Below are 144,179 nucleotides of genomic sequence, written 5' to 3' on the forward strand. Positions count from 1 at the left end.
TTGTATGAACTTAGTGTATTTTGTAATCCACAACGAACCCTTGTGATGTGCGTTAGTCTGGCGACTAAAGCACATCACACAATACTTGCGTATCTTATAACGGGGGTCCAGTTACACACCTGTCAAACCCATATCAGTACCCTACCTTATTACAGACCAATTCAGACCTTATTGGTCACCCCGTGCCCATTATAAATCTCAACGTTCATCCGACAAAGTCCCATCACAAGGGAGAAACACAAAACATGTTGCCCGTATTGAAACGGCTGTACACCGTATGGACCTGAAATCTCAATGTCTTTGTACAATGATACGGGTAAACCGTATGGGTTGACAGGTATGCAGTTGAGAGGGCGAAGAGGAAGGACAGTGAGAGGAAGGCAGATAAGGAATGCACCTCCGATTATCACGGTTAGCGACGTACGGTGCGAAAGAAGTTCAACATACGGTACATACCACACGAGCAAGACGAAGCGAGAGAGAGAGAGCATCATGCGGTCGTGGCGAGGGAGACCAGGGCGGAAAGAGCGGCGTCTCAATTACAGCGGAGTGAGGGAGGGTGAGCGAATGACATCGTATGATGGCCACGAGAGGACACCTGGAAAAGTCGTGTAAATGCCATCTTAGAGCACACGGAACCATAGCGGAATCAAGTCATTGTGGTGATTCACAAACCATACAAATGTAAATCACCGACGGACACGCCATCATGCAAACATCCTGCCAGTGCTGGGGCAATCCGTACAGCGTCTCGACTGCCCTACTTGCTGGATTGGTTGACCAACTTAGCATTCAACTCCGACGCGTTTCAACACTCTTTACTTTTCCCTCCTACAGTGCGAAAGGAGAAGATAGCAAACCAAGCATTGTGTGTTGTTGGTTCTTACTCTTTGGTTTTTTGTTATTTTATTTTCACCTACGTGACTTTACCCAATAGAACCAAAGAGTATGGATCCTAGCAGTCACGAAAGCTTTAAATCTAGAATTGTTGGTTCTTATTTACGCTGGTTGCATACCTGTCAACCCATACAGTTTAACCCGCATTCATGGACAGGGAAATTGAGTTTTTTGTCTATTAGTTTGTGTTTCTCCCTTGTGATGGGACTTTGTAGGGTAAACGTTGAGATTTATAAGGGCACGGGGTGACCAATAAGGTCTCAATTGGTCTGTAATAAGGTAGGCACTGATAAGGAGTTGACAGCTATGGGTTGGAATATATTAAAGTGTGCGGCATGCCGAAGAGACTGCGATAGACTCTACAGTGAAGGTGGGTGGCGTTTCTGCCCAGTTCACAAATAATTCCTTTATTTGTCACCAGGAGGCGTGCTAGTTGAGTGACATTGGTGAGAGCATTGTAAAGTTCAACACGAAACCCAGAGAGAGGGCTTCATTGTGGGAAGCAGTGGGGAAACTCTTGAGCGTGCAGGTGGTGCAGTTACACGGGGGTCCATGGTCCCAAATGGGGCCATGGACCCCCGTGTGTGAGGCTCTGTTAGTTGTACGAGGTCTTCATCATCAGACCGTATATGTCAGACAAGATTTTTTCATGCGAATTCACGCTAAGCGAGTTTGGTCATGACGTGAGCTGGTAATGCAGGCAATGGAGTGAAATGCCATACAGTTTTAATATGAAGTGTATAGGTTTCATGCCGCGGTATAGTGGTTGTAGGTGATGTTACATCATATGCGATACGCACGGTTGGTTACGTACGGTGCAAAATAAGTTCAACATACATTAAGAGGAAAAAGTGTAACTTTACATTCTGGGACAGGAGAAACCAGTAAGATTGTATAGAAAGTATACTGTAACGCTCTCGTATTTTATCAAGTATACTTGGTTAAAGAATACAGGATTGCACGAATTGTAACATGAATAAATAGTGGGTAGACTTGCATATTCTTTTAAAACTTTTTTTTATCCCAATTACTTTCTGATATTTCCATTGGCGTCCATTTCATGAAACAAAACGTACATTTCTAAAGTGGCTGTGGTTATGATGCGGCTTATCTATCAGAACGGTTTGTATTCAGTAACCATGTACAGATAGGTGCAGCACTTTCTGTACAATAACATCGCACAACCCCAGTGAAGTGTGTCTACCTTTGTTAATCTAAAAGATTTTGATAGCTGCTCCATAAGTTGCATTCCTCAGATAAAACTCGCTTCACCCTGTGCTCCACTTTTTGTCAACCTATGTCCCAAAGCATGCAGTAGTCTTGATTTCTCTTTCGGCTGCAGCTGACCATCTCGCTCTGTCTCTCTTAAGCTCCCCAATTCATACGCAACCGTAGCCTCTCTTTCTCTCTGCCTATATGATCTTTTCTCTCCCGACTCTGCCTCCTAAAGTTGTTGTAGCCTTTGCCTGTGTAGCCAGTATGGGCTCAACGTAATATATCACACCCCTAGTGAGGTTTGTTACATTAACAGAACAAGCCGGTTCGTTACTAGTACAGCACACCGGTGTGTCGGAGAGCAAGTCCACAAACATTTACAATCTGAGGACGACTAGCTTCATCCTGTTTCGATCGTTAAATAGAGGGATATATGTGAAGACGTACCAGTAACGAATTGCCATGTTCTGTTTACGTGACAAACCAAAAAAACTCCTCTATTATATGGATGATATATTGGTCGCGAAAGCCTTACTAGGCGTTAAACCCCTTAATTGTGAATGGAGATTAAATTATGACCACGGATTGGACCCATAGATTCCCGTGACCGCACGATCAATTGAGGGTAGACACTGCACAGATGTACGGCTCCCTTAAAACATAGCTATATGTAGCTATTTAATAATTACTGGTATCGTGATTCTAATATGAAGTAACTGATAGGGATTGAGTAATGTTAATTGGCTGCCAATTGTTTAATGATGGCGAATATTATTCACAGTTAAGATGTTGATCATTCAAGACGATTTTCAGAATTTAATTGAGCCATTCGGGCGTTGGTGCAGAATATTAACACTTGCATTCGATCTCATCGGTGCAGGAATCAAGCAGTGAGGCGCTGTGTAACGTGGGGTTGATTGGTGGACACCTGGTCATGTTTACAGGTATGATAAGTGATTTCTTTTGACTTTTATTTAGTTAGCCAGTTTTTGCGCCGAAAAGTTGAACAAAAACAACAAGATGGCGTCGTTAACATCGTGGTGATTTTGATTTAAAGCTTTCGTGACTGCAGGGATTCATATTCTTGGTTCTTTCGGTAAAGTCACCACGTAGAAGGGAACCAAAATAATAAAAATATGAAACAATTGCTGTGGTTTTCACACCTGATGATGATGATTGCTCGTGTTGCAGTCGAAACGTGTAAGAATTTTATTGTTTTATATTTTTACTATTTTATTGTTTCCCTTCTACGTGGTGACTTTACCGAAAGAACCAAGAATATCGTGGTACTTGTTGAATTTTAAATACAGGGTGCTTCAAGAAAAATGTTAACACTTCTGAGAATTTGCAATAAATGTGCCGCTGCCTCCTGGCTCTGGAGACCACTTGGGAGAATATTCCAGGCCACGTGTTGACAATGATGGCGAACACGTGGGAGACTCTTTGACTTTTTGAAGCTATTAACATTACATTTGTTATCATGTTACAGTGTAGAGGCCGACCGAAACTGAATTTCTGAATTCGGCCGAAACCGAAACTAAACCGAAAGTAAACTTTTTGGCTTCGGCCGAAACAGAAACTTTGCCGACAGAGGCCATTTGCCAACTTTCGGCGATGAAACTGAAACCGAATTTTGATCGGCCTCTAGACGCGTCACAGACTCGCACGCACGCCCCAAGCCCCCTCCTGCTGTGTGGAACCCATGTGGAGGAGGAGGAGGTGGGAGGGTTGAATTGGGTCATTGGAGGGGTGGGTGGGTTGGTGTGTGTGGCTGGTGGGCGGTTGAGTGAGTGAGTGTGCACACTGTTGGCATCAGCACGCTGCTGTAATCTGCTCAGTGTGCTGTGCGTGCGCCCGCGTGTGTGTGTGTGGTGCGTGCCTCGAGCTGCCTGTGAGAGCCCAGCCTCTGAGCCGCTCAAACAAAAGTGCTCCTGGTGGACTGCTGCTGCTGCTGTTGTGAGTGCTGGCTACGTGTGTGCTGCTTGTTGCTGCTGTTGCGAGTGCTGTTGCTGCTGTTGCGAGTGCTGCTGCTGTTGTGAGTGCTGCTGCTGTTGTGAGTGCTGATGCTGTTGTGAGTGCTGCTGCTGCTGTGAGTCCTGTTGCTGTTGTGAGTGCTGCTGCTGCTGTTGTGAGTGCTGTTGCTGTTGTGAGTGCTGGATACGCGTGTGTTGTTGCTGCTGCTCGCTAGTTTGGTGGTTTTGGGGGGGGGGGGGGAAGTAATTTTTTCCTTATTCTTCTCCGTCGTCTGTCTTATCCCCCCCCACTACCACTGTAGGGGTTGATGCCCCCCCCCACTCCTCACTATGTGGTGCGCGCACAGACACACGTGACACTCGCGTGTGTGTCTCACCACACCGTGGTGCACGCACAGACACACGTGACACTCGCGTGTCTCACCGTTAACACCGCGGTGCGCGCACAGAAACTAGTGCACGGACGCTGTGAGAGTCGGAGGGAGAAGGACGACCGAAACCCTCGCTTATCACTGCCTCGTAGCAGCACTCGCGGGCATCACACGGATGCTGCGAGCGGCTCATGGAGGCAGGACGGCAGGGAGGGGTCTGGCTCGCCCGGAGGTTGACGACAACTGCACTCACCGTCCCGGGGCACCTATCTCTATTGTCTAAACTTCAAAGGCCCAGGGTGACGTCATACCGCACAGCCAATCGGGCGCTTACCTGTGCTTCCCGTCATCGTCCCCCTCCACCGTCTCTACCGTGGCCTAATCCCCTCACTTCAAAGGCCCAAGGTGGCATTGTACTGCACAGCCAATCGCGCGCTCACCTGCGCCGTCTACATAGAGGGCCACGGGTTCTGCTGCGGCTGCGGCCCCTCACCCATTGTCCTCCCGTGCTCATTAATTCTAACCCACTGGTCTGCCTTTCTGGCCTAATTTTCCACCCTCCGCCTCTCCCAGTGTTGTGAGTAACTCATTACGGTTGGCCCAGTGAACCTTTTCCTTCTGTGCCCATACAATCTTAAGCCAATTTAGGGGCACCGCAATGTAACCTGTCCTGTGAGGGTTGGCCAATCTCCTCGCACCGGGAAACCGTGGGACTCTCCCTCTAGGGGCCCTTCGGATTAAAACCCGATGTGCCAGGCAACCCCCCATCAGGACCCAACATGGGTGTGCTGTGTGCCGATCAGCTGCGCGGGTTATTGCGGGAGCACGCCGACGTTGTTAAGCACCAAATTGACACCGGTGCAGCCCGACCCATCAAACTCCCCGCATACCGAGTGGGCGCGCCTGAACGGGCCCAGATCAAAGATGCAGTCGTGGATATGCTCCGTGATAACATAATCCAGCCCTCGGCGAGCCCCTGGTCTGCACCGGTTGTACTAGTGACGAAAAAGGATGGATCGACCCGGTTTTGCGTCAATTATCGAAAGTTAAATGCAGTTACCCTCGGCGAGGCCTTCCCCATCCCCCGCATCGATGACACCTTTGATAGCCTCACAGGGGCGCGGTATTTTTCCACCCTCGATATAGTGTCCGGGTACTGGTAGGTGGAGATGGCGGAGGAGTATCGGCAAAAGACCGCGTTTACCACCCTGATGGGACTGTTTGAGTTCCGAGTACTCCCGTTCAGACTCACTAACGTGCCTGCGACATTCCAGCGGTTGATGGAGTTGGTGATGCCGGGCTTACAGTGGGAACAGTGCCTAATTTACCTGGATGACGTGATAGTGGTCAGTAGATCTCTGTCTGAGCACTGGTCCAGGCTGCGAGAGGTGTTCCAGCGACTGCGAGCAGCCCATCTCAAGCTCAAGCCGAGTAAGTGTTACCTTGCGCAGCGCGTGGTGGGGTACCTTGGACACCGCGTCAGCAAGGCAGGGGTGTACACCGATCCGGAAAAGGTACGCGCTGTAGTGGATTGGCCACGGCCAAGGAACCTGACGGAGATCAGGTCATTTTTGGGGCTAGCCACTTATTATCGTCGATTTGTGAAGGGATTCAGCGAGATTGCACGCCCCCTCACCCAACTCACATCCCCTAAGAACCCCTATCAGTGGACGGGAGCCTGCCAGACGGCCTTCACCACCCTCAAAGACCACCTCACCCACACCCCCACCCTGGCTTTCCCCGATTTCACCACTGATTTTATTTTGGACACCGATGCCTGCAGCAGTGGTGAGAAGGGGCGGAGGAAGAGGGGGGAGAGGAGGGGCGTCAGCCCTCACAGCCCCAGTAGAAAAGGTCACAAGACGAAAAAGTGTACTGATAAAGCCACTTCAATAGACCCCATTCAGTTAGTCATGACACACCATTTGTATTCCCTGCAAAATAAATACAGAGCTGAAGCAAGTCAAATGTTATGAAAATTAAATACTCTCCAATGGTTTAATGTTTAGCCATTGCGAGTGGGCTATTACAATTGGTTCGCTGCACACGACACCCTGGTTCAATCACGAATGTCTGCCCTCCTGGCTCAGGATATTATTTTACACAAATGTTTTGAAAAGTAACACAACATCATACAAAGTAGATACCTTGTTACTTATAAACATATGCTAATATTAAGACAGTATTAGTTGAGGCATGAATATTTCAACTACTGTACTCTATAGTATCAAAAGCATTTTCAAAACAATGTTCCGCTGGAAATGATGGATCATTTAGGGACAACTCATTTCTCCACAGTTAATGCAGGCAAATATCGGTCGTGAATGTATTATTTATCTTGTAAATTATGCTAGTGCAAGACATTTATGAAATGATTGTTCATAATTTGTCACTGCAAGTCAAATGGTATTTTTTTAGGAACAGAAATAACACGGTCCAACCAGTTTTAACCGTCAGAGCATTTCTTTGGGCAAACAGGAGCAGCAGTGAAGAAGCAGGGCCAATAAAGGACCTTCCCATCAGTTGAGTTGCACTAAAAGCGTCAAAGGTGCTGCCTTGCAATGATTCTCCCGCAGAGACAACCGACTTCACGCTGACAGGGATATTAGGGTTACCATGGGGAGAAGGCGGCATGCTGGGCACAAAAGGGAGTAGGCGTCCCTCTTGCGCGGGAGCAGAACAATGTCCCAGCCTCCGGAATGTGGCGCATAATGGTTCCAAACTTCCCATCCTCCGGAATGTGGCGCATAATGGTTCCAAACTTCCCATGCTTGCTAAAGCTGCACGGGAGGTGACTCTGGCCTGCGTTTGTAATCAAGCCCTAAATCACTTGATGCTTCCTATGCCGTTTGCCTTTGCCTGTTTGAAAATGAAACACAACTGAGAAGACAGCACTGTATTCATACCTTTTTTTAATGATGTTAAATTAATACAAGCGTTTGCCTTTGCCTGTTTTAAAATGAAACACAACTGAGAAGACAGCACTGTATTCATACCTTTTTTAAAATTATGTTAAATTCATACAAGCGTTTAATTTTCAATGAACAAAAGTACTACAGAAAAAATGTAATGTTTACATTTGCGTTAAAATTGGCTTAAATAGCATCTTACAATTAAGGAGTATACATGCATATGAATAATCTAAATTAAGAGTCAAGCACTTCAGAACATCATAGCTGCTTATTTTTAATTCCAATTTTCCAGGTAGACCTCGCTTAGTGCTCAAGATCCATTCCTGGAGAAGTAGGCGCTACTTGAATCAGCGCTAAAAGGGGTCACTATACCATTGTATACATGGAGGTACTTCTTTACAGCGTTTTTTCTTTCGTTTGAGAAATATAGGCGCTTAATTGGACTATTTGTGATATCGTTAATAGAGATGGTTAACATTTTATGAATAAAATAATACTTTATGACAAAAAAATGAGTATTATGAACAGCACTCATGAGTGAATTCTACAGTAATCCTACAAGTAGGCAGCAGTGGGAAATGAGTTTGGCGGACCGACTGCACTCACAATCCGGAGAAGAGCTCCAGGACCTCTGTGATCTTAGTGATGCCCTCAGTCTACATTTTGTTTGGCGAGGTTTATTGTAGGTGGAGCCCAAGACTATCCTGGTCTCGTGAGTTCTCATCTGGCTAAATAAATAGATTTTTTCAAATGTCATCGTGAATACGATCATGATCATTTAATCGTGGGGGTGGGATCTGGTTGGCTCGGCGTACGTTGCCCATTGGCTGAGCGAATGATGGCGGCGGATACGTTTCCTTGGCCAGGGCTGCTGCGTATTCTCACTCGTAAGTGCCGTTTAGAAAGTTTGATTGCAATTTTTTGAGTAATAAATATATCCACGACAAAGAGTCCTATATAACGAATGAGCGTTCTATGGGGTCACACTAAGCGAGATCTGCCTTTACTCTCAACAGAAAGTGATGGATATTGCGTAAAAAATATAGCTACCCTTAAATAAAATATGTACTTTGGATATTTCTGTAGGTAATGCAGCTGCCAAAAATCTCAAAGCCACAAATTTGATGCATTGTAATAATGTGCAATTTTATTAGTATTTCTGTATATTTGAAACATATTGGTCATTCAAAACATTTCTGTGTAATTACAATCACAAGGCAAAAGGAAACCGCTTTTCCATGAGACTACGAGGTCTCACGACGTGCTCCCAATTCAATAGTGCTCTGATTCAGCCGAGAGCCCACCTTCGCTTTTGAGCATGGAATTGCGTGCCAGGATGCTCCTTCGCTTACTCTCGTTCAACGTGCTCGTGAATATGATATCTGTCCATGCAGTGGGCAGGTTCATCAGCAGGAACACAATGGCCTTCTCGATAAACGAGCACACCATATAGCACGTGTCAGGTTCGCCAGCTGTCAGTGCCTCCACAATTGCGTCAATCACCAGCCCAGGGTTCTTGCACTCGATTTTGCGGAAGGACTGCGACGCTTTCATGTAGGTGTCAATGTACTCCATGGTGAACTGTGTCTTCTGGCTCTCGGTGAGGCTCCTGTAAATGCTCTTGGTGTCCTGGTTCTGCATGATATTCGTGTGGGAAATGAAGGTTCCTGGCTCTATGAGTACAACCTGTTGATCAAAAATTGTAATATTAATATCACAGTGACATTGTTTATTCTGCTGGAATACTCTGATGCGCTTTTAGTCTTGAGATGCAGTCGCATTTGACATGCTTTATGAACTCAAATTGGAATTCAAGGTTGTTGACTATGAGAAGAACTTGTTGGGAACTTGTGCATTATCTTGTTTAGTGGTACAATGTGGTATGTGCTTTGAAGATAAGATCACATTTCGTTGTTAGTGGTGTCTGCATGTTCCTGGACACTTGGTTGTACGTACAGTATTTGTTCATGATGATAAATAGACAATGAGCTATGACAATCTGTTCATTGTTATCAACTGTGTTTTTTATGCACAACTGAGCAGTACATTGTGTCTACTGAAATAACTTAAACCTCAAGGCTATTTTGGACAAAAAATACAATACAAATGATACATTTTGATTGATATATTTATATTGATCAATTTTAATATTACTGTGTGTACTTTTAGTGCTTGGCCATCCTCTTGTTGGATCATTCCACGTAAATTCTGGCTCAAGCTTGTTTAAAATAAGGTAAGTTACATTTATAGTAATACCTCACACAATGGATTGTGTACAAAGACACACGAAGAATCCTGAAGTTCTTACATTATGAGACCTTTGCCAGTAACAAGATATAGTAATAGGATGTTACCATTTTATCTGGCACAAAAACTGACACCTTTATACAAGGCATCATGTTTGCAATAACCACAACACAAGTAGTCAAAATCCAAACAAAAAAGACAACTCTGATAATATGCACTGTCCTTGAATTTGATTGGTCCACACCCGAGACGCCTTTTGGCGTCATCTGGTCCAACACCAGTGGAGACTAGGCTCTAAGAAAAGCCGTCTCGGGTGTGGACCAATCAAATTCAAGGACAGTGCATATTATCGGAGTTGTCTTTTTTGTTTGCATTTTGACTACTTGTGTTGTGGTTATTGCAAACATGATCCCTTGTATAAAGGTGGTAGTTTTTGTGCCAGATAAAAGGGTAAAAACATATTACTAAATCCTGAAGTTGATGGAACTGAAGCTACATTTGTAAAGGGCATAGGATAAATGCTACGAATGGTCTTTAAATGCCATTTCCATACCTTCACGTCCCACTTTTTCATTTCTACGCGCAGGCAGTTGGAGAAAGCATCCACGCCACTCTTGCTAACACAGTAGGCACTGTTGAAAGGTGTGTGGAGATGGGCCGATATGCTGGACATGTTCACGATGCGTCCTACATCAAACACGAGACAAGAATGCAGATAACTAAACGACAGATAAGACAACAATTCCATTTGGACAAATATAAACATTTACTCATCTTTGTATTTTTTACTAATATTTGTTAACATTCGTGTACCTGATGACGATTGCTTGTGTTGCGATCGTTGCAGTTTTTTGTAAATTTTTGTGTTCTACGTGACTTTACCGAAAGACCCAAAGAATAGAAGTATTCCAGTTAAGGTTTTACTGCTCAGTGTTGTCCATTCACTTTGGTCAAATTAATCATTTTCATCCTAATTCCTGATACTTTTAGATCAACCATGGAATTTGGTGGAACAGGCAATGATTTACACCAGCGGTTCTCAAAATATGGGTTACAATCCACAACAGGTTGATCGCAGAACAAAATAGTGAAACATAAACATTGCTTTTTTTAATGAATAATATGACACTAAATGTTTCATTTAAATAACAAGATGGATATAAGCTCATGACGAGTCTTACATTAATTTGAAAAAATTAAAAAAATGCAGTCCCCCACTCGTGTGTAAAATTGTCTGGACCAGAAATCTATAACGTGGTCAAACTGAAGGTCACCTGACCCGTGCGTGCCAGTCATGCTGGTGGTGTGAATTCCAGTGCTTCTAAACCTTTTTCACTCCACGGCACACACCTTTTTTCCCAATTTTTTGTTTTATTTTACCACTTGAGGCCAACTCACCTATATTGCTCTTTTTCAGAAGAAACCTGACCACACATGGCACCAGAATCCGTGACGAGAATTTACCCAACTCCGTGAATGTCTGTCTCTGTGCGTATCTCTGTGTCTGTGTTGGCATGCTGTGCTACGAAACCAGAGGCCCCATTTCGATGCCCGCTCAATGCCACCACCAGCAACAATTATCTGATCCGGTCCTGGGCATCCCCTAGATAGACTCAACCTCAAATGAGTACCTGGTGCGGTGTGTACACATTGCCACTAGGGATACAAAGGCGGTTGGGCGTGGTGCTGGCCACTCCCTCATGTGCTGTTCCGGCCATCATAGGTGCTCGCTATCAATACTGCTCCAAAAGTGTGGTAAGGCCATTTGAAGTATCCTTGTATTTGTGTGTTTCCATGTGTGAGTGTTTATTTTCATCTCTGTTTCCTTGTCTGTGTGTGAATGTATTCGTATCTGTTAGTGTATTTGTCTTTTTGTGTGAGCTGCACTGTAAAACCATAACCCTGTGTAATAAAATAATTACTGCAATACCATCAACCTGCGTGCTGTGCCGTAACAACCCAATCCAAGGTTGGCGCTTCTGATACATACCTTTGTTAAGTTCCAACAAACACGGAGCGCGTGCTCACCTTTGCTGGCCTTTACGAGTGGCAGGAAGGCCATCGTTGTGCGGATGGTGCCCCACAGATTCACGTTGGCCGCTCGCTGGTACGAGTTCATGTTGCACATCTCCACCTCACCCAAATGTGTGATGCCCGCGTTGTTCACCACAGCCCACAGGTCTGAGTAATTGAAGAATAAATGGTATGAAGCAGCAAAAAGTACTTTTGCTGTCCACTGTTTGTTTTGTTCTGCCTCATCGTTAAAAATGGGAACTTGAACATTTTTCAAGATACTCAGTTTATATACTGTTGCTGCTGTATTATTTAATAGGCTTACCCATATAATAATAATAATAATGATGTACATTCCTCTGTAGATGCAATGAGGGATGAAGGCCTTCCTACGTGATGCCAGTCACGGGGGTTGTTTGAACAATATTGACCACGCTGGTCGGTGTGGCTTGGTGGTAGGTTGGCGAAGGTTGTCGAATATCCACACGCCGTTGATGTTAACTGGCCAGGGAGAGAACTCAGGGAGAGGTGGGAATAAGGAGAGCCAGGGTGAGAGGTGAGAGATCTGGGAAATGGAGGTGGGTGAGATACAGTGGAGGGACGAGAAGAATATGAGAGGGAGGGATAACATTGTGGAATGAATTTAGATATACTGTACAGGGAAGGCAAGAGAAAGGTGGAGAGAGACGGGGCTCTATATAAGATTAAAATGTTTGCTGGCTGGCTGGGAGGAACGGTTATTTAGACTCCAAACTAAATTCTGAGAGAAAGATAAGCTGCGAGAATACATTTTCAGGGATTTTTTGGAATTTTCGAAGCCTCACTTGATTTTGGACAAATTCTAGGTGGCTGCAGGACAAATGTCAGGTGCGGTTATAAGATGAGGAAACATCTGAGAAAAGTTGATAGGATTAGTCCTTCACTTTTTGCTGGAATTTAATGGGCTGCACTGTTGGAAATTGACGGAATTATGTAGCTTCTGCCCTTAGGAATGTTTACACAATTCTAATAAAATACATCAGAGTTGTACACTAGATATTCAGGAATAATTTATTACATTATTTTTCTGGATAAAAGTACATTGTGTCCTAGTGGTAGTGTGTTATTTTTTGCGTTCTGCATTTGATTAGCACGGTTGGCTACGTACGGTGTGAAATAATTTTAACATACATGTATAAACCTTTTTGCAGGACCCCGGGGCCCCGTATAATGTCTAAATCGTAATTAATTATTTTATTTTGGTTGCTCCGTCCCATCGCGCAGATAAACATCGCGACCCACCTGGCACGGATCATTCTGTTGTCGTGTCCAGGCCTCAGCGAGGACGAATGCGCAGAAGAGCTGAACAAGCGAATGCACTCCATGCTCGGGTATGGGCAGGATTATCCAATGCTGCTCAAACTGCCTACACGACTTAAGTCCTTTATTTATCATAACGGTATGCATAATAATACAGTGAAACTGCTCTCTTATCTTCATTATTATTTGTGACCTACCAATGTCTGCAGCCAGGATCAATCGATGACAATCGTATTACCTGCAGATATTTAACAGATGAGATTCGTTGCACCGTTAATTCCTACTGTTTGATAACCTTGTCCGCATCTGTGCAGATAGTTTTTTTGCGGTTAAGCCATAGTCCCCACATACCGCTCGTATCAATGCGGATAAGAGGAGCGGCGACCCACTACTCTGTAGAGTAACATTGGTATAAACGCTTATTACAATATGAACAGCGCATTGAAAACGCGTACTATTTTATGTACTGTTTACAAAGTGTGTTCACAAATGCACACAGAGAAACACGATGATTGACAGAGCGGTGTAAATATTTTTTTTCGAAAGTGTATTTAAATAGAGGTACCGCAGGGAAGTAGTTTATCAGTTTTAAAGGCATAGTTTAACAAGACAACACTTTCCACCATCCTTCAAACCCATTGGTGAAGAAGAGAAAAGTTTTTGTTTTCGTAATTATAATATAAAGCACGGGGCTTAGGGCGTGCTGCTCGACGCATTTTTTTCTACATATACCCCACCGTTTGAGAGCCAAATCCCTCGTAAGCGCGCGTGTGCAGAGACTTTATATATAAGATGTTTATGCGAGAGCCGGGGGCTTATGGGACCCCGAGGTCCTGCCATAAGGTTCATTTGATTACTAAGTTTATTAACATGCAATTTGTCTGTAATTTTAAAAACAATGCATCCATGGACTACCAAATTAAATACTAAATCGGGATAGTTGATCTACTTCCTGATGAAACATTTACGAAACCGTGCAAAATAACTTCAACATACACACATTATGCTGACAATCACTATTCACCATCCTAGCAGCATGCTTAAAAATAAAGAGTGAGAAATTAATTCCCGAGATAGGTGCAATATATTGCTACCCAACCGTTATTTCTCGTGGTAATATAAAAACATTTATTTGTGGACGTATGCATATGCATCATGGAACAGAACAAATTATAACTGGAGCCTGATAATTGCTTGTCAAATGTTATTCAATCTTACATTGAATGTCCTATAAACCTTTCATTTGCATGCGGTCCTAAAACTTTGAAAGCACACTTATTTTTTCGGCGTGGACTTTGGTTTTATTTGCACGTTCACGCGGCAAAAAAGGGTGAAAATATGCGCGCAACTTATCACGCGTTCTGTAGCATCCTGTCCACCCGCGGGGCCGCACCTCACCTGCCTGCCGACCCATGCGGGTGACGGCTGCACGAGCCTCCTGCACCTGCTCGTCGCTCGTGACATCAAAGGGCAGGACGCGCAGGCGGTCGCTGCTCTTGCTCGCGAGCTCCCGGGCCCCTTCTCCGTCTGGCTGCAGGCAGCCGGCCAGCACCCGGACTCCCATGCCGTCCAGACGCCTCGCCAGCTCGAAGCCGAAGCCGCTGTCGCAGCCCGTGATGAGCACCGCCCGGCCGCGCAGGAGGACGCGGGGAGCGCGGGTGAGGACCGAGGAGTTCACCACGAGCGCGACCGCGGCAGCGCTCAGCGCCAGCAGCAGGCCACTGATGCACCCACAAACGGCAGCTGCTGCCGCAAAGATGCTCAGGCACACTAAGGCACTGGTTATCCCCATAGCGCCTCACTTGTGACGAGACAGGTCGGAGCGAGCCGTTCTTCTTGAGGTGCTAAATTGTGAAACTTGCACGGGCTGGGCCACTTACGGTTTTATTGACTGACGGTAATTTCAATACGTGGATTCTACCAAGCATCAATTCAGTGAGAGGGGTGTTTTTCGCTCAAGGGTTTTCTATCCTCTTCAATTAAGCCACCCGTGGAGTCAGCAGAGGGCAGAAGACGACACTTGAGCCAGAGACCACGACACAGCAGCACTGTGTCCTGCCGACACGTACTAGAATGTAGATGAATGTTAAGTGTTAAATAAGCATACTAAATCAGCACTGCATTCACGCTCTCTTTCAAGGGAGAACGACACTAATTTGAAGTGTGCTCTCAATTGTGCTGAAATTCGAACTCATTTTTTATTTGTCACCAACAAATTGTAAAACTATTCTTGTTTCAAACATAGTACACCACGGGTTTTCTACTCTTCTTCAATAAATGTTTTAGCAGGAAGTAGATTAAAACAATTTCTTAAGTGCCGCATTAGGAAAAACTATCGCGAATTAGTACAGACAAATGGCATGTTAATCATGCATGTGATCATGTATGTATGTATGTTGAACTTCTTTCTCACCGTACATAGTCAACCGTGCTAATCGGAGGTGCGGGTGATGGGTCACAAACTAAGCACAAAAAGCAGTTCTAAATAAATGAGTTTTTAATCTAGATTTAAAAGTGTATATCTCTAGTGGCTTCCTAATATTGAAAGAGCGTTCCAGACGGCCGAAAAATCTCAACTGAAAGCGCGATGCAGTGACCATCTTTGTTTGATAGCCAGTCAAAAGCCGCTGCGAGGGTAATCAGTTTACAGGTCACCTTGATAACAGAGTTGGAAGTTAAATTGTATAGCTTTGGGGCAAATAAGGTAGAATTCGTCAACGTTGTGTACTGGATATAAAGTACATGATGCATCCACAATGCCCATAGCTATGGCTGTAGACCGCATGCCCTTATGTATCCTTTTCTCTTTGAGTTCTCACCTTTTTAATCAAATAAACTTGACTTGACCAACACCTGGGATCAGAGTTGCATTTCATTATTTATTCCCATGGCACGTGGACATTTTAAGCAACCACGTACTGCACAGCTTGCATCATATTACACTCTCCCAATGATAAGCTTCGAATAGCGCCATAGCCTTTTGTACCTTGTCTACGAGAGTACGTTTTTCACATTGAATAGGATGTGCCTAAAAACGAGAATCTCGCCACAGAGGAATGAAGGAAAAGCCATTAACAAAAAAAATGTCGATGGACTAAGCTGTGAATAGTTTTTATTTTGCATGACCATCGTTGCCCATGCTGAGTGACAAACGAGAAAAGATGTGTGCTCCTTCCAGCCACCACTGGCTGCCCAGGCAACCCTAGAGAGCCTGTAATTATTTCTTTGTGTGGGTTAATCATCCGCTAGCCGAAATAGAATGGATACGCAAATGCTCAGAGCCTCTGACATTACTTTTAAACAATACATTTTAAATAACATTTAAAAATAATGTATTTAAACTGCACATTTCCGACTATTCACATATATTCTAGATTTGAAGCTTTCGTGACTGCAAGGATTCATACTCTTTGGTTTTTTCGGTAAAGCTGTATCAAGTGTTGATACAGCTTTTTTGCTGTGACTGTTCCACCTGAAGACGGAAGCTTGTGTTGCCTCCGAAACGTCATGATTTAATTTAGTTGTTTTCATTTATTTTATTTTACCTACGTGACTTTACCGAAAAAAACAAAGATTATTCACATATATACATATAAACATACTAAAGTGAGAATGTTAGCAGAATGTGTTTTTGGAATATGAGGAACTCTGAGTCAGTGTGAGCATGTACGTTTATGGAAGCTCTTAAACTTCTAACAAGACGCAACATTCTTAATTTTAAACATCATTCTAGACTTAAGTTCGTCTTTAAATATATCATTATCTTTTAAAATTATGTTGTTGAAGAATTCTCAGCAGCAGCATGTTGGGATAAAGGTCTTAATTATCAAATGTACGGATTTAATTAAATTTAAATCTGACAAGAACACCAGCGAAAATCTCCTTATGTTGTTAAACCTGCATTCACAATTGGGTCTGGAGGCAGTCATCTAAAGGGCAATATTCTAACTTCTAAATGAGCCTGCAACCCATTCTCAGGGGGAGCCCCAATTAGAGCTAATCCTGGCAAGAGCTGCAAATCTCATTGCAGATCAATGTTTACGAAGATATTTTTCACATGTGTACTGTTTGCCAGCACGGCAGTGATGCTCTTACTCATGTTTGGATTAAACTACTAAGAGATGTGCTGAGGTGTCTTCTATCTCTTCGAAGCTACCTAGTTTCCTCTTTGTGTTCACATTTTCCCTTTCAATGCCGAGTTAATTATATTCTATAGGTCATTATCTCCACCCAGGCTTTCTCAAGAACATTTTAATTTCATTTTTAAATTAAATCCGATGTTACTTCTGTAGGTATAATAAACAAGTTGTAATTGACTAAAATCTGCATATTGAATCGAAATATTTTTACTCTATATTTAACATTTGAACTGGCATTCTAAAAACCTTCATTACTTGGGGTTAAAACTGACTCAAATTGGCTGTATTAGTTAACACAGTAACAGTCATGTCACCAGCAATTGGAGGCATTGTAAATTAAATATTTAACATAAATAGGCCGCATGACATTTCTTGAGTGGCCATTTAAAGCAAAGACAAGGTAAAGCCAGTCAACTCACAGAGGGGCCAATGCCTTCCTGCAGTTAGCTCCCTCTTTTTAAAATGGTATTGTAAAATAACGTTTCACGCATTTTGCAAGAATGCACATATATTTGTTTGATAAATATGTCTCAAATGTGCTCAGGGATATTTTTTTGTTTTTTAAATGTACAGCTGCAGGGTGGGCCATTAGAGAGACATCAGAAAACTGCAGCATTATGGGTAGCTCAAAAGCAGACATTTCATTGTGTCAAGGCAGAGAGTTGTGATTTCAAATTCTATGGTTCTTTCGGCGAAGTCACGTCGATAGAAAAAATAATAACAATAAATAATAAAAATAAAGTTAATAAAAAATATCCCGACGTTTCGATCGCAACACAAGCGGTCGTCATCAGGAACAGGGAGGTTAGCCTCTGAGGGCAAGCTGTTTATAAAGGTTTAGAGATGGGCGGGGCAGCTAATGTTGATGCCGGAGAGGGCTCCGACACTGATTTCAAGTCAAAGATAGTACAACAGTGCCATGTTCACAAATTAAATTTTGTAAAGAGGTATCATTCGTGCAATTGCGACACCTAGGTCTGCATTGAAGCCAGCAATGTGTAAATTCAAGTACTGTAATACTGTAGTCGTCTCTAATGAAATGTTAAGAATGAGTACATTTCAAAGAAAGCAAGTGGACGTACATTTAAACATGCTTTTTTTCGCTCCACTAAAAGGGTATTCTTATTAGGGGTGTGAGAAATCACCCCCTCCTCCTGCCGTTGTGTGATTCAGGAGCACAATTGATTTGAGAATTAATTACGTTTTTCAACTTTGCAGTGAATGCGTTTCACCTCTCATGTAAATACGGAGGGTGTGAGGATGCCTTTGGGACAAGGGAAGACTGATCAAATCAGCTGATTTTGGTGATACCACGTAGCTAGCTGTGTCATTCTTTCAGTCAGGCTTACAGGAAGAATAAGCGGAATAAAAAAGGGTGTGAGTACAACTATCGCGAGTGCTTGGTTGAGTTAATGCTGACAATATCACGAGGTCACGGTGAATTGCATAGCCATCCTCATGCAAATGAATTTTCCAACGAACACTTAAAATCTTGTTATCGTGCTACATAGGCTGTCACGTTTGATATTTCATTCCCTGCTTCTAAGGTCACAAAATATGTCTCTGAGGCATGACAGCACTTTTGCACACATGGTGGTGATATTCATTGGCATTTCGGTAACTGAAATTATACAATTTTCTTATATTGGCTGGTGTATGTTTATGACATCCTTATAATGTGATATGTGCCTCTAAATTCCGACCTATTATACTTTTTGTCACGATGCTCATCGAAAAATGAAAAACATTTCCCCCTCTTTGAAACTAACAAAAATATCGAAAAATGAAAAACATTGCCCCTCTTTGAAACTAACAAAAATATCCTTTCCTAGAAAAATGTTTACGTGCATTGGTATTTAACACGAAGGCTTTCGCGACCAATATTATTCATAATAAAGGTTTTTGGGTTAGATCGCGTTATTTATAAATGTGTCGCAACCCTCCACCACCCGACACGGCCAATCAGCAAAAAATGTGTCACGTTAAGAAAAGACAAATAGTTCACTACTTTAGCCCACCGGTGTGTTGAAGAGTGAATCCACAACATTTACAATTTTTGAGTACGACGTTTCGCTGGTAATTAAATCCAGCATCATCGGGCAATTTGCCAGAATGGTCTTAAATAGAGCAGCAGGGTGACGTCATCATTTAACCCAATCAGGTGCAGAGATCAGAGGTGGAGAGGTATTGTAATTATATAATAGCTAGCTTTACTACCCGGGACTTGGATTTACCACGCCCGGCCGCCTTTGTCTCCCCTGTGGTGATGCTCACACACCACACCAGTTACTCGTTTGAGGCTGATTCGACCTAGGGGAGGGCCCAGGATCAGTTCAAACAATCGTCACCGGTGGTGGCCGTGAGCGGAAATCGAACTCGGGTCGCCGGGTTCAGTAGCGCAGCGCGCTAACCACTACACTACCGCTCCCTCCACACACACACACGCGCGCGCGCGTCCATAGGTACTCATACATGCGCTTGCTGCAGACACACACAACTTTCTGGGTGCATACGGCAGTAAACGACTGAAATAATAAAGCAATGCAACACATTTGTTTGGCACTTTACTCGCGCCACGGAGGCTGGTGGGGGGGCGTGACATGAGCAGGCACACTGCGTTACGCTTCCACATGCGCGGGTCACATGATAGATGTGACGTCACAGCTCACTTGCCGTGCAAAAAAATATGCATTATTGAGCTCTCCTCCCCCCCCAAAAAAACTAAAGTGTATTTTTATAATGTTTGCATGGTGTACAGTCTGGAAAGTACCCACATGGCAAATTTCAAGTTTGTTGCATGTCGGGAAGTACGCTAAGCATTTTGAACAGACACACATAATCACAAATTTCCCTTTTATATATAGAGATTAGTAATCAGTTAATTGTTATGATTACCGTAGTAATCAGTTGTAGATTAGTAATTAGTTGTTATGTGTATTATTTAATAAATGAAACCCGATCACAATACCCAATAAGGTGCAGAAATCAGAGGTAGCGAAGGGGGTTATTGTAATTATATACGTTAGTAATCAGATTATTAGTATGTGTTTCCCCTATAAGGAATTGTAATTATATGTATTATTTAATAATAGGCTTCCAGGCCGCACCAAGCCTGTAGCTGTCAGAGCGATTAAAGTTATTTGTATTTCTCTCAATGTCAATGGATTCTCTAATTAATCTTGGCCAGTAATAATTAGTTTTACACAACACTTCAACGTTATCAAAATCAATTGAGTGGCCTTGTTGGCAAGCATGTTCTGCCACTGCCGACAGTTGTGTTTGAGATATTAAATATTTATTTGGTGTTCTTTTAGTCTTACGCTGATGTTATGTCCCATCTGTCCTATATAGCATCTGCCACATAAGCAATTAATCCGATATACACCTTCTGTTGATAATTTAGGTAATTCGTCTCTAGTAGAAGATACTAGTTTTTGAATTTTGTGTACTGTACCAAATCTTACTTTAATGTTTTGCTTTTGCAAAACACGGGCTAATTTGTCAGTTACTCCTGAGATATATGGTATTTTAATTGTTTTAATAATCTGATCATTTTTCGATTTAAAGCTTTCATCAGAGTTGCTTTGCGATCGTGATTTGGCATTCAGTGCTCTGTTAATTTGAGTATTATTGTAGCCATTCTGTCGTCGTGCTTCTTGAACATGTGTAATGAGAGCGCCATCGCCTGCATTATCAGGGGGGCATACATTCACTCTACAGCCCAGGCTTATCGATAGTAGGGTTTACATCTAGGGAAAAGGTGAGAGGCGGTTACATCAGGGAAGCCTCTGGAACGTTCGGGAACGTTCCAGGAAGGGCGTGGCCAGAGGCGGGGCTTAGTCCCAAGAGAGGGATATAAGCGGGACACAGAGCAATGCAAGGGGTCGGTTATCGAAGGCTGAAGAGGAGCCCTGCCACTGCTGCCCCGCCATCTCCATCGACCACGTGGCAGCTCGTCCTCCAGCCGCTCAGTCGCTCCCTGGTGCACCATCAGCCAGCGGTGTGTCAGAGAGAGCGGGTGAATGCCACGTGGCGCGGGGCAGCATAGCCACCCGAAGGGTAGAGTCCGTAAAGAAGAAAGAGACGGAGACTGTGGCTGTACCAAGCTTTATTTGAATAAACCTACAAAGTTACTTACCATGTCGGAGACCACTCATTACACATGTTTAATCTCTATCCCTAGACTTTCACCATCTGACACTGTTTAAGCCTGATGTATGAGCATCTTGATAAGAGAGGATGTCTGAGCTGGGTGATGATGTGAATCTGCATTCTTACGTTCTAAAGTATTAGTTGGATCTTGTTTAATTTTAGTGAAGGTACTTTTCTCTAGTAAATCCTTAATTTTATTATCATAATCGGCGTGTGACATCACTACAGTAGTGCGGCCTTTATCAGCTGCCAGAATTTGAATACCTTTATTTAATGGGAGCTCTCTTAAGGCTTTTGCTTCATTAGAGCTAATATTTATGGGGTGTATGCGATGACGGTGCATTGCACGCCACGGCTCTCCTGGGCCGGCACCATACAGTGACATCCCTGATGTCACTACACCCCCCCCCCCCCCCCCCTTCGAAGCATTCAGCCATCCCGGCTGTCAACTCCCCCCTCTAAACGAACAAATGATCAAAATGCAATAAAAACACAGTGTGCCTCAACAATCACAAAGAAAATTCCCTAACCCACCTGTACAAAAATGACACTATCCACAAATATACAAACCAACAGGGAGAAGGGTGTAAACCAACGAACCCATAAAAACATCACCGTATCATCGAGCAATATAAAAAAAACGCGTAAACCCTCGGGATCCTCCCTCCATCATACCTCCCACCTTCACCATGTAACAACGCTCGTGAGCTCAAATAGTGGCCAGGATCAGCCAATAACCGCAACTGACAGCGTGGGAGCGTGTGTGCAAGGGAATCACGAAAAACGAGTCTTTGAGCGAGTGCGTGATGCCGGGCCCCCAGGGGAGGTGGGCTTGCTCACCCTGGAGGTCCCGGGGGGAATGTGAAAATGTTCCACCGAACCCATCTCCTCACGGAGAGCAGTAGGCTGGGTCGGCGAATCCTCCGCGCTCGAAGCCTGCGAAGCCGGCATGCGCGGCCTCGCAGGGGACATCAGTCGGGCAGCACCTGGGAGCGGAACAGAATCGCTTTGCCCGGGACCAACTGCCGTGGGCACACAACCCGGGTCGCCAGACACACTCGACACTCGGCCCCAGCGATGTGGGGATGAAATGAATTCGAGCGGCGCAATAACCGGTTCCAGGATGATCCACACCCCAGGATCGTCGTATGCAAGGCTCAGCACCCACATTCCCGATGATGCCCCCTTCCGGACGTGCCGGTGACGCATGAGCCAACACCATACCCTCCTGGGTGACTGTGGTGTCCAACCCAGGATTAACAACCTGAATAAAAGGTTCCTGGTCGTTGGACACTAACGTATGAGCTACAATTGCGTACCCCGTAGCACCCAAATCCAGCGGCTTCCTCAAGCGGAGGGGAACAAACATCTGCACCGTAGCGTTGGCCGCACACAACCAAGTAGGGGAAGGCAAAAATGCCACACGACATCCGGATGGCAATTCCAAGCAGCCGCGGTCAATGCAGATTTCCAACGGCATCCTACCAAGGAAATCGGCTCCAAGTAAACATGGAACAGTCAGTGACGTGGAGACAAGAATGTGTCCTGATAATTAAACATGAGCGATGCGCACCTCGGCCGTTATCCGACCAATGATGCCCAATGAGCCGCCGTCAGCGGCGATACACGGCGCATTGACAGGTTCTAGAACCCGAAATTATAGTTGCTGACGCACCCGTGTCAACTAGCATCCTTATTTCCACACCCTCAATGGACCCAAGCACGGTAGATGAACCCGCGGCTGCAGCCACCACTCGATGGGCCAGCTCCGACCACTAATCTGGTCGGAGCTGACGAACCTCATGATTACGCGTAGGACTCCCCCGTACCGATACGCGATCGGGCAGCGAATCAAAATGCCTAGATGGGTGAGGTGAGGCCAAGGGTCGAGTGTGGAGTGCGTTGCGACTCGCCACAGGGTGTAGGGAAGCGTATGATGGCGGTGATGCTGGGAGGAGCCGTCGTGGTACTCGGCAGCCTCATGACACGTGCCCTGGCAGGCTGCAATTGTAGCAGGTAACACGGCCACCTCCGGAGCGAGACGACGACCTTGGCCACCGCTGCTCGACCATCCGCCATATGCCATCACCACGCCAATCGCCTCCACCCCGAGTCAACGCACATGCAAAAAGGGGCTCAGTTCCATCAGGCGGCCCCTGCCCCGTGCAGGACACGGCACACGTCACCTTCACCCTGTCCCATTGTAGAAGTAGCTGGGCTCGGATGCACTTAGTGACCCTGAGAGACGAGATATCATCTTCAGCTGGAAGAATGATGTGGAGGGTTTCCACCAAGGCCAGCAATCTCTCCAGGACCAACGCGTCGATGCCATCATGGTCCATCTCCGGGAAGGCAGCTTTTGCCAGTGCCAAAAGCGCGCTACGGAAGGCGAGGGCCGACTTGTCCTCCCCCTTCTGTTACGTGGCGAATTTGTGATGCGCGTTCGCCGGAGGCTTATAAATAGACGCCATCCAGTTGAAAGGCTGCGTGAGGGTGGACCTCTCCGGCGGCGGGATGGCGAGAAATGCTGCAAGGGCGTCATCGTCGAGGGCGCCAGGTAGCGCCCGTAGTGTCCTCCGTCTCTGTCCACCCCGCCAAGCCGGCGTTAGTGAGGAACCGCCGCTTGAAGGCCGCCCAGTCACCACTGGTAGCCGCGAACTCTCCAGCAAAGGGAGGCCTATGCTGGAAAGCTGGGATGTCCCTCGGCGCCGACGGATGCATCTTCAATTTTGGCGGACTGTGCGCTCCGTGCCAGCAACAAAATGGCGACCGAATGCGCAGGCTGTGCCACCGAGTTTCCTGCTAGCTGCGAAATAGCGGTGGAGTCGTTGTCCCCGAGCTGCATCACCGCTCCCTCCTTCACTGCCAAGACCCTGGGACAGAACTAGGCCTTGGCAAGGTAAGGTAAAAGGTAACAACAACGAGCCGACCTTTACCCTACCTTTTACCTTACCACAATACAATCACTCTACCCTTACCTTTTACCCTTCAATAAGGTAAGGTAAAAGGTCAAAAGCAATGAGCCTACCTTTACCCTACCTTTTACCCTTATCCCATACAAATTACCTGATTACAGGGTAATTACTGGGGTACTACACATGAAAAAGGTTTATAACAGGTCAATGCTAGGTAGAGCGCTTTATTCATATAAAATACTCTCGAATCGGGCGTTGAAGCTGTCGACGACACCGTCCTCCATAACCTTTTCATCCCAGTCGTCTTGGTCGATGACGATCTCATCAACAACCTGATCAAGTTCGTTATTGCCGTCGTCTTTGGACGAATGATGGGCAATAAGATCCTGTGCCGCTCTGGCCCAGTTAGATGGGACTTTTAGGCAGCCGGCCGCGATCCACGAGCGGAAGCCCATGGACTGGATGAAGAGCGGTGACGACAGAGACTGGCGAACGCACGTGAACTCCCGCCCGGCTCCGCTCTTCGCGCGTTCGCAGGCAGTTGACGTTCTCGGCGCTCCCAAGTAGTCACAGGCCATCTAGTAGTGGGCAGGGAGCAGCTCTTTGCGGAGAGACCATCACTGCATTGCATCAATGAAGGTGCTGGCGGTCGTGACGCCCATGCTCAGAAAACGATCAACTTCATCATCGTCGTCGATGGAGCTGCCGACGTTGCTGCTTAGGGTGCTGAACAGCGACCCCTCTATATGGGCAGTGACTGCCGTCAGCGGGAACTCGAGCATGTCCGAGTAGCGATGCTGCAGGACAGAGCGGATCGTGGCCTTCAGTGTAGCCAGCTCATCTTGGTCTGATGTTTTCAGCAGCTGTGAATTCAAGTCGGATGCCACAATGGCAGGTTCCTGAGCAGGAAGTCGCGGTACCGCAGCAGCTCGGCCTTCATCCCCGTCGTGGTCAAGGACTCATCGATCGCTCTAAGAGCGGCTTCACCGCGATCGCAATGATGGCACGAAATCCAATGTCGACTTGCGGTCCGCCGTCAAGGAGGTCATGACCTGGCATGGCATTCGCAGGAACGCTGTCACGCCCTCGATGTTTGCCCACTGCAGTTCAGAGAAAGCACCGATGCCGATCACATCCTGGAAGCGCGCCATGATAATGCTCAATGGCGTCGTCGCCCATGGCAAACGTCAAATTCCACCTGGTCAGCGAGTCCTGGTGCGTCGGCTCCTTGCTGGCGAGCTTGGCGATCTCAGCCTCGCAGCAGTACGACTGCCAGACGACCTTGCTGCGCCTGATATTGATGAGCGCCTCGCGCAGTTCGGCGTTGGTCGACTTGATCAGTTTGAGAACTTGGACGACGCCGATCTGGACCGAATTATCTGCGCAGCGAATATGGTGGCAAGCCTGCAACTGCTCATATCCGGCATCCGCGTTGACCAGGGCGAACGTCTTGACAGCACTGATCGCATCGGAGCCATTGTCGTTGGTCACAGCGAGCAGCTTGGTCGAGACATTGCACCCGAGGCTTTGGAGGTGCTCAGACAGAGCGGTGCCAATGCGCTTGTCGACACCCCTTCCGGACTGCACATCAAGGATCGTCAGCAGCATGGATTTCGACGCACCAGATTTGCTGTCGATCCAGTGCACCGTGACCATCCAAAATCCCTTCAGGTTGTGGTTCGACCAACCGTCGACGGTGAGCGAGATGGTGACGTCCAGGTTGGAGAAGAACGCCCCGACGATGGGCAGCATGATGGCGTGATGCTCGACAATCCTGCGAATGATGATGCGGGTCGATGGGCCCTCATATCCCTGCGCCAATGTGTGGACCAAGGTCTTGAACTTGTCGCTGTCGGCGGCTCGCAAAGAGATTGCACCTTGGATAACAAATTCAACCACCGCGTTCTCAAATTTTACCAGAAACTAGATTTACCAGGAGATTTCTGGCCGGCTCAGCGTTTGCTATATTAGGCGGCTCGCAAACGCCGATGTCCCAACCTCGCTGCCTGGGGCGAGCACGTTGTGCTTCTTGAGGTGGGCTTTCCACCCCGACGTGTTCGTGTGGGAGGAAAACCATTTGCATCAGTGCACGCACTGCCGCTTTCCTTGCTGCACACGGGGATCACCATCCACCCAATCGTAGCGTGTGCTCCCACGGGAACGCATGCGCTGCCTCTTTCGATTGCTGTTCGCAGCGACCCCGAAAATGCCGTTGCTGGCATCCTCGACCTCATCCTCTACCTCATGAACGTGGTCCGTCTCCATCTGGTCCGACATCAATGATCGCAATTTAAAATGGAGGCCACGGACTGCGCCACGGAGCTTTTCGCGGTAAACACGGTATTTACCGGGTATCCTTTACCCTACCCTTTATCTTACCCCTTGGCATGGTGGACACCTTTACCCTTTACCCTTTTACCCGGTAAAAAATGGTAAATTACTTTACCTTGCCAAGGCCTAGACAGAACTCCGCGAGGAGCAAAGTCGCAGCGTAGAGAAGCTCCGCGAGGCGATCGTGCGCCTCCCGGAGGGTCGCCTCCACCGACGGCGAAGCGTCGAGCGCCCGAATGGCGCCCTGCTCCGCTAGCAGTGTCTCCACATCATCCTCCAAAGCTGCAGGCGGCACGAGGTCCTCGTCCTCGCCGTCCGACATCCCGGTACGTGGCCTGCGACTCGTAGACATAGTCTACAGCTAGCTGTATAAACTAGCGTGTTGGCCACTTCCAACACCAGTTGTAGTGAGTCCAACTGAGTCGGAGATGTTGTTCTTTAGAGGCAACACATTTTTTTGTAACATCAACCCGCTAAAACAAAGGGATAACTGCCCCTTCACCAGATACAGCCTAGGGTGGTGACCACCCAGCTAACTACTCTATACATAGGAGTTACAGCTACGAAGGGTCTGACCCTCACTCGGGTCCCCGACCATGCGTTGATGCCTCGTAGGACGTAGAGCTTCCAGCCTCTAGACGTGGAGCTTCAGCTTGTAGAATGCAGCGACCCCGGTCCCTCTCAGGGACCCACCTTATATCCTCCCGGGTCGGGGCCGCTCCGCCCTCGGCCCCACCCGACTTCTTGAGCGTTCTCACTTCCTCTCGATCCCCCTCGAGAGCTCTCCCTGGACACGTGATCACCCCCTCCCCCCCCCCCCCCCCCCCCCACATGGGGCCTTCTCTGTGGACACTCCAGATAACGTGTTTATAGGGTCAACCAGAGTGCCATGGTCCGGGGCAACCCTGCCCCTGGGCCGACACTCTCCCGCTCCCCCTTGTGGGAGCCAGCGCTACACGCTGTGCGTGGTGCCCGCGCTATCCCAGCATACACCAAGCCCCGCTAGGGCTGGTACTACACCCGCCTACGGGGTGTACGCGATGACGGTGCATCGCACGCCACGGCCTTCCCGGGCCGGCACCATATAGTGACATCCCCAATGTCACTACGCATGCGTTGAATTGCTTAGCTCAGTTATGAGAATACAATATCAACGTACAGCTCTTTATCAATCCACTGCTGGGGTAAAGCCCCCCCATGCCGCATCAATCATGGGGATTGTTTGACCATACTTTGCCTCGCTGGTCAGTGCGGGTTGATGTAGGAGGCACCAGTACCTAGTTGAGAAATAACTCACCAATGATGTTAGCCATGGTCAGCTCGCCAGGTACATTGTTTAGTGGGCTACTGCTTGAGCTCATTTAAACTTTATAAAATATTCTGACCGTGTGGATGCAGTCACAAATTTGTATATTCTGTTGGGAATACATTTCCACAATGAAGTTGGTGCTTTTGTATTTTCTCTATATTCTTACAGATAAGTTTTGCGTCAATGTATGTATTTGTGAACGGTATTTGCAACATTCCCTTGAATCGTATCGTACATCAAGGCTACATTGCTGGCGCACCAACCCTTTATCGTTCACGCTTTGCTGCCAAACGCAGCTCGTTTGTGTAATGCCACTTTACTTTTACATCCTAGTTGACATTTTCATAGCAAATCAGAGAATTAAGGAACAACAGAAAACAACGTATTCTTAGTTTTTTCGGTAAAGTCACGTTGAAGAGAAACAACAAAATAACAAAATATATATAAAACAATAAAAATTCTCACGACGTTTCGACCATAACTCAAACGGTCATCATCAGGTGTGTCGGTTTGCATAAATTTATTTTGAAAACGGCATATTTATTTATTTATTTATATATTAAAAAATAACGTTTGCGTCACGCGCAACGATTGGCAGTTTGCCCAGGACTAGTCCATCTATTTTTTGAAAAAGAGGAGGGGGGAGACGAAATTTGTTTTTATGTATGCTGTCTGAAAGCCACTGTAAGCGTGAATAATCAATCAAGAACTGAAATGATTTATCAAATCTTTCCAATGATTGCTAAGATAGAATCCATCTTCTCGGTTGAAATTGTCTCTGTGCTTGTATATGTGGATAGCCTCATGAACGAATCTCTCATGGAAGCCAGATGGCTTACAAAGAACCTCCGTCTTGGAAAAGTCAATGGCATGTGAGCCTACTGAATTAGAACAATGATCTGCTACGGCCGAGGTGTTGGTCCTACCGTGTTTAAGGTCTGCTTTATGTTCACGAATGCGGTCCGAGATATGGCGTTTGGTTTCTCCAATGTAACTACTACCACAGAGGCAACTTAGTTTGTAGACACCAGGGTATTGTATGTCCGGAATCACATCTTTTACAGACGGAACCAGATCACGGATTTTATGTAATGTGTTGAAACGGACCTGGATCTTGTGTTTATTCAAGATTTTGGAGATCTTTTTTGTGATCCCAGCAATGTAGGGTAAAGTGATGGTTTTGAAAGGCTCCTCAAGAGGGTTCTTCTTCATGGTTTGAGTGATAGCTTTGCGGATTGTATAGTCGGAGTAACCATTAGCCCTAAGAGCTTGGTGTACGTGCTTGAGTTCACTGCTTATGTGTTCCTGGTCGGATATGCATTGGGCTCTATGATACAGAGTCTTGATGAGAGAATTCTTCTGTGATGGATGGTGGTGGGAATCCGGTTTCAGATAAGCATCCGTATGGGTAGCTTTCCTGTAGACAGAGTGGCTCATTGAACCATCAGGTCTCTTTTTAATTAGGACATCCAAAAAAGGTATCTTGCCATCTATTTCGACTTCCATGGTAAATCTGATGGCTGGGTGTATGGAATTGATGTGGTCGAAGAATTGGTCTAGAGCAGGCCGGCCATGTGGCCAGATGACAAAAGTGTCATCCACGTACCTCTTCCATAAGGTTGGGCGCAGAGTGGCAGTCTGGATGGCGTCAGTCTCAGAGAGAGAGAGTGGGTGATTTGCTCCTGAGGGTGGTGAAAGATGAGAGTATTGCCGTCCAAATAAGAGCACTAACGTACGATTTTCATGAAATCCGAATTAATGTCGTGATTTTTCAGTCCGCCTACAATAGTAACAACCACAATGGACTAGGTTCTGGTAAATATTTAATGTTTACAGCAAGCGATTACATACGTATTGAGACTCCCAGGCCTGAGGCAATTCTGAATCACATTTTAAAGGGATAATTTATTTCCTGCATTTTCCATCAATCCCCAGTGCGACCAATGGGTTATTGGAATTCTGCAATTTTGTCAGAGATTTGTAATCGCGAATAAGTGTCGGTCGTGTGTCTTAAGGCAAATTCCATCTGTTTCATAGTAATGCAAAAATATATATACTGAAATGATGTACAATAACAGGATGTACAATTAACTGAAATTATGCGATAAAAAAATGCTCCAATAATTTTCGGAAAAAAAGTCATTTTTAAATTGTAAAATACTCAAATATATACATGGCGCCTAATATATTGTGCACTGTTGCTCAAATTAACTACACATTATCAGAAACGCCTACAATTGTGCAGTTACCAACAGATTATTGTAGATATCGCCCAAGATTCAGCATAATTATGGGTCTTGCAGGAACAATGCATCCTTCGAACATTAGGAAAAACTGTTTTGTAAAATAATATATACTTTAATTTATTTTCCAATAATTATATGCCCTGTCAATTATATGCCCTGTCATGAGGCTCAACATCGATTTGAAAATCTCCCAGAATGGTGAAATAATTGCTTTTATTTATCTTCACACGATATTTTTTTTATTTATTCTGAAAGCCAGAATGCAGCAACATTTTCATATGATATTTTTTCGTGCAATCATTAGTGACCCAGCTAAGTCGATCAGCTCTCTACACTTGGGAACCCAGTTTTCATCACAGGTGGGTGCCCTGATTCAAACCTATGGTCTTTATATTGCCGCTAAATGCTGTAACCTCTGAGCCAACTGCTCAGCTCATGAGAATTATATTTACATAAATTATTCACACTCAAGTTGAGAAATCACTTTGGCAACTGTAATAGCCGCATCACAATGTTCCTAGGCCATGATGAGATATGTTTGGATGACATGAAATTGGCGGCCAACGATGAGAAATCCCTCTCCAATTCTTAAATTTGTACTTCCTCAGGTTAACATTTCTGACGGTGACACATAGTGTCACAATGTGTCACTCCTGTGACAATAGGTTGCTAATGGATTTACTGATGTGGCAAATTTGAGATCTCAAATGTAAAAAATTAAATGTGCCATGTGACCTTACACAGCTCGAGCCTTATTTAAATGTAGTGTTTAATTATCCACTACGTGATTAGTTGCCATTTATTTCAGGAGTAATAAGAGAACAGCAGTCATGAATTAATTTGTTGTGTTCGCGAGCACCCATGAAAGGCGACTACATCGCACACAATTGCGGTGTGGCCATCACCACTCTCAGCTACTTTTATCTCACCAATGTTGGTATTCAATTATGGCTGAGTAGACTTAGGGGAGACCCAGGACCAGTTCAGATAATCACGACTGATGTTGACCTTGGGCATGAATCGAACTCCGATCGCCGGGTTCAGAGCTAGTGCATTGCGCTAACTGCTACTTACATACGTTTACCTTCTTTCCCATCGTACATAACCAACCATGTTAATCGGCGGTGTGGGGGAAGGACAACAAACGAAACACTAATATTAGTTCTAAAGAAATTAGTTTTTAATCGAGCTAATTTAAAAGTGTACATCTCCAGTGGCTTCTTAATAACATAAGGAAGAGCGTTCCAGACGGCCGCAGAAACGCATCTGCAAGTGCGCGATGCAGTGACCGACTTTGCTCTATGGTCAACCAAAACAAAACCCTACGCTACCACCCCCCAACACGCAACGCCGCCAATATGAGAACACTCATCCGCACCCCCCCCCCACCACCGTACACGTCCCTCGCTCGCTCGCTCGCTCTGCTCCCCCACTCTGCACACGCCGCTGCCAGCTGCTGCTGGCTCTGTGCTGCCCTCCTGCTGGAGCAAGCTTCGCGTGCCAACCCGGTAAGTGCCAGTTGCACTTCCATTCGACACATGATGATGGTGATAGTAATGATCGGTGGCCAATTTTCTTAATTGACGGTGGGTGTGTTAACGTCAGTAAATGGTGCGATTTTCTTTCTTCATTTGCACATGCTCCTGTGACTATTTTGTTGGAGAGAGAACTAATGATACTCTTTTCGATTAAACATATTATTTGGTGACGCTGCTGCTGCGAAGGCAGTGGTGAATAAGCATAATCAACGATTAAGAAATCTCAAGAGCCTTGTGGCGCTATATAAGCTGTTATTATGCTGATATTATTAACGAATTTTTTTTTACATTGAAATGCACGTAGGCTTGCAACGTGTGATCGCATACGCCGTAGCATTAACAGCCGTGGAGAAAGTGACGCTAAATCGAGAATAAACATGATAGAGGGAAGGTTATTTAACTGTTATAGCCTTTAGGACGCTGCGGTGCAATAATTATGTAGCTCGTGAGGCTTGCGCGTGCAACAGTGTGTGTGTGGATTGGTGACTCAACCCTGAGCTTGTGCTAATGCCTGCTACGTGAAGGGCTGATTGTGCATTGAAAGGCAATTAGTGTGTATGGCCTCCAAAGCAGTTACCCAAGTGAAACGTTCTTCTGCATATTTCTAGTTTCCCCCTGATTGGCTTCTCCACCTTAAACCCTTCCTCGACCAAGAAGTCTAAAATAGACTAAATGTTTGTAATTGTTGCTGAGCTGGTGAGTGGTGGTGAAGTCAAGGATGTCTGTACGGTTTTAATGGTGCAGAAGTACACATAAGAGTAGATTAGGTAAACATTTGCTAACTCATGCACCACTATGTTTTATTGAAATAATTATTGACTATGTTTTGGCTATGTCTACCAATACAATTACAGCGTCTTCAGATAGCGGTCACATTTATACGCCATAAAAACAAAATTGTTTTCGCTTAAAAAAAAGTTTTTTAAACGTAAATTGTACGCATTTCACTCCATGACGTCTGGCCCGTCTCGGAACTAATTTCTCAATTGCGCCTGGCCAAATTATTTCTACCGATATTTCATTTTAGTGTGGCTTCTAAATGTAATCCTACACATTGCTTTTGCCATCGCAGTGGATCAACGAGTGTGCATGTAGATTGAGTGAACTGAAGTGTGTCAGAATAAGGCCAAGCAGAGATTGAGCCTTCAGAATAGCAAATCGGCTTATAGGCATTCTAGGCAAATGTCATTTGAGTCGAAAACAAGGCTCACGGCTGGACTCCGTGATCTGATGCAAGGAACATCGGTACTTTGCAATCTTACGTGAGTAATTTTTCAGGGTTGTCCGTTTGCCGATTGTTGAATTGTGACACCAAAGAAGAGGCCATTGAAAATGTGAAAGTTAAATGTGGGATAAGCGTTTTTCTTTTGCGCAACATTCACAACCACTGGAGGATATTTTTATAATTTAATTTCAACGAAATTAATTTCAACGAAATTCAATTCTGTGCTTTAAATGTTTACATACACATGAGTAATGCACAATCTCCAGCTGAAAATGTATTATTATCATCATCATCAACAACATCAACTTTACTTTCATCAAACAAAACGTAAAGGTCTGGGGTTCGCACATAATCGAGTAATGGACTGCGTGGTGCATTTAAATGTGTCGAGTTGCAGGGAGACTTTTCACGGGTTACATTATAGTCGGATGATTGGCACACAGCTTCATTCATTGAGCAGAACAAACGGTTTTCCTTAAAACCTTCTGCTGCTAGACCACCCAGATTTAATGGCTTACCAAAAATCCATAAAGAAGGTACACCCCTTCGTCCCATCGTCTCCACCATTCGCTCACCCACCTACAAACAGGCCCGATATCTGTCTGAGACCTTACAGCCATTCACTGGTAAGACCACCTCTTCTATACTTAACTCAGCTCACCTGGTATGACAGGTTTGTCATCTGGTCACATGGCCGACAGGCTCTGAATCAATTCCTCAACCACATCAATTCCATACACCCAGCCCATCACATTCACCATGGAGGTAGAAAAGGATGGCATGCTACCTTTCTTGGATGTCCTAATCAAAAAGAGACCAGATGGCTCAATCAGCCATTCTGTCTACAGGAAAGAAACCCATACTTATGCCTACCTAAAACCTGACTCCCACCACCCTCCATCCGAGCAGAATTCCCTCATCAAAACTCTACACCATAGAGCTCAATGTATCTCCGACCATGAACACCTAACCAGTGAACTCAAACACGTACACCAAGCTCTCAAGGCGAATGGATACTCTGACTACACAATCCGCAAAGCCATCACCCAAACCGTGAGGAAGGAGCCATCTGAGGATCTGATCAAAACCATCACCTTGCCATATATAGCAGGGGTAACCAAAAAGATTTCCAAAATCATGAACAAACACAAGATTCAGGTCCGATTCAACACAGTACATAAAATTCGTGATCTGATCCCATCTGTGAAGGACAAGATCCCTGACATGCAATATCCCGGCGTCTACAAACTAAGCTGTATCTGTGGCAGCAGTTACATTGGAGAAACTAAGCAACCTTGTTCGTGAGCACAAGGCAGATTTGAAACACGGTAGGACCAATACTTCTGCCGTGGCTGATCATTATTTCTAATGCGGCTGGCTCACATGAAATGTATTTCTCTAATATAAAGGTACTTTGCAAACCCACTGGTTATCAACAAAGATTTGTTCATGAAGCCATCCATATATACAGACATAGATACACTTTCAACTGAGAAGATGGGTACAAACTCAGCAATCACTAGAAGGACATTACCAACCATTTCAAGTCATAACTGGCTGTCATGTTTCCATTTTATACCTAGCAGCCTTTTAATTGGTGCATGCCCACCACCAGGACCATCACTGCCCACTACTACCATCACCACTAGCAGTAGCCCTTTATTGGTGGAAGTCCACCACCAGTACCATCATTACCCACTACTACTGTAGTGACATAGACTGTTACTGTACCGTAGCGCCGGTTGCCCCATTTGGATGAGCTAAGGGCTCGTGACCGGAAGCGGAGTCTCGATTGGAGGAGTAAAGGACACGTGGCTGAAAGCGGTGCCTCGATTGAATGACCTAAGGGCACGTGACCGGAAGTGGGCCTCAATTTGAGGAGTCAAGGTCACGTGACCGGAAGCGGGGGTGCCGTCCTTGATACAGCAAGGGCCGGGGCCAAGGGATAAAGGGGGGAGCGCCGGGGGGATTCGGGGCTCGTTCATGGGGATCAACTCAAGGGGTCGTCGCTCTTCGGTCTTGGCTCTTCGCTCCTCGTTCACCGTAGAGATTTAACTGGGGATCGTGGGTCAGGCAGCGTATGTGCTGGCTGGCCCGTTCATTCAGCTAACTCACACACACATAGCGAACAGTCTAGGAAAAGTATAGCCACACTTAACTGTAGAACTCGGTGATTAGTGACGTTGTTTATTAAACACGTTGCCTCAACCAATAGTGTGTGCGCCTCAGTATTTACATACACTACACTACCATCACCTCTAGCAGCAACTTCCACCGTCAGCAGTGTGATTGTGTAAAGCAATGTGCAATGATTACCTGGCAGCCCTTTAATTGGTGGAAACCCACCACCAGCGCCATCGTTGCCCACGACTACCATCGCTTACATTAACATTAGCTGCCCCGCCCATGCTGCTGACACTTAGGCTACGCCCATTTTAAACCTCTAAAAAAAGTTTGCCTTTAGAGGCTAACCCCCCTTTTCCTGATGACGACCGCTTGTGTTGCGATCAAAACATCGTGGTTTTTTATTTAAAATTTTGTTTAATTCCCTTCATATATTTTTACTATCTATGTGACTTTACCAAAAGAACCAAAGAATATAAATTGAACAATAATTTTTTTTGATATTTTGCAAATTGGACGATTTTTTTTTGCTTTAGATCACAACTCACATTCAAAGAAATTACCAATAAAACCAAATATAACGACCAAATCCGTAAAGTATTTAGGAACATTAAAATGAACGCAAATCCGTGAGACAATGTGAGTCCACTAGACAAAGCAAAATAGTTGCTCGAGGGATACTACTGGAGAATAGAACAGAATATTTTTGCCTAGGGGAATTACAAACGGGCAGATTGGGTTTCATAACGATGACAATAGATATGCTTGAGAGCAGGATAGTGTGTTTTTTATTTTTTTATTCGAAAATGAAAAACAACATACCAATGTGTATAAAGAAGACAATTTTTTAATCGGTGCATATTATCTGCTATAACATGGAGATCAGAAACATGGTGATTAATTCCGAAAATGCACCAATGGTAAAGAGCATGCATCGGCGTGTGGACAGACGCATGCTTGGAATTACACAGACACTGTGTGCGAGCTGAGCCATCGACGCGATGGATCTCATCGATGGCACATCTGGCAATGTGAATAAAGTGAGTGAGACGTAGCAATCACGCATCACATAAAACAGCGATACAGAAACAAGAGCGCGTGGATTCGAGAACGTACCCGATTTAGTGATGTATGTATGTATGTTGAACTTCGTTGCACATCGTACTGAGTCAACCGTGCCAATTGGAGGTGCGACGTTGTTATTGACTGTCAAGGAAAGTAAGTGGGTTCGAGCCAGACAATGACACTGGTGGCAATGGCAACCAATGGAGAGAATACTCCCAAGAGGACAACCGTCCGTGTTAATGTGAGTGATGTGATCAGCTCATGTGCAAAAGCTATGTGGACTCTAGCATGGCAAGACACTGAAGGCAGTGGATTAACCATGCATATTATGGCATTATGATTGCTTCTCGTGTTATATTTGCATGATATCCAACGAGAAGAAGAGTAAGGTAATGGCGCACGCGCCGTTTTAAATCAAAGATGTTATTTAATTTACCGCAGTGTTTCATTGCATCAGTATCTCATCAAAACTGCATAACGCTGTCCACTAATTAAGGGAATAGGTTTGCGAGCTGACACATTAAATCGAAATAGAGATGCAAGTACCTGAGGATGTACATAATCAGTAATTCTACTGTGACTGCTTTTATAATCCACGAAGACTCCTGTTAACTTATGGTATGGTGGCCAGGATAATCAGGGCGAAAAAATGACGTATTCTCCATGTATATCTCTACTGCATAATAATATCCATCAGCCCAAATATACCAACATGAACGATTATGATCAACTGCATTTATTAATTCCACTTGTTGCGGGATTTAAATTTGAACCACTTTGACAGCAGACAATTTCAAAAGCCATTTATGTGCTACAAAGATTCCTGTACTGTACATCTGATCACAGGGCTCAGACTTCTCCCAACCCATCCAGTGGCAAAATAATCCCCACATTGTACTCGTGAGTAATCACACTCATTACGCCAAATCTGTCCGCTCGGTGTTCCACTCACGTCACACTTCCTTTCCAACATTAATTGATTAATTGTGTAGCAATTGAATAATGTAACACATTAGTGGGCAAGTTGCAATCTTTATTGGGTACAAGTAGCACTTGGGTTGCTTTCAGAACCTTTCAAAGCTTTGAAAAAAATTGTGCACAAAACTGCAATCTACAATTAACAGTTGATCTTATTCATAAATATGTCTAATCTTTTATTCAGATGCATAGTTGTTTGACAGATTGATAGGCATGCTGGCATGTCTCATCTTGCAGCATACTACGTGGTTTTTTTTTAGCCTCACTCGCAAGCCTTACAGTCATGTGAACCCATGCGGAGTTCAAAGCCCAACATTATGTTCATGCAAACGTAGTTTCCTCTCGGCGAAATGGGAGCCCTCACAATCTGTCAGTGAGAGCTGGGATTTACTCTTGCACTGGTTAAATGATAATTTACAGTTCATTTTGACCAAAATATCTATACAGCATGAACGGTGTTTTATTTGTTTGGATAATCGGGATTTAGAAACGTACCGACTTAAGTGCAGAAAAGCTACCATTGATGAATGAGAAATGCTCCAAAGCTATTTAGAAATAACATTTACTGTATTTGTAAAATTGCTTCTGGCAAAAGGGCCACATTCAGCCATTATTATCATGGGAAAGCAATGAGGTTTTCTACCACATGCCACCACCCCAGTGCAGCACCCTCCTATAAAAGAGTCAAACTTTCCTGAATATAGTACATTATTTATTTGTTATTTTGTATCTGTCAATCCTAATTCCAGGAAAAATTTGTTGCATTAAAAACCTAACTGCTGTGGGACCATCATCACCATGACGAATGTCATGCGAGTATAACGAGGGAGGATTTGAAGGTGAGGGGCTGATGCGATCAGCCCGAGCTATTTCTCTAATCCTATAGCCATAGCCATAGCTTGGCGGGCAGGGTCCACAGACCAGAGAAATCAAATCAGATCATTTGGCCCCATCGTCTCTGACAGAAGATGGAATCTAACTAAAAATAAGAAAACAAGTTCATACGTAATGTAAAAATCAGAAACCATGCTCAAATTACTTCTGGATGAAGGCCTGCCTACACCGTTGACATATCTCATGGCCCTACAATGCAATTAATCCAAATAAAAACGTGCACACGTGCTCATTCCATCACTCAGTCTCCACGGTGAACGTCCTATTGGGTGCGCCTCTTCCTTTTCTGCCACTCTGTCGTTATTTTCGACCACCGTCCTTACATCTCTTCTTGCGACGCTGTTCTGCCCAAGCCCAATTCCTCTTTTGAGTCGCCAAAATGATGTCTGTTCTCAAATCCAATATGCTTCTCTTTATATCTCTCAGTGTAATTCCAAGCACCTGTGTCAGCTTTTGATCCATTGCCTTTGTCAATGTCCCATGTTTCTGATCCACGTGTCATAGCGGGTAATATGCAATGATGAGCATAAGAAGCATATTCATCCTTCTTTATTGCTCTGTGCATCTTTACAGTTTATTTGATTTTATACTTTTGTATAAAATAAAAACCCCAGAGCTATAATATTATTGATTTGGTCATGCTGGTGTTGTGTAATCGTTAGCACATTGAATCTGCAATCCATCTCCTGGTGTGGCAATTGAATCAATGGGACAAGTTGTTTAAATCCTCCCAAGTCTGTCTAACCAGCATTACAAGTAGGTAGTCCGCAGGTTATGTGCAGTGGGGTAAAGTGTGGGTGCACCTTCCTCTTCCAAGATTTCTGGTGAGCGTGGAAGAGTAGGCAAAATACTCCTGAGAGGGGTCTCTATCTAGAGCTCTCTCTGATGGAGTTCCTTCCGCCAGCAGTGGCGTGAACAAGCAATTGCAGGGCTGCGTTTTTACCTTTTAAATCACCCAGGGCTATAGCAGTGCATGTGAAGTAAGTGTACATATTCGATTGTGCTTGTTTTGTCTTTCAGCTGAGACAGAGTCACTGCTCTCGCCGCCCAAAGGCTCCGGAGTACGGACGTCATTCTCCATGGACGCCATGGAGAATGAGGTGGACATGCGCAGTGAGCTGGAGAAAATGCAGGAGCGTGCGGACCAGGTCACAGACGAGGTGCGTAAGGACTGGGCGCATGCCACACGTTGACACGTATGGCCACATTGTACGAGGGACTCAACGTTACGTGTGGAATGCTGTTGTCACAACCCTCTGTTCTTTTAACTTTTTAGATGTCATTTTTTCTCCCAATTACTTCATATCCAACGATTCTATTGGCGTTATGCCATGAGACAAGTGCCTTTCCATTTGCAGCTTTAACACTCTAGCGATTAGAGAATGATCCTGGAAGATGACATTACAGAACTACGACACAAACATTATTAAAGGGATAAAACATTTATAGCCAAAATATTAGATTTGAGGGAAAAAGCAAAATTGTTGTGACTTGTGTTGGTTTCTAAAGGTTACTAAACAACTAAATATTTAATTTGTTCTTTTACTGACCTTAAGCTGCGTTTATTATTGCAGTGGAATGTATAGAAACATATCTGTCTGAGCATGGCACATACCTTCTGTGTAAAAGCACAGGTCTAATTACTTTTTGAGGTTCTACAACACATTCGATAACTTTTGAGTTGTGACATAGCCAACACGGCAGCGTGTAGCATAGTATCGACAAGGCTTGATTATTTCAACTCACTACTATACGGGACGTCTGACAAAAACATTACCAAGCTGCAACATTTTCTGGCACGTGTCGTGACGGTTAATGCAAGATCTGACCGTGTCCATCCAGTGTTTGCTAAGCTGTATTGGTTTCCGGTTGTCGAAGTAATACATTTTAAGGTCACACTCATTGTACACAAAGTGCCCGCCACAAATGAACCGCAAAAGCTTGCTGATCTTGTCAAGGGGCATAAACCATCACGCAAACTCCAGTCATCCTTGCAGCGGCTTTTGGCTAATCATCGAACAAAGACGGTCACTGCATTGCATGCTTTCAGATGGACTTCTGCGGCCGTCTGGAAGGCTCTTCCTTCCGATATAGCCACTAGAGCTATGTACTTTTCACATCTAGATGAAAAAAGTCTTATTTTAGAACTGCTTTTTGTGTTTAGTTGTCCTTCTCCCGCACCTCCGTGTAGCTCGGTTGGCTACATATGGTGCGGAAGAAGTAAAAAATACATACATACGAAGTATGTATCAAAGGCTTTAGCCGATTAATGCTCAGCATCCCATCTACAATCAGAGAGATCTGGATTTAAAAAGCTTAAAAATATCTAATATCGGCTTCCACTTTGTGTTATATGGTACATAGATTATATTTATTTATAACCAGCAATAGTCCATTTAAACCAGAAGTCTATTTTTCAAGGGAAATTCAAGTTATATGTGATCTATATGAGTGCTTTGCAAATAAAAAAGAGAGCCCTGGACTCACATTAGTATTATAACATATGCAGACAAATAATACACAGTCGTCATAATCTTAAGACATTGGTCAGGGAGTTGCTTATCCGACATACAGGGGCTGCTTTTTACATTTAAAATGTTTTGCTCTATTTCTCTCCTTGTACTCTCAATGCGTTATGTTATACTATTGTAGTGAGTTCATCTGAGTCGCAGACGTTGACTTGGAGGCAACACATTTATTCAGTTCCAACACACGGGGTAACTTTCCCCTCAACAGAATAACAACCTATGGTGGTGACCACCAGGATAACTACACTAGTTACCACACTAGTTACCACACTAGTTAGTACACTAGTTACTACACTAATTACTACACTAGTTACAACGTTACTGTTACTACGGACCGGGACCACAGCTTCAGCCCGGGTCCACGTATTGGAGACTTGTTGAACGGAGAACGTAGATTAAGGGTTTCTTCCAGGATGAACAACAACCCTGGTCCCTCTCGGGATCCGGCTTATATTCTCTGTAGCATGGCCGGCTCTGCCCCTGGCCACGTCCTTCTTCCAGAATCCTCGGGAAGGATCTGGGTCCAAATCACGTGACCACCCATAGCCTTAACTGGTCACGTGTCCTCTCGGGTCAACCAGAGTGCCATGGCCTCACATAACCTCATCCTTCGGCCGGCACCCACACACCCTGTCCTGTAGGGTCGGCACTGCACGTAAAGCGTGGCGCCAAATAGCGCTATTATATTCAACGCTCACGGGGCTTCTCTAGGGCCGGTACTACACCCAGCATGTTGACATCCAGCGATGTCACTACACTACAAAGCTGATTTGAAACAGTAGTAATCATAACATCACAATAATAGTGCCCTTTTATTTTTCCAGGAAAGCCTCACTGACACTTAAGACTATTTTTCAGGAGGGTCCTGCATAGGGATGTTTGGCCAATTCTATTTAAGATGATTTTAAAAATAGAGTACTTTGACAAATCTCCCGAGGGTGTAACGCGCATTGCTCTGCACAGATATGTTAAATAATCCATTGCTCCATAATAGAGGTTTTTTTTTGGTTAGTTTACGAAAGCCTACGTGTTAAACTAATTTATTGCTGCAATACCATCTCCTGGCCACGTCCCACCCCAAGCCTACAACATCTGTTACTCCCAGGCAGTCTCCGATCCAAGTACCGAACAGGCTCAGACCTGCTTAACGTCTGAGATCTGATGAGATCGGGCGCATGCATGGTGATTTCATTGTAATGCAGTATTTGATCATTATTGAGTGTAATCATTGATGATGATGATTCTGAGATGACAATCTCCATTTACACGAGAAATCATTTTTCACCCATAAGATGAGCCTCCTTTTGTCACTTGTTTATGTCAGGGCTTGAACCAATGATCTTAAAGGCTCTCAGTAGTCTGGTGTGACACAACCTCACGGAGCAACACAGCTATCTCACACTACAAGTTCAAATGCAGGAACTTTATAAGATATCGAGAATATCTGCTTCTGAGGTAGAAATAAATGTGACTTATCATGGGAAGAAGGGAGACCTATGTAACTGATAAACACCGAGACTTTTAACGTCTAATGTTCCAGGAAGACTTAAAGATTTCCCTGGACAGCTCTCTCAACAAGAGGCCAATCCAGGTAAAATAAACATTAGGCCAGGTGGCAACCGTAATGATTGCACAGCTCCAACTTAACGTAGCTGTTGCTTTTCACGTGACAGATATTCCCATGGCAGATACAATCCACGGTGGTCGTAGTTTTTTCAAGGAGATTGCTTATGTTGGGTTATCCTGCCTAACCTCCCTATTACCACGCTGCTGGAGGAGCTGATTGTTCGTCCGGTGCATGTGAGTGTCAAACATAAATAGTTTGTGGTCATCAGGATTACAGGGGAGGAGATTTATGAGATTAGACAGCAGCCATAATCTTAGTTCTACCTACATTCTTGGGCATTTACCAGAAGGGATTTATGAGTGCTGTTTTCCTTTATTAATCAAAAGCAACATATATACACAACACATATTTAGAGAACGTGAATATTCAAAAAATACACGTGTGTATTTCGCAAGATGTGTCAAATATTCTCGCCAGCGAAAGTCAAACTAGTCCACGGAGAGAGCAGAACGCTCTGGGACTATGGACTATTTTCAATGCAATTGACTGCTCCGTATTTGTAGGGTAACTCAACGATATCACGCAGCATGGAAGACTTGCATGAGTAAACTATATCTATATATATTTTAAAAAGTCAAAAATTGTGGCGGGGTTTGTGGGTTTGTGCGTGGGTTTGTGTGTGGTCGCGCGCTTGGCTCTCCAACAGTGAGGTTTACGTAAAAAAAATTGCCAGGTACCACGCCGGAAGCACCGCGGTGAGCAAGCGCTATTCCTTTTTCACATCCGTCAACTTGAAATTAGTTTAATTAGCGATTTAGCGCGATTTCTGTGCGCTTCACATTTATTTATGACTCGTGCACGACCATACCAACTCACGCACCTTTGGTGGGGGGGGGGGGGGGGGGACAGCCCATACCAAGTCGCACGCCTTCGGTGGGAGTGAGGGGGACATTTTCTTTCGCGTAAGAAATGCTATAAAGATACATTAAACACTCAGGTAAATTCTTCACTGTGTAATGTCCCCCCCCCCACCCCAATGCTTGCAGTTACTACTACTACTATACAGTCGCTAGATGCTACCACTATAGGCCGTAGATATTACTGTAGAGCGGCCGGGGAGATCGTGGCTGGGGGGGGGGGGGGTCAGGGGTAGCAGCCCAGCCTGCCAAGGTGCCACCTCGGCCGGTTGGACAATCTAGGCGAGGCCGGAGGCTCTGCACGGGACTAGGCCTCACCACGCCACTGTCAGGTGAGCACTTTGTGCTATAGTCGATAAATACTGCTATAGAGTCAGCATGTACTACTGTCGTGATAGCAGGTACCACCACAGTCGGTATGCACTGCTGTAATCATAGCAGGTACCACCGCACGGGACTAGGCCTCACCACGCCACTCTGTCAGGTGAGTACTCTGTGCTATAGAGTCGATCAATACTGCTATAGAGTCAGCATGTACTACTGTAGTGATAGCAGGTACCACCACAGTCGGTATGCACTGCTGTAATCATAGCAGGTACCATCACAGTCAGTATGCACTGCGGTTAGATTTTTAAGAGTAGTTTTGAAATATTTTAAGACCGAGGCAATGCCGGGTACTTCCTGCTAGTAGTATATAATGTTATTTTACATTTTAATGTTGAAAGAATGCAAATATTATAGTCACCCTAATGTATTCACATGCTAGATTTACAAAAAAATACTCAACATATTTTAATGAGCTGTTGTGACCAATATATAATTATGGATTTTGGAACAATGGATGGAAAAATGTAAGCCTGACCTTCAAAATGATCCTTGTATGCTGCAGCTTAATGCCGACTGGAAAATGGCCTTACGTGTAGAAAACACATAAACATTGTACACAGTAGAGCTACATGTGTACATATGTATTTATTCACACACAAACATATGTGTGGGGAGCGGTGGTGTAGTGGTTAGCACGCTGAGCTACGAACCTGGCGATCCAAGTAAAATTTCCGCTCATGGCCAACCCCAGTGACGGATTATCTGAACCGGTCCTGGGCCTCCCCTATGTCGACTCAGTCTCAAGGGAGTTCCTTGTGCGGTTTGTAAACATCGCCACTAGGGAGACAAAGGTGGCTGGGCGTTGTGCTGGCCACCCACCCCCTCGTGTACCCTGCTGACCTTCACAGGTCCTCTCTCACAGCACTTGCCCCACAAGTCTGTTAAGACGTGCTTTCTTAGCCAGGCCCGAATGGTAACTTAATATTTGAGGCTAACATTGCAGCAATGTTTACAGATGTTATAAAAATGTGAGTTTTATATATATGGGTGCCTGCAGGGAGGAGTTATCGTTAGTTATGCCCCATGCATAAGAAGATGACAGTATCAATCATTGAGTGAAACCTGTCACAAGTTGAGTCACAAGGCCATAATGATGTGTACATCATACTCCAGCGGGCTCTGGGATATTCACAATGTTATTTATGTTATTCGTGTTATTTACGTAATTTTGTTCTTCATTACCCAACTGCGAGTGACATGATGTTTATGCTGGGCGAGTCCCGCGGCATTGACGCCGAGTGCTTGTAGTCTTGTATAAACCTGCGAACTACAGTGCAAGCACTGGTATGTTTCCCAGTGAAACAGTGGTGCGATGGTTAGTGCAATGTGCTATGAATTTGTTGGCCTGAGTTCAATTCCCAGCCACAGCTAACATCAGTGGAAAGTGATATCTGAACCGGTCCTGGACCTCATTCATCAACCCAGGACTATTCCATTCGTGGATATGGCAATATGTTCAGGAGCGAAATCTCAATGAACCAACTCGGCATGACTGATCAGCATGGTCAAACAACCCCCGTGATCGATATGACAAGGGGGCTGGCGAGGCTTTATCCAGCAGTGGATTGACAACGTCTGTAAGTTATTATATATGTTAAGATAGCCATGTGATACATATATTTAACTAGCGGTAAGTCCCGGCGTTGCCCGGGCGAAAAAGACAGACACACACATAGACTTACACACACTTTAAATGTACATGAGTTTAGCGGAAGAAGCAAGGAATAGAAATATAATTTGTTCGCACACAAACATTATGATTGTAATATTTGCCACGGGATTATTTTAAAAGTAGGTTTCTATCAACGTGATTTGACACAATAACAAATAAATAAACGCAGAGCAAGCTATTAATAAATGAATAGTTGTGAGCACACAAACGAACATATGTGAATATTAGAAAGGTGTTCTTTGGTTCTTTCGGTAAAGTCACGTAGAATGAGAATAAAATAATAAATTGATAAAATAAAATAACACAATAATATTCTCACGACGTTTCGGCCACAACACCTGATGAAGGCCGCTTGTGTTGTGGCCGAAACGTCGTGAGAATATTATTGTGTTATTTTATTTTATCAATTTATTATTTTATTCTCATTCTACGTGACTTTACCGAAAGAACCAAAGAAGATGAATCATTGCAGTCACGAAAGCTTTAAATCGAAATTAGAAAGGTGATTATAGAAATACCAGGTTTCTGTGTGGATGCGTTGAGCGAAAGATGCAAGGAATCGAAAAATTAGTTGTCTGCACACAAACATTATTAATGTACATTCATTGTGTCTTTCGGTAAAGTCACGTAGATAGAAAAATAATGAAAAGTGTAAAAAATATCACACAATACCATACAACAACAACCGCCATTCGCCACTAAGTGGCAGTGACGTCACCACGACGCTTGTGGCAGGCTATGTGCACCTTGAGGCCACGTGAAGTGTCGAACGCCTGCTGACAGGAGGTGACGGGGCAGACCCAGATGCGACAGGTCGACTGACTGAGATGACTGGCTGATGCACCACCTGTGCCCCCTACTGTGCCAACTTGCTGTGCTTTAGTCACCTGGCGCTCCGCTCGTTGTTGTGAGCGTCGCTCCTCCGCCCTCCGTTGTTATTGGAGGACGACTACCTCCAACTGGCCAGTAGCGTCCTTCACGAGCCTCCTCCACAGAGGGCGATCTTGATAGCACTGGAAGCAGTCATCAGCAAGTCCACTCAGCTCCACGTCCTCCTGTACCACATCACTCCATCTCTTCTGTAGCCCGTGCTACGCCCGTTTAGCCCCCACGATCCGGCCGAACAAAAACTGTTTAGGCATGCTGTGGCTGGGCATGCGGGGTACATGGCCCAGCCAACGCAGCCTTGCCTGCCGGAGGAACTCACCGATGGGACTTTGTCCACATCTTTAAAGGATTTGTGAGCTCCTCACACAATTCAGCCTGGTTAGACCCAGGATGGATCGTAGGCAGGCCAGCCTAAATGTTTATAACCGGCAAAGATGTTCCATTAGGGGGGTCCACGTTTCGCAAGCGTAGAGAAGGCAGGGAATGACTGTGGCCGAGAAGACCTGTAGCTTCGTGCTGAGCGACAGACCAGGTAGCTTCCACACAGCATTACACAACCGATGAAAATACAATGCCGCTCGACTGAGACCTCCGCTGTTAAACCGGAGCCGGTCATAAGCACACTGCCCAGGCATGGGAAACTCTCCACTCTCTCCATAACCGCCCCACCAGCAATTGGGAGTTGTGGGGGTGGAGTGTCCGATGGTACAAAATACCCAGGCAGGTGATGGGAGGCTGATGGCAAAGTCCCACCTCTTAGTGGCAAGCTCCAGGTTCAGCATCAGCGCCTCCAACTCCTCGTCTTGAGTGAGCAGCAATTACCAGATAATCAGCATACATAACATGGTTTAGCAATAGGGAGCCATCCCTTGACCGCACCCGGGCATCGATCAGCCTCCCATTGTATCTGTAACAGATGGAAATTCCTCCGGTACAGCTATTGAAGGCTTCACGAACTACGTGGGTTTCCAATCGGTAATTTATTCCGCAAAAAAAAATCTGTAACCTTGCATTAATACACTGCTAAAATAGTCTAAAACCACCACTTGGTTAACCACTGCCGAAGTGAAGGCCTCCCCATGCAGAGTTGATCATGGAGGTTGTTTCGGCCATACTTCACCTCTTTCCCTCCCCCTAATATAGGGTATTTGGTCTACTCTTCCATTGTGGCCAGGCCATATTTGAAGAGGTGGGAGTAGGCCACTCTCTGACCCACCACACACCGCACCTCCGATTAGCACGGTTGGTGGCTACGTACGGTGCAAAAGAAGTCCAACATAGAACTGCGGTGCACAAATGTATACTGCTGGGGGTAGATGGGGGCAGGCATGGAGGAGAGCGAGGTGATCGTTAGACCAGAGGTCTGCAACCAAACTAACAAGAAGTGAAATGTTTTCGTTTTGGGTAAAAAAAAATTAAGTATTTAAGAGCCGCAATGCTTGTGCTTATGTGACGGTGGTCCTTAATAAACGCTGTCACTAAACACAATTGGTCCTTGAGTAAACATCGTCACTGAACAGTCAAAGAGCTGCATGAGGTTCCGCGTGCCGCAGGTTGCCGGTATGGACTAACTGTGATGCACAATTTTTTATCCTGGGTGGACGGAGGCCGGAGGATTTAAAAACAAAAAACTTTCCCATTGGTTTTCAACTTCCACGTGGGGGAAATAGAACTGGCGACCTTTTGTGTTTCAAGTCCAGTGCACTCGCCGTTACATCACGGTGTCATTCCACGCGTGTGCTATGTAACCTTCTGTTGAATGTATTCCGCTCAATAACTGAGCCTACAATAAATTTGCATGCATGGATTTTGTTTTGTTTTACTAAATACATTGTGGCCACAGTGCTTTTGGGCTGTGCTTTGTTTAGTTAAAGGCATTTCCAAGTTTAGATGTCTAGAATCAAAGCGGGGTGTGTGTGTCCTCAAATACAAAGGTCGAAATGGGTGCTCGCTAACAGCACTTGCCTCAACATTCTGTTAAAGGCTATACGGGGGATCTTTGTCTTTGTCCTCAAATAGCAATATGGTCCATTTACATCATGTAGGTTGACTTTTTCGTAAATAGTGAGGATGTAATTGTTACGAATGATAAGTGGCTATTGTGAAGTGGGAAGCCGTGCGGCGTTAGGGGCCGTGACGTCACGCACCTATGGGGTGGGGGTCAGACATTTGTGACGATGTGTGACGAGGGTGGGGGGTGAGAAATATGACGTCAAATCAAAATGCGCAACTTTAAATAAATATAGACAACACGTTCTACTTAATTAAATATACTTTTTAATAAATGTTTTCTCCTACAACACCAGAGTGCAGCGCCACATTAAATACGCACTACAATGACAATAGTTTAAAGCGATTTGAAGCATTTTGATTTAAGGATTTCGTGACTGCAGGGATTCATATTCTTGGTTCTTTCGGTAAAGTCACGTAGAAGGGAAACCATAAAATAATAAAAAAATATAAACAATAAAATCGTATTGTTGAATAGTTTTAGTATTTTATAATAATAAAAATATAAAACAATAAAATTGTATAATAATAAAAAATATAAAACAATAAAATTGTATTGTTTTATATTTTTATTATTTGTATTATTTTATTATTATTTTATTGTTTTCCTTCTACGTAGAAGGGAAACCATAAAATAATAAAAATATAAAACAATTAAATTGTATTGTTTTATATTTTTATTATTTTATAATAGTAAAAATATAAAACAATAAAATTGTATTGTTTTATATTTTTATTATTTTATTGTTTCCCTTCTACGTTACTTTACCGAAAGAACCAAGGATTTGAAGCATTTTTTTTGGGGGGGGGGGGGGTGCAGAGCTTTGTGACGTCATATTTGAGGGGGGGGGGTCTGACTTCTTGTGACACCGTGTGACGAGAGGGAGGGGGTCAAAAACCGTCCAAAATCGCGTGACGTCATTTATGGACGGTCCCTTAGCGGTTTATGTTCTGTGCTACGAGCACTACGGCTCACATGAGTGGCGAGTGATATTGATCCTGAGTGCCTCCAACAAACCCACTCTGCGGATCGTGCAGAGTGGTCTCGACATAAAATGCTGCATGGAGAAGTACTGCTAGCAGTTAAACTTAAAAAACAAAATGTGTATTTAACAGGTAAGGCCCACTGGGCTACACAACTCTTTTTAAATAAGTGACCTGGCCACAAATGATGGCTCAACGAAGTGGCTTAAGTTGGCGTTTATTAAAGCCAAATACTCGAATACGCGTGTTGCGAAATGTGGAGGGGAAAAAACCGGATGACCCAGAGAAAAGTCTACACAAGCGTCAGCGTTGGGATCGAACCCACTACCTCCTGTATACCAGGCGAGGAATTTAAAATCTCGCCACCGTGCGGTGAGTACGGCAATACCTGATTCGAACCAAATGTGGCCCAACTTTATTTTACGTGTGTAGCGTATCTCTTCTATTGTCACAGAGGTATTTAAGGCGGGTTTTTTTTTACATAAGCCCTCTCTCGGATCGTGTTTGCAAAGCGGATCGTGCAGATTGTGTTCTGGCAACCCACAGCAGTTAATTTGCCTTTGACACGAACGCGCGTGCTAAAAAAAAAACAGAGATCCGCAGACATGAAGAATATGTAAAATGATGTTGACCTATCTTTTTGGACGGTCGAAAAATCTTATTAAAAAGGGGGTTAACGTAAATCTACAAAGCTAGGTCTGTGTTGGGTCTAGCAACTGCGTGCGTACTTGCTTCCACCGTTATCGCCCCGGCCTTTTTTGTCCCCCCTTTACGTTCAGAGTCGACAGCACTCTACTCTTTGGTTCTATTCGGTAAAGTCACGTAGGTAAAAAATAAAATAACAAAAATCACGACGTTTCGGCCACAACACAAGTGGCCTTCATCAGGTGAAGGGACCGTGCTGTCCCTTCACCTGAAGGGACCGTGCTGTCCCTTCACCTGATGAAGGCCACTTGTGTTGTGGCCGAAACGTCGTGATTTTTGTTATTTTTTACCTACGTGACTTTACCGAATAGAAGCAAAGAGTATGGATCCTTGCAGTCACGAAAGCTTCAAATCTAGAATCGACAGCACTCGTTCAGAAGTATTTGGCTGCTGCTCTCCATCGCCACGCGAGGACCCACTTCGCTTGAGCTCGCGTTTGTTTCCAGGTCGCTTCCGAAAACGAACCAAGTAGCTCGAGCGGATCTTTATCCGGTAAAATAAAACGTGGTTTAGTTTTGTGGTTTACTCCCGACAAATGAAATGTGCTGGCGTGTTGGCTCTCGATTGTACCACCAGGGCATTGCGGTGTTCGAAATGCCATCTTCAGTTCTGGCACGTGGAGGTCTGAGGCCAAAATCAAAGAGCTGAGTCCAGGTTTAAAACCACTCGTCGTGTTGTCGCTGAGCATTGCGGGTAATCGCATGCACACATCAATAGGATGTTTGCCAACATGCCGCTGTTGTACAACGGAAGCTATTTTTGCGGTGGAAAAAAAAATGTCAAATGCGTTGATGCATACCTCTCACTGTTTAAAGTAAAGAGGATTTGTTTTTTAAATCCCTGATTAATAGTGGGAGGGCTAAAAACGATGCGCCCGATATTCTACCAAGTGGCGAGGGGGGGTGCGATGCCCCCCCCCCGTCTCCTTTGAAATTTCCTTTACAAGGGAAATCTTGGGAGGACGTGTGCCAACTTCGCGTAAGGGTTGTAGGATCTAGCAAAAGGAAGGAAGTGATGGCAGGGTGCGGTAGTGTCAACAGCATTTGGCCACGATGGCTTCCTTTGTTCGTGAACTACTTCCGGCACCCCCCCCCCGCCCCCCCGGTGCATGCGAGGCACGCTTCGGTGCTTGTGTCGAGAGGAGCACCGCGAGGACCCGGCGAGGGGCGAGCGCAGAAAGAGGGGCGGAAAGGGAGGAGCCCCGGAACAAGTGATGGTAGAAGGGGGACCGAGAGGGCAGAGAGGAGAGGGGGGAAGTTGGGGTGGAGACGTCCAGGGGGGGGAGTGGGGAAAAGGGGGGGGGGGGAGACGTGAAGGGTAACCTCGGGAGAGAGGAGAGTGAGGAAGGAGACAGTGGACGGGGGCTAGCGAGTGCCCGCCCGCGGGTGGAAGTGTGGAGAGAGAGAGAGAGGGAGAGAAGGAGTGCGAGTGGAGTGGAGGAAGAGGAGTGAATAAACGGCGAGCAGCCCCTGAATAAGGATCTGGTCTCCGTGCGGTGATTCGGCAAACACCCGGGGTGTCCAGAAGTCGTATTCTACACTTGTACCAGCGTGGTCCGGATGTCTTGCGACCCCTACCGACCAGTCCCATTTAAGTCACATTTAATCGTCTGAAACGTAAACAAAATAAAAGCAAGGTTTATTTAAAACAGAAATTATTACGCAAAAGGAAAAAAAAATGTTACGGGCTCAATTATTTGGGGGGTGGTGGGCGGGGGGGGTCACAAGACATTTGGACCACCCTGTATAATTGCCCCGTTGAGTGAGCGCTGCGGGGTTCTCTTCAGAAGGTGCAGTCGGTGAGGGGTTCCTGTCCCAGCGGCCGGCAACCAAAATAACAAGAAGAGACATCTTTGACGAATTCTGTAATAGATAAAATAAAAAAGCGAAATATTTCAAGAGCCGCTATGTCTGTATGTACATTGAACTTCTTGAACTTCCTTTGCACCATACGCAGCCAACCGCGCTTATCGGAGATGCGCGGGGAAAGGACGACAAACGGGACTCAAATCAGTTTTAAAGAGGTGACTTTTCAATCCAGATGATCTACAAGTTCGCAGCTCCAGTAGCATTCTAATATCGGATAGGAAGAACGTTCCAGGCGGCCGCAGAAGCGCCTTGCGTGTTTGTTTTGTTGTTGCATTTTGAAGGCGAATGAGAAATCTCCCCACCCTCCACCCGCTGACGCGCGTGCCTTGCCAGGGGCAACCCCCGGGCAGCTGTAGCGGGTCGAGGGAAATAATTAAATAATGAGGAATACCACTCAATTGTAAATTTAACTTCACTTTAAAGTTTGACGGGCGGGGAAACAAAATAGCGCTGGCTCACCGCGGTTCGCGAGCCAAATACCTTGGCGAGTTGCATCCACACAGAGACAGACGGACAGACAGACGAAAAAAATGCCTTTTATAGTTAAGAAGATAAATGTTGCAGTATTCACACTGGGAAAGCTCTGTGATCTATGCAGAATTGGCCCTGTGACATTTACATTAAGTCTGCTACATGATATTTAAAATGTGTGGGCGGTATGATATTTAGTTTTGTTTTGCTCATTATGAGTGTGGCGTAAACATTGGAACATACAGTGAGGGAAAAAAAGTATTTGATCCCCTGCTGATTTTGTACGTTTGCCCACTGGCAAAGAAATGATCAGTCTATAATTTTAATGGTAGGTTTATTTGAACAGTGAGAGACAGAATAACAACAAAAAAATGCAGAAAAACACATGTCAAAAATGTTATAAATTGATTTGCATTTTAATGAGGGAAATACGTATTTGACCCCTCTGCAAAACATGACTTAGTACTTGGTGGCAAAACCCTTGTTGGCAATCACAGAGGTCAGATGTTTCCTGTAGTTGGCCACCAGGTTTGCACACATCTCAGGAGGGATTTTGTCCCACTCCTCTTTGCAGATCTTCTCCAAGTCATTAAGGTTTCGAGGCTGACGTTTGGCAACTCGAACCTTCAGCTCCCTCCACATATTTTCTATGGGATTAAGGTCTGGGGACTGGCTAGGCCACTCCAGGACCTTAATGTGCTTCTTCTTGAGCCACTCCTTTGTTGCCTTGGCCGTGTGTTTTGGGTCATGGTCATGCTGGAATACCCATCCACAACCCATTTTCAATGCCCTGGCTGAGGGAAGGAGGTTCTCACCCAAGATTTGACGGTACATGGCCCCGTCCATCGTCCTTTTGATGTGGTGAAGTTGTCCTGTCCCCTTAGCAGAAAAACACCCCCAAAGCATAATGTTTCCACCTCCATGTTTGACGGTGGGGATGGTGTTCTTGGTGTCATAGGCAGCATTCCTCCTCCTCCAAACACGGCGAGTTGAGTTGATGCCAAAGAGCTCCATTTTGGTCTCATCTGACCACAAAGGATTTGAGTCCTTCACGACGCAGTGTGTTACCAATTGTTTTCTTGGTGACTATGGTCCCAGTTGCCTTGAGATCACTGACAAGATCCTCCCGTGTAGTTCTGGGCTGATTCCTCACCGTTCTCATGATCATTGCAACTCCACGAGGTGAGATCTTGCATGGAGCCCCAGGCCGAGGGAGATTGACAGTTCTTTTGTGTTTCTTCCATTTGCAAATAATCGCACCAACTGTTGTCACCTTCTCACAAAGCTGCTTGGCAATGGTCTTGTAGCCCATTCCAGCCTTGTGTAGGTCTACAATCTTGTCCCTGACATCCTTGGAGAGCTCTTTGGTCTTGGCCATGGTGGAGAGTTTGGAATCTGATTGATTGATTGCTTCTGTGGACAGGTGTCTTTTATACAGGTAACAAGCTGAGATTAGAAGCACTCCCTTTAAGAGTGTGCTCCTAATCTCAGCTCGTTACCTGTATAAAAGACATCTGGGAGACAGAAATCTTTCTGATTGAGAGGGGGTCAAATACTTATTTCCCTCATTAAAATACAAATCAATTCATAACATTTTTGACATGCGTTTTTCTGGATTTTGTTGTTGTTATTCTGTCTCTCACTGTTCAAATAAACCTACCATTAAAATTATAGACTGATCATTTCTTTGTTAGTGGGCAAACGTACATAATCAGCAGGGGATCAAATACTTTTTTCCCTCACTGTAGCTGGGACAAATGTATTGCACATTGAAAGACAGTCACACATAATGGTTGAATGTTTTTTTGGTGCAATTAGTGCTGATTGTGGTGTGTGTGACATTTTATGTCTGTCCTATGTGTCTTGCTACAAGCTGGTATTCTGTTATGCATCATGATGTCTAGGCGTGTCGGTCATGGGGCGTTGTATGATCATGCTTCACCATGCTGGTCAGTTTGGGTTGATGAAGAGATCTAATTTTATCTTGCCTCTCACTAAGTATCTCACTGATGATGGTGCCCCAATCCAGGAGAGCTCCTTAGGTCCTTAAAGGTGTCACGCTTCATCGTCATGTCGAAGCAGTCACGGGACCTTCTGTGAGATGGGGAGGCCTTCATTGAGCAGTGGATAAACCATGGCTGATGATGAACATGAAATATGGCATGAACCACATTCACATTTGTTCTGCTGCTGTGCTTATGTTCTTTGTTCAGTGTTTGTGTCGCGTATGTTCAGTCTGCGTGGTGTTCTGTGTGCCCAGTCTGTGTGTTGTGCCAGTGGTGGGACCCACTGTCTAATTCTTCCCCCACTTCTTCGTAATGGGGTGCCTGCCCCCCTCTGGCTCTTGGGTCCCGGTACAGTTGCACTGTTTGCACACTCGATAACGACGCCACTGTGTTGTGAAGTGTGTTCCTATTATACGATCTGCACGTTGGGTTTTCTGTGTTGCAGTCACTGGAAAGTACTCGTCGAATGTTACAGCTGGTGGATGAGGTGAGCCAGCATTTATTCTTCAGCACAGCAAACATCCTCCTTCTTTTGTGGAACTGTATCTAATATTTTCTTAAGGCAGGAACATTTACTCCATGTAAATTGTATATGACATGTACCAAAGTTTAAAATCATACCACAAGGAAACTGTGACAGATACACTTATGGGTTTTATGACATAAAGGATTTTTAAAGATTAATGACAGGTAATTATTGAAGCAATGCAATGTGACTCTAGGTGAATGTTTGCATATAATATGAAAATATAATTTATACAGATGTTTTTTTTTTAATAAGAGTGAAGCCCTCAATTTGTTTTCTTTTGCAACTAATTAAATTTCCGGAAATCATTTAAGAGGGTGTAATGGCAGTTGTTTGGCACCTTACACTGTGGAGTATTTTTTAAAAATATATAACAATATAGTTCTTCTCACATTCATGCTCACTTTAAAATCATTGGAATTACAACAGTATAGCATTTATTTATTTTATATTTGGTTCAAATCTAATGAATGATTACATCATTCTGAATCTTCACTAAGCCTGCACTTTACTGAATGCTCACAGTGTCCATAGAGCTGGTACATTTGGAAGCTAATTTCCGGAGACTCGTCACAGAGGCAGCATTGAAAGGAGCATTCTCAGATTACAACTTACAATAAAGATCTCACAGTCGGACGTCTCAGCTTGCGTTAAAGCTCAAGTGGTAATGCCATGGCGATCATTTGTTTCATTCGAGAGAAATTAATGTGATTCATGGAGGTGGTGACCCAGTTTTCCTGAGAGTGAAACCACAGAGACCAACCAATAGATCTCACTTCCGAAGCTGGGAGTGATGTTGGGGGTTTAAGCATACGGAATGCGCGACATTTCATCCGGGCCGCATGTGGCAATACAGCAGTTGTTTTTAATAAAAACATTATGAATCATTCTCATTTATTCCCTAAGCTTCTGTCCCTTGTGTTCCTTGTAAATTAGAGCAAAGAAGCTGGCATAAGGACACTGGTAATGCTGGATGAGCAAGGAGGTAAGACGCTGCACATTAAGCATGGTGCCAAGACACTTCCGTAAGAGTCCATGAGACCAGGTGTTATTTTTACAAAATAAGTTGAATTGTTTGAAGGGCGAGCGTGCAGTGTGTTCTGAGTGATCTGATTGAACTCTGGACACAGCGAAACCGTGAATATTGTTTTCAATCAGAATGGAATGTTTATGTGATCTGGTCCAACAGTTTACCTCGGTTAGATATGCCATATGTTCACAATGCATGTGTTCTGAAGATGTATTCATGTTATTGACATATATTTAGAGAATCCGTGATGCACACCTGATACAGAGGTAGGGTAGATGACGTAATGTGAGAACGTTGTATAAGCCAATTGACATGTTATACTTTATCTCTCTTGAGAGAGTTATATATGTATATGATTCAGTTGACACAATATCTAGTCAAATTATTTTGACCAGAAATCATACATGGCACAGGTATGCTTCCTTATAGGAGGTATTCTAAAACCGCTATATTGGTCAAAACGCTTTTGAAGTACAGAATTATTGAACGTAATAATAACACACTTGTCGCTGCCTTCAACAAAGGCAATTGCTGAACACATTATTATTTCATTGTGGTTTCTTTATTTGCCAGGCAGTTATTTTCAGAAATGATTACATTGCCAAATTATTTTTAATCGTAAAAAAACGTTGTTTTGGATTAGATCGCGTACATTTATAAATTGGTCATTAAACCCTCCACCACCCGACACAGCCAATTAGTAAGGTTTGTCACGTAAACAGAACATGCCAATTCGTTACAAGTTCAAAACACCGGTGTGTTGGAGAGCCAAGCCACAACGTTGACAATCTGACACCCCGGTGTGCTGTACTAGTAAAAAAAATTGGCATGTTCTGTTACGTGACAAACCTTACTAATTGGCTGTGTCGGGTGGTGGCGGGTTGATATATTTACGATCTAACCCAAAAAACCTGTGTTATGGATATTGGTCGCGAAAGCCTATGTATGAAAATATTTTCAACTTGTGCTTTTACTTTATTGCCAATACGGTCCTTTAAATTCAATTTTAGCTGTACAGTGCTGTACACATATTTGTACACACAGTTGGCAAGAACAAATTTCTATTCGCTTAATATCGTAATATTTGCCCAGCTTTAACGGAATTTAAAGAGTTCCTGCTTATTTCTCTAACAGAACAGCTTGACAAGATTGAGGAAGGCATGGACCAGATCAACAAGGATATGAAGGAGGCCGAGAAAAACTTAACAGATTTAGGGAAATGCTGTGGCCTGTGCGCGTGTCCGTGTGAAAAGTAGGTACTGGCCCACCTCGTCTGAGGGCCTCTGTGCATAATTGTGTGTCACGCTCATCCCGTGCTCTGTCTTTGGCATGGTCTTAAGTCTGTACTTGTGTTTTGGTCTTTTCTTTTCCCCTCTCCACCCTGTGCCCTCAATTTCCCACCTGCACTCATTCAACCATTTTATGTAAGAACAATTGGAGCATACCGAGCAAGGCATGGATGGGATCAATCAGGATATGAAGGAGGCAGAAAAAAACTTGTCAAGTGTAGGAAATTGCTGCGGCCTGTGTGCCCTATGCCCCTGTGAAAAGTAGGTCTGAGCAGGCGTGGTTTGTTATTTAAACCATAAACTAGATGAGCCTAGTTCCGTATCTGCTTTATAGGTCCTTACCATGCCCCCAGACATGTCTTGGCATGCCTGGCCATGCTGGTCTGTAAAGATAAATATATTGCATGATCAGTTGGGTATACATTAGCATAGAGCTGCTGTACCCTCAAGCTTAAAAGCATGCTGTGGCAATACACTGTCATTATCCATGATGCTACACACGTGGTTTGTCATACATGTTACATTTAATCTTTTATTCTGCAAACATTTCCATTCCAGTGTGTAGTGCATGATGCGTGACTCTGACAGCTGTCAACAAAATCAGTAAATCGGTCAAAATCTAAGAATGTTTTATGCCCGTGTGTTGTGCAGCTTATAATGTTATCAAATTAGTTGACATGTATGACAACGCTTCTGTGGAATGCCTGGATTTAACATTCACCAGTTGTCAAAAAAAGTATACTTTTCTTTTTTACAAAAATATCTTCTTGTGAATATTATGACAATATTTTTGGCATTTGTGGACAATTAAAAAATAAGATCAGATTTTAGTAGTGTCATTAAACCCACAAAATAACTGCTGACATCACCAAGGCACAGTTTAATGTTGAGCTTGGTTAGACATGTGTGCTTCTCTATAGACCCCTCTTTACTTTGTTGAACATTATTAATTATTACAAATGGTGATTTGTTAATATCAGCGTATTTTTGTTGCATTTTTATGTAATGTCCTTGCTGCACAATGTATGTTCTACAATTATTCAAGTTTGTTGGGAAGGCCATTGCCTCCACAAAGTATGAATACCATCATAAATAACCTATTCAGTTGCTCTTTATGCATGTGTTGAGGTGTAACTGACGACGCAGACACGGTTCTTGGGTAGGGGTGGATGCCAAGGTTTATTAAGGGCTACTGCCAGTAACTTATTAAAGGCTTACGCCTAACAGGTGACAACCCTAATATCTCCCCAGGGGAAGGGTACTGGGAGGTCCCCAGCTCCACCCAGGCTAGACGTGATCTTCCCCCAGCACGGACCGAGGGATTATCCAACTCGGTCGGCCGGGTGAAGTATCACTCTCGCCTGGCGCTGATTCCCTCTACCCTGGATCCCGACTCCCTAACTCTCTCCGTTCCTGGCTCTTCGCGACGACCCCCTTTACGTCACGGGTTCCCCCTTATATCCCCCGTGACCTCTGACGTCATCCATTCTCACCCCCCTGAGTGACATGACGTCCTCCACTACTCGTCTACACATGGAAAGACGATATGGGTTGCCACTGAAGTTGCCTTTGTATATCGTCTTGTCTGCAAGTAAGGCCATGCTGGGCTAACCCGCAGCCTGTTGTAAATTACTTACTTGTCATCTCTGACTTGTATACTGCATTGACGTATTTATGTATAGTCCCTCACTTCATTTCCACGTTTACCGTGTATTCTTTTGATCCTGTCATTCTTATTTGAAGTGAAACATATTTTAGTTTGGTACTAATTCGTAAATGTACTTGCAGAACTGCATTTTTACATCTATCTTCCTTTAGGCATTAATGTACTTTTTTCCCCAACGTGGTTCCAAGAATAAATCATCTGTAATGCATGATGTATAGCAGTAGACAGAGGTTTTCATTATTGTAATTTGTGTCTGCAATCCGTAACTACATGTCCACACATGTATACATAATTTCAGCAATGAAAACAAATCGGTTATGCTTCACTTCACATTGTATCAGCATCACAACTTTGGCTCTTAACTGCAGCTTCCAGTTGCACCAACTCGAGTTCTGCATTCCTCGTGTATGTGCGTGCCAGTTTGCTGAATATGCTCATGTCATAATCATTGTTATTCCCTTAGTAGTTAGCATGGTTTTTTTTCCCACCATGTGTGAGCGCTTAATTAAAGAAAATTCCCTCCACAGAAACTGCACACTGCTGTTCACACCCTTGCAATGCTGCCCATTGTGTCCGGTGTCCCGCGAGTAACATCGGTGTTGTAAAAAGGGTGTTTCTCAGTTCTGAGTGAATTCACCTTTCAGAATCCTCTATTTGAGGTCACTTACAGTTACCTACTCGTCATCCATACCAGACAATTGAGTAATTATTTGAGGCAGAGGCTTGGTGTGATGGGGGGGGGGGGAACACCGATTGCATGGTGATGTCTGTGTCCCCCTCAGCTCAATCTGGCATTGAAGTATATCGGAGGCTCGTGGGAGATTAAAGCTCCCCTTTTTGCAACGTTCGTCACAACACCACTGCCAAGTATTACCAGTCCATTAATTACAATGTTACTTATTTGTCGTCCACTTTGAAAAGCTTTTTTTCATTTACGAAACCCTCAATAAAACATGTCCTGTCAGTACATGTTTTGAGTTAACACTTGCCAGCAGTTTGCAGTACGTCGGATGAATTATTATAGTAGTTAATAATTAAATGCGTATGTTCTACCTTAAATACAAAATACGTAGTGTTTATGAAAACAGTTACGTGTATATCTCTTTTCAGTGTGACATTGTGTTGCTTTTTGCAATTTTACTGAGAAAAAAGCATTTTCTATACATTCTGAAGCCATTTGGACATATTGGTTTTGCTGGGTTCTGCTTGGTGTAGAACTTTAAAATATAACATTTTCATTTACTTGTTTGGGCTAGGGATCGACAGTCATGCAGTGTAATGTCGATCTGCAAATAATGCAACTGAGAGGATCAAAAGATGTAAGCTAAAAAATGTGCCATCTGTAATGGATGTATTACATTTTCCTGTACTTTGAATGAATTAGTTATGGATAAATATAGGATTTTGAACACGGCTATTCTGTTATTGAGTATGTATACAATAGCCAGTGATGGTTTGAAGTCATTGGCAATATTTTCACCATGAGCTATACAATCTAATGACAGGTTTCATTATATTCTTGTTCTTTGTCAGCACTTTCCCTTTGTGATCAAGTGGCTCGCTGTATGGTAGTACATCAATACCAAATTAAAACACACACACAATTATGATCGTTATAGTCTGGGTAGCTTAATGGTTGTACACATAACAGAGTTGAAATACATAAAACACCCATAAATGACGGTTCAATAATGCAAACACAATATTTACCGGGTTGCAACTTGCCAAGTGCAATTTTACAATTCGCAGTCGCAGCAGAATTTTTACAGCCGTCGCATCTCTGTCCAGCTGTCTCACGCCCTTTGCGTCACTGCCCCCACCATGAGACAGACTGAAGAACTTTGAGGCAGGTGATGCCTACAAGAAGGCATGGGGGAACAACCAGGATGGAGTTGTGTCCAACCAGCCAGCACACGTCATGGACGATCGGGAGCAGATGGCCTGCAGTGGTGGCTTCATACGCAGGTCAGGTGGCCCTCTTGGTGCAAGTTGTTCACGATCCAGTCGTCACCTTATAACAGGTGCTAAAATACACATAGGGGCATTTTTGCAACACGACATAACACAGAGCATGGTCTGCAAATGATCTAGAAACACTTCCCATTCAGGATTCTATATATCATCCCACCCATCTGAGGCCTATATAAGATCTTGTTTCAGCAGCTTTCTCTCTCTCACCTGAAGACGGTCGCTTGTGTTGCGATCGAAACGTCGTGATCTATTAATTTTCTCTTCTTTGGTTCTTTCGGTAAAGTATTATTTTATTCTCATTCTACGTGACTTTACCGAAAGAACCAAAGAAGATGAATCCTTGCAGTCACGAAAGCTTTAAATCGAAAAATATTAATTTTCTATCTACGTGACTTTACCGAAAGAACCATAGAGTATGGATTCTATATATATTCTAAAAAACTTAAACCATGTTTTGCATTTGTCATAGTGATGTTTAACAGGGATATGTCGGTGTTGCGTAAAGTTCTAAAGTCTGAATCTAAGACAATGCTTTTGGAAAGTTTTTAAAGTTATTTTCTTCGGTACCATTAATTACAAGTTAGTTTCTTTTTTTATTTTAACAATGAAACATTGGCAGCTCTGAAGGTGACTGTAAATGAGTCAATATTGCTGGGGTTATTTGTTTAATTTTCATATCCTACCTTTTTTTACTTGTTGTTTTGATGAATGAAATCACAACACCGGTATCGTAAATATCACACGAATAAGAAAAATGATCATATTGACTCCTGCAATTTTCGCCCACATCCCACTGCTTGCCCCTGCCCCCCCCACCCGTCCTCCTGCCTCCACGTCCCTTCTCGCCTTTTTTCTCATATTGTATATTCTCCTCCACCGTCTCTCCCCCCACGCAACGTCAATGTCCCAACACAGGGTGACAAACGACGCGCGGGAGAACGACATGGAGGAGAACCTTGAGCAAGTGAGCGGCATGATCGGCAATCTGCGCCACATGGCCATGGACATGGGCAACGAGATCGACATGCAGAACCGGCAGCTCGACCGCATCATGGAGAAGGTAATAGACAAGGACAGATTTCCCACCCGTGTAGTCTACATAGGTTTGTTGGGGTATATGATGTCAGCGTGCACCTATGAAGGCTGGCACGCTGCACAAGGGGGTGGTGTGTCCAGCCTACCAGGTACTAATTTAATGCTGAGTCGACCGAGGGGAGGTCCAAAATTTGTTCATACAGTCATCACTGATGTTGGATAAGTTGAACTCAGGTTGGCGGGTTCATAAGCACAGTGTGAGCAGCAGCTCGTGACTGTTACTCAGCAACCAAGAGAAAGATTTCTTTACCCCCTTGTGATTTTGTTTTATTGCTGGTCCAGCTCGAAGTGTAATGCAATGTAGTCATTTAATGATTACATTGCCATCTGCTGGGAATACTTTTGTTTGGCACGCAAGCCTGACTTGTTAATCCATTCTGTATGTTAATTTAAGCTCACACCTTTGACGACTGATATCTTATTTTTCATTATTTCGGGAATTATTTCATCTTTGTTTGGGTGAGGTGAGGGCTCGTTGAGACTAAAGGCTTCTTTTATGAGTGGAAATCTGGGTCTCAAAGCAATGCAGGACACGTGTTAAGCAAATTGAAATGGCATTACAAAACTCAAGAAAATGAAATATTCAACATAATTTTTTTGTTCTTGTTTAAGAATAACATAATTCCATTAAGATACATTTGGGTTGCATGAGGTATGCTTGAAAAGTATTTTATCATCATCAGTAGCAGCAGCAGCAGCCATCGTCAAAACACTTATCTCTCAGGATCCTGCGATGTTATAGAAAAGCACTTGCATTTTAGCCTATAGGGTATCGTTCAAAGACACTTTCATGTGATTGCTAATTCTGTAAAAGGCCATGCTTAGCATATGGCAGCTCCTTGTTAATGAGAACTGTCTGATTGTGCTTGTAGGCGGACTCGAACAAGGCACGCATCGACGATGCCAACCAGCGTGCCACCAAGATCCTGGGAAGTGGTTAAGATCCACGCCTGCAACATAATGATCATGTGACCAGATGGGACTGCTTCAGCCAGATGAAGATGCACAATAACATATCTCCGCACCTGTCCAGTGAAAATGCTCTCAACATACGTGAGGCAGTCAAAATACTTTATTAACGAGAAGCGAAAAAATAAGTTTTTTAATCAATTGCTAGGATTACCTTGTTTTGAGATCCTATCTTTATGCAATAATTATATACAGGGTGATCCGTGTATAGATGCCTTATTGCTTTGTCATGGTCCGCTTACTTTAATCTCAACAGGTGATTGAATATTGTGAAAGTGATGGCTTCATATCTCACAGAGGAGAGTGTTAACATATTACAAAAATTATATTAACAGGTGGGTGGGACACATGTGTGGGTATCTATAAAAGGATAACCTTATATAACATAAGTGGATGGTTATGAAAGATCACCGAATCGGAGGAGGGATGAATGTGAATTTGGAGGTGAGTTTAATCCTGAATCTACTCTCTCGTTTCGAAAACTTTTTGGCTGCTTCCTCATATAATACACAGATACAAAAATTACGTGTTGAAAACACCAACTAAAACATTTCAATTGATTTGCTTCCACTTTACACATCATGAAGAATTAAGATATTTCACAACTGGAAGTATGAATTGAGTAAAACCCAGTAAACATGCAAAGTTGGGCCAACGTTTGGCATGTGGTTGGAACCGTTACACCAACGTTCAATGTTTATTGGGTGTTCATAGTATTTGAAAGAATTATATGAAAACGTTATCGTAATGTATAGCTATTTGTCAATCAACTGCTTGATGAAGGCCTCCCCATGCCATATTGGTCATGGTGGTTGATTGACAACAGTAGCCCATGTTGGTAAGTGCGGGATTAGTGAAGGAGGTGTCCAGGGCTGGTTTAGATGTCATTAGCCACTGATGTTAGCCGTTAACGGGAATCGAACACAAAATACTGGGTTCATAGTGCAGTGCGCTTAACACTGCACCATCACTCAATCCCATGAATGTGTGTGGTGTAACTTTTCCACCTGACGTACTTCCTTGCCACTGTCCTTGATAGTTTTCCAGCTTCGTTTAAAACAGGTGTATAGGTTATGACATAGCACTGCAAGAATGTATAAAGCCAAGCTGTTATTCTTGCCATGTATTTTTTTTTCTAATACTGTAGATTTGAATTAAGTTTAAAAGGTAAATTAGATTTTTCCTAAATATATTTTACCTCCGCCAGTACTTTGGCATAATCAAATTGATTGTAAAATGTTGTCTCCAATAACTATATACGGTGTTTATTATTAACCCCCCCACCCCCCTTCCCATTAACGGTCTTGGACATTAACAGTCTTGGACAATGTGAATAAACAAAGTTTTTTTTAATGTCAATTAGAAACCTGGTGAATAAAGTTTGACGCAACGTTGGATGTCGCGGGTCGAAAATTACCTTTTACATCTGCTAAAATTATGTATTTAGTACAGTATAGATGCACTACGCTGTAAAAATACGTTTTTAGAAAATCAGATGTTGTCCAAAATGCCTCGAAAACGTGATGAAAACGTTGGACGAGTGTGCGCATCTACCATCAAACACTTGCTACTCATTTACGTCTTGAAGAATGTGGAACAATTTTCTAAGTAATCTGCTTTATACTGCAATGGCACATCTTTTAAATCTTAGAAGGCACAGCCAAAGCTAAGATTACAGCACAGGGTATCTATCTCTCACTTGTTAAACGTGCATCTGCACCCGCTCACATCAGAGGGTGAGTGGCGTTGATCTTATTCAGTATACTGTTCATTCCTCACAGCTTAACCTTAGCCAGTGCACCCTCGATAACTTAGCAGCACACGCTGAAATCATAAGTAATATTAAAAACAACTTTTTTTAAAAACACGCTTTTATGAAATGTACTCGTAATGGCAGAACTCCCAAGACTCCTGGAAGTGGCCCCGAAGCTTTGCCACAACGTCTGGGGACCTTGGCCAATTACAGCCAACGTCAGTTGACAGTGGACAATTAAACCCAAGCCGAAACATAACATATAAAAAATATGTTTAAAAATATAGATTTTTTTATGATAGAATATAGTATTGCCATCGGTATGACATAAGTATACCAAGTTTACAGTCGATACCACATTTGGAAGTGGGTTAAAATTGAGTTACAAGATTTGAGGATACAACAACAGACAGTTAAAAGAAAGCGTGTAAAATTAAAAAAGGGTGCAGTGCGAATGCATTTTAATAGGTTACTGACAACGCAGAACCCTGTTAATGATTAAACTGAAGCTGATATAGGCTAAATTTGGTTAAGTTTGTTAAGTTGTGACGCGTTTTTAGAGTGTTATGAACAAATGAAATAAACAATTCCATTTGTTTCAGTTTATTTATTTGGTATAGCCCTGTGAGTCATTCGGCTCTTGAATCGGGTGCAACCACAAGAAACAAAAAAACTAAAACACGAACACAGTAAAGCTTTGTCCTGACACTCGTATATAAACCTGATCATGTTATGAGATACAATAATTTAATACCTTTAAATATAAGACGTAAGATTCAAGTTGAATGAAAGTGGTTATAAACTGCAGCAATACATTAATGGCAGCCACAATATAGTGTTAATATAAATTATCCCAAAAATATTAATTGCAGCACTTTGTCAGCAAGGGTTGTGTGAGATGAGAGGGGAGATGTCAGAGAGTGCGTGGAGGGAAATGGGGAGAGGAAGGAGAGTGCGTGCAGGTGAGTGGGGAGAGGTAGGAGAGTGCGTGGATAGGAGTGGTAGCATCCCGTGCGTGGAGTGGGGAGAGGTAGGATAGTGCGTGGATGGGAGTGGTCGAAAGCGGTGCGTGTCCTGTGGTATGCCATACGCCCCAAAGAGTTTATATGGGCCAGAGTGGTCATTGGACTAAAAAAAGACGAATCGCGTTCCGCGGGCCACTTGGAGGTTCCGTAGCGCGGCCGATCAGCTGTTTGGCCAGTCACGTGCGCGCGCCGCGAACCGCCCCGTAAACACGGCGGACGACCTCGCGTCCCGACTCGGCGTTCTGCCCTGGCCGCCAGCTCGTCGGCTCCGTGTGGGAGCGGCAACAGTTTGTTGTTTGTAAAGACCGTGTACGTTGCCCGCCGCCGTGCGCTTCTGCGCCGTACGCCCAGCACGCGCAGCAAGGCCGAAGCCACGGGTAGGCCTTGGTCGTGCCGTCCCGTGCTGCTCGAGGCTCCCTGCCGCTTAAACCGCCACCGCTCAGCGACGCTTTTTGTTTTGTGCCCAATGCGAGTGTGGCCGCAGGGTTGATTTTGTGAGCGCCGACGAGGCTGAGCTGTTGGCCCTGGTGAGGGTGGGGGGCGAGGTAGGCTGTGTGGTGGCGGCGGCGGCACACGCCGTGTGGGCCAGTGCTGTTGAGGCGAGCGGGTCGGCGAATCGCGGTCGACGTTTTGTGGGGGAAAGATTTGCGAGGTGGTTTGGAGATCGCGGTAAAGCAGGTGGGGCTGACAGTTCCACTCGCTTGTACGCACTTCATGTGGGAGGAAAGCCCAATGATTACTCTGTGTACAGGTTTCCTCCCACACGTAGCAAATACAGACTCCTTCTGAAACGTTAATGTTGAGTATATGTTGAACTTCTTTTGCAGCGTACGTAGCTGACCGCGCTAATCGGAGGTGGCGCTTCCCCGGTTGAACATCGGATATCCACAATTTAACTGTGTGAACACCAACATGAGTGTACTGTGTCACTTTCAGTTAATGCTACTTAATTGTACTGTGTTTAGGCTTTAGTTCGTAAAATGATTACTTATTTACGTGTACAGTAAATATATGGTGGTCTCATTTACTTCACCTGGAGACGGTACTGCTTTGTGATCGTTGGTGTGTTTTTTTTGCTTTTGTGCTGATGGTTAGCAAATGGGCGCCTTATAAGTGGTTGCACACGAAGAGCCATTGCCCGACTCCTGTGTGTTATATGTATTTTTCATACTGTTATTGACGAGTTTTTGTATTGATATTTGTTCACCCGTACCAAAAAAAAAACGCTGAGCTTTGTCTTCCGGGCTAGACAATGAATGAACGATAATAAAACATGACAGGCCACTGGTTATGGCCAGTGCCATGTGTCAAGCCATTGGTTTGGTGAAGACCTTCACACACCGTATTGGCCATGGGCGTTGCCTTGGTCTGACTTAACTCTGCCTTTGTGAAGAGGGATCTCGTGTCCCTAGGGCTTGTTAATTTAATGTTGCGTCTCAATTTGGGGTCATGGTTTCGGTTACTACGGGATATTCACCTTTCCAACCGCTGGTTTGAAAATGATAACTCAAAGGGAAGTTTTTTTTTCTGTTTGGATAAATGACATTGTTACTTTTCAAATAAACTACGGAGAGAATGAAACGTGATTCATTCAAAGTGCAGCGCGTCTTCGCTGCCCAAGCTACTTCGGCGCTAGAGTTAGACAATCGATTTGGTACATCTATATGCTCTGATAAGAGCATAGGAGAGTTGTTATTTGTAAGGCTGTCACTAGTTAAAGTGATCGGTCTAAACCCGAAACTAAAAAAAAGGCTCAAGAACAGTTGGCGTACAGTGCTAAACCCTTAAACAGTCCTTGTTTCTTGCATACAGTACTTTAAGAAAATAACAATTAGTGTTTTTTTGATCTGGCTGTTGAATATATGGATTGAAGACAGGTATTTAAAGTCCACTGTGTTGTAATTAGAACCTTGTGTACCTTTTTTGAGATGTAATCGGCAAATAATTAATCTTCCCACATGTCACGAGTTCGTAAAAAACACATGATTCACCCCTGTTAAAGCCTATTACCACAGGAAGTTATAAGAAGTAGTGGCACTACTGGTTGGCTGTGGATTTGCTTGTAAGCAGTTTTATACAAGCATCAAATTAAATATTGCTCGCACATTTTGCCTTAATTCATCGTGATAATTGTGGAGAAATAAAATCAGTGTGCAGGTGGATTATTACAGGCATTTGAAAGGTGGTGGAGGCTTGGGGCAGCCTTCATCCAGCAGTGGAATGACCACTGGTGATGATGAAGGCATTCTCAGAATTGTGCTTACATGTGTACGTTTTTTGTTTCTGCTTGCGTTAATTTACAGGAAGGGTGGCCATAGGCTCCTTGGAGGAGCATGCACCCATTTGGGAACGAAGAGGCTTATTCAGCGCAGGAACTCTTTAGTTTTTTCTGCCGGAACCTGTGCAATGGCAGGTGGGAGCTGGCACGTGCCTGCCTCCCACGACTCTGTGAAAACCAGGCTTCTCTGGGACTCGATGTGGCACAGCTACTGGAGGCTGTTGCCACGCAACCTCACTACTTCCTGTAAGAATGCCGTATCACACGTTTTAAGTCAGCAGGAGTTGGTTTTGCATTGTTTCTGTACACGCAAATACAATTGATGTTTTAGGAGATTCTCAGTGCCACACATTTCAACGTGTAAATGTTTTGTACTGCAAAAACAGCATACAGCAATTTTATTGACGTTACATAGCACGGCATATGAAACTTCCCTTATATCCAGTTGAAATATTTACCACAATTTCCTCACAGCTGCATTTTTCTTAATTTATCTCCCTGTGTAATTTATTTCCAACATGTAGTGTTCCATGATTTTTTGCATCGAAACAATTAATATTACAAGTTGCAATACCAGTCAAGACCCATCTTTCTGCATAAAAATGATCTCGTCTAGGATAAAAGCCTGCTTCACAGAAGATTGCATACAACTGATATTGGGTGTGATATTGTAATTATTTGTTATGCTGATAAAATGGGCAATTCTAGTGCAGCCTGTACTACAGCAAGTTACACAACAAGTGAAGCCTACAATTGATAGCCATTTCTCAGGATCTCTGTTACCGAATAATTACTAATTCACTGATTGTAATATGTGTGTAGTTGACATTAATTGGACCAAATTAGAAAAATAAACAATGATTGACATACTGTGGAGAAATGTAGTTTTGTCTCGCACAAAACATGCCAGGAATACATGAACCTTGTATATTTTTTTTATTGCCAACTTTTCAGAGGTGATTGTCCCTACTCTGCAAATTGTTTGGCGATGATCTGTCTTCATGAGTTGGAGCATTTAAAAGGTGGTGCACTGGTAAGAATTTTTGTAAATATATATTTTTACATTGACATTTTTAAAATAGCCAGGTAATTTTTTTTTCTGAAAAAATATACGTTTGGAACCCCTTGAGGTAACACATTGTTATCTATGCCAGCATGGTGGATTGTTATCATTTCTGAGGCAAACAGAAAATAGTTTCTCATTTGTAACCTGTGCTTGTAGGAGGGCCCCTTGAGGTTGCTCCATCAAGATGTCGAGTTCCGGCTGCTGCTCGACTCCTGCAGCTGCCAGATCCCGGCTGACGTCGCACAGGTAGTGGCACTGCCCTGCAAGCTTTGGTTTTGTAATGTTTTTCATTAATTATTTGTCTGTTTTTTTAACATTCAGGTTTTCGCAGCCACTCGTAAGTCTTCTGAGTTGGGCTGCGTTTGTATAGCGTTGATTCCCTCAAGGTTTCTCCACGCACTTCCAAAGGTGCCCGGAGCAGTACATGGCGAATGCTTGAAAGAAAGTTGGCTGTGCGTATGGCCTAAAATGGAAGGCCATCATTTTATTTGGGATTGTATTGTTCTGTATAATGAAAGCATCAGTCACATTTACTTTAGATTATGAAAGGCCCAGACAATCTATAGGTATGTGCCAATTAGAAGCATGCATTTACCAATGTAGAATTAACTTGGATCAGATTTAAAGACAACATGGAACATATCCTTCTATCATTTAGTCAGCTGGTTTCTGTGTAATGTTAAAGAAGTTAAAATATTGCTCTGCATGTTAAAAAAAAATATACTTTTTTTGTTTAAACAAGTTTCTGATGCATAGTTTATTAACCTTTAACAGCTTTAGCTTTTATATGTAAATGTACTCATTTATTTAATTACATTTGATAAACCTTTGTTAATCCACTGTGTCAGTCATGGGGGTCCTTTACCATATTTCACCAAGTTGGTCAGTGCATCTTTGTTAAGGGGTGCCCAGTACCGGTTCAGATAAGACTGGTTCATATATCACTTGCTACTGATGTTAGCTGTGATTAGAGCATTCTTATCACTGCAGTCCAGCTCCCCTCACATTCTATATTTACCAGGTCAAAATACACCCCATGATTTGCGATAATAATTAACATGAGAATCGTCATTTCTTGTGTCACTGCTGTTAAAGGTTTTGTAATTATTCCAAATCCCAACCGAAAATTGTCATGCTATGCCTAAAAATACTGTGCACTTCGACATGATTTTATCTTTGGAAGACAACCTTTTAACTTATTATGTGAATGAGAAATGTCAGTGTTTGAAGTGTATTCTTAATAGGGTTTCTGAGTGACAAGGTCCACCGGTTTAACTTCCCTTTTACACGCTGTTGGGGTAATTTTTCAATTACTTTGCTTATTTTAAAATAAAACACTGGATCTCTCTCCGTTTTAAATTGCATATTCTTACATGGAAGTCACTTTGCCATCTGTAAACAGTATAATCCACTGTTTAGTTTCATATTTAAACATTGAGGAATGCTTACCCAAAAGTAAGCTAATTATTTTTGTACTAGCTTGTTTGCCCGTCCTAGGACGAAAAAATTGAGCGGATACAATTGTATCTTGTGTTAATTTAATGGCAGTGAATCTTGCACAAGTATATGTCATCAAACACTTCACTTTATTTCACTGTAGCACTGTATTAATGGCAGTGAATCTGGCACAAAACTATGTCATAAAACACCCCACTTCATGTCACTGTAGTACTGTATATAACTGACCTTCAATTTATTCAAATTCACTGCTCTGATACTTTATTCTCTTCTGCTTTTGGTCGCTGGGGTTGAAATAAATTGAATTCGATACAATATCTGGAAAATCACAGAGAAATGTCTATTTTACCATAATGTAGAATAATAAATTAGACTTACCTTTTGTTTCAAGTGCTGAAGAAAAAAATAAAGACACCAAATCCACTTTGTTGCTGGTAAAATTATTGATTAGATTTTCTTTCAATAAAGAAACATCAAACTTAAAGCGAATTTGCGGACATTTTTTATTTCCACTCAACCTGCATGTGTGATAAAATCCACCCGCTCATGAATATTAATGACGGGGGGGGGGTACGGCATGGGGAGTGACGTCACGCGCGTTACACACAAACAGACATTATTGGCTCATAGTAGTAATTTTAAAATAATTGTAAAAATTTTTCTGCATTTCAGAATCTCTACCACTGTTTCCAGCAGACCCATTGCCTGACAGGCAGTGAGCAACATGACCCCGATGTTCATCTCTCAAAGGAAAGCAAAGCATTTCTGCAAAAGATAATTGACCAAGACCCCTGGATTGGCCATGCTATCATCAGCAGCCTGAATGCAGAGATGTCGCATGGCAGCATCCACCATCCTGCCCTGCAACAGTTGTTTGTGGATTCTATTCTGGGACACCTGGTAGAGCTTCGAAAGAGTTCTAATTCGGACAACCCCAGTGATACAAGCGATTGCAAAGTGCGTGAAATTAGAGAGCGCTTATATTCATGTGTGGCCACCTTGAACTTGAGTGCCCCAGCAAGGACCGTGGACCTTGAGAGGTTGTTTTTGGAGCTCCACGATGCTTGCCATGGTGCCGAAAGCATATTGAGCGAAACCCGCTTACTCAGCTGCCTTCTCAGACAGGGAAACAACTTTCTAGTCAAGCATTATTGTGCAGTTGTGGATGAAGAGCACAGAAAGAAGAGTGTGCATGAAAATGCATTGTTTAGTGCAGTCGAGGGGGATGGTAAGTTCTTGTACACTTGTCTCTTTAATGTCAACAAAAATGCTCATAGGTATTTCAACTTCCACTTGTATTGCTTTTGTCACCATTATCATTCAAGCCTAAGTGCTACTTATGCTTTCAAAATGCAAGTTTGCCCTCTGGGGTCTCCACAATATCTCAGCTCCAAAATGCGCATGATCATAAAGTTACTGAAGGATTCCTCACTCCTACCTGTATATGAGGTCACATCACCCCAATTCTCAGATCTAATGGCTTCCAATCCAATCCCCAGTCAACAATAAAATCATGTATACAAGCCCTTGCCTTTTCACTATTCTGTCTCTACCCACCCCCAAATGCTCTGCTTCATTAACAAAGGCTTTCACTCAAAACCCTCAGTCAACTTCTGTTCAACAGGAGGTTGCTTTTTCTGTACTGTAACCCCTGTAGTCTTGGAAGTCCTTTCACAGTCATCTCTGCTGCCAACTCTGCCCCTGTTCAAGTCTAGGCTCAATGCTTTCCTGTTTTCTGTGTATGCTGTTCCATGTAATTTCTAACACTATATTTTCTTCCTATTTTTGGTGGATCCCCTAATGTGCATGTCCTACATTGTGCAGACTTTTTAAATGCAACCGCATTCAAACATTTGTGCAAATCCAATTTGAAAAACAATGTGAACTCGCCTCATAGATTGGTTGTATGGCTGTGTTTTGCTGTGCAGCGGCATATGGTGATCTGCAGGAGGGAGAGAAGATGGTGCTGTCCCTCATGTCGCATCCTGACCGGGCTCGCACCTGGAAAGAGCTCTATTTTTACTGCATTGCCAATGGAAAACATTTCCTAGAGCTCATCGTGGTGAGTCTCCAACAGAGGGGCTGGACTGCCAATATAACCATCCCCTGAACACTGCGGTATAATTGTCAAGTGCAGCATAAAAACATGGACTAAAGGAAGTACCTTATTCTCAGGATTATAAGACGCTCCGAAAACAAGACACATCCCAAACATGTGTGCGGAGCCAATGAAGTGATACAAATCTGAATATTCACACCTATCCAATTATAAGATGTATCCCCAACTTCTGAAAAATACACAGAAAAAAAGTGTCTTATAATCCGTAGAATACGGTAATGCACAATTCCCACTGGTGCAATGGTAATTGATTGAACTGTCTTGTTGGTGACAGATGGCTGCCTTGCAACTCGTGAAGCGAGGTGACCTGGGGACGCTGGGGCAGCTACTGTCGGGTGAATTGGAGCCCCTGTGTCGCCTGGTTTTGCTCCTGGGGTGGACTCACTGCTCCACCCCGGAGTCGGCCCGCGAGCTTCTGCGCACCCTGCACTGCGACAGGGTGAGAACTGGGAAGAGCTTATAACCAACCGCCTCCTGGTGCCAGAGAATATTTGTATAATTTTAACTTTTCTTTTGAGGTTCATTTTGTAAATTGTTGAATTGTATGGAAATGTCCTTGCCCCTCCCAGCATTCTGTGTTGTCGACTCCGCCCACCGACTGAAGTCCTGGCTCAGGGTTCTTGTCTTGACTGGCTGACCGCTATAACTTTGCCTTTTGTTTCTCTCTGTCATCTTGAGATACCGTCGCATTTAGATGCTTTATGTATGTATTGTATATGTCTATACGCTATACTGTTCAGTTTAATTCCAAATATAAGGCTATTGTGATCATGTCTCTCTTTTTAACAGACCTGGTTAAAATAAATACACCGTAACAGGAATCATTCTCGTGCAGGAAGTTAAAATTCAGAATTAAATATCTTAACAGAAAACGGTTGCAAATGGTTCTGGAGTGCCTTTTGGCGTCACCTGGTCAAGCACCAATTGGGTCGAGGCTCAAAAGAAAGCCGTCCCTTGGTGTGGACCAATCGGTTTCAAGGACAATGCATATATTATCATAGTATGTTTTTTGTTTGCATTTTGAACTGCAGGTATTGTGGTTAATGCAGACATGAATCCTTGTAAAAAGGTTTCAGTTTTGTTGCCAGAAAAAAGGGGAAAAGCCCTATTATTAAATAAAACAGTGTTAAACATAACAACCAACTTAACACTAAAATTCTAGATTTGAAGTTTTCGTGACTGCAATGATCCATACTCTTTGGTTCTTTAGGTAAAGTCAAATAGGTAAAAATAATAATAAGTAAAAAATAAATAACAATCTAATTACGGCGTTTCGGAAGCAACACAAGCTTCCTTTTGCTGTGGTTGTCCCGCCTGATGAAGGAAGCTTGTGTTTCTTCCGAAACGTCGTGATTTGATTATTTTCAATTTATTTTTTATTTATATTTATTAGTTTTTTTACCTACGTGAATGAACACTAAAATGTTACGTAGTGCTGCTACAAAAACCAAATAAACATAACTGGAAACGGGTTTATTCCGAGACAAAACTTTGCATATTATGACAGCATATACTTTTTCTTCCATTTCCTCTTCATTTGTTTTGCAAGGAATCTTTTGTTTTTACGTTTATATTATAATTTTTATAATTGTGACAAAAGATTTGCAAAAGCAAGTTGTGCAGCCACTTTGCCACGACAGTAACTACAAGCATCTGAGCACAGACTGGCCGTGTCCAATAAGGGAGGATTGCTGGGTTGGGTGAGTGGTTTTTATTAACGCTAGCGTTCGCTGGTGCCAGGGTGTCCATGGAGACCGTTTGCTCGCGAATGCCTGCAACAGCCTAGCGTCGCAGGTGGACGTTCTGCAGTGGTGCATCCGCAAGAGCAGGTAGAGGCCGCACTCCCACAGTCACTGCGAGAACGATGATACCAAAGCATATTATTGTCCAAGCACTGAGATACGGCAAATGTGGACCATATTGACTATCTTTCCGGTTATTGTAGGCATGTAACTTTGCATCATATCAATTCTGATGTATACGATACACATGTTAAATTGTGCTTGTAGGAATATATAATGTTTTATATGTCATTGGTTCACCTGACCTGTAAATGATTATTTTTATTATTTTTTAAATAAATATTTCTGTTGAATCTTCACATTTGTTACTGCTTTTACACACTAAATCCATTTTGTATTGTACCATTTCAGCCTCTAGAGGTGCTACATCCAAAGTAAGAAAAATCTAATGGAATCTCAAACCCCAAATCGTGACATTTCATTGCATGGCAAGGGATGAGATAGGGCAGGCAGTATTCGCATATCTTTACAGTATACCCCTAACATGTTGGGTAACCCCTCCATCCACAGCAAAAACCTCAGTGTGCAGGACCTAGCGCGGCATTTGCACAGTCAGGAGCAACATTCTACCCTCTACCAGCTTCACCACCTCACAGACCTCCTGGGGCTGCATGAGGCGGAGGTGCTGGCTGTGCTACTCAAACCCATGGTCACCGACACAGGTCTGTACGTCTGTGTGAATGTATGTTGAAATTATTTCGGACCGGAGGTAGCCAACCGTGCTAACCGGAGGTGTGGGTGGAAAGGTCTGGAACCTGACACCATCTTAAGAGGCGCACACAACAGGGCAGCCATGGCCCAGTGACTCGGGCGCCACTACGCTATGAACCCGGCAATCCGAGTTCAATTCTCGGCCATGGCTAACATTAGCAAAGTGATATCTGAACCAAAGTGTACAAAACTGCAAGGTACAGTGTGATGCAGCTATCTTGCTGTGACTGTTCCACCTGAAGACGGAAGCTTGTGTTGCCTCCGAAACGTCGTGATTTGATTTAGTTTTATTTAGATTTTGTTTTATCTACGTGACTTTACCGAAAAAACCAAAGAGTAATAATCCTTGCAGTCACAAAAGCTTCAAATCTAGAATTAGGTTCTGTGATTCTTTAAACATTTTGTCAACATAACATTCAGATATTAGTTATTTTTGTTTGCTTGAGTTATAGATATTGAAGTTTGCTCAACAGGTTGAGGTCAATTGCTCATGCAATATTTTTGTATCTTCCTTTTTGTGCCATAGAGCAAGACGCTGAAACTTCTTCTGAATTGCCAACATTGGACCAGCAAAGAAATGTCGCACTGTTTCATAGTTTCTGTGCCATGAAGCATGCTATTAGCGCCTTATGCCTAAAACATTTACCTTCCAGGCGACCATCCATTTCCCATGAAACTAACACTAGTCAGACTGTCACTAATCGGTGCAGCTCCAATCAGGACATTACCGAGAAAGATGCTGAAAGGACTACATCTAGCTTGGAAGGCCAGACATCTGGAGAATGTTGTCCATCACCGCTTGATAATGCTGAAACCAATTTAAATAGCTTGGACTGCCCAGTGGAAGACTTCTCGACCATTGAGTGGCACTTTGAGCAGTGCCACTCTCACTTGAAGCAGATTTCCCCTCCAAATCTGCGATTGGAGGTGATGGAGAACATTTTCTCACTGCTGTTTGTGACATTTGAAGACCTCGCTGGTGAAGGCGTTGGCACGGAGAGCGACTCGGAGGAGTACGTGGAGGACGCGACGTTTGATCAGTGGGCCGCCGAAAGCCTGGAGAGCAGTGTGGACATCCTGAGCTGCAGCCCGCCCGACCTTGATGACCAAACTTCGCAGGCTCGGGCAGAGTTGCAGAAGATGTCGCTTCAGAGCAGTACGCTTTCCAACAAGTCGCCAACCTCTCATGGCACTTCTGCGGAAACAAGCGCAAAAATCGATGCAGAGATCGCTGACGCTAGTCAGAGCAACCCACAGAAAGTTAAGGCAGCCTTGAAACGTTTTGCCTTTTCTTTGAAGAGGAAGTCGGGATTTATAGTCGATGAGCATTCTACTCACAGTATACTCTGCCTTTTAGAGGAAAGCCTGGAAACAATCAAAGATGAAGGCTGTCCCACGCAAAGTACACTGCAGCTTGTAGACTCTGTTGTGTCTTCCGTTAGTATGGACTTCTTCAGCCACCGCCTTTCTCGCCTGTCAAATTACATCAGTGAGGCACACTGGAGGTACAGGCTGATCTTCGCTAATCGTTGCACAGGTGCGTATGTTATAAATGTCTGCTTAGCCGGCGTTATTAAAGTGACGTGCATAGCTTTCGGTTGAGTGTTTTGCTTTAAACCATGTATTTATAGCTCATGGATACTTCGTGTTTTGTCAGTCTTTTTTACAGCCAGTTTAAGCATTGCAAGAAGTACTGCCTTGCAATGCATAACTCACAGTACACATTCTATATTATCCCACAAGATTAATGTCTTGAATATGAGCAGAGTGCTTCCTGTTTTTAACCCGTGCAGACCACTTATTTAGCTGCCTGATGTCATGTTACATGCATTCTAAGGTCCGCACAAAGGCCAGGATTTTTCAAGAGAACTTAAAAGGAAAAGGTCTAAAGGCAAAAGGTCTACACAATCACAACATAAAGGTACAATACTTTGTTTTTTGTTTCTCACTGTTGTCAAGAGTTGTGCATTTCCAACTTTGTACAATAATATGGTATTGTGATGATGCAGGTTGTAATGATTAAATCCTTGTTTATTTCAATTTGGTGTCTGTCCTTTTCCCCTAGAGTGGAGTGAATGCATAAAGGAGGCATGGAATAGTGACATTCCTACATCTGCCGCAGGTGTTCAACACAACCATCGCAGTGTCCTGTAACTCCACCTGCATTATGCAAGCGCCTTTGTGCACCTTCATTGTAAAAACCCATCCCTTAATCATACATTTAGACACCCGAAATCCAACTCATGTTGTATTGCGTAAAATTAGCAACATGTAATATGCAGAATTACCTATACAGTGTGTACTATTTATTATGAGGCTATTGTTTGTTGAAAGATGTTTGTCAATTTCATTATTTGGGAAAGATAAACATTACAATGAAAGAGTAGTACACCTAAATAATTGACAAAAGGTCATTTTACAAAGTAAAATTTTGTCTTTTTTTTAGGGCTTTAACTAACCTGGAGATGGGGTGGAACCATTGCATGGAATGAATGCTTTAGAGATGCATCTTGCCATATGGCTGAATTACAATATTTTTCAAATCATCGCCATACCACCGTTGATATTCTTGGTTCTTTCGGTAAAGTCACGTAGAAGGGAAATAATAACATAATAAAAATAAAACAATAAAATTATATTGTTTTGTTTTTTTAAAGAACCAAGAATATGAATCCCTGCAGTCACGAAAGCTTTCAATCGAAATTTATACCACCGTTGGTTTATAAAAAAAAATGGCCATCATGTGTCTTTTAACTTGAGAACTAAAGTAAATCCGGAATGAGCCCCAGTATACACAGTATCCGTTTTGTGTACACAGTGGCAAGACGGTGCTACAGGTGCCGCTGAAGATATTTTTGCCGTTTTTTACTGGCCTTTTGTAATATAAACCTATGACCAACATACCTGGAATGTGCCCAATCTCATCCGATCTTTGAAGCTAAGCAAGTTTGAGTCTGGAGAGTGCTTGAATAGATGACATAATGCATATCAGGTGTTATAGGTGGTGGGACTACATCGTTGGCAGCATAGAGCAGTGCAAGCAAAGTAAATTGTTTTATGGCACCGTGCTAATGCCGCTAAGTCTGTGCCTCCCTCCTTTACCCAACCGGCACTGACCAGCATGTTAAAGTGTTGTCAACCGCCATGATCCACACGGCATGGGGGGGGAGGCCATTGCGCAGCAGTGGTTAACAGAAAGGCTGTACATGTTTGTTGTAATGGAAGCGTAGCGTCACGGCCGTGACACCACGGCTCTGACACCACGTCTCGCGTTTCTGCAGAGTGCAGCAGTGGGGGCTCGGAGCGGACCGGCCAGAGCAGACTGAATGAGCGGTCATCATCGCGGCAAGAGAGCCGAATCATCCCACTCATGCTCACGCCACCAGAGTCGCTCCTCACTGCGTGCATTCTACAGGAGAACTATGCTCAGGCTCAACAGGTGCCGCAACATGAATTTGCTCTCCATGGTTATTTTTATTATTCTCGTGCGACTGTTCGCACCTTATAAACCTCACCTCTCTGCCGTTTTGCCATTAACCATATTATCACACGTCCCCTTTCCCACTTTATTTAAAACTATTCATCGTTAGCATGGGGGGAACAATGATCTCTAGATAGCTTTGTGCAGCATGTGCCCACTGCTGCTCGGTTTAAATTACAGTGCATAAACCACTCACTGCTGCACCCCAAATTCAGAGTCTTAACGATAGAATGTATTTGTATTTTTTGCTACATTGCAAACTTCACTGGTGGTTCAGTGGTAAAGTAAGCAGCTCTCAATCAGAAGGAGAGAGGCTGGGGTTTGACTTAGTTCAGTATCTCTCTGGGCTCCATAAAACGTTATAAAGGAGGTGAAGGGTGCATCTTCTTTGGTTCTTTCGGTAAAGTCACGTAGAATGAGAATAAAATAATAAATTGATAAAATAAAATAACACAATAATCAATTATCAATTTATTATTATTTTATCAATTTATTATTTTATTCTCATTCTACGTGACTTTACCGAAAGAACCAAAGAAGATGAATCATTGCAGTCACGAAAGCTTTAAATCGAAAGGTGAATGGTGGTCTAGCATAGACTTGCCCCTGCCATCAGTATGTGGATTTTTCGTCACTGGCTCAAGGCTGTAAACGGGAACAGAAAATAACTTTGAGACTTTTCAAATGGTTCACAGGTGGTGGCCATGTTTGGACTCGGTTCGGCGCAGAGCCTCGATGAGCTGCGCTTTGCTGAGGAGTACGGGGCACGCGTGGCTGAGCTGCAGCGGCTGGAGGTCCAGGCCAAGGCTGCGCTGCCGGCCCGGCGCGTCCCCAGCCCCAATGAGCCACTCGATGTGCTGCAGTCCATTGCCACCGCTGCGGCTGCGGGTAAGCTAACCCAGTGTGTGGTGCCGAGGTATTCAGAAATCTTCCTGCGGCTTGTGATATGAACTTCAATTGGTATAAACAAGTAAGGTACACTAGACGTGAGCCTTATGTACCTGGCACACGACAACGATGCTTCAACTCATTGTCATAATCGGCCATGGTCAGTCCGCTGCTGAATGAAGCCTTGCTTAAGCTGCCACCATCATTACACATTTATTCTTGACTTTTTACTTGTGATTTTCTTTTATTTGTTTCATTTTCACAATTTTATATAGACCGAAATACATACGTGCAGACATTGGTTCCTCCCCATCCTCGCAGTTTTACCCATTCCCATGAACGAATGGCCGTGTCTCAGGCGTGGCGTCCACGTCCGTGGTGGGCTCCGTCGAGCGGCTGCTGACCCTCGTGCCGGACTACTTCCCTCTGCCTCCCGCATTGGCCGAGGCGGCTGACGCGGGGGTCGGGGTCCCTAGCCGGGACGCGGCGCTGCTGAGACGGCGCCTCGCCGAGTGCCCGCCGCCCGCGCTGGTGGCGTTTGACCTGGCGTGCACGCGCAGCACCAGCTGGAAGACATGTCGCACGCTCCTCGAGGTGGCGGAGAGGAGGCTGCTGGCGGGCACCGTCGCCGAGAGCCGAGGTGCGTCGTCTGCTTTAGGGTGCCGCTCCTGAATTTATGTTGAGTTTCTTTCGCACCCTACGTAGCCAACCGTGTTGATCAGAGGTGCGGGTGAAGGATAACAAACTATACCCAGTTGCAGTTCTAAAGAAATTAGTTTTCAATCTAGATTTAAGACTAGATAAGCTCCAATGCCTTCCTAATATTGGAAGGAAGAGCGTTCCAGACGCCCAGAGAAGGACATCCGAAAGTGTGTGATGCGGTGACGGTCATGGTTCGATGGCTATCCAAAAGCCGCTGTGAGGCTGACCAGAGTTTGCATGATGGTTTAGGCTCCTTGACAAGATCAGCAAGGTATTATGGTTCATTTGTGGCAAGCATTTTGTGTGTAATGTCCGCAGCATAGTGTCAGAAACGACTTTTGTGAACAATGCCGCATTGACGGTAATATGGAAACGCATGTTTTGTTTGAAGGCAAGAAAGGAGATCACAAAGCGAGCACAGGAACGTCCATTCGGGGATTTCCAACCTTCCTCAAGCAAGTCAGCAAAATAATCAACCACACGCAGCCATCGGGAGCCAGCGGTGCGTCCTTTGTTGGTTATTTTCACACCACATTCAACTTTTGTATAATCGTGACCTCTGTGCACTTACTGGTAATATAAGTATGTATTTAAAAGTTGAGCGACATTTGTGCTTCAGATGAAGCCGACCTCTCTTCACACTTCAACGTGAGTGTGTCTGAGCTGCTGCTGGCTTGCCCCGGGCCCCTCTCCGCCGAGCACATGGAGACCCAGCTCACGGACAGGGCCCGCGCCGACTGCATGTTGCTGCGCATCTTTGAAGCTGTCGGCACTCAAAGTGTGTGCTCCCAAAAATTGTTCAAGAAAGCTATGAAGGGGTTTGGTGTTCTTGGGCCTTTCTCTAGCAGTAAAAACCAAAGCCACTGTGGCAATGTTAGAAAAATACTGAGTGGAATGTCTCCTGTTATTTTTGCAATCCATAGCTTATGTGGCACATATAGACAACATGCACTGCGCAATAGCTTTTCTGTAAATTGGCATGAACCCGTTTTAAATTGAATGTATTTTTACCGTTTGATCAAGAATACCCAGATATGTTCGTATTCCATGAGCTGCTCGCCAAAAGGCATTAACCCAGGCTGTGCTGGGTTGGCGTCGCCGTGCGTTGTGTGATGAGTCAGACGTGCAGGGCGACGTGGTCGCTCACCTGTTGAAGAACTGGGCCAAGGCGCCGTCAGGAGAGAGCGAATCTATTCGCCATCTCATCAAGCAGCTGCTCAAGGTGATGGACCCGCAGGAGGTGCTCGGGCAACCTACAGAGCCGGCTCCTGCATACCTTCATCGGCTCTTCGACTACCTCAACGTTCTGTCCATGATCATCATCAGAAGCCAAGGCCGGGAGACTGGTACACTTATCGTGTGCTTTTTTTTTCTTTCTAAGAGCTACGAAATCTTACATTTGCGTACATTGCTTTTGCTTAGTGTCTCAGTGATCTTTGCCAGCTTTGTAGCCTTTAATGATATTAGCGAAGGTTGTGATGGCCCTAAAACCAGTACATGTTTTATAGTGGTGCACACCTGTGATCCTATGCATTTGAGGTATGGGATCACAGAAATGTTGTTAACTAAAGCCACTGGGCTGCGAGGTGGAGAAATATGGCTTTGTGAGTGTTATCTTCTTGTTTTCATGTGTTTTCTCTTTCTAGTTGCCAGGTTTTATTTTACTAACCCATGTAATATTTTAATCTTCCTACTGTCTTACAGTCTGTGTCTATCACAGGCTCACGTTGGGGTTTTTTTCCAATATACTTTATGCCAAACACATTCGTGCAAGTTACCAAACATGTCAATGTAGGACACTCCTGAACAAAAACTATTGCGACTCGGCGAGGTTTTCCTGGAGTTATTTCTTTTTTAATCATTATTGCAAAATAAACACGTGCATGGACTTCAACTGTAATTTAAATGCAAACTAATGCATTGCTCTGAATCACGGTGTGTAGCCATTTCATGGACTTTGCATAGCTTTATCAGCATCCAAACTCAAACAGGCAATTCTGCTTCTACATACCACTGCTCACTTTTTGTTTTCAAAACAAATGCATGGATCTTTGTGTGTCTTAGATTCATTGGCCAATGTTAAACCCACAAACACGCTGGTGCTGCTCCAGAAGAGGCCAGTGGAGCTGCTATCCCAGCTGTTGTTCGAAGAGCAGACACTGCCCAGCAGGTACATGTTACACTGGATGTTTACTGTACCAGAACAGAGTCTTGAATTGTACTGTCATTGATGCTGAAAAATGTCACTTAATATTAACTAATTTAAGTAAGAATATTATCAACCATTATCAATCCACTACTGGATGCAGGCCTTCCCATACCATCACCATCTCTCATGGACCTGGGATACACACAGGTTGATTTCATGCTTCATCTTCATATTGTGGATGTCCACTCTTGGCTGCGTCTTCGCCATTAATCCTGACCACCAGCCTTCCAGCGATATTGCCCTGCCCAAGCCAATGTCATAATATGTTATTAAAAAACTGTACGTACAAAAAACATCTGTTGTCTTTCCATCTACTGACTGCTGATAGAGATTTTGTATCCTTGTTTCTGCCTGTATGTGATAAAGCTGTATCTTTGCTGTGTGCAATTGTCAGACTCGAGGTGCTCATAAAGGAGGAGTGCCCCCCTCTCGCCCTCAACCTGAGGCGCGTCATCTTAGACTGCTGCTGCCGGCCCCTCCCACTGGGTGGAGCCTCGCAGAGCCCCGCCAATGCCACCTTGGCTGCCCAGGTGGAAGCCATTCTGCACGGAGCGGTGGGCTCCTGCCTGCCTGCCCAACTCGAGCTGCTGCGTTTGAGCCCAGGCCAGAAAGCTGAAGACACGAGTGAATCCAGCCAGAACGTCTGCCAGTATTCGCTCACCGCCGTGACGCTAGCCTATCTCAAGGTAATATATGCTGTGTGTTTGTACATGTACTGCACGTTTGTCAGCCCCGCTGCTAGATGAGGGCCTCTATGCCATGCTGTTTGTTGGGGTTATGTGACCGTCTGGCACTATGCTCGTCGCTGGCTTGGTAAAGGTGGGGAGCATAGATATTGGAGCATGGAGATGAAGCACATCAATGGATTTTGCTGCACTACTCCCTTTTGACATCATCAGACATGGTCAATCCACTGCTGAATGAAGCTGCTACCTCTCGCAATTTTGCGATGTAACTGCCTCGTACCTTAATGGGAGTTGTTAACGACTTTGTGCTAAAAATATCTAAGAGCATGATGTAGGTGCCCTCAAAGCATTTTGCACTGTGCCCTGACAAAAAGCTGGGAAGACCACCATCCCTCCTTTGCTCCCTGCAACTGCATCGTGTGCCTGTTCCAGCCTGTCACTCCACGTATCACCTGCCTCTCGCTCCACACTTTGTATCCAGATCACCATAGTTGGCTATGTACAGTGCAAAAGAAGTTCAACAAACGAGAGGATATACAGCCTCCGAGAAGCAGTGAGAGAAAGAGCCAGAGAAAACGGACAGCATGAAATAATTATTAGTTGTAGTAGGAAATAGTGTTCCCTGATCCAACTTTTTTCCTGCTCTAAAGTTCTGTTTTTACGGTCTCCTGAAGAAATCTAAGTTGAGGTTTCACTGTATTTTAGCGGTTACCATCCTATGGCCTTTGTATCACTACTGCCGGTCTGCAAAGCTGTGGGCAGTGGTCCACGGAACTGCCGCAGATTATTTGAATTTTTTTCCTGCACTGTGGTCTGAGAAAAATTGTGGGAACCATTGCTGTAATTGAATAACACTCCAAAATGTACAGACGGCCTCAAAGCATGTGTTTTTTGCTGCGTCGAGGCTCATGATGGCATTTAAACTGGCAGGAGGTGAGCCCCTTGCTTGCAATGGTGGCATGCTTAACCGGGGACAAGCGGCCAGGGGACAAGCGGAAAGAAAAGAAAAACAAGAAGGAACGGCCCCTTGAGATCACGTCACTGCGCCGGGAACTCCAGCACCTGATGCTCAACGACTTTCCCGTTCTACACGAATATCTCAGCAGCACAGCCGCTCTGCTTGGGCACCCTCCCACCCTAAGGGTATTCGGCAGCACCACAATTCATGCCCACATGAAACGGTTGAGAAAATGTGATGTAAGGTACTTTGAGTTGCTGAGGCATTTAAGCACCCTATAAATGTAAATTCTCATCCCTAAATTCTTCATGTGCCATATTCCTTCCCAATGTATCGTCAATAGCATCATCAGCTATGGTCAGTTCACTGCTGAATGAAGGTCACCATCTCTCACGATTTTGCGATATAATATCCTCTAATGCACCGACGATGTTTTCATTTTAATTAAGCGAGTGACACATCTGAAAACGGTTGTTGATTGACGCCAGCAGATGGCGACAGAGGGACAGACGAAGGGCGAGGATCTCTGCGAGTGCTGGCCAGGCTGCGACTGCTGTCCCCTGCTGCTGTGCGGCCTGCACGATGAGCGGAGTGCGGCCGTGATTGCGCGAGCGTTCGAGGCGGCAATGTCAGCCCAAGACTGGGCCCGCGCGTTGAAGCTGCTCGACAGATTCGGGCGCGAGGACGCTGAGTGGGACCGCTTGAGAGATGCGCTTCTGTGCTGTGCTGCTGCAACAGGTACGGTACATGAAGCTATCAGTGGAGTTTGCTTTTGACGGCACAAAGTGCCGCTTGGAAATATTGATAATAGTAGACGCGCACCACGGTGGCAAGACGTTAACTACCTTGTCGGGTATACAGGAGGTTGTGGGTTGGATTCCGACTCCGATGCCTCTATATTGGGAGTATGTATGTTCTCCCTGTGGTCGTGTGGGTTATTCTCCGGGTCCTCCGTTTTTTCCCTGCACATGTAGAAACATGGATTTATAGTATTTGGCTGTAAGAAATTTCCACATGATAAGCCACTTCATTGGGCTATCATTTGTGGCCAGGTCACTTCTGAAAAATAGCTCTATAGTTCAGTGGGCCTTACCTGCTAAAATACAAAATAGTTTAAAATAAGAATAAAATAATAAAATAACAATAAAATTCTCACGACGTTTCGGCCACAACGCAAGCGGCCGAAACGTCGTGAGAATTTTATTGTGTTATTTTATTATTTTATTCTCATTCTACGTGACCTTACCGAAAGAACCAAAGAAGATGCATCCTTGCAGTCACGAAAGCTTTAAATCGAAATTTAGTTTAAAATGGTTTAATGATGGGGAAAATGCATCCTCATTAGCTTTGGTTAGTCGACTGCTTGATAAAGGTCTTCCAAAGCCATCACCATGTAAATATTGTGATGTAACATTGCACACAACATCTGCTATAGAAGTCGATTTATTCACTCAGTGGGGGAGAGTGGAAGGCACAGGGTAAGCTGTTGATGCAATTGTTCAATTTAGGATGACCTCTGAATTCACTTTGGTTTTTTCCACACGAACATTGACGTGAGACCGTCCAAAGTATGGAACTGCGCCTTGCGAAAACTTGTTGCACACTTAACCTTTTTTTCTCTCCGCACTGTTGGAAATGCCCCACCATCCAGATAAAGAGGGCTGGCGATTCTTGCTGATGATGCGAGGGTCTGAGGTGCGTGCTCGGGTGGCTCTGTGGGGCCTGGAGCGCTGGCCGGCCGAGCAATGCCTCGACCTTCTGGAGCTGTGCATGTCCCAAGGTGACACTGCCCCCGACCTCCAAGAGCAGCTCAAGCTCAAGCACCGCGAGATCACGCTCTACAGCACGGTACCCGAGCGTGCGTCGCGTGCATCTTCAGCTCGATGCAAGAGAGTCATCGTCATGATTGTCGTCGGCCAAAAATGTGTCTACCGCTGGATGAGTGTTGCCAACTCTCGTGGGTCCTGCGGTGCAAAAGAGTTGCGATGTGCAGCAACTTTTATGGCAGATCGAAAATTTTGTCAGCCTCACAGTCAAAATTTTAAAGTCATCTTAATGATACATGCAGAGTGTGATATTGAAAGTGTCCATAGTGTTGGAAAATGTGGCTTGTATATGCAACAAGGAGATGGTTTGACGCACAAAACTGAATGCACCATCTCCATCCTAGCACGGAGTCTATTTGCCTGAGCACGTCCGTCACCCAGGTATTTTATGAGCATTTCTCTGTAAACATTAAGTTATTTCTCCATAATATAGGTTTTTGGTTAGATCGCGTAAATATGTGTCGTTAAACCTGTCACCACCTGACACAGCCAATTAGTAAGGTTTGTCACGTAAGCAAAACATGCCAATTCATTACTAGTACAGCACACCGGTGTGTTGGAGAGTAAACCCACAACATTTACAATTCGAGTACAACGTTTTTCTGGTAATTACAACGAGCATAAGGTGACACCCAGAGTTGTGGATAAATCCTCCTGTTTTGGTCTTAAATAGAGGGATAAATGTAATGTCGTCACTTGTGAGCCTATCAGGTAAATAGACCAGCCACTTATTGATTACCCGCAATTTTTAAATGATGACCCTTCATCTAAAATGTACATCCAGAATTGTGGAACTGCCATTCAGTAAATTACAGAAAATTTTGGTTTGTGTTACTGCACTGGCTTCACCAGTCACTGTATTCTCTTGCTTGGGAGCTTGATTGCATTATTATGGCCTTGTCTAAAACCTGATCGTGATGTGCTTGTCTATCATTGTTCAGATACAAAACTTCTCCATTCTTGAAAATTGCACAAGCTGGACCGATGTGGTGAAGGAATCAATTCAAGATCCTGCACGCGTTCTAGAGGGTCTGCTGAAAGTAAAGGTAGACGACCGCTTGTGTTGCGATCGCAATGTCGTGAAATATTTTTTTATTTTATTTTTTACCTACGTGACTTTACTGAAAGAACAGAGTATACATTTATCTTTTGCGTGCTTTTAAGGTGTATCCACTTCATCACGTAATATCATGCTTTTCTGTGCATTACGGTGCTCATCGCCGTTGTTCTTATCCTTGAGATGTTGAGTGCAAAATACGGCTAGCCGGGTTTTATTGTGCATAAATTCTAGTAAATTAGCAATTTAATATTAGGATTTATACCACGTCCAATTGCAAGCAGATCTTCATTTGCACATATTACAGCCAGCATGGATGTGTATTGGTTCTGCAGAAGTTTGCAGTGTGCAGAGAGTGGGCCCAGCTATACAGTGTGGGAGCGGACTGTCTGCTGAAAATCGTGGAGGAGGAGGTGGCCCACTTACTGGAGAAGGGCGACACGGAGCACGCACAGCACGTGAGCCCTCAACTCTGATCATACACAAGCAGCACGCCTGCACGGAAAAATACATGCAGGCAATGCCTGTGCACTTGTGTGTGGTGTGTATTGAAGGGGGGGGCGGTGGTGTAGCAGTTAGCATGCTGCGCAACGAACCTGACGACCAGAGTTAGATTCCTGCTCATGGTCCTGGGCCTCCCCTGGGTCGACTCAGCCTCAAATGAGTACCTGGTTACGATGTGGAAATGACGGCACTGGGGAGGCAAAGGCGACCGGGCGTGGTGCTGGCCACCCACCTCCTCGTGTGACGTGCCGGCCTTCATAGGTGCTCGCTAACAGAACTTGCCCCAACAGTTTAAGGCTAAACAGGAAATGTTTGTCTTTGTGTATTGAACTGATGTAAGGTGTGGTTCACAGCTTCTGGAGTCTCTAGGAGAGGTGCAAACGTGCCAGAGCGTGTGCGAGCGGCTGCTGGAGCAGTTCCGCAGCGTGACGGCCAGTCACTTCCTGTCCGACTACCTGAGCACACACTTCCTGCCTTCAATGTCCCCTGAGCAGAAGAAGCTTACTCAAACCATCTGGATTGGGACACAGGTAAGGGCTTCATACGGTAGTTCATTCATGTAGAATTCATATTAGAGGCTTTTTTCAACCTGAAAATTGACTGATCATGACGGATATATTTTGATTCTAATAATTAATTAATGGATTTGTCATGACCAAATCACCCGGAATGCGCCCAACGATCTCATCAGATGACGGAACCTAAGCGGGGTTGAGCCTGCTGCAGGGCTACATTGTTAGCAGAGGGTAGTGCATTGAAATCCATTGATATATTCTAAAATGCTCCAACCTTTGTGATCCCTGCCTTCACCAACCTACACTGACAAGTATACTCTTTGTTTTTTTTTCCGGTAAAGTCACGTAGGTAAAATAAAATAAAAGAAAACAATTAAATCACGATGTTTCGGAGGCAACACAAGCTTCCGTCTGCTGCATCTTGCTGTGACTGTTCCACCTGAAGATGGAAGCTTGTGTTGCCTCCGAAACATCGTGATTTAATTGTTTTATTTTATTTTACCTACGTGACTTTACTGAAAAAAATATCAAAGAGTATGAATCCTTGCAGTCACGAAAGCTTCAAATCTAGAACTGACCAGAATGTTGAGGTATGGTCAAACAACCCCCATGACCCACATGGTGTAGGAGAGGCCTCATCCAGCAGTGGATTGATAAAAAGGCTGTATATGTACAATTTTAGTGGCTTTACCTCATGGACTTGTGACTTGATTACCTTAGATAATAATGTGGTGAAGAAAAAAACAAGTTAGTTCAGAGCTCGTAAATAATAGATTATGTCTTGAATCCAGAAAACAATGTTTGTGAACGTCGCTCAATTAAACGAACGTTCACATGAGTGTGTGCGTATACTATTGTGTGCACGTGTGTATCTTGCGCTCTGTCTGTTGGCTTTGTGTGCAGCTGTTGCTGGACCTGCCTCAGTCGGTGCACGTGCACTACCAGGAGCTGGTAAGTGCGCCTATGCTGCTGCTGGAGCAGCTGCTGATGAACATGCGCGTTAACTGGGCAGAGGGCGCCGTGCGGACCCTGCGCACGCTGCTCATAGGGAGGTTCGTGGACATCGCGAGCGAGGATGTGGACGTGCTGCTCTCAACGTACGCTAGCAAGGCGTTGGAGTTCCCCTACGTGTCCCAACGATCCCGCAGTCGACAAGGCAAGCGCTGTCGTGCACAGCAACGATGCTCCCAATCAAGACTATCCCTCTCTGTGCCTCCCTCACCCTGCGCCCAGTCACGCTTTCGTTCCTTTTCCCTTGCTCCCCTTCATTGGAACAAACTCCCATTGCACATAAAACAGTCAACTTTACTGACCTGCTAACATTCCGCCCTTGAAACAACCCCATCTCTTCTCCCTTGTCCATCCTACTGCTACTCCCTGCCTCCACTCCCCAGCTACAACCAGGCCAACCTTAACCCCTCCTTTTATCACTCCCACATGTTCTCCTGTCACCATTACTACATCATCTCTTTTAATAACCCCACACTTTATTTCAACCACTATTATCTTATATACAATTTTATAATTGTTGTAAAGCGCCTTGGAATAAAGTGCTTTGTAAACATATATAAGATGAGATCACTTTGACATTGTTATTTCTCTCCTTTATTGTAGAGACGTGTGAAAATTGACAATTTTGGAAGCAAGATGAATTCCGTTGTCATATAATTATCCGAACAGTGATAAAATGAATGCCCTTACCTTTGTGTCATGATGCCAGCACAACAAGGATACTTGCCCATGCTGCCATCTCACAAGCCCTTGTAAAAATGTCTTCCTTTCTTTAGACTCAGATGGCAGCACACCTGACTCTGGAATGTCCAAATTTGGAAGCTCCCCTGAGGCCACCAAGTCTGGTTCCCAAGCCTCAGGTAATATGGTACCTTATTGTATTTAGTTTTTGTTATGGCATTTTCAACATGGTGGACAGAAAAAGGGCAGTGTAGCAAAAATAAATTGTTGTACCATACATCTATACTCCCTACCTTCACAAATCAGTCCTGACCAGCATGGTGAAATGATGTAAAACAACCCTCTCAACCTGCATAGCGAGGTCCTCGTCATGCTAAATTGAAAAATGGGCTGTAAATATACGTGTACAAACCATTTTTCATATCGCCAATCTTGTCCTTTCATCACTTGATTATTGTGCGATTTTCCTTGTTATTTTTCACGTCAAAGGCATAAAAAGGCAAGCGCGTTAAGTGACGAAATATGCGACGAAATAATTTTGTTTGTCATTACAAACATGCCCAATTTGATTTTGACGTCTGCTCTCTCACCACAGATAAAGACGGGTCGAGTCCAGATGGCTCTGTGGGTTCCATACCTGGCCCACGGACTTCCACGCCTGTGGAGAGGAGAGCCAGACTTGCAGTACGGACTAACAGTTGGTCTCCACCGGCCACCATACCTACCAAGAACGATTGGGTGCTGGACGAGAAGGCTCGCGTGTGCATGGCTTGTCAGCAAGAGGCCTTCAGCATGGTACGGGGCGGACTACTGGTGCTTATTGTTGTCGACATTGGCTATGGGTTTTGGCAATCAAGCGGTGAGGAATTAACAAAAATGAGATATTCAGTAGATGTGATTCAATAAATATGTTCTGTAGCTTAGTCGTGGTTTTGGTTTGGCGTGCCCATTTGGTTTTGAGGGCTTCTCTTGTTCAATGCACACTTGTAGCATTTGAGTTTGATCTCTGACCTTTCAGCAAGTCTTCACCACTTTGCACAACCTCAAAGATAACATGGCCTGTGAACTGGCAACCTTACTTTGGTTCTTGGTTTTGGCTAACATCAGTGGCAAGTTATATTTGGACTAGTCTTGGCCCCCAGTGCCTTCACCAACCCACACTAGCCAATGTGGTGAAGTTTGGCCAATCAGGTCTCCATGTCTGGCATGGAGAAGCTGTCATTAAGCAGTGGATTGACAAAGGCCTGTAAATACATATATATTTCATTGTTATTATGGCCTCAAAGCACTGCTGCGATTCTGTCTCTGTGCAGTTCAACAGGCGGCATCACTGCCGCCGCTGTGGCCGCGTGGTGTGCACCAGCTGTTCGAGCAGGACCATGGTGGTGGACACCTACAACTCGGGGCCTGTGCGTGTCTGCTCACAGTGCTATGACTACTTCCACAGTGATGGGTACGGCCTCCCACTCTCTCGCAGGCCCTTTGCTTGCATGTGTATATCACATTACAACACTTTACAAGGCAACATTTTGCAGTCGGGTCGAATAACTTGTAGATTTTAGCCGGGCGGTGGTGGCGGCACTTGCTTGGAAATCCAGCACTGGAGGTGAGGGTTAGCGGATCACACAAATGTTTTAAAACTGCCTTCCCCTGGCTTGCCAGGAGAAGGCAGTACAGCTAAAATTTGCACTGCATTTGTTTCGTCTGTACGGGATAGATTTTCACCCTGCCTTTGCTATTGGATCTATAGAGAGCTGTTTGGTACTTTTATATTTAACAAGCATCTTTTGTCTTGTGTGTTTGATGTTTTACAGACCTACTGAAGGTGAATCTCCAATAGAAGGTATGTTAATGTTCAATAAATAAATATGTTAATAGTTGAGTAAAATATATTGATAACACATAAAGCAGTCACTAAAAAAAGTGTTGATTTTACTGCATAGTTATCTCCCTGCTCAGTGATTCACTCGTAATCAAGTTAATTTCAAACAGAAATATTTGTGTGACTTGCTCCATTTAGTGGTAATCAACAGATCATAAATCACAAAATACTAAAAAATTTCAGTGAAAAGAGCGATTTGTGAGCAAGATGCATTGTTACCCTTAACTTGGCTCGGTTCTGGATCAGAAGCCTCTCATAAATGCTTTTAGAGCAGTGTTTTGTGGGTAAGCATTGGGGGATCGAACACACTAGCCTGCAAGTTGTAAAGTGGCCAGGAGATGGCAGGAGGTGACAATGAGTATGAGTGTTATTCACTCATTCGTTCGTTCCTCGGTTCGCTTAGCATGTTGAGTAGGGAAGTCCAGACCTCCATTTCCCTGGAGACAGACTCTAGCTCTTCCTGGGGAATTCCCAGGCGTTCCCAGGCTAGCTGAGCGACAGTCCCGCAAGCGTGTCCTAGGCCGGCCCCGGGGTCTTCGCCCAGTGGGACGTACCCGGTAGAGTTTCAGGGGAAATCTACCAGGGGACATCCTTACCAGATGCCCGAACCACCTCAACTGGCTCCTCTCGATCCGGAAGAGCAGTTGCTCGACTCTGAGGCTCTCCCGCATTACCGAGCTTCTCACCCGATCACGGACAGTGAGCCCGGCAACCCTGCGGAGAAACATCATTTTGGCCCCATTCATCCTTTTTTTGGTCATTACCTAAAGTTATTCACTCATGTGTTGTGAATTTTCTCCAGGTATTCCGATTTCTTCCAACATTGAAATCGAATGTAAAAAAAACAATATGATTAAACTTCCCAACATATGGTCTTCCTGAAATAAAGCCTAAAGACACCCATTGGGGCTTTGTCATATAAATAAAAGTCATTATTGTTATTAAAGTGCACCACAATTGTTGTCTGTAGGTGAACCAGGGCAGGAGGAGGTGACAGACTCGCCACTCCAGATTATTCTGCAAGCGGTAGAGGACAATGTGTGGTCTATGTCCTTGAATACCTCCACCAGTCAGCGCATTCGTGAGGAATTCTACTACGATCAGGTACCCCCGCCACTGTTTTTAGCTCTTGATTCACATTGCGTTTCTTTCAAGCTTTCTGACAAATTAATTTTACTTTTTAATAAGGAAAAGAGGCAGTTTTGTAGTGGTATAAATGAAATTATCCAATCCACTAGGCATAACGGTGTAGTTTTTTGTGTATGTGTGCTAAAAATCATTCTTGTGTTTTTAGGTTGTACCGCCTATTTGTTCCGTTTAATGTCAAATGTTTTTCTCCACGGGCTGGGAGCTTCTTTGAATTTCGTTCCAGAAGAAGCTTCCAGCACGTGGAGCTAAACATCAGACAGTGCCGAAACAACGCGCGGTAACAACCCGAAAACACATCAGGGGGGTCCTTTGCTTGCCGACTTCCCACTCCAGCATTGATCGACTCTCGCCCACGGCTATACTGTAGTGGAAAGGATAATTCTTGCCTTGCTCGTCTTGTTAATGGAACGGTAACGTTGTGCCCCGTGGCTCAGGCGCCCAGCGCGTCGCTGTGTGTGGCCCTGCTGAAGCTGCACAGCAACACGGTGCAGTGCAGCCACCAGCTGATCGAACACTGCCGCGAGCTGTCGCTCACGCTCAATGAGCCCGAGGTGGACAGCGTCCTAGTCATCGGCATCATGCGCAACCTGCTCTTCAACGCCAAGATGATGTTCTCCTCCGCTGGCCACAGCCAGGACCTCGGCGTCTGTGACAGGTCCGTGGTTTAATGTCCTGTCTCGTTTACATGCTTGCAGTGCACTCGGATGAGCGTCGGAAGGAACCCGCCTTTGGAGCAGAAGCATGTTTATTTAAATTAGAACCCAGTTTGCTCCACAACAGCAAGATTAGTTTTTGTATTTCCATTAAGCAATGGTGCTTCCATAGAGCAATTGCCCATAGTGTACATACTTAATGAAGGGGCGATGTATGACTAGGGAATCGATTTACATGTATAGCCTGTTTATCAATCCACTGCTGACACGTTATAAGACTCCTTATAAGACTCCTTATAACGTGTCAGCAGGTTCACCATACTATACTTCTCCATGCTGGACAGTGCGGTTTGGTGAATGCGGGTAGTATAAAGACATGCTGTACAGCAATGGATGCACCTGATGATTTGCTAGTCAAGCACTCCAAGCAGGCTTAAATCTGCTTAGCTTCCAAGATCTGATGATGTTAGGTGCATCTTGGGAAATTTGGTCATGTGCTTGAAATTGATATCAAGGGGTTAAAGCGCAGGCCTTGGTGGTGACTTGTGGAAGTGTACATGCCGTCTCGCTCGCTGTTTTCGCAGCTACATAAGCCGCGTTGACGTGCTGAAAATCCTGGTGTCGGCAAGCTACCGGCTCATCCCATCCCTGTACGACATCTTGCGTCCCAGCGCTGTCACGAGACTGCGCGATCAGCTGATCCAGGACGAGCGATACCTCCTCGCGATTGAGGTCAGTCCGGCTTGAACACTTGGTCCTAAACAACAACCCTTCAGTGGCAAGCGCTCTTGTCTGAGCAAAGTATGGATTTTAAACTACGTGAAATGATATTTCAGCCTTAAAACTGATCAGTCGTGTATCCTAACCATCAGATGTTTTATAATGCAAATAGTTGTTTTAGTTGAAATTTTAATACAGAAAGTCACATTTCAAATACTCCACATTTTGTTTTGTTTTTTCATTGAACTTGACTTTGCTTGAAGAAAGTAAACTAACATTACACCTAAAACCTGCTTGTTAGAGTAAATATGTTTATTTAAGCCAGCACACAGTCTACTCACCTCTGATTAGCACGGTTGGCTATATACGGTGCAAAATAAGTTTAACATACATATAGTATGTGACGCAAAGGCTCATATTTGGAGACGTGGAATGGAGTTCTGCTTATATTCACTATTTACCAAATGCCATTTTACTACGGCACGCTTCGCTTTGTGGCTATAAAACCCCAGCGCACTATAATAATGACGAAACAATATTTAGCCTGTAGTGTGACACTTGTTACTTTATAGTCCCGTTCCTAAAGCTCTGTGCTAAATGCATTGAACATGCGTGCCAAACCATGTTGTGCCATTGCAGGTTTCGACCAAGTGTGGGCTGGACACGAGCGGGGTGTGGAGTGCCTGGGGCATGGCTTGCATGCGTGCGGGCTGCCTCTCCTCGGCTCGGGAGAAGTTTTCCCGTTGCATGAGGCCACCGCCAGACCTGAACCAAACGTCGATGGGTTCCACTGTCCTGCAGGAAGTTGTGCAACACCTGGAGAGCATCATGCCGGGCAGTCTGTCGATGGTGGGCAAAATTCATTTCTGTCGCTTTGTTTTTGTAATTTCTGCTCCGTTCTATGTGGAGGCAACCTGCCCGAGCCCTCTTGTGCTGCAGGGAAAATATGTTTTTGATCATTTCAATTCCTCATGTGAGAAAGTTGTTTTGGGTTTTTTTTTCTTATTACTCTTTGTTTTTTTAATGCCATTATTGTAACCCAGGTCAGTCTTGTAAATGAGACTATCCTGGTCTCTTTGAGTTCTCACCTGGGTAAACAAAATATATTTAACTTGAAGTCCCCCATCACAATGAATCCGAAATGACCACATCTCTCCACTCAGTGCCATATGAATGTAAACAATGCGCTCCTAATCTTGTGATATGGATCTTCAAATGTTATAACAGGTGGTGCTCCATTATCTTGAAGCATATTATTGGTCCTGTTAGCTCCATCTTATAAATAACATTTATAAATGGCAATTCACATATTGTGATTGAGTATAACTGTTATGATTATGAAAAAGCGAATTATGGTGGGTTACTTTTGCAATTTTTACACCACAGCATTCACCTATAGCTGTTACTTTCCCACAGGGTCGTGAATGACCGTCATTCTCATGGGCAAAGGGTAAACCTACTACGTAATGTTTTGTGCAACATTGTTTGATAACCTGTAGCAAACGGCTACAAGAAACGTGGCTAAACCCAAAAAGGAAGTGTGAAATCACACGTGTGCGTTTGAGAAGACAAATTTTACAAGACTCGTATCGTATACAGATGTGTATTGTTGATCATTCTGGGCATTGGTAACATCGATGTTTGGCGCGAATGTTGTGAATACCGGCTGTTGGGCAGGACGACGACGTGATGGCTTCGCTCAACGAGCTGGAGTTGCTGCTGAAGGTGGAGGGCTCTCCTGTTGTTGCGCCGCATTCTCCCAAAGCCCCGCCACGGGACACGCGGCTAGAGGAGTGCCTCTTTTACCTCCAGCATTACGGGACGTACCTGGCGCTCGTCAGCTTCTACGGTCGACACAGCCGTTACCACGAAGCCCTCACCTTTCTGCTCGAAAAGGTGCTCATTTTTTTTTTATTCGCGTTTATATAGATAGTTTGTGTACGGTGTTCATGGGTTAGATTTTCTACCCCTGATTTCTTTGAAACTTTGACAATGTTAGAGCTAATAATGTTTCGGGTTACCCTCAATTTGCTCCCCTCTCCCGTGTATCCCCACCCCAACTTCACCCGGCTCAAACCCCTTGAGTGCTTCTTGTTTCGCCTTCCCCAGTAATGTTTCTCACTCACAAAGCAGCTGTTGTATTTAGATACCAATTCAATTTCAGTTGTAATTGTAAATAATAGTTTCTAGCAGTATTAAAAACGTCAACGATATCATCAGGTGGCTGTTTAATTCTTGCTTATAGTCTCTTCCAGGATTCATGTGTGCAGCAAACATGATGTGGCTTCTGCTCTTTGTACAGAACTGCGCAGAGCACGTGTTTGTAGAGGGCCTGCTCGTGCCCTGCCTGGGCAAGGGCCAGCTTGATGTGCTGGAGAAGCATCTGGAGGAGCTGGATCCCAGCCTGCAGCGCTGGAGAAAATACCTCATAGCGGCCTGCAAATCTATGGACAACAAAAACATGCCCAATGTGCTCTATGCCCTGCAGTGCTTCATGAAGGTGGGCCCTCAATTTGATTTGTGTCTCCATGTTCATTCTTTGGCATTCGGCATAATGTTCCATACCACCATCTCTGGATGTAGCTTGACCACACGATAGTCATTTGCAGAATTCTTTGCAGTGTGTGTGTGATACGATGCGGTCGTGTAGCAGGTCACGCGCTGCGCTATGAACCTGGTGACCTGAGTTCGATTCCTGCGGCCAACACCAGTGACGATTATATTTATCTGAACCAGTTCTGGGCCTCCCCTTGGTCGATTCAGCCTGAAATTTGTACGTGGGGCGGTGTGTAAAACATCGCCACTGGGGAGACAAAGGCGTCAGGTGTGGTGCTGGCCACCCACCCCCCTCGTGTACCGTTCTGGCCTTCATAGATGCTCACTAACAGCACTCGCCCCAACAGTCTGTTAAGGCTATACGGGGGATCTTTGTTTCGTACCGTCTGTCGATGGCGGATGAACGATAACTCTGAGCCTCCCCTTACACAGGACAACGTGCGAGCAGCGATGACGTGTATCAACTTCTTCAGAAAAGGTGCAAACTCGTACGCTGAGCTTGCCACGCGACTGGATTTCCTGGAGAGGGCCAAGAACCACCTCAATGTTGCACTGAGTGAACAGCAAGTGAAGGCACCGACGAGTGGACCGGCTGTCAGTCGCATCTTGCCCGGCTCCTCATCCACTCCGAGCCAGAATGCACCTTTCACTCTCAAGATGTCCAAAATACAGCTGTCAAGGTTTGTACCTTGATAATAATTGCACGTTGTCTTACATGCTGCATCGTTATTATTTTACGCCTACTGATTTCATAAAAGATGTTCTGCTTGTGACTTTAGAACTAAACATTAACTGTAAGATGAGCATTACACCAAACATTTGCAAAAAATCATTCCAAAATGCAGTTTTGTACTTGTGAGACGTGGTAATCTGACCTGAAGAGCAGACAGAAACATTAAATCAGCAGAACTAACAGAGCTGTATAACACCACTTCACGGCAAGTCGCAAAGCATCAGATGTTAACGGAGAGTGCAACATTGCACGTTTCGACAAGCTTCAGAGAGAGAGAGAGAGCGGGAATCACATCCATTACAGAAAATGGACAACCGTGGATACATACAGTGCAAGCAGGTCCCCCACTAAGCACCAACTCGGATGACTCGTACAATTGTTTTTATTAAACACAGAATTTTTTGCGCTTGCAGGAACATACGCAGAATTGAGCTGCAGGTTGAGGTGACCCGCTTTCTGAGCCAGTACGATACAGCGAGGGCGAAACCTCCGCCCACCCTATTTGACGACAACAACGTGAAGAGCGAGGTCGCTGGCCTGGTAAGCCCAGGATATGCGTCCCGTTTCACACCCACTGCAGCGTTGCACACTGCGCACACCGAGTGATTGTGGAATGTGGACCTGTGTTACGTTCCTGAGAGATTAATTTTGATTGTGAATTAACATGCAACATTGACTGAACTATTTGGACGGATTAATAGATTACCTTTATATAGGAAGTGAAGGTCAACATATTTATGCATGTCAAGAAAAAATGTCTATAAATATTAAGTACAGTGGTACCTCCGAGATCGAACTTAATTAGTTCCAAAACCGTGTTCGAACACCCATTCGTTCGAACACCGAATCAATTTTCCCCATAAGAATGAATGGAAATAGCATCAATTGGTTCCCCACCTAAGGATGGTCCTATTATGGGCCATTTTTACACAAAGTTTACAATATTAAAATACAGTACAGTACATAAAAGCATACAAAAAACAAGAAAACACAGTTATAATTAATAGAATAAATGAACATTGAACTTCACTTTACCTGTAGTAAGGAGAGTGGATGGCTTGAGTGGAAGGTGGTGAGGAGGGGAGGAGGAGGTGTCAGTGTTGCTTGGAAGGGGAGTTTCCCTCCATAAACACGTTGGGTAACTGCCCTTCTGGGGTTCATTCTTTTCTTTGCCTTTTTTCGAGCACTAACTGTGATTCACTTGAGGGCCTTTTTACTAAAAACTGATCAAGAGAGGATTGTTTCTGCCTCCGTTTTAAAGTGTTTCTGAAATGACTCGATGCATTTTCATTAAATTAACGAAAAAGTTAACAATGTTTTGCGGGTCTGCACTGGGCGAGAGCTACGCATAAACTGGGTCATACGCCTTTGTCTCGGTCGCCCTTGCTATGCATCTCGGCCCATACAGGTTCTTTCAAGTTGTTCGACCTCCGAATTTTTGTTCGATGTCCGGGGCAAAAAATGGTCGAAAATTTTGTTCGATCACCGAATTGTTCCGAGTTCTGGGTCATTCGATCTCCGAGGTTCTACTGTATACGCTTTTAAACTATTTGTAAAATGTCTCGCTAAATTTGTTTAGACGTCTTGTAACATGAGCAATTATGCCTTTGACTGCAGTGTTCGTTTTATTTCCTGGGCATTTGTTATTTTCCAGGACTAACTCTTGCGTTTGTGCCCTCTTAACCTGAGCTCATTTGGATTTCCTGCGTGCAGCTGATGCTCTCTGGTGGAAACGTGGAGGTGGGATTTGGAAATGCCTTCCGAATTATACAGGTTTGCTACCGGTGGCCGAATTACACATTGTGGTTTATGCACACATGGGAGCAGTGCAGCACGGTTTGGGGGCGTTTCTCCCACTGTGCTTAGCGTTTTTAATACTTTTCTTTTTAGTTTGGCTGTTGGAGCCTTTGGCATTTATGTAAAAATCCTTAATTTGTGTGGTCAGTCGGCCGTGACTTGCAACTTCCGTCGACTCACAAATCTTACATCTCCTGGTTGCAAAGATATTTCATAATTTACTTGAAGTAATTATTTTTTAAAAAATTGTGTGATTCATTTGCCGACTTGGTGCTTGACACATCTAACGTCAATCACTTCCCACACCCCACTCATGTGGTGTTGCCACACGACAGACGTTCCTCTTTTCTATGGTAGCCTAAAATGGGATGTTTTTAAGTTGACATTTTTTAAAGTCTGCAAGTTTACGCATGTTGCAATTACAGTTCAAGGGCTACTTTTTTGTTTAGACCTTACATTGTAGGCTATGTGTGGATAAGGATGAGTGGGATATAGAGATATATACATATGTAAAACACAACAAATATATTAGTAGCTATGTGAGAGAAAGCGAGGTAATTGGCACTTAATGTAAAAATGAAAACGCAACTTAGTGATGGGATTTGTGACTATTCAGTGCTTCTGTGTACCATGTGGTTGGTGCATACCTGTATACGTTGGTCTCTCGGAATGCCGGTCTTGCTTGACTCCAACGTTTACATTGCACCTACATCCTGCCTCGATCCCATTACCAAGGTTTCTCATTCAAAAGAGATGAGTGCCATTGGGCCGTCATCCTCTTTCCAAGGGCATTTTGGCAGAAGGTTTTATTCAGGGTGCACGTGCGAGCGTATGTGCATGCGTCTGTGCATGTGGTGTTGTAGGAGTTTCAGTTGCCGGCGCTGACGGTGTACACTCGGGTGGCGAGGCGCCTAGTGGAGGAGAGGCAGCTGCACGAGGTGGAGACACTACTGCGTAATGTGTCCGAGTCCGGTTCGGCAGATCCCAGTGACTGCGACTCGATTGCCCTGGACACGGTCCGCGCTGTGGCCGCCGCAACCGCAGCACAGCCTGGCACGGGACAGCTGCAGGTGCGTGTGTGTGTGTGTGTGTGCGCGAGTCAGGCTTGGCAAGCAAACTCTTGCCGTGGTAACCCTATACAGAGCCCTTTTCCGAACAGTGTGCTGTTTATAGCCGCCCATGGGGCTATTCTTGGTTTTCTACCTTAGCTTGACAGAAACTCTGCACGCTAGGCATATGATACTGTAGGTGTCGCTCCTGTATGGAGTGGCTTTATCAAGTGTTGCGGCTACACTATTTGTGAGCTGTGACAATTTGTACAATCCTATAAACCAATAAAAAAACTTGTTTACTCTTAAGAATTTGAGTGATGTATGCATCAATAACTATTTATGAAGAAATTAAGTTATACTGATCATATTTTACATGTTATATTTAAGGTAAAGGAGATTGAAAATCTGATCATGAAGATAAAGAATAATTCTGCGAAGGTACCCACACATTTCCACACAATATGCCATGTTTCATTTGCTTATTTTATGACAGCGTTTCAAGGTCATGTTTTAACTCCACATCTTACGAATCCTGATAACGTACGTTCGAGTGTTCACCATCACCTTTGTGCAATGAGCATCCTGCCGACCCGCGCGTTGACCTGTGCTGCAGATTGAGGCCCACCTGCTGTGTGGAAAACTGCGTGCTGCTTACCTGGTCGCCGTGAAGCTGCCGAGTAGGGATGCATCACGCTGGGTGGAGACGATCCGCAAGCGAGCCGCTGAGCTGGAGCAGGCTGTGATGGTGGAGCTGTGCGAACGATGGCTGAGCACCCACGGAGACACGGCCCCGCCGCCTGGCCAATCCAAAACCTGAATCTTCGCAAAGCAATGACTGCGAGTCGCCGCTCTATTCGTGTTACCCACACTAATGTAAAATTACCCCCGCGTGCATTTCATTTTCCCGTCACAAGCTCCCTTGTTTTGTAAGAACTGACGGGCGGTGCAGGGACAAGTGGAACCTACTTCCATTTCACTTGCCAAAGTTAGTTTTCCGTAAAGTGAACTGTTTAGAGGCCTCCATTGTCATGGGCAATGATTAAATGGTGGCTTGTTGTCATGTGTGCCTCTTGTGCTGACTGTGCCGGGCCAAGTAATGAGTGCACCCTGGTTATATTTGCCCCATACTATCCTTCAGGGTTATCAGTAAGTGCCCTTAATAGGTCTGTTTGTGGTTATTTGTTTCTCTGTGACCCTTCCCTCTCTTTGACACTCATTTGTTTCAATAGCTGGTGGTGGTGTTAGATAAATGCTAAGTCAACTTTCTTGGCTTTGGGCAAAATTGGACGCTGCCTGATCTCGGCAGTTTTGCAGGCATGCACAAAAGGCTGAATGTGGAATGCTGCACTTTATTCTCGCTTGAATTAACATTAGGATCTTGTTTCAAGAGTCCTGTGCTGTAATCTTTGTATCGTTAATCTGTGGAGCACATGCACCACATTGTGCTCCGAAAGGCCATTAATGGATGCAAAGGGACAATAGTTTCATACTTACCGACTCGTGCTCCTGCACCGGCGGTTCTGGGAGACAACCCGACAGCCGTATCGGTGGTGGAGTCATTTTTATAAATGTTAACAATATGTTATTGCCAAATTATACAAATGTGTTTTGATAAACCTCGTTGCTGACTGTCACTGCACGGTATGTTACTTTAAATTCAAATAGTGAGATGAATGTATTTTTCTGAAGTTTTGTAGACTTTATACATTTCAACTGCAGTTGAGCCTTGAACGACTATATCCGAAGGTGCTCCGAATAGACCGCTTTGTATTTTAAGGTTAATTTCTTTGACCTCACTCCTGAATTAGAATGCATATTTTACAGGTATTAGATGACGCTGGCCTGTACTTGATCACTCTCTTTGGTCATCTTTTGTAATGTACAGCAGAGTGGTTATTTATTGCATATTCAGGGATAACGTTTTCACTTTAGCCGATAATGTACAATTAGATCAGGACACGCAATGCCAATGTGATTGCACACAATTCTGATAAATTATGTGAGGTGGTTCTTGATAAATCTTTGGCCACTAATAGCTTTTGAGTAAGTGAAATAGATGTAACAAAGGGCATTACTGTGCAATAGCCTTCTTTGTAAAGGTTAACAAGCTGTTAAAGCGAGAACGTTAAATGATTGTTGTCTTGGAAGTTGGTGTTCTGCAAGGGTTTAGTATACGCTTTCTTTTTGGGTACACGAAGCCATTCGTACCAAGGAATATTGTTTTAAGGTTAAACCAGGGAATGACGAGGTCAAAATAATAAATGTATTTCACGCATTACATTGGCTTGAATGATTCACGTTAATGGTTCAGTGGTTTAGTGTTTATCGTAATGAAACGCCTATGTGCACTAATAATTATCCCATTGGAATATCCATAAATTTGAATATTAAAAATAGAACATCTCTCTTAACCTCCTGGATGTAGCCTAAGGTCGCAGACAGTAGGGGTGGAGCTGTAGTGCAGCGGTGAGTGTACTGCGCGCTATGGACCCGGTGACCCGAGTTCAGTTCCCAGCCGTGACCAACAATGAGTGGCGATTAATATCTGAACCTTGACTTAAAGCTTTCGTGACTGCAGCAATTCATATTCTTTGGGTCTTTCTGTAAAGTCACGTAGATAGGTTCAAAGAAGCGGTCATCAGGGGTTACCTTCTAAAGGCAAACTGTTTATAAAGGTTTAAAATGGGCGTAGCCCAAATGTCAGCAGCATGGGTTGGGCAGCTAATGTTAATGTAAGTGATGGGCTGCGATCGCGATTGGCGGTGGGATTCCACCAATTAAAGGGCTGCCAGGTAAAAATTAGCATGTTAATGTAAGATCATTGAGCGCCCTCCACGGCGAGCGCGCTGAGGTGGCTATGTTAATGTGAGAGATTAGCATGTTAATGAGGGATCGCAGAGCCACTGCCACATCGAGGTACGACACGCGAAGGTGGCTGTGTTGGTGTGAGAAATTTTACCTGTTAGTGTAAACCCATCTTCTCGGTTGAAATTGTCTATATATGGATGGCTTCATGAACAAATCTTTGATAGCCAGTGGGTTTGCAAACCCACAACAAAGATTCGTTCATGAAGCCATTGATATATATATACCAGACACAGACACAATTTCAACCGAGAAGATGGGTTTACATTAACAGGTAAAATTTCTCACAACAACACAGCCACCTTCGCGTGCCGTACCTCGACGTGGCAGTGCCTCTGCGATCTTACATTAACATGCTAATCTCTCACATTAACATGCTAATCTCTCACATTAACATAGCCACCTCAGTGCGCTTGCCGTGGAGGCCACTCACCGATCTTACATTAACATGCTAATTTTTACCTGGCAGCCCTTTCATTGGTGGAAACCCACCGCCAATCGCGGTAGCTGCCCATCACTAACATTAACATTAGCTGCCCCACCCATGCTGCTGACATTTGAGCTACGCCCATTTTAAACCTTTATAAACAGTTTTCCTTTAGAAGCTAACCCCCTTTTCCTGATGACGACCGCTTGTGTTGCGATCGAAACGTAGTTTTTGTTATTTTCTATTTATCTACGTGACTTTACCGAAAGACCCAAAGAATATAATATCTGAACCTGTTTTTCCTCCGTCACCAGTCCCCTTCAGTTTATATTTGACCAGTGTAGTGAAACATGGTCAAACCACCCCCATTACTGACAAGATGCAGCGAGACCTTCATCCAGCAGTGAATTGACAAGGGCTCTACGGATTTGTTTTTTGCTTTAACTGTTGCACTGGGCATCTGGTAATGCTGGCATATGATTTATACAGGATTCTTAGTATCGTGGGAATTAGCTGTGCTCTTGGTTGTTGGGCTTTCATGTGAGGTATGAACATTATTTTGTTTGTTATAAATCTAGTGTTTATGAATTGTCTTCGTCTTTATAACAAATGTTTGATTTACAAATTATTAAATGCTGCTAATTACAGTTGGTAGAACTTATGACAAAACGCTTTTCAAAAAGGGAATTCATAGTTAAGTGTCGCATTGGGAAATAAGTATTTAAGTTCAGTAATCTGTTTGCATGAGATACGTTAATACAGTAGTGATAAAAAAATCTAATTTTTTTCTTATTTTTGAAAAATGTTGCCACTAAGAATGTAAATTTCTTTAACATATAAGTATTTTTGTAAGACACTTCATGGCAATGTATCGTGCACACTTATCTGTCCGGAACAAATTAAAGATGGTGTACTTTTTGATTTAAAGCTTTCGTGACTACAGTAATTCATATTCTTAGCTCTTTCGGTAAAGTCACGTTGAAGGGAAACAATAAAAGAATAAAATATATATAAAACAACGTGACTTTACCGAAAGAGCTAAGAATATGGTGTACTTTGTTGATATATTGCACTGGCGCTATTTTTATTTACTGGTGCCGTGTATTATTGTCATGGGTGCTCGGAACTTAATAAAACAACATCTGGGGCTGCGTTGGCAGTGGTGCTTAAGAACAAATGAACAAAAAAAATGCCCTGGCAACGTTAGCTTATTTTTATTCTCTTGCAAGGCAACAATGAATGAATGCGGGCATTTTTATAAATACAAATGTAATAATGGAGTAACCCACGCTTAGTAATCACATCAACATCTCATTAGGAAGCCTACCTTAAATGTTTTATTGTTGTAATGGAAACATTTTATCTCGTATATCCTCTAACAAAAGGCACTCCCAAAATGCCATTCTGTAATTTCCTATTTTATTAGCATTTCTTACAAATTAACAGTGTGTGCGCATTACAGCATCAACAACCATTTGCAAACATGGGTATTATTGTCTTATTACTGTGAACCTTATTTCATAATTTAAAATAAAATACACTAATTGATGCAAACAGAGATGGCTTTTCCATTAAATAAATATATTTTATTGTATTAATATTCAGCAATTTCACATGTTTAATGCTCTAACATATAAAACTCACTTGAGTGCACACCAAGACAGACAAAAACAACAGTAAAAACAATTATTCCTGAGTTTGAATTAATTTCAAACCTCATTAAAAGCATCTGCTCTTTTAATGTTGTTTGCTTATCGTTTTAAAGAATTTTACAAACAATTAGGTGTTTATCTAAAAAAAAATCAATCTCACACTGCACTGAAAAAGGTCAAGATACTTGACAAAGTAATTTAATAAATACTATTTCGCACAAAGAATTTCCAAAAAGCACATTTTCAAAACCTCACTCGAAAGCTGGCATTGCCTTTAAATCAGCAAGATTGTCATTTATATAAGCATTGAAAAACTGTCTATTGTTAGATAGTTTTACACTCTGCGTTTATGCTAAGCTGCGATCAGATTTGCTTTTGACACCAATGGCGATATGCTGCAGCATTTCGTCCCGCTCAATAGCGGAGTAGTCTTGTCCAGGCAAGGTCTGCAATGAACCAACGGTGCGAGGTCTATCTCTGAGAAGCAAATCTTAACCATGAGAAATGTGAATATTTTTCATGTTTACTGGAATTTATTCTGTCCACATCTGTTGGTGAGATATGTTTGTTGCGTGAGAAGTCAAGCTCATTCGTGATGGGGCTGAGGCCATCAACTCGGTATGTTTGAACCTGGTTTTAATCCCTGGCGGTTGCCCATATTCGAACCGAGCATCTCGCTAGCCACCAGCTCTACCCTCTGACCTCTGAGCTACCCAATGCAGAATTGGCGTTTGTGCGCTTGCCATTTGTTGCACGCACGCAGTCGATCCATTTGACAGGGCCTGTTCATGTTACACAGTGGAAGACAATTATGTCGGGAGGTTGGACCCACCGAGCCCACGGCCCATTTCATGCTCCCCGGCAGAGGGGAGTGGAGGTTACAACGACAGCTCCTGCTCTGCCAGATCGTCTGGCGTGGCCCCACTGACGGGCGAGGGCAGCGTGTAGCCCAAGCTGTAGGAGCCCTCGCGCGCGCGCCCCAGGCACGACAGCACCACCTCCAAGCCGAGCTGCACCGTAGCATTCACCGCGTCGGTGCTGGCGCCCAGCAGTGGATTCACCTCCACCAAGTCCATCGCTGACAGGCAGCCTGGATAAAGGTAAACGCACACAATTGTGAGATATTTGGGACCATAAACATTCCATTTGTGCCTCTACAATGTGCCTTTTCTCATCAGTTCTCGGCTTGGAAACTAAACAGGGTTTAGCCTTGTTTGCACTGTACTCGCTTCAGCCACTGCCTGGGAATGTGTTTTAAATTTGGCCATTGAGGTGATCAGGAGATGATAGTACATCAAGGGGCTCTTGTGTCCTTCTGTGTGGAGCTTTTGAGTGTTACGCCCTTAATGTAATTTTTATACCAGATCCTTTCGCTTTACCTGGATGAAGTGCATCTTTACTATTGATTTAAAACTTTCGTGACTGCAGGAATCCATACTCTCTGGTCCTTTCGGTAAAGTCACGCAGATAGAAAATAATAAAATAAAACACGACGTTTCGGTCTCAACACAAGCGTTCGTCTTCAGGTGTGAAAAAATGATCTGCTGTTGTGGCTTTATATAGGCAGGGAGGGGAGAGGGAAGGGGGGGGAAAGGAGTTTGGCGTTGGGAGTTCACAGGGGAGAGGGTTTGTGGCGTCCATGGACGGGTGGGGCTAGAGAAATTAGCAAGTACATGGACTTATAGTACAAGTCGTAACCGGTTGTCGTCGTCCTCACTCACCCGCCCGGTTGTCATCGTCCGATTACGACTTGTACTACAAGTCCATTTACTTGCTAATTTCTCCAGCCCCACCCATCCCTGTGAACTCCCACAGCCAAATTCATTCCCCCCCCTTCCCTCTCCCCTCCCGTGCCTATATAAAGCCACAACAGCAGATATTTTTTTCACACCTTAAGACGGATGCTTGTGTTGCGACCGAAACGTCGTGTTTTAATTTATTGTATTACTTTTTCTATCTACGTGACTTTACCGACAGAACCAGAGAGTATCTTTATTTTTCTTGTAATACATGGAATTCCAAGTAAATAGACCTGCTACACTTTTAATTGAATATAATGATGTTAGTAATACACTTACCAGAGTTGTGGACTTCCTCGGCAATGTAGAGGCCTTCTCTGTAGGTGAGGCCTCCCAAGACGGGGGTTCCAGTTGCAGGGGCCAGCGATGGGTCAAATGCATCGATGTCGTAGCTTAGGTGGATCGGCCTCCGTCCTCTGGTGCACACATCACAACAGATCAATCTCAGGTAAATTTGTGTATTTTTTACAAGGTCAGGCCTACTGAGCTATCTCGCTCTTTTTCAGAAGCGACATGGCCACAAATGATAGCTCAACGAAGTGGCTTATGTGGAAATGTATCGCAGTCAAATGCTCTAAACGCATGTTTCTAACTGTGGAGGAGGACCCAAAGAAAAACCCACGTGGCCACGGGGAGAGAGACATGCAAACTCCAAATATACAGGCGTCAGGGGTGGGATTGAACCCACGACCTGCATACCAGGCGAGGTCGTTGACATCTCGCCACCGCGGCACCCCAGTAGTAGATGCCTTAGCATAATAACCAAAATGCCGTTTTTAAACATGACACAGTTGTGATATGTTTTTCGATTCTTTAAAAAAAATGTCCTCATGTTTAATGTCGTTGCTCCCCACCTCGGATTGAGAAACTCCAGCGACATCTCCATCACCTTGCGGATGCCCAGCCGGTCCACGTGACGCATGGAGAAATACTGCATCCCGTAGTTCTTCAGAATGTAACTAAAATGAGGTCAGGAAATGGGATAGTATGAATTCTCTACGGTGATGAGTTCATGGACGTCTGTGGAAAGGAGCTTTATACTAATCGGATTCCAGTCTCAATAAATATTCTGATAACGCACGATGTAAATACATATTGGGGGGGGGGAATCCAATACATATTGGGGGGGGGGGGAATCCATAAAATACGATGTAAATACTTTATCAACAAGGTGTTTAGAATTTACTATAATGTTCATGAATTTGGAAGAACCTGTGCATGTATCCAAAAGAAAGTAGGAATGACCTTTGTCGAACAGGAAAGCCTGGACTCTTGTTCAAAAGGCTGGCAAATACCATATTTGGAAACGGAAATACCCATATCGAACACGTGAACATGTAAAACTCAGACAGGTTCAGTTACTGCCATCCCATAGCCACCTTGGCAGTCTGTCATCCAAGCACTGACACGGCTCAACTGCTTCGTGTCACGAGTTCTCGCGAGATCAGCACGATTGAGGGGGTGGGGGAAGTTGGGATATTAGGTTGCGTACAACAATTTCACGATATTTCATCATGCTGGGCGGCAACCTGTAATGGCAGACAATTGCTGACGCAAGCTCGTGAGCTTCATGTCGTAAGTGTAGTAATTAATTAACTGTCAAAGAGTCAAGTGGTGGACGTACTGTTCGCCAGGGTCTATGTCCCGAAGCCCAATGTACACAATGTCCTGCACCGTCAAGCAAGGAGAGACCCATGACAAGCCGGGCACAGCTGGTACCTGCTCACGCACAACAACAACAGCAGCAGCAATAGCAGTAGCACATGTCAGCACCCAGACCTCGGCTATAGCAGAGCACAGTCAAATAAAGCTGAGTCTCTTTAATTTTTTCAAATCGCTATTATTTGTGAAGGTATGTCTGTAAGTGCAACATATTCTGTTACATTTCAGACTTACACTGCATTTTAATATATAGGCATGTTTTATTAAAGTTGTGCACAACTATAAATACGTACTGCTATTTCACCATATTCTATTCTTGGTGATGGATTTTGTAGCGATATTACTTGCAAAACCTCTGACTACAAAATTCGACCCCATGTCCGTGCAGTACTCGCCGAGCTGCATGGGCTTGCAGTTGCCGAACGAATCCATGACAAGGTCGCACTGATTACACATAAAGTGCTTGCCACACATTAACTGCAATACCTTGATGATCTCGTCATGGAGCATAAACAATCACGTGAAACTCCGGTCATCCTTGCAGCGGCGTTTGGCTAACCATCGAACAAAGATGGTCACCGCATCACGCGCTTTCAGATGCGCTTCTGTAATCGTCTGGAACGCTCTTCCTTCCGATATTAGGAGGCCACTACAGCTCTGCATTTTTTAAAAATCTAGTTTGAAAACTAATTTCTTTAGAACTGCTTTTTGCGTTTAGTGTATTGTCCTTCCCCCGCACCTCCGATTAGCACGGTTGGCTATGAACGGTGCAAAAGAAGCTCAACATATGTACCTCAATTGTCTCTAATAATCAGGTTATGGGATAGTTTTCTTTAGCCTCTTCGCAGATTTTTTTTTCCAATTATCTTTACGAATCACGCCTAGCAAGGCCCCACAACTTGATGAGTATTTCACCTCCGCCGTGCGCCACTGACGAACTGTGTCCCTCTCGGGGTGTGTATGTGGGTGGCCCTGCTTTGCCCACCGTCAAAAGCACCCACCTTGCTCGTCAGCTCTTGCAGGAGAAACGCGAGTGGCTGGCCGTGCAGGTTCCCGGACGGCGACGTGAGTGGCGTGTTAATGTCGGCATGAGCATCCACCCATATCACGCCCAGGTTGGGCCGTGCCATTGCGTGCCCAGAAACCGAACCTATCGCCAGGCTGCGCACAATAATACACACTCGTGTTCAGCGCACGTGCACAGTGCAATCTGCGGCCTGCTGAGTGTCACACAGAAATATTTGCGAGCATTTATTTTTAGCGGAGTACAAAAAAAAAGAATGGTGCTGAAATAGGATTGTTACGTTCATGTGGTTACAAATTATTCACGCGTGCATCTAATCAGCAGGGTAAGAATTGACGAGAGTTCCAATTACATAAGTTTCGTCATTTGTGACTTTACAGAAAGACCAAAAGAGTATGTTTACATATTATTTAGTTATCGCATTATGTGATGTATCCACCGTTACCATTGGCAGGACACTGGCACATATGTAACCGAATGTATCCAGCACAATGAAGAGTTTTGCCCAACAGACATTGTAAATTGTGGTAACCATAGGGTGACTGAGAGAAGTGGGTGGCTGGTGGATGTTGGTGGGTGATGACATTGACATAAAGTTTGCTTTGAGACTGGTTGCAGTATTCATTTGCAATGATGGGTGAGAGTGGATTGGTGAGTGGGTTCGTTGGTTGGTTGGATGGGTGGCGGCTATCTGGGTGGGTGAGTGGGGTGTATTGGTGGGCTGGTTGGTGGGTAGGCGGATCAGTGGATGCCTGGCTGAGTTGGTGGGTAACCGGGTAGGTTAGTGGGTGGGTGGAATGCTTGGAGGGTGGGCGAGTGTGTGAATGCGTGTGTACATTGGTTGGTTGGTGGCTCGATGGGTGGGTTTGACTGCGGGGTTCAGTGGATTGGACGAAAGGGAGGGTCGAGTGGGTTCATGGAAAAAAAACTGACCTGTGGTCGCCTCCAATTGTGATGCAGGTGCGTCCGTCACACACCACCTGACGCACGACCTGCGCGAGCCCTTGGCATGCCATGCCCACGGTTCGTGGGAAGGGCACGTGTTTTTGGAATGGCGTGTCATCCTTCACCTCACCAAACGATAGGTCTCCAAGGTCGGCCACGTTGTAGCCTGCCATAGTTACATACAAACATAGCACAATAATGATGAAACCCGTGTTATCATTATCATCATCATCAGCCACTGCCATCTTTCCCTTGGTACCAATTAATCTAGCACATGCACACAAGCTCAAATGTCTTGATGTGGCTTTAAATAAATGGTGGAGCAGGTGGTGCAGTGGTTCGTGTACTGTGCTATGAACCCAGTTGAATTGTCCGCCATGGCTAACATCAGTGGCAAGTGCATCTGAACTGGTCCTGAATCCCGCCTTTAACCCGCGCTCACCAGCGTGGTGAAGTATGTTCAAGCATCCTCCGTTACCAACACGGCATGGGAAGGCCTTCATTCAGGAGTGGATTTACAAAGGGTGGTACATTATTAATTACACAGGATTTACCTGATTATTAAATAAATAACAGACTCAACTCCGGGATAAATAAAGATGATGATGATTCTGGTTGGCGTACTACACGATGAACCCGGTGACATCCATTTGATTCCCAGTCGAGGCTAAACATCAGTGGCAAGTGATATCCGATTCACTCTTCCACATTCATCAGCCTGCACTGACCAGCGTGGTGAATTAATTACGGCCAAAAAAACCCCAATGACTGACACGGCTTTGCAAGGGCCTCCATGCGCACCAGTGGATTTGACGCAGTGCCGTAAATAACGTATGACGATGAAATAATTTCTGATAAATATATTTTACGTGGCGCTTGCATTTGCGCGGTAAACATAATTTGAAACTTTAATTTATGTTTAACCTAAAGATGTAAAAATAATCCTCGAGGCATTTCCTACAAAGTCTGTTGATAGTGCTGACACTCCGGAATGTCCGGTATTCCCGTATGAGTCTCAGCCGCCTTTAACCACCACGCAGGCTCGCTGGGGGGGGGGGGGGTGGGGGATGAGGGGGGATGAGGGGGGATCAGGTGGGGCTCTGGCTTGAGAGGGAGGGGGGGCGTCAAGGCGCGTTGTGGGGTGTCCACAGTCGGTCGCGGCTAGCCAGCCATACCAGACACATGCTTTGTGCAGGATTGATGGTCATGTGTCGCTGTGCAGAGTTACAATTCCAGCCCCAGAGAGCGGTGGCGGGATGAGCGAGTAGTTGGAGGGGTGTGTGTGGCATTCAGAGGTGGTGGGGTGGGGTGCTGGAGCGAAAACTGTTGTTCACGAGGCTTGTGGGTTGGCTCAACGTGCTCGCTGTTTGCGTGTGTTCAAATAATAATTATAAACATCAACAAGCCAATGAGCGGGGAGGGAGTGGAACTAGAACAGGGGACACGGCGATCCCTTCGTGATGGCTGGGGGATGAAGTGCACGAGATGCCCGAAAGCGTGATTGCCAGACAAGGAGGTGTGTGTGTGTGGGGGGGGGTAAGAGGATGAGTTGCGCTAAAAGTGGAGGGCAGACTGGATCTGTTCACGCCGGTTCGGGCCGGTACAGGGCTGAACTTCGTCGTGGGGCGTAACGCAGATGAATCACACGGGTGCCAGACGCAGGCGAATGCTAAGCGTTCGCGTACTTTTTTGCCTGTGGATTAGCAGGAGCGCGGAGTGGGGAAAGAAAGAATTGCGACGTCCCTGACTCATGCAGCGCCGCGGGGAGAGGCGGGGGGGGGTCGATGTTAATCAGATGGCACATTAACCCCCGTCTCCTTCTTTTGATACATTATTTCGCTGCTCAAAGTTACCCGTGTTGTTCTGTTGGTTATTGCACTGCTGAATGTTCAAGTATAAAAGATTCTGTATAATGTTCGGTTATTTGTAGGAACTGTTCCCCCCCCCAACATTGCTTTACATGCTTATAGCAAGAAGTGTTTTCCAAGTCTTACAAACGATGCTGATTGGGCTTGTAAATTATAACTGAAATACGTTTACATTTCGATTTAAAGCTTTCGTGACTGCAATGATTCATCTTCTTTGGTTCTTATTTTATTCTCATTCTACGTGACTTTACCGAAAGAACCAAATAAGATGAAATACGTTTATATTCATATAGAGAACTGTATGCCGCACTTAATTAGTTTTATTGGAGAATTTGGATTAGCGATTGTGTGGAACGGATGCTCAACATGTGAGGTACTAAAGCAACAAATCAAAAATCGACACTTAGAGTGCTATAATACATCACTACTTGCATTGACACATAATGTAGTCGAATATTCAGTGGTCAGAAAACATGCTTCGCTCATATATTTATGCACCGAGGTCAAATTCACCTCTTAAAATGTACTTATAAAATTAACTCGTCCACACGAACCATTCGCTGCTTTGCCACAAAATTGTAGACATTACATGATAGATGTTGCCTGAGTTACGTGCTGTGTCAATGATTGAGCCATGCATACTGGATGAAATACACTCTCGCGAAGCACGTAGAAACCATTTGAGAGGTGGGGACCCTGTTGAATTATAATGTTCCATAATAATGTTACATTACAATGTGCTTGGCTAAATATACATCGCTTTAATATAAAATGTTACATTCTATACACATGTTCTACTACTGAACGAGAGTTAATGTCATGTATGTTATTTTAATAAAGAGCAAAATTTCTTGTAAGGAAAGATGCGAGGAGCCAATATCTATTTTTTTGTCATAATGTCGGCTTATATTCAAAAGGACTTTGGTTAAGCGCGTTGGTGATGCCCTTTTAAATCTAAATTGTAACAATTACATTTGCAACAAATAAGCAGTGTTCTTGCGAAAATGGTTCACTGATTCTGTGGTAAGTAAAAACCACTACATCCACCTCCACAATATTAACGTGTGTTTTGATTGTATTTTTATCGACACCATTATTTACGTGCAATTTTATAAAACCACACCGTTCAACATTTAAGTCAACATTTGACACCAAGGGTTTAAGATTTTTGTCAGGGAAGCTTCAAGCTTTTAATGGCTCAGCACCAGTGTGCTGTGCAGTGCACACTGGTGATACACAGGCTTTATATAAGAGGATAGCTTTACCTTCCCTGGTATCCGATACCGTAATGTATACGTTGCGGGGTAATCCCCTTGTTTACGATTGCTTCAGTGGAGCCTTTGGGTGGCACGCATGTGCAAGTAGTGGTGAAGGGGCCCAATTAAAAATAAATTAAAATTGCGTGCCACCATCACCGATAGAGGGTATCCTGGCAATGAATCATTATTTATCTTTGGCTGTAGTCTTGGGGTATGGAAAATTCCATTCCTTCTCCATGCAAAACCAGATTTTCAAAAACATGTTTATACCTGGTCCTATATTTAAATGCATTGCTTGCTGGCTACGATATCCAAAAGTGTCATACTAAACTTCGTTGCGTGAACGTGCATTGCTTGGACGTGTATATTTTATAGTGGCTTTCACCGTCATGTAGACAGCGAAAGTCTTTTATATTAAAAACATATTTGAGATTTATATTTTTCGAATGCGTGCTAATATATTGAAAGATGAGAGATGTAATGACCCAAACTTCACCCAGATGGATTTGGTTGCCTGAAGAGTGTAAGACAAACCAACATTTTGTTAGATCACCTGTCTGTTGTCTGTAATCATCTCTGTTATGCCGAAAAACAGGACTGAGGATTGTGTCGCGACGCCACGAGCCCGAACGCTCGCGCAGCTGCTGGTTGGACTGAAAGAAGTCGTTTTGGCAATGGACCAAAACTTTAAAAATACCACAGTGCCTCCCAGAGGCCAGTGACTGCAATTACGCCGAGGCAGTAATCGCCCAAGTTGTGCTCTATTGGCCAAGGAAGGTGGCAGTTGTATTCAGTGAGTGTATAAAAAGCAATGGTTAAAAAATAAGTGAAAATAATTACGTAAATTTTAATGTTTGTGGAAATGTTTAAGATTATATTTTTATTTATTAACTTTAACTTTAAAGCACGTGTAACTTGCAATGTGTAAAACAATTTGCTGCCACTGCTCTCTGCGCACTGAGACACCCTTGACAAAGAGCTGTAACGGATGAAGGGGCTCGACTCAGGAAATACAATCCTGATTCTTCTGCTAAGCAGTACTTGCATTTTATTTCAAATTGATACAATTCACCCCTGGATTGAGGCATTTCCAGATCATGTCGGTAGTGGGTTCTTTACCCTTAACTTTACCACACTGGCAAGTGCGGGTTGGTTTCAGATATCACTTGCTGCTGCTGCTGATATCAAGTGTGTACGGAAATCTAACTCAGGTCGCTGGGATCATAGCGACGTGAGTAGTAAACAACTCTTACCACTGCACCACGGTTTTTAAATCCATACAATTAAATTGTACGGGGGTGGCCAGCACTACGTTCGGCCACCTTTGTCTCGTCAGTACTCATTTGAAGCTGAATCGACCGAGGGGAGGCCCAGGACCGTATCAGATAATCGTCACTGGTGTTGGCCACGAGCGGCAATCGAACTCGTCGGTTTTTTTATTTCTATAATTTAATAGGGCATTGTCTATTCCCTTTTAATCTGTCACTTCGTATGAAGTTTGTTTTCACATTTTCCCAGAGAGGTGATGAGATCTTTTCCACAAGGAATGCTCAAGAAGAAACACTGAGTACTGTATGTAATAATTGTACTTGATGCGCATGGTATACAACAGCATCCTTATATAAACAACAAGGTCTTAAATTAATTAATACCTGTTGTTAAGTGATGCATTTCATTCATGAGATAGCATTTGAATCGATAAAAGACATGGAACTTTTGATGCTTATCCACTCTCACTGATAAAGAAAAAGATTTAAAGGTTCTCATTCTGTTTAAAAATGTAGAATACATTTAAAGTGGCCCTGACATTGCATACTATATACTGTATCGCCTTTTCTCATGTTAGGGGAATTCATGACATTTATCTCAAACTTGATGTATCTCAAGTATTAGTTTAATCGATGATTGTACTGATTCATTTAATGAAAATGAACGTACATGATCAATTGTCCAATTATTTTTTTTTATTTAAAGCTTTCGTGACTGCAGTAATTCATATTCTTAGCTCTTTCGGTAAAGTCACGTTGAAGGGAAACAATAAAATAATAACATATATATTTCATTATATTATATATATTGTTATTGTTTCCCTTCAACGTGACTTTACCGAAAGAGCTAAAAATACGTCCAATTATTATTCTAAATAGGCTAGACAATTAAGATTTGATTGTATTTTTGGTCTGCTTGTTCAGAGGAATATCGCCCAGCTTGTTTACATTTAAATTCTGGAAGGGATTTAATATGACGAAACACGTATATTTTTTGCTACAGTACTTGCTTTGGCAGTGGTGTGCAAGCACAAATAACAAAACTCAACTCATTCGTCAAGATCACTGCCTTAATTATAAAAATTATAATATAGGTGACGTTTCAGGCAGCGGCCCCCCTACTTCAGAGTGCAGAGAGGCTGAAGAGGTACAAAAATAAAAAAAGTAAGTACGGTAAGGATGTATATTGAAATTAATGACACATTTAAATCTTAACTTAAAGCTTTCGTGACTGCAGGAATTCATATTCTTTGGGTTCTTTCGGTAAAGTAACGTAGAATGAGAATAAAATAATAAATTGATAAATAAAATAACACAATAATATTCTCACGACGTTTCGGCCACAACACAAGCGGCCTTCATCAGGTGAAGGGGACGAGACTGTCTGGAGGACAGCGCTGGAGTGAGAAAGCCACGCTGAGATCACGACCTTTAAGCTGACCTCCAGACAGTCTCGTCCCCTTCACCTGATGAAGGCTGCTTGTGTTGTGGCCGAAACGTCGTGAGAATATTATTGTGTTATTTTATTTTATCAATTTATTATTTTATTCTCATTCTACGTGACTTTACCAAAAGAACCAAAGAAGATGCAGTCACGAAAGCTTTAAATCGAAAAATAAAAAAAGTAAGTACGGTAAGGATGTATATTGAAATTAATGACACATTTAAATCATAACTTAAAGCTTTCGTGACTGCAGGAATTAATATTCTTTGGGTCTTTCGGTAAAGTCACGTAGATCGGTTAAAAAATAATTAAATTAAATAAAAACTACGACTTTCGATCCCAACACCGGCGATCGTCATCAGGGACGTTTTTTGTCCATTTTATTATTTTTTAAAACCTATCTACGTGACTTAATATGGCTAAACATTATTCAAGGGTCATGTTGTATTGATATTTTAATTATGGTTAATTACATATTCAACTGCATCCGATTTCTAAACGTTACATATTGCATCTTACATTTTAAAGCAATGGGACATTTAAATCAAATCCTGTCTGCAATTCTTTAGATCAGTTGTGCGCACGTATTTTAAATCGTATCTCATTTTTAAATGTTTGAATGGTCGATCATATTTCGTATCAGTTTCCAAGACGGCATTCCACTTGAGCTTGTATTCTTTTTGTTTTAGCTCGACCTGCGCTTGTTTGAACTCAGGTCTCCTTGAAAGAATATCATTGTCTCGGTGGGATCTCGCCTGCTTCTCAGCAAATGCCAACTACTACTCGTGCATTAATTTTCATCTTTATATTTAATTAACGACCCGGAACATCGTCCGTGGTGTATTTATCTCGAGGTACTCAATAACACAACACAATTCGTGAAACGGCGGTTAACTCGGTGCACGCTCAATGTGCGTAATGAAAATAGCTAAGGAGCGACTCTTGCCAGATGACTCACCAAATTAACCCCCTAAAATGTTATTTTCGTACGTCGTCGATATTACCCATCAGACCAGCTCAAAGCGGTTTGCTGCGCGCGCCCCCCCCCCCCCCCCGAGTGATTGACTCAGCCAAATTGACTCACCCATTTCCTCAATCTTCTCCACGAGCCCGGCTTTCCGCAGGAGCATCGGGGCGTGCTCCACTCCGCCTCGTTTCTGGGAAAAGCAACAGAAATCACAGAGCTCGTCATCACAGGCGAGAGACACCACCCACCCACCGCACGTGTCTGCTGAGTGCGACTAACGCGTCAATCGCCGCGAGCAGGGGTGGGTGGCGTAGCGGGTTCGCCTGCGCAGCGGCGTGTGCGCTCCGAACCCAGCGACACGAGTCCCATTACCGCTTACGGGCCAACACCCGTGGCGACTATCTAAACCAGCCCTGGCCTTTCGCCTAGGTCGACTCGGCCCTAATTGAGTACCTGGTACGATGTGTAAACGGTCGCCACCTACTCCCAAGACAAATGCGACCCGACGTGCTGCAGACACCCCACCCCAGCCAACAGCACTTTCCTCAACAGTCTGCCAGTTCTATACAGCGGATACTTGCCTTTGCGAATGAATGTGAGTGTGAGTAGTCGCACCTATTGTGTGAGTGCGCGTGTCTTCACATAATGAAGGGCGGTTGCCCAAAATGTCGCCTATTTTTCTCTAAAAGACCAGAGCGTAATTGACGAATGTGTTGAGTGGTTTGCTATTTGTCTACTAGTTACAACGCAGCAGTTATCACCAAATAGTGTTTTATTTCGTATTTAAACTATATTCGCACATGCTACGCTCTACAAACTTCGTTCCAATAATTTGTGTGTGCTGTAGTTTACTTGGAAGCCTTCGTCCCATACCTCTGATTAGCACGGTTATCTACGTACGGTGCGAAAGAAGCTCAACAGACGTACATGCAAGCCCTAAATTATTTAGCGAATGCGACTTTGATTAAGAATTAACGTGTATGGCTGCATGATTTACGGTGATAAATTACAACATTTGATGACCAAAACGTTGCCATTTTCAATGGGAAACCCAAACCATCAGCAGGACATGAAACATATAGTGAATACAGACACAATTTGTCCACGTCTAGCAACGATTGAAACCTGTTACTTAAACAAGGCGTCACTGCTACAATAACGCGGGTCCATAAAGTAACAAGACATTGATATTAAACGCGAGTTGCTTAACACATTTAACGTTATCGCTTCCGAGTAGCACGGTTGGCTCCGTGCGGTTCGGGAGGAGTTCGACATACGTACACATACATTACACGGGGAGAGGGAGAGCGAGAGAGAGAGACCTATTACATAATCACCTGTCCTTTGGAGAAGGGCACGCCGATAATGCCGACGCTGGACTGGCTGCTCTTCTGGAATAGAAACGACGAGGCGCTCTCCCTGATCCGGTTAAGAAAATGCCTCCTCCTTAACGCCATCTCTGACAATTACTTTTGAGTTCAATTTGTTTTAGATTAAAAAAAATCCGACAAATCGCGTAACTCCAATTCCCCGCTAGCGACTCTCAACTCAGCCAACAGCACCTGCAACAGACGAGCCTCTACTGTGACGTGCCGGGCTCATATGACGCAGTGCGGAGCGCGCCCTTTGGCATTTAACTGCGTGTGGCTCTCCTACGTCACTGGCACCAAATCGCTGAGCTCCCGCCGAGCCGCGCTAAGTGGATGAGACGGGGGTAGGGTTAGGGAGTGTCTGTTTACGGCTTTCTCATTGGCCGGCCGCCTTTTAATGGGGGCGGGTTCAGCGGGTTTCAGTTTCAATTTTTCAGTTGATTTATTTTGGTATAGCCCTGTGAGTCATTTGGCTCTTGAATCGGGTGCGGCTCTTGAATCGGGTGCAACCACAACAAACAAAAAACACACGAACAAGAAAAACATCTTAAAGTGACTATGTGTGACTGTACAAACAGAAAATCCATGAAAAAACAGCAAAATATTCCTGAAAAAAGCACCGTACACCAACGCTGTGTGCAAAAAATCCCAGTGGGATGCAAGTCAAACAACAACAACAACCACAAGAAAACTTAGATTAAGGCCATCAGTCTAACTCCGGACTACAACAAAACAAACATGTCCAAACAAAAAAACTTTTCGAAATCACCAAAAAATAAAGCCATAATTTCAACGTAACAGTGATCACAGGGACTGTGACCGAATTTTTACAATAAACTACGTAAATAACATGTAACACCAAATCCTAGAGCCATAGCTGGCTGCATGAGTTACTCCACAACAACAGAAGCATCAGTCGAAGTATCAAATTTTTCAATGCACCTTTAAGATCAGCACGCTAAATCAAAATACAGATAATACTTTGCAGCGTCATCCGGAGCGAAACATTTTATTTTATTTTACGCCAATGAATAGCAGTGGCAGCTAGGGGTGTACAACTCCTCCAGAGCAGTTTTGAGAGAAGATCTCATTGGTAGCGATTCAAGTTGCAGTTTATTGGCAATAGCATTCCAGATCCTGGGGGCATCAATAGCGAAGGCCCTTCCTCCAGTTTTTGTACAGAAATAGGGAATATGAAGCTGGTAAATGAGCGAAGATCTGAGGTCAAATTTGTTCTTTGAAACAGGGAAGAGATCCAGCAGGTAGTCTGCGGATTTTTTTGTAAGTACATCGTGAATAAATAAGATCTGGTGCACAAGCCATTGAACATTAAGAGATGTTACGTTTGACCCAATGTAGAGATCACAGTGGTGAGTCCTATATAGGCAGTTCAATGTAAATCTTAAGGCCGAGTGATAGATGGAATCAAGCTTCTTCAGTACAGTACTTGGGGCTGATTTATACACGATGTCACAGTAGTCAAGTAGAGGCAGTATGGTAGCTTTTATCAATTCCAAACGGAACATTGGGGGGAAGCAGTGTTTGTGTCGATACAGAAAACCAATTTTTATTTTTGTCTTTTTACCAATATAATCAATGTGATCTTCAAAATTCAGTTTTGAATCCAGGATTACCCCAAGATACTTATAGATCTTGACTTGCTCTATTTGATAATTATTTAAGGAATGTAATTGTGGAAAAATAACTTCCTGCTTTAGTCCTGGTGACAAGCAAAGCACCTTGGTTTTAGAGATATTCAGGACTAGTTTAAGAACAACTAGCTGATGTTGTAGTTTGTTGAAATCACCCTGTAGCTTAGCAATCACGTCATCCGGAGAGCAGCCAGCAGTAATCAGTATCGTGTCATCTGCAAAAAGATTTACCCTGGAATGATCCAGATCAGTGCCCAAGTCATTGACATAAAGAGAGAACAAAAGGGGGCCGAGGATGGAACCCTGTGGAACCCCTTTTGTTATCTTAACACTGTTGGACCTCCAACCATCTGTGAATACAGTTTAGGTGCGAGAAAAGAGGTAATTTTGTAACCATTTTACAGCGTTTTCGGAAAAAACCGAGGCAACTTAGTTTACTAAGCAGGATGTTGTGGTCTACTGTATCAAAAAACTTTGGACAGGTCTAGAAAAATACAAGCACAGTACTGCTTATTATCAAGGCTACTGTAAATGTGTGCTGTTTGCGAGCATAGGATTGGCGTTAATGCGAACGAGCTACAAGGCGGGTAGAGAAGAGGCAAGTGTAGATTTTGAATTTGCCACTCCAAGCGGGTCGTTGGCAGTGCCCGGCCTGCCAGTGGCTGATGTAAGATGCTGCCGAATTTCGTCTAGGTTGCTATATATATAAAATATGTTGCTGTGGCTGAATATCAGATCCTGTTACATTGGCCATCATGCAAGTATTTTACTTACAGGGTTGTTGGAAAAGTCCGGCATTGTTCGCATTTTGCGCCAAGAGGTCCGAAGGTGATATCTGCTGGTTTTGAGTATCGGCTCCAAGACAAGACATTTTAGTGACTGGAGGAACGTGTTCTTTGAGTCTTTCGGCAAAGTCATGTCGATAGGATTCAAAGAAAATAACAAAAAGCGACGACGTTTCGATCGCAACACAAGCGGTCGTCATCAGGAAAAAACGTGGTTTAGTAATCACTTGTCAGTATGGTTTGACATATCACTCAATGAGCTGAGGTGTGAAAACGTTCCAGTTTGCGACTGTGGTCATCCAGAACATACTATACAACCTGCAACGTAGTGGTCTGGCTTGACCACCTGAACGTGAAATCGTTGTTCTGGCACAGCATCTACATGAGCCATGCGAAATAAGAAGCTGAGATGCAATTTAGGTCTTGAATATGAATTGTCTCATCGATTTGCCCACAAACCTACCAATGTTTTACATCACGAATAATAGCGATTCGTGTTTGTGCAGTCAGTCCACTGCTGGATGAAGGCCTCCCCCATGCTGGGTCGGTCAAAGGGGTTGTTTTGGCGTACTTCAGTATCCTGGTCAGGGTTGGTAAAGGACGAGCAGAGGCCGGGAACAACGAGGGTGGGTGGCAGGACCAGGTCAGATTATATTATCACCCGCCACGGATGTTAGCCGTGGAGTCAAACTCAGGCCAGCGGGTTCATATCGGCGTGGGCTATAAAGCCTCCCAGAACATCATGCCTCTGATTGCGCAACATTCATATGTCTGTCCACGTGGTGCAATTATTCCCTGTGGCTCACGTTGAATTAGTTTAAAATATTATCACCTTTCCCCCCCCTCCCCCCCTCTACAATATTGAACGCGGCATACCATTTGTATTTCTAAAATATTTTTTGCAAACAAAATACACATGCTATCATGCCCTTCAGAAAAAAAAAACACACGCGGATGCAAACAGCTGTTGTGAGGTTTTTTTGGACTGTGCAACCGGAGTTGGGTGCAATGGGAGGTGTGTGCGGTGTTTACCAAGACCATGTCTGCCTTGATATTTCCGTTGGCATGCGTTGGCAACAATGAAGGCGATGTGACAAACATGTATTTTGAAATGACACATAACTTTTGTGTGTGAATGTTTTTATGACCACCATGGTTACCATTTTTGCCAAACTTACATGATGGCTTTCTTGATTTGAAGCTTTCGTGACTGCAGGAATCCATACTCTTTGGTTCTTTCGGTAAAGTCATGTTATTTTTCTACCTACAGTACGTGACTTTACAGAAAGAACCAAAGATTATGATGGCTTTCATTGCTTGTGCACGTTTTGTACCGGTTTGCAACCTTCTCAGCATTATCGGTCATGATCGCTCCACTGCTGGATGATTCTCCGACTCAAGCCGTCACCAACTCTCACAATTCTGCATTGCAACAACCCGCCTAGCAACCTGTACACGAGCTGATTTCATCACTCCATATCTCTCTCTCCGATGAACGCAAGAGGCCTTTATGACCAGGTAAGAGACCCTTGAGACTGATGCTAAGTTTCCATGACTATCGGAAAGTGCCCATGCTGTGCCGGGCCGTTTTCATAATGGCCGAGCACAATTCACGTCTTGGCCCAATAAGTTTTCCCTCCATCCCCAACACATCTCCTCTGCAGCTGGAGGGAAGTGACAGTATTTAAGGCATGCTCGGGTTAGGTTACTCGTTAGTAGGCACCAGTCTATTCTTGTTACGATAATCTATATATTTTGATAGGGTCAACAAAACAGCAGCTGAAATGTTCACGCCGTTCTATTCAATGTGATTAATAACATTGTTCTGGGTTTCAACGCGTTGCAGGGTTGAACGCAGTGATGCACGGGCTCTCTCTCTCTCTGTAGCAATGAGTCACGAGAACCCTGGTAAAGATAATCCAATGGATCTGAAATGTAAAGTCGTGTTGCTGTGAGAGGTATGTGTATCGACAGTTGATATGTTAATGTCCCATTTGTGGTTGCTTTTTCTGCCTTGCCCAAGTTTGATAAGTGAGACATATTATTGATGTATTTATTACTTACTTATATCTAGTCACTTGCTTACCTTTTTCTCTATGTTTTAATTGTTTTTAATTGTTGTTTTTGTTGTTGTAACTTGCTGACCCATCCCATACTGGACAACTGTGAAAAAGAGCTTCATAGCTCATCGGATTCCTCCAGTCTAAATTAAGATTGTGGTTCTCATCATCGAGGGATGCGATCGGATCACGCGTCTGCCTCGCAACGTGACGACGTTACAACTTCGTTCCGCGATCGGCCCGAGTGAAAACAGGCAGCCACCCCACGAAATGGAGCCACAGGGGCCGGTAATATCGAACTGCCCGACCCGGTTGGTGCCGGCTCGCCTCGTCGAGCCTGCCGTGGGAATCTGGACCAAGCAACAGACCGGCTCACTTGCCAGTGGCCAATGGAACGTGGCAATGAAGCGTCTTTCAAGGGAGACCCCCCCGGTTAAAAATCAAATGCAGAAAAACAATAACCAGACGTGAAGCAGTAAAGAAGTACAACACAAATTTCGATTTAAAGCTTTCGTGACTGCAAAGAATCATCTTCTTTGGTTATTTCGGTAAAGTCACGTAGAATGAAAATAAAATAATAAATTGAGAATATTATTGTGTTATTTTATTTTATCAATTTATTATTTTATTCTCATTCTATACAACACAAATGTTCCGAACGTTAGTCATGTTAAAACCTATTAAGGCGGTGTGAAAGTACGTTGGATGTTTTGGTTTGTTTCATGGCTATCTCGTGCATTTGAGTGTTTACATCACATGCTGCATGTATGCGAACATCAGAATAGTGTTACTCTTTGTTTTTTTCGGTAAAGTCACGTATAAATAAGAAATAATAAAATAACATAATAGCGTACGACGTTTCGGTTGCAACACAAGCAGCCATCATCAGGTGCAGAAGAGCTAAATTTACGAGAGGAAACACATAACCCCAGATGTATATACAGACACCCAAGTAGGGGGAACTAACACAGATACAACAGGGGACACAGAGAGAGAAGCACACCAAACAAACAGGGTTTAGCAAAATATTTTTAGCTCTTTCGGTAAAGAGCTAATAATATGAATTACTGCAGTCACGAAAGCTTTAAATCAAAATTTAGGGTTTACCAAAATTTGTAAGCCATATAAAGCAACACAGACGGTCGGTCAAAACACAATTAACGCATAGTCTGGTTGATTACGCTATTTCAAAGATTGCTAAATTGCAAGTTAAGTATGAAATTTAAAATACAGACCGCACACACACACATAGACATCCAAGTAGAGCGAACCAGCACAGAGACACGCACACAGTGAAGTCGCCTTAAATAGGCAGAGAAGGTAAGGCTGAGAGACAATGCTTTGTGTTGCAACCGAAAAGTCGTACGCTATTATGTTATTTTATTATTTCTTATTTATACGTGACTTTACCGAAAAAAAACGAGTAATTCCTGCAGTCACGAAAGCTGCGAATCAAATCAGAATAGTAATTTGGATGGGTGACACCGCGCATAAAACAGCTGATGTGGGGTGATGTTGGGGCTATGCTGCCAGCAGACGGGCTTACAGAAAATCCATTGTTCTGTTTTATAGTACAACTGTTATGTTATAGGAATAGGGTTTACCCTTTTAACTGGCACAAAAACTGACACCTTTATTCAAGGCATCATGTTTGCAATAACCACAACACAAGCAGTCAAAATGCAGTTAAAAGGGTAAAACCTATTCCTATATCTTGTTACTGGCAAAGGAGGTCTCATAATGAAACTGTTATGTTGTTTTATTCTTTTTAGCCAAACAAAATGCACAACACTGAACTGTACAGGTAGACTGCTTGTCCTAATATCGCACAAGACATCGAAGAGGCGGCGACTCAGATGGCTCGGAGACGTACTGAGAATCGACGAGGTCCGTATACCAAAATTTGCCTTACGACGGACATCACCGGGCAAAAGAAAACCTGGGAGATCCAAGACCACCTGGGCGCAAAACCCGTGAAGGACGAGCTGGTAGCAGCGATCAACCTCTCTTGGGACGAGGCTCAACATGTTGCCAAGGGCAGGAAGAAGCGCAGGGAACTCACTGTGGCCATTTGTCCCATAGGGGATGAAGAGGATTCACTAACTTTTATGTTTCGAAATTCCGGTGACCCAGGTCCCTCTTGCAAATGATACTGCCCTTCCTTGTCCCTTGAGTTCGAACCGCGTTATGAATAATATAAACTCAACAATACTTCACCAACCCGCATTGACCAGCGCGATGAAGCATGGTCAAATAAACTTCGCACCACCTGTGTGGCATGGGGAGCCCTCATCCAGCAGAGAATTTGAAAATGGGGGGGTACACATTTGAAGACTAAGTAAATGTTTATCAATTTCAGTCGTTGATATGTCACCATTTATTTGGACAGGGTTATGTGTAACTGCTGCAAACACATAAGGGGCATGGCAAGAGGACATCTCTGATTGGTCGCTTCTCAATGGAGTGGGTTAGTTCCTCTCTGCTTGTTGACCACAAGTCCCGTACATGTATTGCTGCTCATCATAACAAGTTACAGCCACGTTGTCAATGCACTGCTGAGTGAAGGCCTCCCAACGTTGTGACATTCGCGAGGGCTGTTTGACAATACTTCACCAAGCTGGTGGCAGGGGCGGATCTAGAAACGTTTCAGGGGTGGGGAGTTGGTGGTCCTGAAATGTCAAGCTTTTAAAATAAAATATTTTTTCAAAACATTCCATATATTTTCTCTGCTAAATCAATAACATCCTAAATTTTGGTGTCTCACGGTGGGGATTATCAACCTTGATCTGCTCCTAAGTTGGTCAGGACAGGTCGATGAAGTGGGGGTACATAAATAGTGGAGTTAACGCTGTTGTTAGCTGTGCCCAAGACACTAGAACTCTGGTTGCCGGGTTCATATCACAATGCTGCTGTGAAAATGGGTCCTAGTTTGGTGCTGAGCTATACAGTATATCGCATAACAGAAAATAAACCTATTATTTCAACAGCATCTGGTCAAACAAGCCTGATTGTTCACGAGACACTCATTCGTGGGTCCTTGCCTATAAACATTTGGCAGTTCAACATCATCGGTTCAAACGAGCCTGATTGTTGACGAGACACCGAATGTTGAAACTGGTACATAATTAGCTTGTATTAAACCAATACTGCTGAAAATATGCATTCCCAAAAGTTTGATGGAATGTGTACAAGAATACTTTAGACTTTTTTTCACGTGGAGGGACAAATACGTGAAGGAGGTATATTGTCTTCTGGGTTTTTTGTAACCTATATTCTCCACAACGACACCAAGGATTAGTTTGTGTTATGATTATAATTGGTGGTTATAGATAAATCCGTGTTATGCACTCGATTGATCGAGGTTAATTGGATCGTAAGTCTCCTCTCGTTTGACAATGATTTACAACGTGGTCGATTGTTTGATTAGTGTATTGCAATGATGAGAGAGACATAATTTATTGAGTGCGTTAATGGACACTATTCTCACGTTTTGGTGTGCAGGACTTTCATGGATGGGAAAATGTGGAGTATATTTTCGACCTGGCCCGATGTGCTTTCAGGGGCGGGAGAGAGTTGGTGCCGTTTTGCTGCTCCTCCATCGAAAGAACGCAGGCTACAGCGGTTTTCTACATGGCCCATAGGTTGGACCACAAGTTGCAATCTGCCTTGTCTTGTATCATCTGTTCATAAAGGAGATGTGCTCATCATCATCATAATCACCACCAGCCATGATCAATCCCCTGCTGAATGAAGCCCCCCACCCCTCCCCCTCAAGCCATTATCTTCTCTAACAGTCCTACGATGTAAGAATCAATTTCGCACATGCATACGAACTGATTGCATTACTCCATCTCCACAGAGGGTGTCCTCCCGGGCGCGTTTCCCTTTCTTGGCTGCCACTCCTTCAACACTCCCGAGCCCTGGCTCCTCATATCTTCTATCTACTTTTCCTGCCGGGTGCTCTCTTTAAAAGCACCACAATGCTGAGTTCAAGTGAGTCACCACCTTCATTATCGTGGGCCGTGGCCTATCCACTGCCGGACGACTGCCTCATCGCACTGTTCGACGTCGCATGCGGTCCTGCAATGCCGAAATTCATCTCTCTCCTTGCGTCAGTGACCTGAACTGACGCCTACAATCCTGATCCACGTCCTAAAGTCACTGAGTGCAGGGCAAATGTTAGCATTTGAATAGTAGCACGGGTGGTTGTGTCTATTTGCGAGCACAAAACCAAATTTGGGTTAGAATGAGAATAAGGATTTGCATTCTTTAATTGCTTACATACCACAGCGACTGGAAACTGTTTACACATTCACAGAGAAAATGCCAAAGACATTGCGGAAGAGACGGAGGGGAAGAGAAAGGGAACAAAAACACACAAAAGATCAAAGGGAAGAGGAGACAACTGATGCGTGGACAAAAAAAAAACAGCGACCTACACTTCCCCAGTAGGGCACCAGTCAACCGAGAGTCCCAGCAGCATCTGGAACGCTCTAAAGGTTACCACGAGCACCAGACGTGAGAAGTTCCACGTTTTTGTATTTGTACATTAAAAAAAATATATATGGATAATAAATAATACTCTTTGGTTCTTTCGGTAAAGTCACGTAGAAATGAAATAATAATAGAATACGACGTTTCGATTGCAACACAAGCAACCATAATCAGGTACAAATGAATGAGAAAACATAGTAAACTTGGAAATATAATGCAATACATACAACACAGAAAGTTGGCCAACAAAACAGTCAACACCCCACCTGGTTGATTACGTTATTCGAAAGATTGCTAAATTAGAGAGACAAAACATAGACACGGAGACACAGACACACAAGCAGAGCGACTCACACAGAGACAAACACAGAGAGACACACACATTGTAATCAACAATATGTTAAGAATATGTTAAGTTAACCATCGTATGTGGTAATCAATTATGACTGTAATTCAAATATAAACAAGAATAATGTGTCCACCTTCATTGATGGGGGAGAAGTTCTCGTAAAATATCGCGGTGTCGGACATACTCTGAGATCTGACTTTTTCATCCACGCTGGGACGGTGATGATGCGTTCCGTTCTATGTATTTGCAAAACTATTAATTCAGACCATAAAGTCGTCACTTTTTTCTTTTAAAAACTGAAGACATAATTAACCTTCAAATTGAAACCGCATATTAACTGACTGTGGGGTTGAGGTTGCCTAATATGTGGAACTGCAAAGGGGATGCAGGCGCTGAAGTTAAAGTTTTCATTTAGCTTGAAGTTTCATTTCCAAGCAGTAGATGGCAGAATTAAACTACGGAACTACCTTGGTGCCTCCGTTAATTTCTCACGTTTTCTTAATTTCTCTCTGACGAATGGTGTAGGATAGTCACGTTATTTTGTAAAGTACCTGTTATAACAAACACTATGTAATAACAAACACGATGCTGTATGTTGCGCAGCGCAGGGAAAAACTCTTACACTGTTGAGGGGTGCCCTGATTAAAAACAAGACCTTTGATAAACCCACAAAAGCCCTTTGTCGAGAAGGAAGGCTTTTGTTACTTGGCAGAATACGTAGATCAAGGGAATGGGTGAATGATTCAGGTCATTGTGCGGCCATCTGTGGTAAGATAATACAGTGAAAACTGGATTGTTCATGTCTATTCAATATAACCTTCTTGGGTTATCGAAAATTACCTACATTGTAGGTTATGGTGTTTTTCCAGGACACCCCTCATTTGGTGACCGGGTCACTCTTGCAAATTAGACAATTCACGCCTCTTGAGTTATATCCTGGTAAAACAAATAAACTTGAATGTCTGTGATCTGCAGGAAAGTTCCCTACATGCTCACTTTTAGGATAATATTTTCGGGCTTCTGCTTTCGATGTAATGCATTGCCTGGCTGACTCCGCGGCATCATAACTCGTATTCTGTCGTCAAAATCGACACGTGCATCATTCTCGACGTTGTCCGAACAGGGAAACTAGCACCCACCATGGGAATGTGGAATTTCTACTACTGGCTCAGGACTGACATGAAGGCTAGTTCAATCAGGAGGCAATTTGACCTTGGTCTGTGCACTGCTCGCTATATTTATGAAATCCTAGGGTATTGTATTTGTACGCTCTACTGATAGTAATAATAATGTTTAGTTTGACATAACGTTGTTCATGCAAAATCGATCTTACGATCGCGGAACAACCACAGACAAGCTGAAAGGCATCCAGGCGGCGAGCCTATGTCGAACATCGCCCAAGTTCTGCAATCCTATATATAACGATGTTTTCAGCCAATTAATGACTGTTTATATATCTGGGAGGAAACTGGAGCACACGGAGAAAACCTACGCGTGCAAGGGGGCAATACTCCATCCCATACAGAAGGAACAGATGATACTAGTCCGTAATTTACTTTACTACTTCTCCTGGCGAGCAAGGGTATGGCACCTCGACGCCCATTGGAAGGGCGTTTCGCAACATTTGTGCGATACACCAACCCATCACCTCCACAGTGCTGGATTAAAGGCATGAACTACCATCACCCAAATTTTGATTTAAAGCTTTCGTGACTGCAGGGATTCATATTCTTGGTTCTTTCGGTAAAGTCACGTTGAAGGGAAACAATAAAATAATAAAAATATAAAAACATAAAATTCTCACGACGTTTCGACTGCAACACAAGCAATCATCACATTTTCTTGCTGTGGTTTTCACACCTGATGATGATTGCTTGTGTTGCAGTCGAAACGTCGTGATAATTTTATTGTTTTATATTTTTTATTAATTATTGTTTCCCTTCTACGTGATTTTACCGAAAGAACCAAGAATACCATCATCACCCAGTTAAGTGTTTCAGGACTTCTTACTGTGACCTCGTTTTGCTTGTGACCAAATCGCCCAGAATCCACCCGATCTCGCCAGACCTTGGAATCTAAGGGAGGGATGAGCTTCGATGTGCGACCCCTGTGCACAAAACCAGGTGCTGCAGGCTGCTGCGGTGCTATGTTTTCAGCGGAAGGCAGTACAGCCAAATCCGTTGATGTTACTGCACCGTGCTCCAGCACCTGTACCGCCGCATGTACCCATCCGCACTGAGCCGCGTGGTGAAGCACGGTCAAGTAACCCCCACGATCCGCACGGTGTGAGCAGCCCCTCATCCAGCAGTAGATTGACAAAAGATGCAGCCCTGCAATGTCTTGCTCATACGATGACTGGCAAAAGGTTTCGATTTAAAGCTTTCGTCACTGCAATGATTCATCTTCTTTGGTTCTTTCGGTAAAGTCACGTAGAATGAGAATAAAATAATAAATTGATAAAATAAAATAACACAATAATATTCTCACGACGTTTCGGCCACAACACAAGCGGCCTTCATCAGGTGAAGGGACGAGACTGTCACTCCAGCGCTGTCCTACCAGACAGTCTCGTCCCTTCACCTGATGAAGGCCGCTTGTGTTGTGGCCGAAACGTCGTGAGAATATTATTGTTATTTTATTTTATCAATTTATTATTTTATTCTCATTCTACGTGACTTTACCGAAAGAACCAAAGAAGATGGCAGAAGGTTCACTACTCGAAGGAGATCTAGAGAGACACTAGATGACAGTTTGGCCTGCTCTTCCACGCTGGACAGACATGCGTGGAAGAGGTCGGAGAACCCACACTTTACCCACACCATACGCAACCCGCCGTTTGACTAACTGTGGTGTGCACATCTATGCTGCTGGGTGGACACAACTGGCACGTTGGGAGATCGAACCGCTGACCTCTAGATTCCAAGTACAATGTGCTCGCCATCACACTCCAGCTGTATCAGAATCATCCGAAACACTATCAAACAAATGCTTCAAGGTGAATGCGAAGTGGCTGTCTTTTTGTCGCACATTTGGTCGCACATCCGATTAGCACCGTTGGCTACGTGCGGTGCGAAAGAAGTTCAACATACATACATCCACATTGAATGGAGGGAACAGTTCTAAAATCTCCGCGGCAGGCTGAGGCTCTCAGGAATGCGAGGGTGGCTGTGCTGCACAGTGGCCTGCTGGCATTGCGTGGCTCGTGAAATTGCAGAGTAAACGCGCTGTGGAGAGGGCTTAACTCGTCCTTATCCCTGGCCACTGCAAGGGACTTTGATCGTTCCAGCATGGACCTGTTCCCATGGCTGATCAGAGCTCACTCGGCTTGCTCCCAAAAGGAGACGAGTCACTGAGCAGCGAGCAGACGATGTGACCCTGTTCCAGCCACATTGCCATGTCTCGGTGTGAGACGAATGAACATATGTGATTAGAAACAAATAAAAGGAGAAAAAAAACTATCCTTCCTGGTCTTGTGCATTTCTGCAGATCCATTCGGTCAGCTCTGTAAGGATCGCTAATTAATTACTGGACAGTGTGCATCGGAAAGGTTAATAAAACTGATATATCTGCAGCATTTAATACGTATACCTATGAACGAAATTTTGAATCGTAGATTTATGAGAACCATATTCTTGTGATGGCGGTTCGTTCATTTGTATGGGAAATTTAAATATATATGGTTGAACTGTTCAACAAATCTTGATAACCTTTCAAATGTGGTGCACATTCATTATAGGTGAATTATGTACATCGGTTTTTTTTTAAAGGTTACTAATGCCATATTCTGATGGAGGAGCCTTTTATTAAAGATTCACCAGGACTAGTACGGGTTCATAAGTGCTCGACCGTGTTATAAGATGGTAACCAAGTGTTCAAATCAATTGGCTTTCTTCAAAACAAAATACATTCTGGTATTTTACTACCAAGTGAGACCTATGCAAAATATTTCAAAAGCACTATGCACCAATGTAAATGTTTGGTCATTAAAAAAATACAGATTTTTTTGCAATTGCGAATGGCACCGCTACCGAAAGTTATACGAGTAGCAGGGCGCATGCCACGTTGTGGTATTGCGGAGAACTTTTAACATTTGTATTTTATAAACAACAAATAATGTGGAAAACATTTCAGCAAAAGCTTCCCGAGAAAATGTTCCCGTCGCACGAAGTTTGATTGTCCCAAGAGTCTGTGCACTTCGTCCCAGTGTGCATATGCTTTTTTAAAGCTAACTGCATGTTCTCTGCAATGAGAGCTATTAATTTGCCGTTCTGGCATGATTTGGTGTAAAAAAATGGCTTAATGTGCAATAGAGGAAATTCCTTTCATGTGTTTGGGCAGCGGCTTTATCTTATTGGATTAGCGTTCCGTCAGACAACTTAACGATATTTCACTCTGGAATATCTCGGAGTGGGGTGTAATATTGGCCTGGCGGTGCCTATGTTTATATTTTCCTTGGGCTTGTCTTCACTTGCGGTGGAATGGCATGTACAGCACAGGGAGATTTTAACATTCTTTTCGCTCCCTGACACAAGTGTTTTATTATCGGCAAAATCTTCTAAATGACTTGCCGTTTTCTTTGACCAAATTTAGCAAAAAAATGCAGTTGTGTTATACTCGCACGCTCTCACCCATGATATTGCTATGATAACCGTAATCACAACGGTATGCGAGGCCTGAGCGTGCCGGCAGTGCCACGCGCACGCTGGCTCGCCAGCACTCGCCAGCGCTGGCAACCAACACCTCTCTAATCGGATTCGATTTTTTTTCTCGTCGTTGTTGTTGATGTTTTCCGCACGCTTCTGCGTTGCACCTGTTTTTCTTTTTTATATTCGACGCCATTGTAACGACGTCTTGCACTCTGCTCGCGTGTGCGACGTGAACAAGCAAGGCAGTGTCTCGTGCTGTGACCGAATTAGCCTGACTGCACCCGATCTCGCAGGGTTGAGCCTGGTTTAGTGCCTGCATCGGAGACCGCCTGCCTTGGCAATGGGCCAGTTGTTGGAGGCTTAAGCTGTGAGGTGACCGGGAGATGGCAGTACAGAAATGGATTGTTGAATCTATCTGTGCGGACCTTTGCGCGTGTTAACTGCCCGTATGCATGTTTTCTCCGGGCGATTCGGTTTCCTCCCAAACACTCATTCATCGAATTGACCACAGATTCCAAAGCAGGACGCTTCTGAAAATGAGTCTTTAAATTCAGCGAGGCTCTCTTGGGTAATTGAGAAGGGCGTTTGGTGGTAGTGGGAGGGGGTAATGTTCATACATTTAAGTGGCATGGGAGACATTTGGAAATGTAATTCGCATGTGGCCATGGGGGCGCATGAAGGCTGAAGATTGAGTGAACACAACATATGGCTTCGCCTCCCCTTTGAGCAGCTGGCTACCTTGCTCCAGTGATGCAACATCGTCATCATCACGTTTCATCCGCTGCTGCATGAAGGCATCCCCAATTGGTTGCCATCCCTCTTAGTGCCACAATCCATTTATCTCCTGAACAAAAGTGATCTCATCTCTCCAAGCTTCACAGGTGGTCACCATCTCAGGGATGTTGCCTGATTGGGCGAACTCTCCCGTTATCAGTCCCAATCGTTGGCCATCATACTTTCTCACGATTTGGCCGACCCAAGATTTCTCCACAGTCAACATGATGTCTCTAACTGACCTTTGTCCTCTGACACGTGTTCCCCTTTCTATCTTTCAGTGTCATTGCAAGCGTGCACCTCTCCAAGCATCGTTATGCACCCTTTAGCTTTCGTTCCATTTACTTTGCAGTGTCCATTTTTCTCGATTCACATTTCACAGTAGGTTATGCGCACCGATTGAAAACCTTCTTCTATTGGCACCCTGGTACGTTGCTCTTCGCTGTTAAGTTTCGTTTTTCGATGCTCTCGCTCACCTCTTTATCAATTAATTAATTCATTGAATAATTAATATCCGAGTGTGGCATCAATATTTGCCCTAGGTATAGATGATGAAATATATTTAAGTTGTGTCCGTTAATAGGTACCCTCATTTGTGTAGCAGACTCTGCAGGCTTCCTTTTTATTTTAAGTTCTTCAGTTGTTGCCCGTGATTCATTTCCATGGTTTGTTATAATGGCTAACCCATCAGAAAATAAAAAAGAAGGGAAAGGATTTACATTCAATTAGAGCTTAAATGCCCTGGCATCTCAAAGCACGTTACAAAACACGAGGACGACAATGCAAACTCACCAGGAATAAAAAAAAGCGCAAAAGATAGGCTGAGAAAGAAAACGAGGGGGCATGAAGGAACAAAGAGTGAATGAGATCTGTGACCCAGGGATAAATGACGATCCCCGCACTCATATTTGCGTAACTGGCAGCCTCTGAGATCGTGATTAACATATTCTGTTCACGTTCGTGCCTTTATATTTCAAATCCTATTTTTAGGGCACATCTTCTGATGTTCCTATGCACACATTCACTTGGGGTAAAATGTTGTAGTTTGTACTTGGTTTCTATACATTTATAATATTATTATTGCCGCGTAATCCTTCAAATCATTGATCGTTATTTGTGTCGTCACACCATTCCCAGCTATCAGCGAAGCCCCAAGAATTGTGAGACCTTCACGGATGCTGGACCACCTCGAGCTCAAAACTGAGACCAACAAATTGTATCTATCAGATTTGCCCATGGACTAAGCATATGCTTGCTGTAGTTCTAGTGACGATTCATGCCGACGAGTCCACTGTTTAAGGATGATTGTTTTTCATGATGCCAATGGTTTATTAATGTCAAAATTTTGAAACAAATCACTGAGTACATTTTTAAAAAATGCATCCTCCATGTGCACCGGGGGTTTTAAGACTTCGTTGATATCGTGCGGGAATATTGCCAAAAGGCATGCCTATTGTTCTATTTTAATACATAAGTATAGTTGAATTTATCTTGAGCTTTATTATTTTACTATTAATTTGAATGCACTCTTAATGTAATTCAAATCCTTAAGCTTTTGTTTAAATAATTATGCTGAGCACACTCTTGTGTGTTGAGTCCAGTAGCTTTAAACAGCTCCATTATCTGGGGTGGGCAGGGAATCCATACTCTTTGGTTCTTTCGGTAAAGTCACGTGGGTAGAAAAAAATAAATCACGACGTTTCGATTGTAACACAAGCGGTCGTCCTCAGGCAGAAAAAAATAATCCAGCAGTGGAACTGATGAAACCAGGAAGAAACACATCGAGAGAGCTGTTACAACAGGAGGTTATAAATGTGGCGAAGGGCAAGCAAGCGGGGTCTGAGCTGGAAAGGAAATCCATCCCCGCACGCAAGCTGTATTTTTCCATTTTTTTTTCAAATTTTCTTGCTGTGGTTTTCACACCTGATGATGATTGCTTGTGTTGCAGTCGAAACGTTGTGAGAATTGTATTGTTTTATATTTGTATTATTTAATTGTTTCCCTTCTACGTGACTTTACCGAAAGAACCAAGAATACACGTCAGTTGTGTTTATGGGGGAGATTAGGGAGAGAGAGATTAGGGAGAGAGATTAGCATGAAATGAGCTTTCGTCGCCGCATGAGTATCGCCCCCGCATATGCGCACAACAGCAGTGCTAATGGAAGACTAGCACTATGTTGATGGGAGAGATTAGGCAGGGAGATTAGGGGCATTAGCAAGTTAATGTCATGTCTATGTGTAACACAAGCTGCTGCGGCGCTGCCAACTGCGCTGTGAGAGGCAAGCGTCCACGCAAGAGAACCACCGCAACGGTGGTCGCGCCAGTGAGACACACAGCCCATCACACAGCCAGAACCATCGATACATCGAGGCTAAGGGAGCAGAAGTGGCCATGTTAGTGAGACCCCAGCCCGTTAATGCAGAGGCACCCAACAGGGCAATGCAACTCAGAGAGTCGGAGATAACAGCCAAACGGCAGGGAAGAATGGAAGCACCACAACAAGTTACGACTTTGCATGGTTAATAACGTCCTTCCAATGATTGTTCAGCTTATACCCATCTTCTCGGTTTAAATTGTCTCCGTGTTTATATATCTGGATGGCTTCATGGACAAATCTTTGATGGTAGCACGAAGGTTTGCAGAGTACCTTGGTCTAGGAAAAAACAATATCGTGCGAGCCCACTGCGTTATAACAATGATCAGCCACGCAGGGGTATTGGTTCTGCCGTGTTTCAGGGAAGTTATAGATGAAGGCACCTTTGTCTTCACCCTTATGCATAGTTTATTGGTATTCTTTGCATTATATAACAGCCAACATCTGGCTTAAAGTTACTTTGGAGCATGCCTTACCTTCAGGAGGCATCTTTGTAGGCCCAAGACCAACTCTGAAACATTAGCCCGAAACAACATATACAGCCACCATGTGTCAATACACGTCTGCGCATATTTTTTTGGCAGACTTAACTGCACACAAACCCATTTTAATTGGCTCACAGACGCGCTAATGGAATTAGTTTGTGTAATGTGATCGGTGAGTGCATAACTTGTATTGGTCTTAAGCCACCTTCTCCTGAACACAATAAATAATTGGAACACGCTTTTAAAAAAATCCCACGGATTGGTAGAATTCCTGAGGAAATTATAGCAATTTTATTAGATTTCATAAAGGGTTGCATACACTTATGTAAGTGATTTTGGAGAATGGGTCACAACCGGTCTTTTTTTTTGAGACTCCAACCAGAGTTGGTGTGACTAAGGCCAGTTCCGGCTTCGTCATAGTTTGTCGGCACATAGGCCGAGGCTGCACACTTTATAGCTTCATCAGTGCCAGCTGCATAAGTGTACTGGGTGGAATTAGAGCGGTGGCACAGTGGTTAGCGATTCCTGACATAGTGGTTAGCAATTGTTGGCCACGGCTAACATCAGTAACGATTGATATTGAACTGGTACTGGATGCTCCCTTCCCCACTGATGACTGACATGGCATGGGGAAGCCTTCATCAGCTCCTGATTTATGGAATTAATTAAACATTTTCCCTGTAAAATATTGCTGTTGGTGCAGCAAACATCTTGCCAGGGACAGGCGGATCGAATGCTACATGTAAAGAGAACAATATTTAAAATAATACCTAAATGGCAAATTCAAATATTATTTATTCCAGATTTGAAGCTTTCGTGACTGCAATGATCCATACTCTTTGGTTTTATTCGGTAAAGTCACGTAGGTAAAAAAAAAACATAACAAAAAAATCACGACGTTTCGGCCACAACACAAGCGGCCTTCATCAGGTGAAGGGACTGGACTGTCCAGAGGACAGCGCTGGAGTGAACACAGCCAAGCCCAGGTCGCGACCTTCAAGCTTGTGGTCGCGGCATCTTTTGAGGAAGGTCAGCGTCTCGATGAGCTGTGGTGACTTCTTGTCCCGTTGTCAAGAAGTCACAGAGTATAAAATATTATTTCCTGAAAGGCATTTTTTTATGGACGTGAGGACGTAAACTGTGAATGCAGTCTGCTGGCTTGAGCCTCAGCACCATACTGATTTGTTGCGCATTATTTTGTGGAACTGCATTGGCAGTGTTGCACAAGCATATATTTTAAAACGCAACACATTCGTCAATAACACGGTTGCATAAAAAGGAAAAGTATACAAAATGTGACGTTTTCAGCAATGGACTTTCTTCATAGCATGATCTAAGGGGGAGGCTGCCAATTTTGAAACCATTTTAATGCATAGAGTACTGATTCATAAAAAAAGGAGTAAAAAATGATCCACACTTTAAAGAAACGGAATGATTAGCTTTACAAAATCCGTGCACAGTGAAATGGATTTTAAAACTGGCAGCCTAACGCTTAACTCTGTATGTCTGGCGAGTATGCAACACGGACAGAATGGTTTTCATAATCAGACTATGTATTTGCATCGTACGTTATCCTATCAGAATAATAATATTTAATTACACTGAAGGAATCCGATGATCTATAAAGCTCTTTTTCACAGATGTTCAGTTTTTAATCACATACTCACAGCGAGATGCATGGCATTGCACCGTGCGCGATTGTCAATCCACCTCCCAAGCGTGGACACCACACCTGGCAAATTAGATGACATTTGCACCATGCATTTTTTTCATTTGCGAAGCATTTCCCAGCCAATTAAATGCTGTTTATGTGAACATTTGCTGAATGGTGTGCTGTTGTATATAATACCCTATTTATAATGTATTGCATCCACAGTTTGTTTTATTATATAAATGTATCAGGTGGTTCTGCAATGGGTGGGGTTGCGAAGCAGTGGTTCGCACACTGGTGTTAACCCGGAAACCTGAGATCGATTCCTGGCCAAGGCTAACCCTCCCTGATGAGTGATATCTTAAACATTACTGGACCCCTCTTCACCAACTCGCACTGATCGGTGTGGTGAAGTATGGTCCAATAATCCCCATCACTGGCACTGCGTGGGCAGGTCTTCATTTAGCAGTGGATTGACCAAGTGCTGCAAATGATTAAATGATTATGAAATTAGGAATAAAATGGAAACGTGCGAGTAACTTTTAGGTCAGGTGCAATTTATTAACATAATATACATATTCACCATACTTGCGTGCCTTATATGTGTTTATAACATGGATTCCTACGCTGTGTGCCAGCAAACTACATAGCTATTTTGCGAAAAATACATTTTTGTCTTTTAATAGCCTTAAGTAAACAGAAAGCGTTATTTCCCATAAAACGCAGAGCCACATTTATCTAAGAGACAACTTCAATTACTGGTTCGTGTATGAGTCACGGATGTGTTTACATGATCCTGCGACCACACCAAGCTTAGAGCCTGGCCTGTGGGAACCTGCCCAGGACAGCGTCAGAATAGTTTGGTGATGTCGCATATTTAATGCAAGAAATATTTTAACCCTTCAAAATTCGGGTCACGAGATACGGTCCGCAGCTGCGGGGCGCCTCTGCGCTTGCGCTGTGTGCAGTGCGCGTGAGTGGAGAGAATGTGGGGGGGGGGGGGGGGTCAGTGCTGCTGCCCACGTGGATTTCAGGGGTGTCTTGAAGAGAGTTGGTAACCCACATATATACAGTTTCTAAATAAGCCACGCTGGCATGGACTCTTGACACTGAAAGATTATTGTAAACACATGACGACCGTTGCCTCCTAGGCAAAAACAAGAATGATAAACTCGGACATCGCGCTGATGTTATTTTATGTCCGGTTTTGTTTGGTTACATAATTACCCCCCCGCCCTCCCCCATCGCTGCTCCTACTGTGGTAGGGCAGTGAGCCCAAGTGCCTCCAATCGGTCCCTCATTTGAGGATATATTGCTCCGGGTTCGTTACGCGCTCATGACCTGTGTGTTTCCCTCTTTGATGTTTTTTTTAGATTGTTGAATTAAAAAAAACAGATACCCCACGCTGGCTTCATTGAATCACATGCTGACACGCCATGACTGTACTGATGATTTGTATCCTGCTATATACGGTCCACTGTTGGGTGAGGGCCTCCTGAAGCCTTGCAGGCAGTGAGGGTTCGATGAGCATACTTCACCACACTGGTCAGTGTGTGGGTTGTGGACGGTGGGGAGAGTTCAGAGCTGGACTGCCCTCCACTACCCACAATGGCTACTGCACCTATAGTATGCTTGTTGTGGCCGCCCGTCCAAGCACCGTTTTTACTCCGTTTTAGCTGAAATATAGCATTCATATTCAATAGGCAGACGTGTGAGATATATAGCATTCATATTCAATAGGCAGACGTGTGAGATGCATGTGTACACCATAAATACTCGCATAATTCTTCTCATATATCATGCGCGTCAGAATCAATTAAACTCACGAATGAATGCATCTCACACGTCTGCCTTAACCAATCAGAGCTTCTGTAGGTAATTTTCACCCGAGCTTCTATCCGCGAGAGCAATTTTGAGGTTTTCTACTCATTGCAAAGCTTTCAACACTCCACAGCTTTCAACACTCCAAAGTGGAAAATGTCTAATTTTGCTGTACAACTTTTCTTCCATCAGCTGTGTGGACGTCCAAAAGTGTCATATAACATATCACATTGATGTCCACCCACCATAGCTTTGCAGGCTGTGGAATTCACATATGAATGATCGACGAACGCCCATCCTTATCTCACACATTACTACGGAAGTTCTCTGAACAATGTTGAAGTGTGAGTTTTCTATTGCATGTCTTGGTATGCTATACTAACACTGCGTCATGCAAACTCACGTGTTGTGGTAGTGCACCTCCTTCCACTCTCACGTGTACAATATATTTGCTGCCCAGTAGCCCAGACAGAGATGTATCCGTGCGGCTGTTTACAGCCTTATTGAGGTCACTCCCTAGGAAAAGAAATGCTCTTCCCAGATATTCGAAAATAACTCAAGACACTGCCTTAATAGCTGCCTTAAAAATATAAAAAATTACAGAATAGGTGACATTTTAGACAATGGCAGAGAGGCCAGAGAGGTAGAGTGGATAAGATTGGGTGGAGACGACACTTTACATACCATTAGGCCTAATAACAAGTTACAGAAGTGTCCCAAAGTCATGACTCACCCTGATGCATTGTTATAATCAATTGAATATTTTGGTGATACCCTCATCCTTCAGTGAATCAACAATCCAAAGATACTTGTCCGCCAGATTAGAGAGTGCCAGTGTACTCGTGTGCGGTACATTGTTTTAATACCTCACTTTCCAAGTTCCACAACTGATCAACGGCAGCTTTGGCCACCCAAGTTATGTTTACGTGCTCCGTAAGCCGGTGTGTGTTCTCACACGCGGTTATCAAGATTGCCACACCTGCCATTGAAATTGAGGACCCCCCTCTCGAACTTGTGATGAAGCTTCAGTCGGTGATGAAGCTATAGAACTCTGGAAAAAAAGTTTTGCTGAAGCTCATGTCAAAATTGATGGCACACAGCTGAAAAGCCACTTGACCCAAAATTCCTCAGATGCTGCACATGCTGTGTACGTCTCATGCCACATATACGTTTCATGGTGTTGAGATTTTACGAAGAATCGGATTTATCCGAAAGCAGGGAATGTTGTATAATTTTGAAAGATGAAAAAGCACAATGCTGGGTTTTTAATCTGGCACATCACCCCAGCTGTTCTATAATGAGCAAGAGTTATTGACAGCTTTGCAAGTCCACAGCTGCCAACATGATCGGTTTCAACCCTGTACTGTCTTGCAAAATAAACTATAAACTATTTGTATTTTAAATTGCGTTTTCAAGCTTTCGTGACTGCAGGGATTCATATTCTTGGTTCTTTCGGTAAAGTCACGTAGAAGGGAAATAATAAAATAATAAGATATAACAACAAAAATTCTCACGACGTTTCGATTGCAACACAAGCAATCATCATCAGGTGTAAAAACCACAGCAATAATAATTTTTTTGTATTTTACCAGGTAAGGCCCACTGAGCTATTTAGCTCTTTTTCAGAATCAACCTGGTCACAAATAATAGTTCAATGAAGTGGCTTATCATGTGGACATATATATCATGTTTCTAAATGTGGAGGGAAATACTGGAAGACCCGGAGAAAAATCCACGCGACCACGGGGAGAACATACCTCCAAAAATATGGGTGTCAGGGGTCGGGATGGACCGACGACCTCCTGCATACCTGGCGAGGTAGTTAACATGTCGCCACCATGGTGCCTGCTGGTTGCGAGACACACTTCAGTCTGTGCAGTTCGGAACATGTCCATCGCTAAGATAAAAGATTTGCGATTAAACAGAATGTATGCAAACACAGTGACCGCAGATTATCTGTAAAATCGTAAGTCTTAAAAGGTGTCCACAGTTTCTGGATTTGTTGATGGCAATGCTGTCCGCCCAGCATTCTCCCACTGGCTGCTTTGTCTTTTGGTGTGTGAGTGTCGATGAGAGAGCTTGAACGATTACCGCAGTCTATTAAGTCGATTAATCGACCAAACATGTTTAATTGCCTGCTTTATTTATAGTCGATTACTCTGGTCCCTTTAAAAATGGAAACCACCCCCACACTGTCTCCCGAAAACGGGAAACCCCCTTTACGCTACTCCCAGCGCGACGTGGCTGTTGATAGCAAGCATATCACCAAGCCCTGCCAGCGTCACCGCCCCCCCCCCCATCTATTTGGCGTGTTACCCGATCGGTCGAGTCATCGAACCGATAATCGGTCATGAGTAAGCGATTACCTTAATAATCAGATATCCCAGCTGTACTCTACGCGGACCCAGATGTGTCTCGACTTCACGCGGGCCACTTCCAACGGTTTTCAGCGGCCGTTCGTTTAAGTGGAGATGCTTTAACCAGGGCCGCATTCCTTTCTATGTGCACCACACGGCACTAGCCGGCGCACGGTTGTGCACATACGCTGACAATAAGACCTTTGGGAAATTGGAGAGGCTTGTTTTTCAGACAGCCACACGCACGCAAGGAATTCTGGAATTTCATTGCCAACACAGGATTTCTGGGAAATATTTAATCGGAGCTGTTGGCCTCTTTCAGGTCACAATCTATGGAGATGCTGCCTGCAGTGGCATATAAACATGCATTTAGGCTATTTGGCTTCTACAAATTTTCACGTGATAAGCCACTTCGTTCATCTATCATTTGTGGCCAGGTAGCGTCTGAAAAAGAGCTATATAGATCAGTGGGCCTTACATGGTAAAATAAAAAATAGTTGTAGTTTAATAGTTGATGCAACAAATCGGTCGGTATTTTCTCTCCTCTGCTATGCCAAATACCACCAACACATGTTTCAGCTCAGGAAAATGGCAATAGCTGTTTTAAAACCAACCTATTACCTTTTGAACTATTCCTCTTTCTTCTTGATGGTAATTTTAGCAGCAGATATTTAAGCCTGCCCATCAAAATTGTCGAATATAAAGTCGTCTTTGCATTTTATAATTAACTAAGTTTCCACCACATGAATGAATACCAATTCCCTTTGCTTTTTAGTGAGAAAACATGTCTCTGCTGAAGACGTTAATAACATAATTTCTGACTAAGGGACAGGAATGTTGGTCATGAGTCATGCACGTAAATTTGACAAAAGAGCGTTCCGAATATTTGCACCCCATTCCTAAGAGGTCCTTCAATGATGAAAATTTTTGAAAAATTATTGACCTACCAAATTAGCAGTTTCCTGTCCACCAACAATCTACTACATCTAAAACAATCTGGGTTCCGAAAAAAATACAGCACCACATCTGCTGCATTAGACTCGCTGAATCACATTTACAGTAGCCTTGATAATAAGCAGTACTCTGCCTGTCTTTTTCTAGACCTGTCCAAAGCTTTTGATATAGTAGACCACAACACCCTGCTTAGTAATCTAAGTTGCCTCGGTTTTTCTGGAAACGCAGTAAAATGGTTACAAAATTACCTCTTTTCTCGCACCCAAACTGTATTCACAGATGGTTGGAGGTCAAACATTGTTAAGATAACAAAAGGGGTTCCACAGGGTTCCATCCTCGGCCCCCTTGTGTTCTCTCTTTATGTCAATGACTTGGGCACTGACCTGGATCATTCCAGGGTAAATCTTTTTGCAGATGACACGATACTGATTACTGCTGGCCGCTCTCCGGATGACGTGATTGCTAAGCTACAGGGTGATTTCAACAAACTACAACATCAGCTAGTTGCTCTTAAACTAGTCCTGAATACCTCCAAAACCAAGGTGCTATGCTTCTCACCAGGACTAAAGCAGGAAGCTATTTTTCCCCAATTACATTCCTTAAATAATTATCAAATAGAGCAAGTCAAGATCTATAAGTATCTTGGGGTCATCCTGGATTCAAAACTGAATTATGAAGATCACATTGATTATATTGGTAAAAAGACAAAAATAAAAATTGGTTTACTGTATCGACACAAGCACTGCTTCCCCCCAATGTTCCGTTTGGAATTGATAAAAGCTACCATACTGCTTCTACTTGCCTACTGTGACATCGTGTATAAATCATCCCCAAGTACTGCACTGAAGAAGCTTGATTCCATCTATCACTGGGCCTTAAGATTTACATTGAACTGCCCATATAGGACTCACCACTGTGATCTCTACATTGGGTCAAACTTAACATCTCTTAATGTTCGACGGCTTGTGCACCAGATCTTATTTATTCACGATGTACTGCAAAGTATTATCTGTATTTTGATTTAGCGTGCTGATCTTAAAGGTGCATTGAAAAATTTGATACTCCGACTGATGCTTCTGTTGTTGTGGAGTAACTTATGCAGCCAGCTATGGCTCTAGAATTAAGTGTTACATGTTATTTATGTAGTTTATTGTAAAAATTCGGTCACAGTCCCTGTGATCACTGTTACGTTGCAATTATGGCTTTATTTTTTGGTGATTTCGAAAACGTTTTTTGGTTTGGACATGTTTGTTTTGCTGTAGTACGGAGTTCGACTGATGGCCTTAATCTAAGTTGTCTTGTGGTTGTTGTTGTTGTTGTTTGACTTGCATCCCACTGGGATTTTTTGCACACAGCGTTGGTGTATTTTATCCCTCGGTTACATTTCAATTTCGCTGAAGGTGCCCTGTTATGAGATGAATGCATCTCCACAGTGAGCATTGTAACAGCGTAGTGTGTCTGAGAACAGCCTCTGGAAGATGATGCCACAGAACTACGTCTGAGGTGACTCCAGCACTAGATGGTGCACCCTTTCCATGTCCCACAAGCAGTATTCGTAGCAT

The 144,179-nt window shown here is 43.9% G+C and overlaps 4 protein-coding genes and 2 long non-coding RNA genes across 9 annotated transcripts; 3 read left to right on the forward strand and 3 right to left on the reverse strand.

Moving 5' to 3' along the window:
* Positions 1–6,363: 6,363 nt before the first annotated feature.
* Positions 6,364–14,855, reverse strand: LOC142923979 (D-beta-hydroxybutyrate dehydrogenase, mitochondrial-like). Its single transcript, XM_076065072.1, has 5 exons — positions 14,326–14,855; positions 11,644–11,796; positions 10,169–10,302; positions 8,673–9,054; positions 6,364–7,315 (listed from the first exon to the last, which is right to left on the reverse strand). Exons 1-5 carry the CDS (start codon positions 14,717–14,719, stop codon positions 7,278–7,280), a joined length of 1,101 nt encoding a protein of 366 aa, XP_075921187.1. The 5' UTR covers positions 14,720–14,855; the 3' UTR covers positions 6,364–7,277.
* LOC142923980 (uncharacterized) lies at positions 11,795–16,486 on the forward strand. Its single transcript, XR_012941100.1, has 2 exons — positions 11,795–12,998; positions 14,295–16,486. It is a non-coding gene; the product is annotated as an uncharacterized LOC142923980 (long non-coding RNA).
* Positions 16,487–31,408: 14,922 nt separating this feature from the next.
* Positions 31,409–63,789, forward strand: LOC116939462 (synaptosomal-associated protein 25). The gene is made up of 8 exons (XM_032947855.2): positions 31,409–31,527; positions 38,864–39,003; positions 54,292–54,333; positions 55,309–55,357; positions 56,537–56,654; positions 60,188–60,322; positions 61,244–61,388; positions 62,296–63,789. Exons 2-8 carry the CDS (start codon positions 38,923–38,925, stop codon positions 62,362–62,364), a joined length of 639 nt encoding a protein of 212 aa, XP_032803746.1. The 5' UTR covers positions 31,409–31,527; positions 38,864–38,922; the 3' UTR covers positions 62,365–63,789.
* A 1,322-nt stretch (positions 63,790–65,111) lies between these two features.
* On the forward strand, positions 65,112–103,883 carry ZFYVE26 (zinc finger FYVE-type containing 26). Of its 4 annotated transcripts, none has more exons than XM_032947850.2 (43): positions 65,112–65,479; positions 67,474–67,694; positions 68,403–68,481; positions 68,671–68,760; positions 70,645–71,200; positions 71,901–72,034; positions 72,366–72,530; positions 73,832–73,920; positions 74,404–74,555; positions 75,131–76,141; positions 76,442–76,525; positions 76,670–76,726; positions 77,886–78,043; positions 78,781–78,973; positions 79,332–79,613; positions 80,067–80,177; positions 80,295–80,453; positions 80,797–81,021; positions 81,740–81,845; positions 82,279–82,570; positions 83,501–83,713; positions 84,017–84,266; positions 85,180–85,376; positions 86,296–86,400; positions 86,747–86,869; positions 87,269–87,445; positions 88,334–88,586; positions 89,218–89,301; positions 89,718–89,917; positions 90,436–90,575; positions 90,937–90,965; positions 91,975–92,108; positions 92,588–92,808; positions 93,391–93,538; positions 94,166–94,375; positions 95,204–95,422; positions 95,829–96,026; positions 96,515–96,762; positions 97,229–97,355; positions 98,529–98,588; positions 99,476–99,682; positions 100,052–100,102; positions 100,278–103,883. In XM_032947850.2, the coding sequence occupies exons 2-43, from the start codon at positions 67,504–67,506 to the stop codon at positions 100,479–100,481; spliced, it is 7,932 nt and encodes a 2,643-aa protein (XP_032803741.1). In that variant the 5' UTR covers positions 65,112–65,479; positions 67,474–67,503; the 3' UTR covers positions 100,482–103,883. The 4 variants fall into 4 exon arrangements, with proteins under 4 accessions (XP_032803741.1, XP_032803739.1, XP_032803743.1 ...); XM_032947848.2 differs by having other exon boundaries at positions 65,113–65,547; XM_032947852.2 differs by having other exon boundaries at positions 65,113–65,547; positions 84,020–84,266.
* A 271-nt stretch (positions 103,884–104,154) lies between these two features.
* LOC116939460 (arginase, hepatic-like) lies at positions 104,155–118,490 on the reverse strand. Its single transcript, XM_032947847.2, has 8 exons — positions 118,182–118,490; positions 116,962–117,034; positions 110,027–110,204; positions 109,071–109,230; positions 108,032–108,126; positions 107,262–107,366; positions 106,687–106,823; positions 104,155–105,698 (listed from the first exon to the last, which is right to left on the reverse strand). Exons 1-8 carry the CDS (start codon positions 118,299–118,301, stop codon positions 105,487–105,489), a joined length of 1,080 nt encoding a protein of 359 aa, XP_032803738.1. The 5' UTR covers positions 118,302–118,490; the 3' UTR covers positions 104,155–105,486.
* Positions 118,491–136,724: 18,234 nt separating this feature from the next.
* LOC142922333 (uncharacterized) lies at positions 136,725–141,518 on the reverse strand. Its single transcript, XR_012940012.1, has 3 exons — positions 141,064–141,518; positions 137,502–137,566; positions 136,725–136,889 (listed from the first exon to the last, which is right to left on the reverse strand). It is a non-coding gene; the product is annotated as an uncharacterized LOC142922333 (long non-coding RNA).
* Positions 141,519–144,179: the final 2,661 nt, after the last annotated feature.

Source organism: Petromyzon marinus, chromosome 6 (assembly GCF_048934315.1).
Source record: "Petromyzon marinus isolate PM22_M1 ecotype Great Lakes invasive population chromosome 6, UKy_Petmar_22M1.pri1.0, whole genome shotgun sequence".
In the NCBI taxonomy this organism is placed as follows: Eukaryota; Metazoa; Chordata; class Hyperoartia; order Petromyzontiformes; family Petromyzontidae; genus Petromyzon; species Petromyzon marinus.

Excerpts from the sequence above, each read along its gene's own strand:
- LOC142923979 (XM_076065072.1), bottom strand. The coding sequence starts at position 14,719 with ATGGGGATAACCAGTGCCTTAGTGTGCCTGAGCATCTTTGCGGCAGCA. Across the intron at positions 11,797-14,325 it reads CCGCATGGGTCGGCAGGCAG|ACCTGTGGGCTGTGGTGAAC; the intron begins GTGAGGTGCGGC and ends TCAATTACTCAG. Across the intron at positions 10,303-11,643 it reads ACTCGTAAAGGCCAGCAAAG|GACGCATCGTGAACATGTCC; the intron begins GTGAGCACGCGC and ends TGTTTGATGTAG.
- LOC116939462 (XM_032947855.2), top strand. The coding sequence starts at position 38,923 with ATGGACGCCATGGAGAATGAGGTGGACATGCGCAGTGAGCTGGAGAAA. Across the intron at positions 56,655-60,187 it reads TGCGCGTGTCCGTGTGAAAA|ACTGAAGAACTTTGAGGCAG; the intron begins GTAGGTACTGGC and ends ACCATGAGACAG. Across the intron at positions 61,389-62,295 it reads TCGACCGCATCATGGAGAAG|GCGGACTCGAACAAGGCACG; the intron begins GTAATAGACAAG and ends TTGTGCTTGTAG.
- ZFYVE26 (XM_032947850.2), top strand. The coding sequence starts at position 67,504 with ATGCACCCATTTGGGAACGAAGAGGCTTATTCAGCGCAGGAACTCTTT. Across the intron at positions 78,974-79,331 it reads TGCCACCGCTGCGGCTGCGG|GCGTGGCGTCCACGTCCGTG; the intron begins GTAAGCTAACCC and ends GCCGTGTCTCAG. Across the intron at positions 80,454-80,796 it reads TGAAGCTGTCGGCACTCAAA|ACGTGCAGGGCGACGTGGTC; the intron begins GTGTGTGCTCCC and ends GTGATGAGTCAG.
- LOC116939460 (XM_032947847.2), bottom strand. The coding sequence starts at position 118,301 with ATGGCGTTAAGGAGGAGGCATTTTCTTAACCGGATCAGGGAGAGCGCC. Across the intron at positions 109,231-110,026 it reads ACAATTGGAGGCGACCACAG|CCTGGCGATAGGTTCGGTTT; the intron begins GTCAGTTTTTTT and ends TATTGTGCGCAG. Across the intron at positions 108,127-109,070 it reads TGCAAGAGCTGACGAGCAAG|GTACCAGCTGTGCCCGGCTT; the intron begins GTGGGTGCTTTT and ends GTGCGTGAGCAG.